Source organism: Lytechinus variegatus, chromosome 4 (genome assembly GCF_018143015.1).
Source record: "Lytechinus variegatus isolate NC3 chromosome 4, Lvar_3.0, whole genome shotgun sequence".
Classification (NCBI taxonomy): domain Eukaryota; kingdom Metazoa; phylum Echinodermata; class Echinoidea; order Temnopleuroida; family Toxopneustidae; genus Lytechinus; species Lytechinus variegatus.
In genome coordinates, this window is record NC_054743.1 from 58,134,722 (window position 1) to 58,278,900 (window position 144,179).

Sequence of the window (144,179 nt, forward strand, 5' to 3'; positions counted from 1 at the left end):
GCAAAAGAAAGATTCTCCAGTTAATCCGTCTAATGAACCTTCAAGTGCCATTTGAAGAGGGGTTGTTTACCGAAGGAGGTGTGAAAAGTACATTTGTCTGGACAATGGTGGACCCTGCGCTTTCACAAGTGGTCAGGAAACTGACCACTTGAATCAGACTTTATAGCTTTCTCATTTTCTAAAGCGTCGCATGTCTGCATGACTGCTTGTTGCTTCGAAGATTAATTTTAGATCGGCAACAAGGTGTCTCATAAAAAAATAAGTTTGGCAAAAAAATCTTCTTTCATATGTGCACCCCATGTTGTTGGTGTTCACAGTGTGTGCATTATAGTTACATTATAGTTACATGTATAGTACTACTTATGAGTGATTCACACTGTTGAAATGTTCAGATTTAACATTATGAAGATAAGTTAACCCTGTGGACATTGACAGTGTGTTCATATTAGGGATGTTATCGTTAAGAAAATTCTCTATCGATATATTACTGAAAATATCTTGTCGATATCGAAAACTTTCGACAAAAGAACATCATTTTTATGCATTATAGCGATGACACAATACTCGTGTTGGTCAAAATTTGTATCTGCCACTGTACCAATGAACGCTTATAGAATCCATGTCATTGGATGTTAACAAAACATAACGTAGCATAAATACATCCTCACCTTTCACAGTATTAGCATTATTTTAGGGTTGGATGAAGTTTTATCGATAATTTTTTGGCTTTTTGGACATCGTTCTTAGCTTTAGCAGTCAACGTCTTTCGCCAATCTGCCATTTTGATATCGTGCTGTACATATTTGAACATAGAGGGTAGCAACACATGTCCGTGTGCTGCCTTCTACGTTGGCACTTCACTAAAATGGCGCTTGCACTTACGAATGTTTTTGATATACATTCGAATGGAGTCAAGTGCAGTCACGATGTTTGAATTGTCATGATTATAGCAAAGTGAGATCATGTTTTGTGGACAGTAAAATTTGTATTTTGTTGAGATTTTGGAGTAATATCTTTTGCTGTTGTGTGCATTTTGAGGAAAAATGTGTTTTCTGTGATTTTCTTTTTTCAAAAAACCATTTTCAAAAGGCTGTTTTCATGAATTCCATGAAATCATGGAATTTATGGAAAAATCATTGTCATGTCCCTACACAATAGCAGGTATTATCGACAACGAGAGAAAGGTCATTGATATTGCTATTAAAGGTATTGTTTAACTTTGTGAGCAGCCGATTTAAAAAATTCTCAAACCAAGATGAAACATGTGTACAAGTGCATGTATTAGAACTAATAAACCCTGAAAACAACCATTATTGAGAATGAAAAGCTAAAACTACAAGGCAAACCCCGATTTTGTAAAAAGGCGTCTTATAGACACCTAAATAGTACACATAAGTGTATGGGATGAAATTAAGATGGTGTTTCCGGTCACTTTAAATTTCAATTTTTGAAGCACTAAATAATTATTTTCGAACGCAATTTTTTCTGGGCTTTATTTTTGTAACATATCACAGACACAGGTGACAAGTGTGACCTTCTAGCTCAGATTTTTTAAAAGTCAAACCAATGTTAACCAATCACTTTAAAGTGGCAAAAAGCAAGTGATTATCAACAAGACTAGCGATAAAGAGGTTGTCGATACCAGCCCTAGTTCATATAGTGTACTACTATGTGAATTTGTGTTTTACACCTTCAAAATGCTCAGTTGACTTTGTGAAGATGACTTTATACTGTGGACATTTCTATAGTGTGAATGTTCACCGTGTGTTCAAATGGTGAACTACATTCATAGTGGACTATATGTGAAGATGTGATACACACTGTGAAAATGCCCAAATTTAGCATTATGAAGATAAATTCACACTTTGGACATCTACACAGTCTGATTTTTTCACAGTGTGTTCACGTAGATTATTGAAGATATGATTCAAACTATAATATATTTAACATTGTGTGGATAATTTCACACCACACCATATGCACTGTGTGAGAGTGTGTGTTCATATAGTGGACTATGTGAATATAATTTGAAACTGTGGACATCTGTACAGTGTGAGTGTTTGCAGTGTGCTCATATGGTGGACCATGTGAAGATAATTTAAAACTGGATATCTGTACAGTGTGTATGTTCACGGTGTGTTCATATGACGGACTATATGAAGATAATTCAAAACTGTGGACATCTGTACAGCTTGGGTGTTGCAGTGTGTTCATATGGTGGACCATGTGAAGATAATTCAAAACTGTGGACATCTGTACAATGTGAGTGTTGCAGTTTGTTCATATGGTGGACTATGTGGAGATAATTTAAAACTGGATATCTGTACAGTGTGAATGTTCGCGATGTTTTCATATGGTGGACTTGGTAAAGATGTGATTCAATTCCCTTTTTAAAAACAAAGGGAAGATGATTTTATATCATGCTCCACACAATGAACACACTTTAGGATACACCGTGGAACCCAATGTGGAATAGACTGTATTCATACCAGCAGAGAATAATTGATAAACATGGGATAAATAATGAAAAACCTCTCTGATATGATGTGATTACTCTTAATTATTCATATTCTCCTTTTTTCTTCTCTATTTCTCAGATGAACGAGGAGATATCCAAAAGAAAACATTCAGCAAGTGGGTCAATGCACAATTAGTCCAGGTAAGTTCATGTTTCTTAATTTTGACTTGTTAAGTAGACCAGTAATCTAAGACTATTACAAATTTGCATTTGGTTTAAATAAAAAGGCTATCATTACAAAGGTCTTTAATATTTAAACAAAAAAATACTGAACTTTGATTCAAGTTGTATGTAATATTGTTCATATGGATGAAAAATACTCAGGAAGAGAAAAAAATAAATCAAATATGTGCAGATGCTTTTAGAATCTATATGTGACTGAAAAATTATTTATTAAAATCCCTGGGGAGATGTACATGTATGTATGGGATGAAATTAAGATCATGTTCTGGTCACTTTGTATTTCACTTGTTTGAAGTACTAAATAATAATTTTGGGGCATTTTTTTCGTCTCACCTGCATAGCAGAGTGAGACTATAGGCGCCGCTTTTCCGACGGCAGCGGTGTCAACACCAAATCTTAACCTGAGGTTAAGTTTTTGAAATGACAGCATAAGTATATGGCCCTAGTTCATGAAACTTGGCCATAAGGTTAATCAAGTATTACTGAACATCCTGCCTGAGTTTCATGTCACATTTAAGGTCAGTGAACGTAGTATTGTATCATTATATGAATGGTGTTTTTGTGAATAATTATTATTAAGTAGTTTTCAAAGTCAGTACTGCTACTACATTGAATCGCTTCATGCAGGTGAGACTGCCCGAGGCGCTCCACTTGTTTTTTTGGGGGGGTTTGTTTTTGGGGAGGGGATCATTTTTATAACATATCACAGACACAGGCGACAGGAGAATTTTTAAAGTCAAATCAGTGTTAACCTATGTCTTTAAGAATTGAATGTATGACTCATTTGAAGACTTGGGATTGACTTGTAATTAATTCTGAGCTGTACCATCCTTTTAGTGTTAGAATTATGTAATTGATCGTGTATCATGTATACTGAATATGTGAATAAATTCACTGAATATGTGAATACATTCACTGAATATAATGCACTATCAATTCCAAAAATATATTCATAAATATTCTTTTGAACTCAACTCAATTCTCAATTATTCTCAACTTCATCTTTGAGTGCTCATCTTGATATACAAATAAAACTACTGATACCAGAATCTAGCATTTGTCTTCCCAAATTGAATTATATTCATTTGCTCTATAAACTACTCAAACAGCAATCCCAATGCATGCTCTGTGCAGGCAGACGAGATAACGTCAATATATGATGGTATTATGCAGAGGAAAATGTTTTTCCGAGCAGAAGTCAATTCTGAATTCATCCCACTGATTTGAATTGGATGCATCCAGCTGTAATTGCAGTACCCCCCAAACCCTCCATGGAGTTTATTTATAGCAATCAGCAACATCTTCGACAAGAGGGGGTATTCATATTTGCCCCGATCGGAATATACCCGTAAATTTCAAGAACTTATGAGGAGCATTTCATTAATGGACTTGTTGGACGTTGTATCCAACAAGTCCCATTTCATCCATCAGTTACCATAGTAACATTTGCTTCTCAGGTAATCAAACTCGAGGAGGAAAGTTGTCAGATCAGACAACTTGTTGTACAAAAAATAATTTTGAAACGCTCGAAATAATGCATGAGGTAGCAATCCATAACGATTTAATGTGTGGCTCAAACATCACTTCATGTATTTTCTTTTGTGATTATTACGAGAAGTTTGTTTTCGCACTGACAAAATACCAGGCATCATTTTAGATCACGTTGAGAGGACCCACATTTTGAGATCCCCACTTTTCAAACTGAGCTGACGAAATTGCTGTAAAATTTGTCATTGTTACCAACTAAGGTAAATGACATATTTTTTCTTTGGGGCTAATTAAAAGTGTTTTGTTTTCACACTAACAAATTACCAGATATTTTCTGGTGATCAGGTCGGTGTAAAAACTACCTCATACAGTCAGAATGAGGAAGAGCAAAGATTGTCTTACATTGACAGTAGGGCTTTTAGCAGTGGTCTGATGCTGTCATGTGAGACAAATGTATAGCATGGACAAAAACACAGGTTTTTAAGATTAGCTTGCATTTTAATACCGTTCTCATTGTTTTCTAACAATTTGTTCCCACATCGTGCTAGTGTAAAGAAATTCAAGACCTTTTGGCCAGAAAGGTTATGAATGGAAATTAGCCTTTGAATATACTCATTTTTTTCATAAGAATATTTATAAATTTAAGGTACATGTAGAAATGTTGAATCAATTAATGCATGTAGATGTGAAGCAAATTAAAGACACTGACATGGAATGGAAAATTAAGTGTTTTAGGTGAATAAGATGAAAAAATCAAAATCAAATGTGGCAGGGAGATTAGGGGCCTTTTCTCACATGAATCTTGAATCATTGTAATTCTGGTTGCATATTGTCTTTACAATCATCGGACATTTCACACGGATATTTTGTACCGTAATTTGAATGAAACTTAACTGGAATTCACCTCCGGAGTTGAATTTGAATTCGTGATTGTGATTAGCAATTCGTGATTCTAATTTGGTTTCACACGTGCTAAAAATTCGTCATTAGCCTTATTTTTCACTGGGATCATCATTCAAGATACGTTTTTTTTTTACTGTGTGAAAGGGCGGTCAGACTAAACAATCAATATTTCCTTTAATTTTAATACCTTTGAAACCTGGGAGTGCATGTATTTCATGAAGCAAATGTGACGTTGACTGATTCATTTGCTCTCAGCCAATCAGGTGCAAGGATTTCAGTAGCTTATAACCAGTGTTGGTGAAAATCACAGATTATTTGTCTCATGAAATGCTCCAGTGGTTTTCAGAGATGTTCAGCTCACAGTAGCAAATTTGCATCTAGTGATTTTTTTTGTTGTTGAAAATTAACGGTCTTTCTAAATGGAGATCTGAAACAGCAAGCCCAGCTGCCAATAATATTATCAAGATGTATATGGTATATTTGATTTGATATCCAAGAATTTATTTTTCAACATAACAAGCAAACATTTCACAACATAATGATTAACAAACAATGTTATTCTAAGTAAAATCTATATTATAGGCCCTACTTGGATTTTTTGTAGATTGTTGAACCACATACATGTATATGAACTACAAAAATGTATATAAAACATACTACAAGTAGTATCAATTGAAATGTGGAGGCAGCCATGGAGCTTGAAATTGATGTACATGTACATGTAGGCCTCAAAAGGAAATAGGGGAGAAAACCAGACATATACTGTAGTTGTAAGACAAAGACACCATAGTTTGTGATATGTGCTTTGGAATAAGGTATTTGGTAGCAAGTCAGACATTTGAAATAATCAAGCAAGTATCGTTTTTAAGCAGGCATTGTTTATTTCTGTTTTTTTCTACAATAGTCATTGGTAGACCTGAAACAGTGTTGAAGATATCATTAGCTAAGTTAATAAGATTGACACGGCAGAATGCCGTTGCTGAGTAAACATGTACTATTGTACCGTGGAAAGAATGTGAGACATGCCTTCACTCTATGTGCAGGCATGCTCCATACGTGAGCACTCGCTTGTAATCATGATTTTCTTCTTATTATGAAACCGCTCATGTAGTCACTCAAACAGTTGTGTCGGACTGTCAGAACGTGAGCAGACAGAAGGGGGAGGGATGGAGAGCCTTTCATGAAGCAAGCAGTCGGTGATAGTCACTGGTAAATTTTCTCTGAGCCAATCAGATGCAAGGATTTCAGTAACTTATAACAATCAGTGAAAAAATAACTTGGATCGCACTTGTTGTTCAGTCAGATATTTATATTTCTTCAATTTGCATGCATGGCCAATGTTATCTTGCATCTCTTGGGATATGGTGGTTGACCCACATACTCCTCATGAGAATGAACATTGCTGGTGCATGTATTGTGATACAATGTTTTTTTTTCAATTTTAATTGATTTTATTCAGTCATTTAATAAGCAATATACAAACCAAAATATATACAAAATCATTCTAGAATGTGCAATATGATTTAAATGATTAGGGCACCCCTAAAAGCAAAAGCTTGATGAATGGGACACCCAATACATAATATATATATGTACATAAACGTGAAAAAAAGTAACAATAATAAATACAAACAATACACAAGAAATAAGACGGTAAACCTACAGGGGAGGGTAGGGGGGGGGGGTCAGAAAAAGGGAGTGGAAATTAATTATGTGATTAATTGTCATACATAATTACAAGTGAATAATAGCAAGCCTATATAAAAAGAGATTATCTCAGGCTTGTGCCATCACGTCAGGTTATCGCGTCTGCATGGTCTGGCAATCGCGAAACCCGACTATTCGAGAAAAAGGGGCCCCTACATGTACATGTAAATTCCTGAAACGTCGGGTCAAGTTGACCTAACCATTCAAGAAAAGGGCCCCCAACTTCCTGAAAGGTAGGGTCTAATCTACCTGATGTTTTGTGAAAATTATAGCCAAGTTCTTGAATGGTCGGGTAAACTGGATCCGACGTTTTTGGAATTTAAGGAGCCCTTTTCTCGAATGGTCGGGTTTCTCAATTGCCCAACCTGACATGATAACCCTACGTGATGGCACGAGCCTTATTTTATACATGACATTCGCATTCATTTTTGCAAGATAAGGATTGATCTTTAATTGTTAGGACAAGTAGGGAGAGAGAGAGTAAGAGAGCATAGATGTAAAAAGAGATGAGCATGCAGATACCTGAAGTGTCAGTATTGTCAGAGTCAATTTAATCATTGCAAGTACTCTGTAACTCAATTAGAAGCTTGAATGTGTCCAAAACACATCCCCAAGTACATGATGGTATAAAGAACACGGGGAAAGTTGGAGTTAAGATTGGGCCTATTTCTTCCCTCACAAGAATCTCTACTTCACTTGTACTGTACACAAAATAAAGGTCAGTAGCTGTGCAGCAAACAATTTATTTCAGGAAAAAGTGTTTAAACCAAGGTTATTTGCCTCCATATTATCATACACATGTACATCTACTTCTGGTACGTTGAAATTAAGCTTTTTTGTGAAATCATGAAATCTTCGCTGAAAAACCGATAATTCTGATGATCACTAACACAAAAAGTCATATGTGGGACGGTCAATGATGGTCTTTATCATGGTATTAACCATACAAGCGTTATAATTTTCAATATGATGGTTATATTCTCATCATAAAGTGAAAGCTACGAGCAGTTGTACCACTGCAGTCAACAATGTATACATAAAAATTATAATTGCCGGTACTAAATTTTGCTCACGTCATATCACTCCTCCTTCTTCCCCCATTTCGGTTCCAATCCTTTTCATCATGCACTCTGTGAATCAGAATTTTCAGATCAAATTCACGAATAATAGCTCTTGACTTTGCAATTACTTTACGAATCGAGAAGAGATTTTTTGGCAAGATCGAGATTCCTCGACCTATCCAGGGATTTATTGCATCACTGTAATAAAGCTTTGTTTAATCCATTTAAACCCAGGCACTGAAGATTCAGCTGTGTAAAGTCTAGTAAATGTAGCAATACTGGAAAGATTGGTATGTTGCCAATTTGCCGTGTCTGTGCAAGAACACCTTAGCAAAACATCTTTACGTACATTGTCAGTGCTGAAACGTCCTAATACACAATGCACTTATGCATGCTGCTTGGGGCGTTTTTGTGGTTTCCATTTCTCTAGGACGCACTGTATAAAGCTTACATCATGTTTATCTACAGTAGATCTGAAGACACTTTTTGGAAGAGAATTATAGTAGAATCAAATGACAAAGATTCTGTCATTTAATCACCCATGTGTTGTAATAGTGGGAGGTTAAGGAGATTTAGATGGTTACATTTGAAAAATTGGTTGGAAATTGGTCTGCCTTTGCGTCAAATTGGGAAGAAGCAGTAGTCATACAGTACAGCTAAAGCAGTATACACATACATGTAGATGGCTACTGTTGCAAAAGTTGGAGTCAACATGTCACATGCTCCCCGGGAGCTCTTCACTAAACAAATCTGTGATTTTAATGACGGCTGTTATAAGCTATTGAGATCCTTGCATCTGATTGACTCAGAAGAAATTAGTCAGTGAAAATCACAGAATTGGAGCTTCATGAACACTGCAGTTTTCTTAAAGAAAAAAGTACATCTTGATCTGCTTAAAGTAAAGGGAAAGTTCACCCTGTAGATAAGTCAGATGTAAAAAATACCAGAAAAAAATAATAAAAAATATAGGTGAAGGTTTGAGGAAAATCCATCAAAGATTGAAAAAAGGTTATTAGAATCTGAAGTTTTTGATTTGTGACGTCATATACGAGCAGCTGCCCCATATGTTGTGTAATATAAAATGCATAAATTTCAATATTTTTCATGGTTCATGATGAATAATTGTACATTTTCTTTCAGGTACTGGTGTGATGTAGTTTTAGTTAAAAAATTTTCTGCTAGATTTTTGGAGAAAATCATATTTCATTATGTAGACTCTTTGTCTTTACTACGCAATATTTGGGGAAGCTGCTTGCATATGTCGTCATAAATCAGCAAATTAAAATTCCAATAACTATCTAAATCTTTGATGGATCTTCCTCATACCATCACCAGTATTTTATTTTTTTTTTTCTACTATTTTTACATTAACTTTTTGTCAGGATGAACTCGGGGTGCTACAATACACTTTAGAAGCAGTTGCCCAACCAAGCAAATAAATTTGTAAAAAGTTGGAATATACTTGCCCAAAAATTTAATATACTTGCCCAAAAAAATCACTGAAAAGTTTTTCCTCTTCAAATGAAAGATTTGTGGTTTTATAAACCATTGACCTTTTTCTCTCTTTTGACATCAACTGATCTATTTTGTTATTGCATTTTTTTTTCCAAAGTGATTTAATCTTGCCTGCCATGTCCAAAATTAAGGTCAGCATATCATATAGACCATAATTTTGGTCATTCTACTATGAGAATTTTGCTTTCCCAATTCAGTCAAGAAGTTTTGGTCTTTACTTCAAAACACTTGCCCGACTCTAACTTTTACTTGCCTCGGGCAAGTGCTTACATAGCACCCTGGAACTTCTCCTTTTTTAAGTTGATGATTGATACATGATGATAATCTGGTAGTAAATTAAAAAATTTTGTTCTCTCTTCTAGGAATCCAAACCACCCATTCAGGACTTATATTCAGACCTACGAGATGGAACACACCTCCTTGCTCTACTCGAAGTACTAAGCGGACAAAAATTAGTAAGTTTGATTTGATTTGGTGTTTAAAAATTCTGGTTGTATTTATTGTGAATAGATACTGTTTAAACGCATGAGTTAGTCTAGTGCTTAATTACTCTCCCCTCAGAGAGATATTGTGGACCTATCCCTTTAGAGTAAACTCTAAAGGCCACCGCACACTTTACGACCCGACCGGTCCCGACTGGCTTGCAACTGGGTGAGGGGAGATGTGACGTCACAGCGCTTGTCAACTTCAGAGTCACAGACCGGTCAGAGACAAGTCGCAAGGAAAATCGGAAGGATTTGACATGTTGAATCCTTATGACTGGATCGCAAGCTCAATCCAACCTCCAGCCAATCAGACAGCAAAGTTGCATAACGCGTATTATGATAAACAACGCGCATACGCAGTAGTAAGCGCAGTTTCTCAGATGCTATGCCAAAAAGCAAAAAGCGCATGCGTGAGTAGCAGATCGGATCGCAAGGTGTGCGGTGTCGAGGCTTATGACTGCCTTGCGACTCATCACCCTCACCCAGTCGCAAGCCAGTCGGCGACCAGTCGGGTCGTAAGGTGTGCGGTGGCCTTAAGGCCCGTATTCTTAAGTTGGGTTTAACTGAAACTCAGGTTTAAAGTTGTGGTTTAAACGTATGGATAGCCAATTGTTACATTAATCACTAATGGTAGAGATATCACATTTCAGCTCATTTGGCTCTCAAATCATTCATAATTGTCGAGGAAGTATAAATAGATGATTGTCATCACCATCGATGAATCAGGAAAGAGCGCAGTAAACATAAGAAACATATACTTTATAAAAGCTTTGAAACATTTGGCTTCCCATAATATTAGACCATGGTCTAAGTTAAACCTGACTCTATAGGGTTATATTCTATGAAAATGAACATTTTTGGGAGTCTACATTCTATCTAGTTTGGAATAAAAATATTTGTCCTTCGATTATGAATTTTCCCTTGTAGGTGAAGCAATTCCTGTGATCCTTGTTTATCAGCAGTGCAATAAAATACAATGATTTATTCATGAGAAGCACAAAGCAGCCTTGACATTCAGCCTCGGAGATATAAATAAACTTAAGATTTCCTCTGCATCTCTCTTTCGCCAGGGGAGAGTTTCATGAAACGTAAAATCACTGACCAATTTGCTCTGAACCAATCAGATGCAAGGATTTCGGTAGCTTATAACAATAGTCAGTAATATAAATTCAAGATTTTCTAAGCATGCACCCCTATTTCACCAGGGTAGTTTTCACGAAGCATTACAATCACTGACAAATTTGGTCTGAGCCAATCAGATGCGAGGATTTGGCTAGCTTATAACAATGATCAGTCAAAAAAATCACTTAATGTTTGTTTGTGGAATGCTCTCCTGAACTTCTATTGACTGTTTTCAGATCGCCTAAATATTGTGAAATAGGGGCGGATTCATCTTCAATGTGATTATACATGTATCTATGTATTTTATTTATGAATCTTTTCAGGACCGTTATTTGAAACAGTGTTTTGTACTGATCTTTTGTATTTTCCTGAATGAATATATTTCAATCAGTTAAATCAATTTTCTTTTAGAAGGGTGACTCCATCAGTAACTGGTATACTAATCTCCTTGGAGACCCAGAGACATAAATTGTATACGAATATTACAAACATATGAAAAAATAAGCACTATATCAATTTAAATCAGACAATCTCAAACAAATAAAAAGAGAACATAAACCAACACAATGGAACAGCATGCACATTGCATGTAAGGCTGATATTCACACTCATGCTTTATAAGATTGTTGTAAACTTTAATAAATGGTACATGGCTACATTACAAAGCTATTATATATAAAACACTAAAATTAAATGCAATCCAAACAGACTCCATGTGCCCGTACTATTACAAAATATTAAAATTAATCTCAAATTGTGATATATCTGTTTATTTAGTTAAGAGATATGACTTTTAGATCAATGTTTATTTGAGTTTGCTTTTTAATCTATCGTAACTCTTTGAGACGGGTCCCTGACTGATCAAATTTGTTACTCCTATTTCTACCTTCCTTCCTTCATACCACTTTTCTTCTTTCATCATCTCTTCTCTTCTCTTCCTCGAACTCTCTTTCCTTTCCCTATGGAGCACGCGTGCACCTGTATGTGAGTTAATACATGGTTTAGGGCTACAAGCATCCTGAGAATGAATTTACCAAGGATGCCGCTAAATTCTGAATGTGAAAATCTCCTCCCTTCCCTTTTTATCTTCCCTCTCCCCGTCTCTTCTCTCCAATCTCCTCTTTTCCTCACTCGTTCTATTTCCTTTCCCTGTGGAGCACGCGTGCACCTGTATGTGAGTTGATACATGGCTTAGGGCTACGAACATCCTCAAAATACACAAACGATCCCGTTTTTACTCTCCGAGCTTCTTCTACATAGGTATAGCCGAACCAATGCTCTGTTTTCATCAGCCCATGTTTTGAAATGTGGCCTGTTATTTCTGGTTCAGCTAAGGCAGCTCGTCAAAAGTCTGCGACATATTAATATGCTTCTTTTATTGGCAGCTTTCTCCATCGTTTTGTCTATTATTATACTGGAGGATACATGTAGGTATTGAAAATCCCTTTGCAGAATTCGGGGGGGGGGGGGGGACACACTTCTGACTTTCGGACAAGATGTGGAATTGTCCTTGCCAGAAATTGCTTGAGATCAGCAACCTACTGCCTAAATCTTAAAAATTGGATATGATTTAACGATGGGGATTTTCTGAGGCTGGTTTCATTATTTTCCAGGGCTCTTTTGAGCATTCTGTTGGTAAAACTAGTTAAGTGGATACTATCAAACTAGTTTAATGTGTAATGAGAACTGTCGAAGTGGTCTTGGAAGCGAACTTCCAAACCAGTTTTATAGGAAAACCACCTCGCGATGTAGTTTTCAAGATCACTTCGCCTCATTTAACTGGTTTTGGCAGAAGTGAGGACACAACCGTTCTTCGGGAAGCAATCTTCTCACATTTTGAGTGCGCTACTCCACATTTTGTGTGTAGAATGTGTACGGTGTGGTTTTAAATTTCACATGAACCTATCACCCTCACTGATACCCTTTTCATAAACCCATCCTCCAATTAGCTGCCTAAGAGTAATGCGGATAAATCAAATAAAAATTGCGTTCACAAACTCTGAAAATAAGCCGCTTTATTTTTACGCCCCCTCCGATGCGGTTGTCTTTGAAAAGGTTGACCTTGTGACTGCAGCATGGCAATTATCCGCATTATTTGGAAATGCGTTCATAAACTCAAAATCTTGTCCCGATGCTGCTATTATCCGCATAATAGCAGCATCAATGCGGATAACTCTGGTCCTCCTCCAATTTTACGACCAAATTATGCTGCTATTAGCCGCATAATTGGGTTTATGAAAGGGGTATGAGAACGTTCCCATAGCAACAAGCCACTTTTCTTGACATGGTTTTGAAAACCACTTTGGGCTGATCAAATGGGAACGCTAGCAAAGCGATGATCTTCCAAACTGATTTTCTGAACCGATTTCATGTAAACTAGTGTTAGAAAGTATAATGAGAATTTTGTCTTAATCCTCACACTCACGTGAGAATCCCAAACTTTGCCTGATGGAAACAGGTTTTTAAACTGTAGGTTTTTTTTTTGTTTCTTGAGATGGGCTGATCATGTTAAGATATCAATATCAGGCTGATCAATGAAGAACACTATATCGATGCGTTATCTTGATGCATAGAATATGCAATGGAATCCAGTGCTTCCTCTTGCCATCTTAGAAGATGAAAATATACTGTATGAGTAAAATACCTTTATTACTTATTGTTGGTGTTGTTTATCTGAAGATATCATTGTTCTTGCGATGGAGCTTTGAAGATGAATCATGAAAAAAAATTACTGTGAAAGTGAATATAACGCCAAATAATATATTTCTTCATTATTTTTATCCAATGGGGCATGGTTAGAATCTTGCGATTGATTGCAATATGCCCGTATCATCCCGTTTCTTGGGATTGATTGGTGACACGATTCTTGCAACAAGGGGAACTTAACTGATTTGCTAATTGCTAAAATCAATCTATCAGTTGTATAAATTGTGACAAACATTTGCAATTGATCGCAAGTGTTTCCTTGAAACACCCCCATAATTACTATTGTGAATTGTTGATCCCCTCATACAAAGCTGCACTAAGCCTCTGATGCATATTAAAGTGGAGTTGTATTCCCATCTCATACTATATTCATGGATTCCTGCCAGTAGATATATTTTGAAGCTCCATGACTTTTGCTCTAGCGACAATTGCTCGGTTCCAAATACCACATACTATAAAGTCTAATGACCAACTTCAACCCGCGGATCAACACGATACCCTACCAACCTTAAGCCTAAACCTAACATAAATCTTATTGCAACCCTAAAACTTTAACCCCACATCTTAAACGAAATTAAGCCCGGAGCAATTTTGTTGCAAGAGCAATTATCGTGTCACCAATGAAGGTCTGTCTCATCATGTAGCATCACTCTTCATTTCATAGTCCATCAAGTACGCTTCATATCATGCTGGTTCAATAGATAGTCACCTACCAAGCATGAATGATGTCCTCAGACTTGGAAGGACTAAGGAAGGGCTCTCACCTGAAAATGCACCTGAATTCACCTCAGTAACGCATATTTTCTTCATTTTCTGAAGTGTATACATACAGACATAGTTTATATTATGTGATATGCCCTATATACTTAATTGACCAGTATCATAATCGAGGAGGAGGAGGAGAGGGGAAGAAGAGTGAGAAGAGAGGGGGAGTGGTGAGGAGAGAGGAGGAGGGAGATAGTAGAAGGAGGAGGAAGGATAGGAGGAGGGGAGAGGAGGAGGGGAGAGGAGGAGGGGAGAGGAGGGGGAAGGGGAGGAGAGAGGAGGGAGAGAGGAGAGAGGAGGGAGAGAGAAGGAGAAAGGATAGGAGAAGGTTGCGGAGGTATAGGAGGAGGAGGGGGAGAGGAGATGGAGGAGGGGGGAGGAGAGGAGAAGGTGGAGGAGGTATAGGAGGAGGAAAAGGAGGAGGGGGAAGGGGAGGGGGAGAGGAGAGGAGAAGTAGGAGGGGGAACGAGAAGGTGGAGGAGGTATAGGAGGAGGAGGGGGAAGGGGAGGAGTGAGAGGAAGAGGAGGGGAGAGGGAGATGGAGGAGGTATAGAAGGAGAAAGACGGAGGGGAGGAGGAGGATGACAAGGGTGGGGAAGAAAAGGACGATGACGAGAATTAAAGTTGTCCAAACTTAATTTCATGGAAATGAAATCATTCTTGATCATTTTTTTCATTACATTATTTACTTCAATAACTCCATACATCTACTTGATTTGCTAGTTCAGCCCTCTGGACTGCCATACCCGAATAGAACTCCCAAGGATTTAAAAAGCGCGAGCGCGCCCTCTCCCGTTCAGGCTTACTACCCATGATCACCGCGCAATTAGCGTCCATCTTCCTCTTTTGCTTTCGGCAAGCCACCTGTCAAGACGTGCTCAGATAAGTCTCCTAAGAGCTCAAATCTTTTTGAGCTTTGGTATATTATTTTCGCTTATCTGTGGTGCATTCTCCCTTTTATTTTCAATCTTTCCATTTGTGTGTAAGATTGTGTTCAGGATTTACACTTGGCGTGACTTTTAGACGTGTTTTTGGTGACACTTAAATTGTTTTTCTAACGTTTGAGTTCTCGTCGCGCCGCATCGCTAGCGCGTTCGCGAGGCACCGGGCTTGGCCTGCCTACGTGGCAGCAAGCCTTCACCACCTGTCATGGTTATTGTTCTTCACGTTCAAAGCGTGGTGGCTTTTGGTGCCGTTTTTGAATTAAATTCTAGACAGCCTCTACACTTTGTTGTCGAGGGTGTTATTGTTATTTCTTTTTGCAGGTTGGGATCTTCAACTCTGTTCCTTCCTTGCTTTCTGGAATTAATTTATTAAGATTTTCGATTGATTATTGATTGATTATTTCTTCAATTCTCTTTCCTTTCTGTTCTGAATAAATTTCTTAATTGATATTTTATTCACAGGCGGATCTTAATGCTCAATTCCTTTTTCCTTCTGTTCTGAATAAATTTCTTGATTGATATTTTATTCACAGGTGGATCTTAATGCTCAATTCCTTTTCCTTCTGTTCTGAATAAAATTCTTGATTGATATTTTATTCACAGGCGGATCTTAATGCTCAATTCCTTTTCCTTCTGTTCTGAATAAAATTCTTGATTAATATTTTATTCACAGACGCTTCGGGGATTGTTTAATTCGGCTTACGCAATTATACCTGATGATTGTTTGGTTATTCAATCCCCCCTAAAAAAAAAAAAAAAAAAAAATTTTTTGTTCTTTACAGGTGGGGTCTCCTTCCTGTTAGAAAATTTTTGACCTGTCCCGGAATTGTTTTCTTCGTTCAATTCCCTCTTCCCTCCTAGTCTTATATATTTTTTTATTTCGACAGGCGGGCTCTACGATTCCCTTTGAGGATTTACTGTGTCGTTCTTCCTCTTGGAATCGTTACTAGAGACGTTCCTCCCTCCTGTTCTGAATTTCTTTACCTTTCCACAGGAGGTTACTTTTTTCCTCTTGGAAATTATCGTAAAATTTCTCTTATCTGGAATTATTTGTCTCTCAATCCCTTTTCTCCCTGCTCTGAAATGCTTGTTTTTGTGTTTCTTCGCAGGTGGAAACTTCGTTCTCTTCTGAACTTGCATTCATTTTTGAATTTTTGTTTCGAATTTTTCCTTCGGGCACAAAAAAAAAAAAAAAAAGAGAATATAGTAGGGGAACCTTGTAGGAGTTTCTTTTTCAAAGTCTCCGGCCTCCTTTTTATTTTCTTACAGGCAGATACCTAAACTATTCTTAGGTTCTTCTTCCTCCCTACCCCTCCCCTCTTGTTTTGTTCTGTTTGCTCAAACAAACTCCTTTTAGGAGGAGGGAAAGACCACTCCGGTCTCCACTTTTAATCTAAGCGAGTTCTTTGTAAAAAAAAAAGAAAAAGAAAAATTCTTGTTTTTCCTTTTCCAGGGTAGAGAGAGGTATCTTTGAATGGGACTAACACAGCCCCAGAGGACCTGGTGCCCTCCACGGGGACTGTCCCGTTTGCAAGTTACAGAAGTCGGCCGCCTCCAGGCGAGCAGGAGGGACGCCGCGGTGAGCGCCCAGCGGCGGTGAGTATGAGGGTGCGTCGATCAGCATTCCGAATTTGCGGTCGGATGCTAAGAGAAGGAAGGCCGAGACTGTGGTGCCACGGTCTCGGACTAAGGAAAAAGTGGTAGCCAAGGCTTCCAAGCCTAAACTAGGTCCTGCCGCCGCAGCACCCATAGGGCTATGCGACCCACCGGCTACCGGGTCACCAGAAGTCCGGAGGGAGAGTGCGGTTCTCTCCCCCCGGCACAGGTCAGGATCTCTGCCGTATAAGTCGTCCTCCGTTGACAGCATCGGGAGAGATCGCCCAGCCCCTGACCGCGAGAGGCGTCACACAGACTGTAACCACAATCTGATCGTGACCACAATCTGACCCCGTCAGATTCGGGTGAAGTTTCGTTGTTGGCGGCCGCCCTGCCAGGGGCGGCAAATCGTAAGAGATCACCCGTGCCTCTTGTGCCTTCTTCTGCTCCGGCCACGCCGGCGGAGCCCGCAAAATAAGAAGAAGAAGAAGAGGTCAAAGGAGAGGTCGGCCAGCCCTGTTGCCATGGGCATTCCTCCTTCTGACCCTCTTATCGGTGGCCAGATGTTACAGTCATACATGTTATGCTGCTATATTCTGCTACCGCGAGAGGCGTCACACATCGGGCTGTGACCACAATCTGACCCCGTCAGATTCGGGTGAAGTTTCATTGTCGGCGGCCGCCCTGCCAGGGGCGGCAAATCGTAAGAAATCACCCGTGCCTCTCATGCCTTCTTCTGCCCCGGCCACGCCGGCGGAGCCCGCAGAGAGAGAAGAAGAAGAAGAGGTCGAAGGAGAGGTTGGCCAGCCCTGCTGCCATGGGCGTGCCTCCTTCAGACCCTTGTGTCGGTGGTCAGATGTTACAGCTATTCATGCTGCTACATTCTGCTACCGCGAGAGGCGTCACACATCAGACTGTGACCACAATCTGACCCCGTCAGATTCGGGTGAAGTTTCGTTGTTGACGGCCGCCCTGCCAGGGGCGGCAAATCGTAAGAAATCACCCATGCCTCTTGTGCCTTCTTCTGCCCCGGCCTCACCGGCGGAGGCCGCGAAGAAGAAGAGGTCGAAGGTGAGGTCGGCCAGCCCTGTTGCCATGGGCGTCCCTCCTTCAGACCCTTGTGTCGGTGGTCAGATGTCACAGCTATTCATGCTGCTACATTCTGATTTCGAGTAGTGCGGGTTCACCCCACCCTCGACGTCTACTCACCCCGCTGATGCCCCTGAGCATCAAGCGAGAGAAGTGGGCAATAACCACCAGACACCCGGGAAATCCTCGAGCGATTCTGTTAAATCGCCAGCCAGTGCACCGACTAACCGGGTGCCCCAAGATCGCGTGTGCTTTCCAGCATTTTCGTCGATCTCAGAGCACGTGTCCCAGCCGACACGCGGGGCCACCCCGGCGCTTACTGGACAACCCCCCGGTTCAGTCCATAGAGCGAGACTCCCTTTACGAGGACAACCCCTATCCCGCGGTTGACTTTTCAGTAAGCGCTCAGGCGCTGCTTGACAAGTATCTACCTCACATCTACCCTCCGAGCGGGGGTATTGATGAAGCAAGGGAGTCCATATTTTCTCGCCCCGCCTCTTCAGGCGCTCCGAGCTCAATCGGCCGAATTGGGGGTCTCGGAGAGTGACGGGGTCGCTCTAGACGAGGCGGCTCCTACGACGAGGAAGCCGCCAGCTCCGTGGGTGTAAACCCACCCCCGCTCTGCTGCTGCCCGGAAGCGCCAGGCTCCGGCGCCGCCGTCTCGAAATTTTCAAACCTCTCGAGGCTAGCGAGAAGGCAGAGGCAGGGGGGGGGGGGCGATTATTATGCAGGTACTCCCGAATCCGCCCTCTACGTCAAGCTCACATACGGCGACGACTCCTTCAGCGGTAACTCTCTCCATTCTTCTCCCTAAGCGGGCCCGTAGATTGGAGGTATGAATCTCTTACATACCGCATGCCGCACTTCTCTCGTGAGAATGTTTGGCTGCTTTGAGAGGACAACCTATCACGTCCGCGGACCGTCCGCCCAGGCGACGGGACCGTCGCTTTTCTGGCCTGAACCTCACTTTCTATTCGAAAGTAAGGGTGCCCTGTCTTACTTAGCTCCTACCCTTGCAACGCCAGAGTCAGGGCTAGTACAGACACCCGTTCTCCAGCGATCGCCGCTGAAGAGAGGGCGACTCTGATATGAGCACCATCACCGCTCAGCGGTATGTCTCACTATCTCTTAGCTCTCCGAGCTTATGAGTATGTATATCGGATCTGAATGTCACGGCGATTAAAAGTTCTCCTGTGCTTAATAATCGCTATGCCTTCACCACCCGGTGCATTATGGTTATGTTAACCTATTTGTCTCGTATTCGGGCGACTCGTACGAACCCTGCCCGAGCTGCCACCACCGGTCGTCCCCCCGGACACCGCCGGCAGCACCCGCACCGAATACGTGGAAGGAATCAGCTTTTCATATGCTAGATATCCCTCCTGTTGACATTCACAGCTGTTCCCCGAGTCTTTCCCGGTTGGGTAAACATCATCTCGGAGGAAAGTAACCGCCGTACATCTCATGAGATTGTTGGCTATGTACGTGCGTTCAAACTTGTTTAAAGCCCCAGGATTCTCTGTCGGCATTCTACGCCTACTTTCTGGGCACACCCACCGTACCGGGTCGGCGAGTTCACACCAAACTGTACACCGCCAGACCATCGGTCGAGCTCTAACTGTCTATCTTATAGACTGCCCTCTATGTGGGTCAATCTTGCGGGCGTCTCCGCCGCTCCCTCCTTGTGCGGAGTGGTCTACGGTGGATGTCTTTACCGTGCCCGTTAGTCGAATCGGCTTCTTTCTTAGAAATTTTTTCACGGCACACTCGAGTCGCCCCGCATGCTGCTTTCATCCTCCTTCCATGCAAGGCATGTGGCCAGGGTCACCGCACGACCGAGGATGATGTAACAGTGGATGGAGGTATGCTTATGCCTTCCTAACCACGATCACTACGACCCGCCGACTGTGGATGAGCCTCTCCATGTAAGTGATTTACTTCACTGGAGCTCTTCTTTTAGAAATTTAGATTCTCATCCCCCGCTGCTTAGGGCGTCATTTTTGCCGCCCCCCGCAGCTTTTTGGAGCTCCTTATCTTACCGATATCGGACTGTTCCACGCTGCCGCAACCGGCGCCGGCGGTGCTCGCTCTTACGATCACCTGAGAAACAGGCCTTGTGACTGTTTTCTTAAACAACTGGTTGTCACCGCAGACTGATGGAAATTTTGTGATTACTTCCTCAAGTCTCCTTCGCTTGTTTCTTCAAGCGAGGACTTCGACACTCTTAGCCAGTTTCCGTCCCTAACTTGATAGGACAGGGCCGTTGCTACCTCATTCGTTTCCGTTGGGAATGTAACGGTTGATGTATCATATCTGGCGATGTCTGTTCGTTTAGAGCATCTCTTGATGGTCGTTTACACGTAATATCGTGACAGATTTTTTTCGCCAGCTCCCTCTGGCGTACACTTGCTGCTGCTAGGGATTCCCCCGCACAGCGGACAGCCATCGCAGCCTAGCCTCACGGGCTCTCTCGGCGATGGTGGCTTGAGCCAAGCCACCTCTTCCACCGCGGGCACTGCACCCTCAGATGGGTGCTTCAATCAGTATGGGAGAAAGGGGATCCTGAGTTCTCTCTCGATCACTTGGTCTAACACACTTTTGTCGTGATGTGTACCGCGCTGTATCCCTGACACGCCCGGTTGAGCTGTTTTGACCAGACTGCTCTATTCTACATAGGCAACATGTCCGCGGCATTCCTTATTAACAGGATGGCACTCAGTCGCTTTCTCGACCCTTGTCTGCCTTACGAGTGGTTTTCTTCCTAAATCCCTACTCTCCGTCGTTCCTGGTCCCCTTCGGACCGCTAGTAACTTTTTACCACAGCTCTCTATCAGAATTCTGCAGATTTCTGCCCTCACGCATTTGAGACAGATATCGAATTCTGGGCGCTTTCTCCCACGCGGAGGCTTCCCCTACAGAAATTTCCAAGCTTGCGGGAAGCGTGCGACTAGCTTGCGCAAGCTTGCGGCATGCTAGTAACTAGCATGCGGTTAGCTTAATAAGCGTGTGATATGCGTGCAGAGTAATAGTTAAGCGATCTTTTAGCGAGCAGGGACTGTTCGCTAGCATGCACTCGCTTATTAAGCGAGTGCCCTGCTAGTCGCATGCTAGTTACTAGCAAGCGGCACGCTTAAATTTCGGTAGGGGTTCTGAGATATCTCGCCTTCTCAGATTGGTCGATTGATCACTTACTGAGCCTTGAAAGCTTCAGTTTTCCGATCACGATTCTTGTTGAAATTTTCAACAAATTTCGATTCTTACGCTCTAGTCAGCAGGTGATGTTGTTCTCCTGACACTAGGCCGAGGGCCCATGATACTTAGTATTCCTGAGTATACAGGGCATTCCTCTCGAGGACATTTTTGAGGGCCGCCTTTTGGCGCTCAACTAACTCCTTCACTTCTTTCTACTTGAAGGACATTCCGTCCAGCGAGGCGAGATTTGCTGCTTCGGCGCTTAAAGCAGCTGCGGCTTTTTCCCCCTCTCCCTAAATTTCGTTGTTTTTGTTTTTTCTTTTAAATTTCCTTAGGCTTACAATTGAAAACATGCCTCCCTACGGTTTGAGTCCGTGCTGGTCTAGCAAATCAAGTAGATGTATGGAGTTATTGAAGTAAATCATGAAAATACTTACCTGATTTTCTTATTTACGAGATAACTCATACATCTACTTGATACCCTCCCACCGACCCTCCGCCTTGCGTAGCAACATGTTTCAACGTATGGGCTTGCGAAAGGTGAGGAAGATGGACGCTAATTGCGCGGTGATCATGGGTAGTAAGCCTGAACGGGAGAGGGCGCGCTCGCGCTTTTTAAATCCTTGGGAGTTCTATTCGGGTATGGCAGTCCAGAGGGCTGAACTAGCAAATCAAGTAGATGTATGAGTTATCTCGTAAATAAGAAAATCAGGTAAGTATTTTCATGATTGCCAATAATTCCCTAGCTCCCATGTCTCTACATAACCTGAATGTCATGAGCTTGTTTCACCAAATCTGCAGAAAAACCTGTGGTATTGCTAGTTTAAGAGACACTTTGGTAAATCGTCGAACTGTGACTCTTTCTTGTTACAATCTTCAAATCTATATTCTCTTAACCCGATCTGTGGTGTACATCTGGCTTGAAGGAATGGCGTCTGACACCGGTAATCTACGGGTATTTCTCCCAGATCAGTTTCTGTCACTGCTGCTGTCTGATGGCTTCCACCATGTGCTGTTTCAAATTATCAATTTATTTGGGAGGTCAAGTTGAGTTTTCTTCAGCGGACCACTTACAGTTACTAGAGAGCCGAGTTCAGATTGGAGTTTTCTACAGCGGTCCACTTTACAGTTGAATATAGAGCTGTGTTCAGATAAAAAGTTTCTTCAGCGGTCAACTTTATTACTATAGAGCTGTGTTCAGATAAGAGTTTTCTTCAGCAGACCACTTAACAATTAATATTGCGCTGTGTTCAGATAAAAGTTTTCTTCAGCAGTCCACTTCACAGTTACTATAATGATGTGTGCAGATAACAGTTTTCTTCAGTGGTCCACTTTACAGTTACTACAGAGTCGTGAGTTCAGATAAGAGTTTATCATGAGAGTAACTATAGCCTAAAGTCCTAAGTTTTCTGCGCCATGGAAAAATGGAAAATTCAGAAGAATACGGAACATGCATTTTAGAAACCAGAAGACCGGAGACTACAAACTGAAGCCCTAGCAGCTGAAAGTAATCAGGAAATACGCTAGTATACAAATAACGAATAGGCATGAGTACGAGGGTGCGAGATTTCGCATTCGGTGAAAGAAAAATGCTTTTTTCAACGAGGTTTTAGCCGAGTTGAATAGAGCGTCTCTTTCTTTCACCGAATGTGAAATCTCCACCATTGCACAAATGAGAATATTTGCTATTTGTGTTGTACAATGCCTCGGAATTTAGGGAGCAAAAAAATTGAAAAGCGAAAAGCAAAATCCAACACGCGCACATGACCTTGGGTAGCATTGCGCATTTAGCCAGCAGGCTTATACGCGTATTGCGCCTTCATTTTTACTGAGCGCAATGGAATAAATCGTATTATGATGATTGGCCTTTCATAACTGATCGTGAAAATTGTTAAACCATTAAAAAATTTTGTACAATCAATGCACTTGCCACAACTGATCTGATATGATCTGATAAGATCACCAAGAATACTCCACGATTAAGTACGCCGTTTAAGTCGTGGCGCATATCGTGACAGTGGGAACTAGGGATTAAGAACTCTGTCCTTGGTGATTTGGTTTATATTTTCAATTTCAACTACCCTGGACTAGATATATTTCTAAGACACCGTTCTCATTACGCTTTCTAAAACTAGTTTACTGGAAACCGGTTCAGGAAACCAGTTTCGGAAATCGCTTTGCTAGCGTTCCCACTTGATCACACGAAAGTGGTTTTTCAAAATCACTTCACGTAAAGCGATCTTGTTGCAATGGAAACGCTCTCAGTGGGGTAACATGTCTTGCGTAAAATCTGAAACGGCAGCGTATGGAGTAGCGCGCTCAAAATGTGCGAAGATTACTTCCCGAAGAACGGTTGTGTCCTCACTTGGGCCCAAACCAGTTTACCGAGGCGAAGCGATCTTGAAAACTACATGTACATTGCAAGGTATTTTTCTAGACTGGTTTGGAAGACCGCCTCCAGGACCGCTTCGACCGTTCTCACTACATGTACGTGTTTAACTTGTTTCCAGTAAACTAATTTCAGGAACGTAGTGAGAACGGTGTCTAACTTTTGTCCATCAGCATTAGAATTCCTTCAACTGTGCTTCTCTGAACTTCCAAGCCAAAACCAATTTCTACTTTTCTCCCTCATCATCTCTTTCTTGAATTCCTTTCACCACCTGGCATTCTTACTTGATCTGCATATCTCAAAATCACCATTCCTTTTATTTTTATACGCCAGTCCTAGACGGGACGTATTTATGGTATCACGCTCGGTGTCCGTCTTTCCGTCCGTTAGGTATTCTTTGTAAACACAATAACTTCAGTATGACTCAACGTAGGCTTATATACTTTGGTGTGTATATTACTAGCATGGATCCCAGAAAGCCTCTAGATTTTGAGGGCAGAAGGTCAAAGGTGAAGTTGCCACCTTCCGCTTTTCTTGCTTGACCAATAACTCCATTTTCCCTGTTACAGGCGGTTGTATTATGTGCTCGCCTTAGCAACACTCTTGTTCATTCTTCCATCCATCCGCTCCTTTTCCACATCTTCCTCTTACATTTGCCATCAATGTCCCAACCTGAACTCTTTCATTAACCCTTCTATCACTCCATCACCTTGTCTGTTAATATCTGGTTTTCATTTTGGTCAGTGCATTGTGATTTATTTATTTCCTGTCAAACCAGTGAAGCCTTTGCCAGAGATAATTTTTTGCTAAGAACTTTGGAAAGTAATGAACCATTTTGTATGTGACAGGTTTGTGAGCTTTCAATTTTCAGATTATTTTATTCAGGGAGAATATCAAAGTAGTCCATTGTAAATTATCACTCATCAATATTCCCACTTTCATGTTATTGTTTTTTTCTGAAACTGATGAGCCAATATTTTGTGGTAGTCCCATACATTAATTTCTACATCAACTGAATGTGACTCCAAATGGTTCTAGTAAAACTTTTTTTTTTTTTCAAATGACCAAATTATTATCTCTGTAACTTGTGATCTTTTTAAGACCAAGGTCCTGTAACACAAAGGTTAGTGATTAATCGTACGCTTGATTTCCATGATTGATTGTATATTGTAGTCAATGTAATCAGTCATAGAAGAATGTCCTATGATCATTGCTATGCTTTGTGTTACGGGTCCCAGAAGACGTACAACATTACATGGTGTTCTTTTTAACAGACATCCATCGTTATATTGTTCATTGTAAAAGTGACTGAATTTGCTCTCTTCTCTGGCCACCAGCTGATGCAGTGGGAGGATTGCTATCAAATATTTCATATGTCTTTTGATGTAATTTTATGTAATGATGTTGATATATTATTATATTGTATTTCTAAGTGCTAAATGACTAAATAGGATAACTTGAACATGTAATATATCTAGTCTTGACCTACAGATGCAAGGTGCTATATGTACATGTATATATATGTATTATTTTCAACCATTCATACTATCTCTTTATGTTCCTTTATCCTATCATCTGCCATTCCAAATCCTGCTGGTCCTGATCCCCATTTTCATCTCAGATTCCATCTGTCATCCAGCATTCTCAGCTGGTTTGGGTTGAGCTGGTTAGAATCTTTCCCCAAAATCATGCATTCACACCTACCCTATCAGGAAAAATGCCTGTAAACTGTGAAAAACATTTTCAGACCTCAAAATGATAATTAATGTGTTTACACGTGCCTCGGCATCGGCTTTTGGTTTATCTTGCACCGTGTTTACAAGCTGTCACAGCACTTGGTGCTGAATCAGCTCGCGTGGCAAACACCTGAAATAATCCATGCACCAACTATAAATGTCATGATAAGGACAACGCTGGATCTGTGCTCTTACCAGTACATCATAATGGTAAATTAAATGAAATGCGCGCCAATTGATGATGCAGAATCCGCTTTCTGTTTAAACATAAAAAAGGCTGATTCTGCATCGGCTCGTGGTTCTGCACCTATTACTTTGGTGGTGCATAATTTGCTGATTCTGCTCTGAGAGCCGATGCAAGTTAATTGCGTTTACACGCAGCAAATAAATCAGATTCTGCACCGGCTCGCGGTTCTGAACTGCGAGCCGATGCAGCTTGTAAACATGCATTTTTACTTATAAGTTGTTTTTTATTGGGTGCCTGATCAAATGATGAGGATGGAATTTCCGATAAGAAAAAAACCTAGATATTTCTGTTGAATGGGAAGGTGTGCATGTTCCACCCAGGTATTTATTTTCAACGGGGAAGGTGCCAATGCTCCCCCTCCTGATGTTGGAACATTTCCTCATCAATTGGATTACCCCTGGTGCACCGGGATGGGTTACCACCAACATATGTCATTTCTTCTCCTGGGGAGCATTTCATGAGGCAAACAGTCAATGATTTTCACTGACAACTTAGGTCTCAGCCAATCAGATGCAGGGATTTCAGTAGCTTATAACAATTCTCAGTGTAAAATTACTGATTATTTGTTTTTTGTGAAACGCTTCCCTGGTGCTCCGAGATGGGTAAAAACCAACATATGTCGCATTTTTCCTGGATTCATCCCAAACTCTGTCCCCTCACTGAACTGTTCGTTTGATTTCTGTCAGTTATCCACAAAAGTTTTGTTTGCTCAGGAGAGCATTTTGAGAAATAATAATTAACCAACCTAACAGACTAAGTCATGATTTGTTTACCTCGACAACCTATCACAGCTTGTCATTCAGCGTCCCTTGCTTCTTTTGGGTTCTGTAATTTACAGTTTGACCTAGAGAATATGAACTGTCGGTATGCATTCCAAAAAATAGTAGGAGCTGTGGTTTTATATAATTAATCTGGACTATTGATTGCTTTCCAACAACATTTATATTATAGTAAAATCAAATTAGCTCTTCCTGTCGTGGGTGTGATATTGTCACCTGACAAAATTAATCCAAACTCTGAATATCGTGTTCTGGATGCGTGCCGGAGAAGTTCGCCGGGGAAAAAATGAAGAGGCATAGTTTGAAAGGGGTATAAGAGTTAGGGCGAATATTCCACGAAATGAACCTCGGTTCTGATTTGAAATCACAGTGATAAACTGATCCCTGAATAGACTTAATGGTGGAGGCTGAAGTGAAAATGAAATTATAATTGAGAGAAAAACAGAATTATAAGATGACTAAATAATTTGCAGCTTGCTGATTGGTCAAAGCGTACCACGTGATCATTCACGAAAAGTGTCTATCCCTGCACGCCCATGCGACTTTCGCGCACCCAAATTGTCTAACCCACGGCAAGTGCAATTTAAAAAATTTTTGATATTTGATTTAGATCTATTTCATGATTTCTTTCTCATATAAGGTGCTTAAAATTGCGTTCGAAATTACTTAGCAATCTTATAAAAGGAATAACGCATTTAACCGTCGTTTTTCAGCGATATGCAGTGCACTCGAGGTTTCTTCTTCGCGTGCACACTCCACACTCGCCTCTGGCTCGTGTGGAGTGCGCATGCTCAGAAGAAACCTCTCGTGCACTGCATACTTGCTAAACAACTCCGCGGAATGCATTATTCCTATAACCATCTGCTTCCCTTCCTATTTCATGCATGTGCTACATGTACATGTAAACAAGCTTCAACTCCTCCCCAAATTAGGAGGCCAATTTACACTGCAGACATGGAGAGTCAATGTCAAGCCACGGTGGAAATAAGTTTTAACTTTGCCTGATTAATGCTAAGCAGGTGAAAATCCCTTGTATATATATTGTATTTTGATAATCAATTTCATAAACGACATGCGGATCGAATAACACTTTCAAGTATCCAAGGTATCCATATTGCATACACTTATATCACATTTTCTCATTTTTAATGACATTATAGATTTTTTGTGAAGGGTTTTTGTGTACAGTCGAGAAATCAATCAATTGTGAAATGACTGGTGAGAGGGATAAGAAAAGTACCAACTTGAACCAATCAATCATTTTACATCCACACAGGTGTTATCATGAAGAATGCGATATGTGCCAGCACAAAAGTGCAATCATTTCATCCAGTGGGTGGTTATATTTTTCGCTCGGTCTAACTATAGTCTGATGTGCAAACCCTTCACTTGAGTAACGGGTCTGAATGTGCATCCTATAATGCCTTGTTTAGTGCAGGCCCTCTATGTATATGTGCTAGTCTTTGTATGGAGACCCAGGTGTAAGAACAAGGTGGTTGCTTTTATATGTTAACTGAAATTGTGAGCGCTTTGGGCCATTTGGGAAAAGCGTGTTACAAGTATTGAGTATTATTATTATTATTATTATTATTTGTTGATCAATGTGTCAATCAGGGTCTGTGCTTGCGTACTTGTCTAACTACAAGCAGGTGGAATATTTCTCAGGTAGTGTAATAGTATACCCCTACCGAAATTTAAGCGTGCCGCTTGCTAGTAACTAGCATGCGACTAGCAGGGCACTCGCTTAATAAGCGAGTGCATGCTAGCGAACAGTCCCTGCTCGCTAAAAGATCGCTTAACTATTACTCTGCACGCATATCACACGCTTAATAAGCTAACCGCATGCTAGTTACTAGCATGCCGCAAGCTTGCGCAAGCTAGTCGCACGCTTCCCGCAAGCTTGGAAATTTCTGTAGGGGTACCACTTGGGCTAAACGCATTTGGCGGTATTCTGATAGCTATGGTTTCGGGTGTGTTTATGCTTCCATTACGGGGACAGAATCAGCAATTTCAAACGTCGATTCAAAACGCCGATCGTAAACGTGGTTCTGGGAGTGCTGTTTATGCTTAACTTTTCAGAGCAAATCATGATCTCCAGCTGGCTTTGCATCGTAAAGCGAGGTCAAATTGGGCGCGCCTTTTTTCGAAAGTTTTTTTCCCGATTGTTGTTATTACGTGGAGATAACATGGAGCAATACGACTGTATTTGCCCGCGGATTTTCATCTCACCGGAAGCATGTACCAAATGACGTCATTTAAACACGTTTACTATCGTGGTTCTGTTTATACTTCCCCAGAAAGCCTGATTCTGGTCAAACAACGTTTACAAACGCACCTTTTTGTGAGTTTACGATCGGCGTTTTGAAACAGCGTTTAAATGAAAGTAAGCATGGACGCAACCGTGTTTTGGACTTATCACGTTTGGAAACGCTGATTCTGGCCTGAAAAGTAGAAGCATAAACACAGCCTTAGTTAACCCTGGGTTAAATTAGACCAAACTTTGTGGAGTGCCAGTTGTCAACTAATTCACCATGTAATTTAATACATGTAACTATTATTATCCTCTTACAAAAAGTTGTGGGAATTAATTGAGTAATGAAATGGGGAGAAAAGGAAGATACAAAATCATGAATTTTAATGAATTTATTGATACATTGCTACAAATATGGAATAAATATTATAGAGCCAAGCATTCCATAGAAGTGCGGCGCAAAATTCTGTTTAGGGTAGGTTTAAACCTAGGTTTAATCATCAGTGTACCTACCATTTGGTCTCCTATCTATTTGCAATCAATGCGTACATGTACACCACACTTGGTATAATACCCAATTAGCCTTATTCTCATTTAGTCTTATTTTCAGTTGGTCTAATTTCTCCCTTGTGGACAACACGCCAACTATAATTATTTCCACCTTGTGAACTGAAAATTTGGTTTATAGACAAACCTTATATATTAAGTGATGTTAGGCCAAGTGGATATTGGATGAAATGGGTAAACCCGCCCAAACCCTGCATAGGAGTGCACCCAACCCATGGATGTGAACATATATACCTCATAAATGTACAGTATGCACACCCTCCACCCCTTGGGGAGCAATTTGGCAATGACTAATCAAATTTTCATAGAGGAAATTGTGAAAAGAATGTATGTGATCTGTAGTTGATGTGAAGATGCTCCCTTAGATATTATATAGACGTTGTATGAACGATCTCCACTCCCTGGGGAATATTTCAGAAAAAGGAATCCAGTCATTTAAAAGATTGGAATTCCGATTCTTAAAAATGTATGTGATCTGTTGGAGATGTGAAAATGCTTCCCATGCACATTATCTGTAAGCACATCCTTCACTTCAGGGGTAACTTTTCTGCAAAAGGAATCAAGTATTTGATATTGGATTCTGAAAATAATGTATGTGATCTATAGTAGATGTGAAAATACTACCTCATTAATATTTTTCTATTATATTTTAGCGCAACCTCCACTCCAGGGGAATCAAGTTGTACAGATTGGATTAAAAAGAAATACGTGTGATCTATAGTAGATGTGAAATGTCACCTCGTATTATGTCTTTGCATATCATTTGTATGTACAACTTCCACTCCCTGTGGAACATTGCTTTAAAAAAATTCAAGTCGGAAAGATTGGATGCTGACAAAATTTATGTGTCTACAGTAGATGTGAAAATGCTAACTCATGTAGGCCTATGCACGTTTTTTGCAACCTCCACTCCCTGGGGAGCATTTTAACAACGATGAATCAAGTCAGACAATAAACTGGATTTTGAAATATGTACACCTGTAGGAGCTTCAGTACAAGGACATACATGCATTGCCTCTAAATTAAAGGCATATTGTATGCACAGTCTCCGCTTCTTGGGGAACATTTCTGGAATGAGCAATCAAATCATGTAATTTATTGTGACAGTATATGGGATCTACAGTACATGTGAAATGCAACCTCATTAACTTATTAACTTATACCTATGAATATTATTTGTATGCAGAACCTCCTTTCCCTGGGGAATGTTTCTGCAAAAGGAATCAAGTTGTTTTAAATATTGGAATTTGGATTCTGAAAAATATATGTGATCTTTAGTAGATGTAAAAATGCCAACTCATTGATATAGGCCTATGCACATTATTTTTATGGGCATCCTCCACTCCCTGGGGAGCATTTTAACAAAGAGGAATCAAGTCAGACAATGGACTTGATTTTGAAATAAATACTCCTGTAGGAGTTTCAGTAGATGGACCTATTGCCTCTCAATAAAATGCATGTTGTATACACATTCTCCACTTCATGGGAAGCATTTCAGGAATGAGCAATCAAGTCATGTAATTGATTGCATTGTAAAAGTATATATGTGATCTATGATAATTGCTAACATGCTACCTCATGAAATTTGCAATTGATATTTTTCATTTGATATTGCATTTGAGTACATGTTTAACATATATATGTTTCTTACATATGTTTTCTTGTGTTTGCCAATTTTGAAATTCACGCCCTTGCATTTTTAAAAGTATTCATTGCTAATATTGATGGCCACTTTGTAAATGTCAGCAATACCTTCGTTTCATTTTCTCCAGAAACGGGAGCGGGGTTTTATGCGAGTACATCAACTGAACAACGTCAATAGAGCTCTTCAGGTGTTGCATCAGAACAAAGTAAGCATCTTTTGACTTAGTTTATTCAGGGCTCGACATTAGCAGTGGCCCGATGGCCCGGGGCAACCAATATTGAGAGGAGGGCCACCACAATTCTACAAAAGCCCACACTTGGTTGTCCAGTTTAGCTCACCAAAGTTGTAATTTTTTCTATTAGATTAGGAACACCGAATTTGTCTTGCGGGCCACCAAGAATGTGACATCGATCATTCTGGTGGACCATTCGGGCCATCAAGAAAAATAGTGTAGAGCCTTGGTTTATTGAATGGATGCATGTTTTAAACTGTGCAACCATCACTAGAAAATACACTTCTTGGATGAAGCTATACGACTGTCACTTGAAAACAAGTTTAGCCGTTGGAAATGGCTGCTTGCCTTCATCTGTTGAAACCGATTGATAATTGATCATTACAACGCTAACAAATCATCAAAGTAGGTTGTGAATGGGGACCATTTCAGGAACAGTTTTGTGATCAATTTCCACCCCCTAACTTGCTCTGAGCCAATCAGATGCAAGGATTTTTAGTAGCTTATAACAATAGTCTATAAGAATTACTGACTGTTGGTTTCATGAAATGCCTCCCCCTGCTTTCGCATACTGAGCTTCCTAGAGCTCTACTTTTTAATTACGAAAACCTTTGAATAATCAGCCTCCTTAGTTAAGGAGAAATCCTCCATCTCCGTCTTTTTTATTTTACGCCAGGCTTTATACTTCATGGAGAAATATCATAAGCCTTCGGCATTTCTGCATTTGAGAGAGTATGGAAATTTGGTTTAGAGCGGGTAAATGCATGCTTGATTCTGGTATTGTCCGTTTCTGCGATTGAAACTGTAATTTATGCCGACCGATGGTTTGTTAAATGTTAAAAGTTGTGTGTTTAGCTTGAAAATGCAAAGGGTTTATACATGTAAGTATATTGCGGTGTGTCCTTGTCTACAGAGTGCACCAGCAAAATGAAGCCTGTTTTCAATTCAACACCAATAGTAATAGGGAAATAAATGTCTCCTTTGATTTAAGACCAAATAGTTGAGACGTGTTCACTCATGACAGATTACAAACAATAGATACTGAATGACTGTTACAAATGATTTACAAAGAATCTCGCATGTTTTAATTTGGAATCCACTCTCATTTAGAGAGAAGTTATAAAAAAGGCAGAGAATACAAAAGAGTATGACATGAACACAAAAATAGACTGATACAATGACATCGTAGTATCTTGATTCAAATCACTGCTACGTTTATGCGACTATTTTCAAAAGTGCAGAAACGTCTTTCCATGCGCCCTATTCCTGCGTTTCAAGTTTGAGATTCGAGGTCTCAGATCGGTTTACTTTTACTTCTGACTTAACGCAACCATGGGCGCATCGTGGTCTAGTGGTTCTGACTCTCTCCTTTTAAACAAAGGGTCATGGGTTCGAATCCTACACATGGTGTGTTTTCCTTCAGCAAGAAATTTATCCACACTGCTGCACTCAACCCAGGTGAGGTACCGGCAGGAAGTAATTCCACATAAAGCTGTGCGCACCAGAATTGGTAGACTAGCTTAGCCGGGGTAATATAGGAGCGACGTGATCACCTAGCGAGGTGGATATTAGCGCTCTCAAACCTATATTATTATTTATTTACCATGAATCTGCAGAAATATTTTTCTATTCATCATTCAAATCATGATTCCAGCTTAATGCACCCATAGTGCAGTAGAATGTAAATATCTTATCCGGGGTATCTGGGCTATTAAAACATGCAGCTTTTTTATGCTGCCATTGCTAAGCATCGCCAAGCCTCAACCCGATCCCTTCCCAGCCCATAAGGGTAGCTTTGAAAAGACTTGAACTCAATTCTCCAGTCTCAAGGGAGAAGGTATATTTTCGTCGTGTGTCCGCTGCCCTTCTCGCTATCCTTCTTCATGATATTGTTTGGAAGGATTTCTATGCAACGGGAAGCCATAAAAGGTGAATTTTGTAAAATGGGATTTAAACGTAGGTCTATTGATTCAAAAAAGAAATATCAGTATCGCGGGGTATTAAAGAATGAATGAGGATTACCAGAGATATGTGTTCTAGGTGCAAACAGACAAAATAGAATCTTTATTTCATTTTCCACTCTAAATTTCAAGAATTGAAAATAAATCCAAATTGGGTATGACTAGTGACCAGCTATTAGAGTTATTTTTAAATATAAGGATTAACTTTTGAATTTCAAAATATTTAAATTGAAATCTGTTGGCTTCGAATTGAAATATTTTGGCTTTAAATTCGAATCCAAAAGGTTTCTTTTATCTTGTCCATATTGTAAATTTGACAGCATATTACAAACCTTTTCTGTCTCTAAGCCTACTCTTGCATGTAATAAACCATGGTAGTCAAGATATATTGAGAGGAATTTTTTTGTTTGGTCATAAACTGATGTCTTCAGGCTGCTAGCTCGGTGTGATAAGCTAATAATATGCTGGTCAGCCATCGTTGTGGGAGGTATATTTATTCTAGCGCAGATTTGTACGTCTTATATCAACATGCAGACAGAGAGGCCCTGAGCGAGCTGCTTTGAAGAAAAAACGTTTTCCAGCCTTGAGGTGTTTAAAGCCTCATGTTGAAATCGCCATGTTTAAAAAGGAGAGTAACTTCAGAGTTTCCGCTTTCAAGATTAATTATGTCTGGCAAGAATGGAAATGGAATAAATTTTCCATCATTATTGTGTCTGTAATAGATTTGCGATAGTAAATGATAGTAATAATGATGATGATAATAATTTGTGATAATAATATCAATAGTAATAATAGTAATGATTATGATAATAATAACTATAGTAGTAATAGTTGTAATAATGATAATTATAATAATAATTTATTGATTATATAATACAAATTTTTATGAAGCGCTGCATAATATTTCCCCAGCTTTAGCATGGCTATCCAGACTGGACGATCAAACATTCAAGGAATTCCTTCCTACAGGGTACCTACTTTCTGCACCTGGGTGAAGAATGACAAATGTAGATAAACGCCTTGCCAATGGACACGAGTGCTGCGGTGGAATTTGAAACCCGGACCTTGTGGTTCAAAGTCCAGCGACTTATCCACTAAGCCACAACACCTCTACAACTCTGATAGATTTGGGAAACCTTAGAAAAATTACATTTCTTTGCTTTTTTCATAATTAAAAAAAAAGAAATCAGAACTCTCTGCAGCTGACATTCAAATGGACTGCTTATTTTTAGAGGATGAAAGAAGATTACGTCAAAAAGCGAATCTTTCCCCAAAGCATCATTCTGTTGAATCAAACCCTCTGCTACATTTATTCAATCAAATAGACTTTCATGATTTGGCTTCATCAAGCATGCACGGAAGCAGCAGGATGAGAATGGATCTGTCGCCACATGGGGCAAGCTATAATCCCTCGGTCTTGTTTCCGTTATCGGCCTTGCGCTTTCTCTGCAGAACACAGAAATTTGATCATAGAGAGGGATACTCTAGAGAGTAAAGAATTGGCAAAAGGTTGATTGATGAACGATTAACCACTTGGATTTATGTCATCATAATGAGATTTTTGTCTAAAAAATGTAATTTCAGATTTTAATTTAGCAAATGTGTTTCTGTGCAAAAAAGCTAACTCATCGGTACAAATACTACATATATACTGCTACTACGTGTACTGCAACAATTATGACTACTTCTATTACTTGAAGTCTATTTACTTCTAACAACAATAACAACAACTACTAATCCTACTACTACTACTGCTGCTGCTGCTACTGCTGCTGCTACTGCTGCTGCTGCTACTACTACTACTACTACTACTACTACTGCTACTACTACAGCTACTACTACTACTACTACTACTACTACTACTACTACTACTACTACTACTACTACTACTACTACTACTACTACTACTACTTTCTACTACTACTACTACTACTACTACTACTACTACTACTACTACTACTACTACTACTACTACTACTACTACTACTACCACTACCACTACCACTACCACTACCACTACTACCACTACCACTACCACTACCACTACCACTACCACTACCACTACCACTACCACTACCACTACCACTACCACTACCACTACTACTACTACTACTACTACTACTACTACTACTACTACCACTACCACTACCACTACCACTACTACTACTACTACTACCACCACTACCACTACTACTACCACTACCACTACTACTACTACTACCACTACCACCACTACTACTACTACTACTACTACTACCACTACTACTACTACCACTACCACCACCACTACTACTACCACTACCACTACTACTACTACTACTACCACCACCACTACTACTACTACTACTACTACTACTACCACTACCACTACTACCACTACTACTACTACCACCACCACTACTACTACTACTACTACTACTACTACTACTACTACTACTACTACTACCACTACCACTACTACTACTACTACTACTACTACTACTACTACTACTACTACTACCACTACTACCACTACTACTACTACTACTACTACTACTACTACTACTACTACCACTACCACTACCACTACCACTACCACTACTACTACTACTACTACTACTACCACTACTACTACTACTACTACCACTACCACTACCACTACCACTACTACTACTACTACTACTACTACTACTACTACTACTACCACTACTACTACTACTACTACCACTACTACCACTACTACTACTACTACTACTACTACTACTACTACTACTACTACTACTACTACTACTACTACCACCACTACCACTACTACTACTACTACCACCAATACCACTACCACTACCACTACCACTACTACTACTACTACCACTACCACTACCACTACCACTACCACTACTACTACCACCACTACCACTACCACTACCACTACTACTACTACTACTACTACTACTACTACTACTACTACTACTACTACCACTACCACTACCACTACCACTACCACTACTACTACTACTACTACTACCACTACCACTACCACTACCAGTACTACCACTACCACTACCACTAATATTATACTGCTGTAATTATGGCTTCCACAATGACTACTTCAAGTTCTACAGTGAGTCCTACTGCATGTACCAATACTAACTGTGATGACTTTGCAAAGAGTATTCAGTCACTTTGTATCAAATTGCTTTGTTTCAGTGGTGTATAGATGGGGGGGGGGCAGGGGTAGGTGCACTGGACCACCCCCACCTAAAAAAAAAACAAATTCTACGACCATGGTGAAAAAAAATGAAAAAGAGGGATGAAAGGATAATAAAGGAATTGAAAGGAAAAAGGATTGAATATATCATATTTTGAATATTTTAACAAGAATTTATCATGAAATAAGATTTTTGTTTTATATGAAAAAAATTTCACTCACTCGCTTTGCTCGATTGCCACTCGCTTTGTTTTGCAGTGTGGATGTGTCCAGTAGCTGTGACTGTAGCCATCACTCGACTGATTAACGTCATGCTTTGATGCAATGTTTAGTAAACACAGACCCATTCTATAACCTTCTATAATCCATCATGCTGAGATTGGACTTCTATAGGCTTCTCTCTTTTTCTCTCTCTGTTTCTCTTTCTTTGTCTCTCTCCCTCCCTCTCTACTTTTCGTTCTCTTTTTCTCAATGGCGCATATTCTGAAGTCGGGTTTAACTTACACTCGGGGTTTAAAGTTGTGGTTTAAGTATGGATAGCCAATTGTTACCTAAATCACTAACAGTAGAGATATAATATTCCAGCTCATTTGGCTCTCAAATCATTTCATAATTGCCTAGGAAGTGTAAATAGATGATTGTCGTCACCATCGAGGAATCGGGGAAAGAGCACAGTAAACATAAATTCAAATTCATTTATTTCACATCTCTTAAAAATCAGGGTAAAATACGTAGTGAATTAATTTCATAGAGTAAAAACAACAATGACAGTTGTACAATTAAGACAAAAAATAATAAGGAAAACAGGGTAATGAATGGTATGTGAAGAAACACACAAAATTGCACTTTTTGGCTTCCCATAATTTTAGCACAGAGTTAGACCATGGTCTAAGTTAAACCTGACGTCAGAATACAGGCCTGTCTCTCTGACGCTCTCATCCTCTCATACATTATTCTGTCTTCTTTCTCCATCTCTCCCTCTCTGCCTCTCTCTGTCTATCTCTCTGTATTTCTCCATCATTCGCTATCTTTTACTCTCTTATTTCTCACTTTCTCTATGACAGGCTCTGTACTTGTAAAGTAGGCATTAATTTATATTTGCCATGCCCCACCCAGGTGCTCAATGGGTCCACATTCTTTTTCAATTCAATTCAGCATTTATTTCCAATTCATTAAAAATACAAGGCATGATCATGTACAAACAAAGAGACAATAAAAATAAAAAACATATCATTGAAACATAAATAAATACAGACGAAAGTAATAATCAAAGTATTATTGCCAAATCATTGAAACAATATAAAAACAAGACGAAAGATAAATGAATGGGAAACAGGAGTGTACTAAAAAGCCAGGAGAAGGCTTGTTAAAACGCACACACCCATAATAAATAAATTCTTAAAATAATTGCAATATATGGATGGGGCAAATAGCAATAGAATAAAAACAAATAAAACAAAAACAGAAACATAAAAAACATCAACAAGACATGAAACAAAACTTATGGTAATTATTGTACTATGAAGATCTTAGTAACTTTAGATCAGTTTATTTTCATATTGGTTTTTTGGTGTGTTTCACTTGCTGAATACTCCGTTTCAGACTCAATTTGCTGTATATTGAGGATAAATTGTAATTGGTCTACATCCGCTTCCTCTACTTTTCATTTGGTCTCATCCCAAGTGGTCTAATCCTAGTTTATCTTCAACCAGTTCGTCTAAGAACTGTCTAGACAAGGTGTCCCATTGGTCAAGAATGTCTTTACAGTAAATAGCCACTTGGTCTACCCCCACTTGGTCTCCTTTTCATTTGGTCTCATCCCATATGGTCTAATCCTAGTTTTTCTTCAACCAGTCTGTCCAAGAAGTAACTCTAGAAATGGTGTCCCATTGGTCAAGAATGTCTTTACAGTAAATCGCTACTTAGTCTACCCCCACTTGGTCTACTTTTCATTTGGTCTCATCCATATGGTCTAATCCTAGTTTATCTTCAACCAGTTCGTCTAAGAACTGTCTAGACATGGTGTCCCATTGGTCAAGAATGTCTCTACAGTAAATTGCCACTTGGTCAACCCCCACTTTGTCTCCTTTTCATTTGGTCTCATCCCAAGTGGTCTAATCCTAGTTTATCTTCAACCAGTTCGTCTAAGAACTGTCTAGAAATGGTGTCCCATTGGTCAAGAATGTCTCTACAGTAAATTGCCACTTGGTCAACCCCCGCTTTGTCTACTTTTCATTTGGTCTCATCCATATGGTCTCATCCTAGTGTATCTTCAACCAGTTCATCGAAGAACTGTCTAGAAATGGTGTCCCATTGGTCAAGAATGTCTCTACAGTAAATCGCCACTTGGTCAACCCCCACTTGGTCTCCTTTTCATTTGGTCTCATCCCATATGGGCTAATGCTAGTGTATCTTCAACCAGTTCGTCTAAGAACTGTCTAGACATGGTGTCCCATTAGTTAAGAATGTCTCTACAGTAAATAGCCACTTGGTCAACCCCCACTTCGTCTTCTTTCCGTTTGGTCTCATCCCAAGTGGTCTAATCCTAGTTTATCTTCAACCAATTCGTCTAAGAACTGTCTAGACATGGTGTCCCATTAGTTAAGAATGTCTCTACAGTAAATAGCCACTTGGTCAACCCCCACTTCGTCTTCTTTCCGTTTGGTCTAATCCTAGTTTATCTTCAACCAATTCGTCTAAGAACTGTCTAGACATGGTGTCCCATTGGTCAAGAATGTCTTTACAGTAAATCGCCACTTAGTCTACCCCTCACTTGGTCAACTTTCCATTTGGTCTCATCCCACTTGGTCTAATCTTAGTTTGTCTAGAACCAGTTCCTCTTTTAACCATTAGGTCTAAATGCCATTTAGCCCGTTTTCCAGTCTCTCAAATTTCCAGTTACATGTAGGCTTCACCAAACTGTTCTAATATCCACCTGGTCTGACATTACTTAGTTTATATAGATGAACACTTTATGAACTAAATTTTCATTTGTCGAAGTAAAAAAATTAATAAATCAACAAATTGCATTCAACTGTACATTAGGCTACATGACAATTAGACTAAATGAGAACTAGACCAAGGATGATGTAGACCAAATGGCAATCAGACTTAATTAATGGTAGACCAAATTGGTTCAAGTATATAAGAAGTAGACTAAACTGCTTTTATTCCTAGTGAATAGTGCTTTATTAGCAGTTTGACTATATTCTATGAATATCTAATACCCCTTTCATAAACCTATCCTCCAATTAGCCACCTAAGAGTAATGCGGAAAATTCAATAAAAATTGCGTTCACAAACTCCGAAAATAAGCCGCATTATTTTTACGGGCGCCCGTCCTGAAAAAGGCGGATAATCATCATAACAACTGGACACGCCCCCTCTGATCCGGTTGTGTTGGAAAAGGGTGACCTTGTGACCGCTCCATGGCAATTATCCGCATTATTTGGAAATGCGTTCATAAACTCAAAATCTTGTCCCGATGCTGCTATTATGCGGATAATAGCAGCATCAAAATAATGCAGATAACTCTGGTCCTCCTCAAATTTTACGACCAAATTATGCTGCTATTAGCCGCATAATTGGGTTTATGAAAGGGGTATAAGATATACATTTTTTTTCTTTCAGGTTCGATTAGTAAATATTAGCAGTAATGATATCGTTGATGGCAACCCAAAGCTAACCCTCGGTCTCGTCTGGAGCATCATTGCTCACTGGGAGGTGAGTATCCAAACCTTTCTTGATTAACCTCTTGACCGCTGAATTCTGTTATTTCCATAGGCTTTGTACAGGGATCACCTGGGTTCTGTAACACAAAGGTTAGCGATTAGTCGTAAGCTTGATTTTCGCGATGGATTGTGCATTGTAGTCAATGCAATCAATGGTAGAAAAATGTTCTACGATCATTGCTAAGTTTTGTGTTATGGGCCACTGGTTCCAGTAGGCAATTGGTTAAATGTATTGTTTAGCTTTGTGAGCAGCTCATTTAAAAATTTCTCAAACCAAGATGAAACATGTGTACAAGTGCATGTATTAGAACTAATAAACCCTGAAAACAACCATTATTGAGAATGAAAAGCTAAAACTACAAGGCAAACCCTGATTTCGTAAATAAGCGTCTTATAGACACCTAAATAGTACACATAAGTGTATGGGTTGAAATTAAGATGGTGTTTCCGGACACTTTATATTTCAATTTTTGAAGCACTAAATAATTATTTTCGAACGCAATTTTTTCTGGGCTTCATTTTTGTAACATATCACACACACAGGTGACAAGTGTGACCTTCTAGCTCAGATTTTTTAAAAGTCAAACCAATGTTAACCAATCACTTTAACCTGTTTGTTACTGAATTCTGTGATTCCATAGGCTGTGTTCATAGATTACTGGGTTCCAGTAGGCAATAGGTTAATCTCTTGACTACTGAATTCTCCCATTGACTTTGTCCAGGATAGGATCACCCTGTTCAAATGAGCAGTGGGTTTTACCTGTTGACTAGTGAATTTTGTAATGTTCCCATAGGCTTCATGTAGTCGGCAATGGGTTGACCTGTAACTACTGCGTTCTATGATTCCTGTAGGCTTTGTTCATATTGTTTTCCTCTCTTAGTATGAATATAAGGTACAGGTAAACTAGGATAAGTCGACCCTCTATAATTCAAATAATGGAAAAAATTTAGTGTCATATACCTCTTCTAGGTTGAATTCCTCCTATTAAAGTCAAACAGTTTTCTGTGGTCCTAAATCATTTGACCCAGTAAAAGTTATGTTATGTGTATGTATTTCATAGTTTTTTTGTTTTTCCTTTGTTAAATCACATGTTGATTGAAATATTTCCATTTGTTTAAATTATATATACATAAATATATTTTTTCATTTTCATAGGCCAAAGCTGTCCTGAAAGATACTGATAGTAGTATGGAACAACAGTACGAACGGACTGTATTAACATGGTGTAAAGAAACAACGCAGGGGTGAGTATCGATATGCAAAGAGATAATTTGATACAAAAAGACAAAGATACATTCAGTAGCATGGAACAACAGTACAAACAGACTCTATGAACATGATGGAAAGAATTATAGACGTAGGAATGAGTAATTAAGAGACTGAAAAATTGACTATGAGACAAAGAGATTCGGTGAGACTTGGAGACAAAAAGACATCAGGTTTTTATAGGATTGTATTTTTATAATTTTGGTGTTAAGAAACAATGTGTGGGTGAGTAAATACTAAACAGCCCCCCAAAATTCTATGAGACAAGGATATTGTGATCTCTTTTGATAATAGTATATCTGATATACCATTATAAAAAGAGACAATCATTCGGTAGTATGAAAGTGGTAAAAAAAGCTTTACAAGTACATGTTGTGGGACAAAACAGGTGAACTGCCTCCAGCTTACGTTTGATTTTCCGTGGACTGGCTAATTTCAGAGGATCAAATAAAACAGCATTAGAAAGTGAATCTTTTATGAAACCTTAGTTTCTTGAATTGATGATTAGTCTGCTACAATTATTCAATCATATAGCCCGGAATTCACAAAGGTGGTTTTTAAAAATCCACGGTTGAGTCCATGGTTTATGCACATTTCCTGTATAAACTATGCTTATTTTACCGCGTGTTTTAAAAAATGTCCAATGCTGATGCACGTTTTTGTCACAGTGTGCCAAATTGACGCCTGTTGCCGTGGTTATCCATGCTATTTCATTCATGAGTCCACTCTTCAAACAGTAGACTCATGAATAAAATAGCGTATCTAACCATGGTAATAGGCGCCAATTTGGCGCACCGCGACAAAAGCGCGCATCAGCATTGGACATTTTTTATACACGCGCCCGATACGCGCTCAATTAAGCGTAATAAATTCAGGAAATCTGCATAAACCATGGATTTAACTGTGGGTTTTCAAAACCACATTTGTGAATTCGGGCCTATGACTTTCTTAATTCAGATTCATCTAACTCTCTATCGTGTTATATTTTCTTTTCAGATATGAGCGTGTAGATGTGAAAAACTTTACAAGTAGCTGGAGAGATGGTTTAGCTTTCAACGCCATCTTGCATAGATATAGGTCAGTATCGTCATCAAGGAGTAGAAATTTTTAAAATTATTTTTTACCCCAAATCTCTTTGATTTGCCAAATTTATGACTATTAGCTATGCCACTTATCAGACAGAAATAGAAATCCCAACTTTTGCAACTTGTCTTTTTTGATACAAAACACCTTTTTACATAGCAAATTGCCCACTCTAATCAATTTTGCCTATTTTTCGTACAATGCTAAGCTGTATCCTTGGCTATAGTCCCACATGTAGAGATTCTTTGAGGATTTGTTTTGTGGAGTTACAGTGACTGTCCAGAGATACCATTCATGGATAACCAGAAATTGAAGGAGTAAGAAGGAAAATGAATTGGAGGATGAGGAACTGCATTAGGATCCATCTCCTGAAAGGATTATTTATTGCTTTAGATAATTCTCTTTTGATGAATTACTCATATAGGGTGTTGCAAGAACTTGTGATCAATTGCAAGTCAATTTTTGGTCCCTAAAGCAATCATATGTCTTGCAGTTAATTGCAAATTAGTGATTGATTGCTAATTTGCTCCTTGAAACAAGAAGTTTAATCTGATTTGCTACAGCTAACGTTGACCTACCAGTTGTAAAATGGCAACAGAATATTTGCAATTGATTGCAAATATTTTCTTGCAACACCCCCATAGATTTGCAAGTAAAAAAACATGATTGCAGCCAGTCTGATGCAAGGATTTCTAGTAACGATTATAGTTGGTGAAAATCACTGACTTTTGTTTTGTGAAATGCTCCCCCCACAAGTTGCCAGATGTGAAAGTCTTATTTTGGTTGGGTTGGCCGAGATGCTCAGGTGTTTCTTGTTATGTTATCTACCGATATGTAACTTATATGTCAGTACTGACAACTTTCACAAAACGACCCCCCCCCCTTTATGTCCAATTCAAGCAACCGACAAGTCAAGAAATTGTGAAACAAATATCCGGTGATTTTCACGGACTGATTTGTTCTGAACCAATCAGATGCAAAATGTTTTCAGTAGCTTATAACAGTTATGAAAATCGCTGACTATTTGTTTTATGAAATGCTTCCCAGTGTATTATCTTGTTTGACTGTTCCCTTTAACTCGGTTGACAACCGATATGAATTGCTTCTGGCTTATATCATGATATAAACTCTTCCCCTCCAAGACGCTCTAACTCAAGTCTCCTGACGTCCCTATATAGTAGCCTGTTTGTGATAAGATAACCGGATACTTGTGTTTGATTCCTGATGCATCTTCTATCTGCTTCTGTATACAGACCTGACCTTTTTGTTTATCACGACCTATTCAAGGAAGAGCCTGAAGCGAGGCTAGAGCATGCCTTTACCGTCGCACATAGTCATTTCAACGTAGATAGACTTCTTGATCCGGAAGGTTTGCATAGTCTTTTAATCTTTCTGTTTAATTCAGAAAATGGACTTGAATGGTTTATACAACGATATCTCTTATAGGAAAGTATGATTGGAACCCATTCAAATTCCTCAGTTCACCAATGAAACAGATTCCACACTAATATATTATTATCAATAAATTATTCTAAAGGCATGTACATTTTTTGTCTTCATGTCAGGATCCGATGACCGATATTTATTTCTAAAGCGATTCACGTCGTTCAGATGTATTAAGTGCTTCTGTATTATATGAACGAGACTGAAATGTAGTTGGATATTACTACCGATTAGCATAGTTTGAGCAGGGCAATATTTTACTATTGCCTGGATAGAATTTATACTCTAGAAATATAAAAAATTCTTGTCCCTCAATGATCTTCAGCCTATAGGCCTAATATTTTCACTTCAGGGCGATATTTTTTGCCAATGCCCTCCTGAGCAGTAATTTCATGTACATGTATATTAGTATCATTATTATTTTGCGTCCGTTCTTGTTGATTTCAGATGTCAATGTCGATGTACCTAATAAGAAGTCTGTTATAATGTATTTGACATCCCAAAGCTTCTTGATACAAGAGACTGACCGAGTAGTAGGATATTAGTAGTATTCATTTTTTTGTATTCTCTCTTGATTTCAGACATCAATGTCGGTGTACCTGATAAGAAGTCTGTGTGTTAATGTATGTAACGTCCCTTTATAAAGTACTATCGACACAAAGCACCTTGATACAAGAGACTGACCGTGTAGTCGGTTCACAAACTTCGCTCAATCTCAGTCGCAGTTCAGCGCAGGAGAGTTTTACCACTGCATCGCCGGACCTAGTAAGTTGATTCAGTGAGATACAACGGAGCAAACTGATAACATTTGGAGGCTAATTAAAGTGCTTTGTAATGTATGCGGGATTGGAAAGATCAAGCTACATATATGTTGTGAAGGAACAATTGTATTCCAGTATTCCTTGAATGATTCAAGTTTTCCAATCATAATAAAATGATCATTGCAATACATGTATTAAGGCCACCGCACACCTTATGACTATTTGAGATCCAATTTTAGAATATAACGTAGAAGAATTTGATGCTAATATTGAGACATGGAATATCTTACTGTGTATGTTCTAAATCCTTGTACGAATACCTATGTTCGAATCCGTGACTATGCCATCATCCCTCTTAGAATGAAAGTGAATTTAATATCTTGTCTTAATGAAGTCATAGCAGTCATACGATTGGCTAAGATTTGAAACTAATTTGGCCTTTACTCCAAAATAAAGGTGTGCAATCTTTAAAAATGGCTATATTAGTATTCTTTCAATTAATTTTAACCTCAGATAAAATGATATGTTCCATTCACATTTTCAGAAAATGAGCAAAATGCGATTTGTTCCAAAATCGGATCGCGAACAGTCGCAAGGTGTGCCACGGCCTTTAGTCAGAAATTCACAAATCAATTCAAGTTTTATTAATGGTGTTCTCTGGCACAGGAGCGTACAGCACTTTATACTGTACTTAATAATTGACTTCATGGTAGTTCATTGCCTCTCTGAAAGAATCAATGCCCCACAAAGTTACAATTATACCAAGAAGGTATATTCTTACTATTTTTGTTCTGTGCGGTCCTAATCAGATATGAGTGAGATTGATATAGATAGTTACCGGGTAATGAAGTGACTGTCCTAGCCTCCATGTTAAAGGATATTGTTGATGACTTATAGAAAGAGTAGTTCCATATCAAGCCTCCATGATGTTTTTGAAACCCTTCTTCTTTACTCCATTTTCATTTTGTTCAGTCCTTATCCGATATGAGTGAGATAGATATAGAGAGTTACCAGGGGAACATGGAGACAGTCCTGGCCTGGCTCCTGAATGCAGAGAGCCACCTGGAGCATGAGGAGGAGGTCTCCAGCAATGTGGATGAGGTCAAGGAGCAGTTCCATGTACATGAGGTACAGAGAAGATGGGTGATTTTCAGGGATGATGATGGTGATGGTGGTGATGATGATAATGTAGAGGTGTTGTGGCTCAGTGGATAAGTCTCTGGACTTTGAACCATGGGTTCAAATCCCACTGCCGCACTCGCGTCTTTTGGCAAGGTGTTTATCTGTATTTGCCACTCTCCACTCAGGTGTAGTAAATGGAAGCCTGGTAGGAAGGAATTCCGTGAATGCTCAAGCATCTTATCAGGGTAGCCATGCTAAAGCCAGGGTTGTAGTATGCAGCTCTTTAATAGAAACATTGTATTAAGTTTATTACTATAGTGATGGTGATTGTGGTGATGTTGATGGTGGTTATTTTAGTGATGATGATACTTGTGAGTATTGTAATGATGATGATTATGGTGATGACGATGGTGATGACGATGATGATGATGATTGATGATGGTGATGATGATGTTGATAATGGTGATGATTATGATGGTGATGGTGATGTTGATGATGATGATGATAATGATGATGGTGATGTTGATGATAATGATGATGATAACGATGATGGTGATGGTGACGATGATGATGATGATAATAAGGAATGATGATGATGATGATGATAATGATGACGATGATGAAGATGACAAACTTGTTCACCCTTCAGAAATTCATGGTGGAGCTGATGACCCATCAGAACAGCGTTGGGAATGCCCTACAGGAGGGTAACCACCTCATCATAGAAGGAAAGGTCAACGAGGAAGAGGAGAGTGAGATACGAGAGCAGATGACCCTGCTCAACAGCCGCTGGGAAGCCCTCAGGTTATCAGCTATGGAAAGACAGTCACTGTGAGTAATATAATTATGACAGCAACATTTTATACAACCATATAAACCTAACAGTAGCTACTACAGTAGCATGTTCATTAATCTATCTCAGTGCAATTCAATGTTCTCGTTATTCGCATGAAACATGCACAAGTATATACTTAGATTAAAACAATATTTTGCATTTTACATTCAACTTCAACAACAGTTCCAAAGTTATCAACACTAAAACCTCACTAAGAAGAATAACAATAAAAGTGTCAGTGAAAACAATATCAACAAAGATTATCTAAACAATGATATCAGCAGCAATACACATAGACATTTCAAACAAAGTCAACAAAAGAACATCAACAACAACAAGATTAATAGCTAAAACAATATAAACGGAACAACAACAGTGATATAAGCGCAATAATATCAACAAAAGAACAACAACATCAACATCAGTAATATTAATCTGATGGGATGCTATTTAATTATCAGCTATGGACAGAGTGATTAATCCTAGCAACGCTAACGGCAGCAGTCATACAACAGCAATAATACCAACAACACTGATTGTTAAAATGATGAAATCGTATTAGAATTGGTGAAGTGAGTTCTGCCTCACATTTCCGAGCGTTGTGGCCCAGTGGATTAGTCTTCGGACTTTGAAACAGAGGGTCGTGGGTTCGAATCCCAGCCATGGCGTAATTTCCTTCAGCAAGAAATTCGTCCACGTTGTGCTGCACTCGACCCAGGTGAGGTAAGTGGGTACCTGGCAGGAATTTATTCCTTGAAATGCCACCGCGCTGTAAAAGGCTGCGGGGCTAAAGCCAGGGTAATAATATCCAATGAAGCGCATAGGGACGCATTTGGCAGTGATATGCGCTATATAAGCATGTTGGTATTATTATTATTATGAAGTAAGTTGCTTTATTTGTTAATAATAATAATAATGCGACTAATTCATTCTGTAGAGTGCTCAGGCGCATAAAGTGCTAAGAGTTAAACTTAAAAAAAATTGGAAGATTTTTGTAAGTCTTGACAGGGGTACATTTTTTTATGTCTTCAGGAAGTCTATTCCACAAAAGCAAATGATCTCCCCCCCAAGATTTTGAAACGTTTGGAATAACAAGGTAGCCAGAAGTGGATGAGTGCAAAGACCTACTTGGTGTGTAGTAATTGACAAATGAAAGACTGTATTATGGTGCTGATCCAAGAATACTATGAAAAGTAAGCAACAAAATCTTAAAGATAATGCGATTTTTGATAGGGAGCCAGTGCAGGCGTACTTGTGTGTACATCTATAACTTTCATGTATCATATCTGCTCTTTTCAATCGATTACATAGATTACATGAAGTACTAATGCAGCTGCAACAGAAGCAACTCAAAGACCTGAGGGATTGGCTCACAAAGACAGAACAGTTCATCGACGACAGAAGCTTCATCGGCGATTGCTTGGAAGCCGTAGATAAACAGATCAATGATCTGCGGGTGAGTTCGTCTGATAGTTGACGTCTCTTGTTGGCTTGAAAACTCTGGGAAATATCATTTCTTAAAGTGTATGGAATGTATGCCACTTCCATATGAAAATTACGAAAACCCCCCATGCATAGGAGCAGTTCAGAAGCATACACAGGATTTTGGAATGCGGGGGGGGGGGGTTGAGTTGAATGAAAATTTGAAAAAAAAAAGAAGAATTTCACCACAAAAATGAGAAAAATTAGGTGTTTTCGTAACCAAAAAATTGACAAGCAAAAAATCAAGCGAACCCCACATGCATGTATGTGCCTGCATATGAGTCAAGATATGGGTTGGTTAATGGTCTTGCAGAGTTGAATATAGTCACAGTATTGCACGCTTTTTCTGCATTGATATGAGTCATGTAAAATACATAGGACAGGTAATGTGCCAAAATGTTGCATGCCAACATGTAAAGCTGTTGGGGGAGGAGGATGTTTGGCAAAGAGTTGAGCTTGACTTAGAGGCATACTTAAATGCCAACGTGCATGATATGTAACATGCAATCTTATTGATTATTATGCAGTAGGGTGTGTCTTCTTGGCATGATTTGACCAATGGGGTGATGCCTTTTATACTGAAGGCAAATGGGAATTGAAGTGTGACTTTACACTCAAAACGTTGTGAAATACCTCTCAGGAAGGTAAGTGATACAAGATTTAATTGTTTCGAAAAGGGGCTTGTATATGTTTATGATAATTCTTTGAAACGATGATGCTTCTTATACCACACGCAACTTGGAATGTAAGTGTGACTTTACACTCAAATCTTTGTGAAACTCCTCTCAGGAAGGTAATTGATACTAAGTATTATTGTATCGAATAGCTGATTTTTTGTTAAATATTTCTTTTTTTATTGTTATCAACAGGATCTTCAAGAGGACCTTGAGAAACAGCAAAGACAGGTCAATTCACTATCTCACATGGTGGTCGTAGTCGATGAGAGCAGCCCAGAAAATGGTAGGTTTCCAATGAATTCATCCCCTCAAATAATAATAATAATAATAATAATATAGGATATTTATATTGCACACATATCCACCTTGTTAGGTGCTCAAGGCGCTCCTATATTACCCGGCTAAGCTAGGCGTTCATACCGCACACAGCTTCTTAAGGAATTACTTCCTACCGGTACCCATTTACCTCACCTGGGTTGAATGCAGCACATTGTGGATCAGTTTCTTGCTGAAGGAAATTACGCCATGGCTGGGATTCGAACCCACGACCCTCTGTTTCAAAGTCCAAAGACTATTCCACTGGGCCACAACGCTCCACAAATTAGTACGGACTCTGTGCGGACCTCGGCCCTGTCTTTAAAATCAATCTCAAAATTGGAATTGATGTAAAATTTATGGTTGAGAGATAGGATTGTTTGATCAGTCACTTTGGTTGTGATTTGGATCTATTGTAAATCCTTGTAAGAGCTCTTATTTGAGAATCATGAAGGTATTCTTGAATGATTGTGGTACCTGAAAATGCTGGATCTGAGGGTGCATCATGCACTAATGTGGCAATATGGATACTGATAGTTAATGTACACTCTTAGATGCATATTTTTTTGTCCCAATTTTAATCTTCGATCTTTTCATGGCAGCAACGGCAGTTCTAGAGGAACAGCTGACCAGTCTTGGAGAGCGTTGGGCCAGCGTCTGCCAGTGGACCGAGCAGCAGTGGTCAGTACTCCAGGATGTCCAGCTGCAGTGGCAGCGGTACGTGGATGCCCAGAGGCAGTTTGAGGCCTGGTTGAGCAAGGCCGAATCCTCCTTGGCCATCATGAGACTGACCCAGCCGCACTCGGACACCGACGCCATGGAGATGCTCAAGAAGATCAAGGTACAGTTCTTCCATTGATACCCTAGGGAGTGTTTCATGTAACACATAGTCAGTGATTTTCACTGACTATTGTTATAAGCTACCAAAATCCTTGCATCTGATTGGCTCAGAGTAAATTTGCCAGTAAAATCACTGATTATTTGTTTGTGAAACACTCCTTAGAAGTGAATGTAATGGATGTTTATGAAGCTTCAGAGGCAGTTTTGATACCGACACAGAATTGAATAGAATTGATAACATTCATGAATTTCCACCATATTGTTTAAAAGTTTGATTGTTTCTTCTACCTAAGAAATGATGTCAGAGCATCTCCATTCATGTAGGTAGCAAACTAAAGCTCTTAACCCTAAATAGACTGGGCTATTTCGACGCCTAAGAAGACTGGGGGGGCCGATTCAGCCCCCCCCCTTATGATCTTGGCCGATGATCGTGCGATCGCGACGAAAATTGGCACACGCGTTACCCATGGCATTATCTACAAATCTATAACATCAAATTCTGCAAAAAATCTCATAAGTTTGCTCTAATTAATAAAGTAATGCCCCTGAAATGCTAATTTTTGTTTCACATACTCTAGATAGGCATCTGATCAAATTGATATAAAAAAAATTCAAAATCACATTTATTTTTTTATGTATTCTATTGTTTTCTAAATTTCTTATGTATTTCTTTGTTTTTCTACTTTTTTTTAATTGTTTTTCAATGGAAATTGTTGGAGACTTTATTTTGACCATAAAAAAGATAAAATTAATTGATTTTAAGGAGTAAAAAAAATAATGATGCATTTGTGAATATTGGCTAAGAACACTATTTGCATTGGATTTGTACACAAGTTCACGTTTTTTAGTAATTTCGGGTCTACATGCACTTACGAAATGTTGCGTAATTTTGGAACCGCGTACCTGGGGGTCACAATTTTAGTCTCAAAAGTTGCGCGAGACTTGAAAGTAAAAATTAATTGAGCGACGCGGTCAAAAAAAATTCGTGCGGCGGATTTATCGCGAGAAATGTCGAGGGGGGGCTGAATCAGCCCCCCCAGTCTTTTTAGGGTTAACAATGAAATAAAAGTATCTTTGTTTTTTATATTGCTGAATGCATAAGGATGTCGATAAATGCCTTTTAAGATAATTTTTCTTTACAAGTTATTACTTATGGTTGAAAGTGCTTTGAAGGATTCGGAAAAGGGACTTGGACAAGAGACTTGGTAATGAACATTAATGTCTTCTCAAAGGGCACTAGTTCACACATGACCTTCTGTATGTAAATTGGGTTCTTGATCTATCAAAGTTCTTAGTGAGATTTTACAATGACAAGAGCTTGGACTTCAGCATGGTGAGGCAGTAATGCCTTATTTGATACAGTATTTTCTCATGGGGAAGTACATGTAGCTCATCCAGGAGTTCCCATTCTTTGAGATCTTGATCTGTTTTGTTTCCACACTTAGGCCCTGGAACACGAGCTTGAGCTGCAGCATGGCGAGTTTGGTCGTCTAAACACACTGGCTCAGAACATCGTTCAACACCTTGATGAAGACCATCCTGGAGTGTCCAACATCCAGACTGCCTTAGAGGAGTTCTCACAGCGATGGGACAGCATCGTCCAGCAGATGGAGAACCAGTCCAAAGTGGTGAGTGTTGTAATTGCTTCTTGTTCATGTCATTCCTGTTCTTGTTCTCTTGCTTCTTGTTTTTGTTCGTGCTCTTCTTTTACTCAGCTGCCCTCTGCCGCTTCCATTTCCTCTTCCCTTTTCTTGCCTTTTCTCTGCTTTTCATACTTTCTCTTTCTGTCCTCTTCCTCGTCTTTGTCATTTCTCTCTGTTTCCTTCTACTCATCCTCGTTCTTCTCCTTCTCCTGTTTCTTCTTCCTCTTCTTCTTCTCCACCTCTTTCTTCTCCACCTCCTCATCCCTTTCCTCCACCTCCCCATTCTTCTCATTCTTCTCCTCCACCTTCTTCTTCTCAACCCCCTCCTTCTTTTCCTCCTCTTCCTTCTTCTCCTCCACCTTCACCTTCTTTTCCTCCTCCTTCTGCTCCTCCACCTCCTCCTTATCCTCCACCTCCCCGTTCTTCTCATTCTTGATCTTCTCTTCCTTCTTCTTCTCCTCCTCCACCTTCTTCTTCTTCTCCACCTCCCCCTTCTTTTCCTCCCTTCTCCTCTGAGTAGTATGGCCATTATATGTCATTGTCATCTCTGCCTTCTTCCACTCTTAGTTTGTGCCCTTATTTGCTTGACTTGGTCCTCTTGCTTATGCCCTATGCCTTTCTAAATCGTTGTATGAACCTTCATAATTATTTTTAACATATCTCTGCAGGTTGCCGACAGTGGCTTCAGCCTCAACGTTGTGCCCATCACCGATGAGATCAACTCCACTGCCATGACCACCACCTATGCTCAGAACGATGCGGTCGTCACGGAAACCCTCGTCACCAAGACCATCCACCAGACCGTCCATGTATCCTCTCCTTCCCCCGACTCCTCGGTGACTCCTCCCCCGCTTGGCGTGGCCAAGAAGAGGACCAGTGAGGACAGCGAGTTGAGGCGGCGGTTCGACGGGGAGCTGGGCAGTCTGGTGGCGTGGGTGGAAGACACTGAGCAGAAGATCATGTCCGAGGACGAACCGACCCCGGACACTCCGGACCTCGATCTCTGCAAGACAATTTATGAGGTGAGTTTAGAGTTGAATTTGATTGAAAATGAACTGAGCTGGGGATATTCCTGACCTTGATCTGTGCGAGACAATTTATGAGGTAAGTCATGAGTTGAATTTGATTTAAAATTAAATGAGCTAGTGATATTCCCGACCTCAATCTGTGCAAGACAATTTACAAGTTAAGTTAAGAGTTGAATTAGATGGAAAATGAACTCTGGTGGGGAGCATTTCCTGAAGAGTTTTGTCAATGACTTTCAGTGGCTCACCTGCTCTCTGCCAGTCAGATGCAAGGATTTCTTGTTGCTTACCATGAAAATCACTGACAATAATAGTAGCAAGACACTCCCCAGGGGCGAACTAAATGAACTGAACACAACCTTACTTATTATATTGAACTGAAGTGTTCTCACCTGAACTTAGCTCAGCTGAGCTGATATGTGTAGTACTGAACTGGACATTACTAAATTGATTGATATGAACTGATGTGGATGGAGCTAGTATGATTGAGCAGATGTGAAATGACTTGAAATGAACTGACTGACTGTCATCACCCAATCTTTTTTCATTTCTCTTTTATTGTCTTCCATTTATTTAAAGAATCGTTTTGTTCTTTATGTTTCAGAACCTTGACCATGACTGGGAGGAAAGAAAGAGTAGGGTGAAGACAGTATCAGAGCTTGCTGATAAGCTGATAGATATCACCAACGAAGGTAATATATGGGATCGGTTGTCTGTCCGTCTGTCCTTTCTTCTATCTGTCTGTCCATCTGCCTTTCCACCCATCCGTTCATTTGTATGTCTATCTGTCTTCCCTGTTTTTGTTCTACGAGTACTAAAAATTGTTTGATGGATCAACTTCAAACATGATGCAAGTATGCGCATAGTACTAGTAGTGATGATGATTTTGTTAGTTTTTTGGGGGTATCGAGGTCAAAGGTCACAGAAATTGCTACATACTGTACTGAAATATCCTTGTTCTTGGGATAAATAATTAACTTTTTGAGGGTTTAATTTCAAAACTTTTCTTATGTTTATATGCATATGGATGCGGCAAAGATTTTGTTAGGTTTTGGGGTCATAAGGTTGAAGACAACTGAAGTCATAACATACCCAAGAATATCTTGTTCTTTTGATAACTTAACTGTTTGAGGGTTCAACTTCAAACTTGGCTCATTTACATGTATGCATATGGGAGTGGTGATGATCTGATTACATTTTGGAGTCAAGAGGTTAAAGGTCATCGAGATCAATAAATACCCAATAATACATCGTTCTCGCATTTACTAAAATGAAAGTTTTAGGGTTTAATTTCTAACTTAGCTCATGCTTGCATCATATCTTAGCATCTGTGCAAGCCTTTGCCTGGATGGAATGTATTTTACAAAAGTCATGAAGCTTGAATCTTATTCTGATACACAACATTCTTACCTTTCCTCAATCTGTAGATGGCGCCTCACCAGAGCAAATCCAGCATTCGGTGAAGAGTTTCCAGAATCGCTGGAACGACATCCATCTAATGCTGGAGGACCGGAAGCGAAAGCTGGACCAGGCGGTGCGCCACCAGGAGTTTGAAACAGAGCTGAAGCGATTGCAGAAGGCCGTGGAACCCATCCGGCAGTGGCTTGACGAGGACCTGGGACCAGTCGCCGAGGATTTGCAGAGGATCAAGATGCAACTAGACCAGTGCAGGGTTAGTGTTGTCAGGCGGAATTGATTTTCATTGCTATCAGTTGAGGATCTTTGAAAAAAACTTCCTAGCTGGAATTCAAGGCATTTGTGGTTCATTTATTTATTTATTCACGTCCATTAAAATACATTGAGCATACAAACAAAAACATCAAAAATACATTGAAAAAAAGAAAAAAAAATAGGAAACAAAGACACATAGCAAGATGCAAGTGAGATTAAAAGAGGGCTAAGATTGTATAAGGATAATTATAGTACATGTATAAAAAATGAACATGAAATGGGAAGCTGCAAAAGAACAAAGCAAATGTTCTGTCAAGGCAGTCCCTATAGACAGTAAAATATAAAATTCAAGACTTGTACTGATAAAATAAACTTATAATAATTAGAAAATATGATGGGATAAATTAAATTAAGATGTTTGATGGTTGAAAAGAAAGTTTTTCAACTTGGAGTTAAAGGAATTTAAATATGAGATCTGTTTGATGTTATGGGGAAGAGAATTCTAAATGCAAGGGCCTTTGAATTTAAAAGAAAAGGAAGATGCTGCATTTTTACATTCTTCAACATAATAATCTAACTATTTAGGTCGTATTAGCTTATATCCTTGCATTATGTTTGACTGCGTTTGTCTGCGTTCAGGCAATGTGAAAGCCAAAGCCGCAAAGGTGTGGGCCAGGCCTATGGCTTCATCACACTCAATATATTTTGTCATGGTCTGGCGAGGTGCCAAGGCTGAGCGGTCTAAGGCACCCGACTACACCATGAAAGTCGGGTTTGATTCTCGTTCCGGCCCTTGATCAAGACATTTTTATATTCATTGCTCTTGTATCTTGCATCAGATAAATTGACATTTCTTTATGCATTATTGATATAAATGTGTGGATGTGTTATTAATCGCTTGCAGAGGATTAGGTTGTAAGTGTTGTGATTGCCTGAAACGAGAAAAGGGTTGATTGGGGGCATTTCTATTGAATGTCCCCACAAGCAGCCATACTGGAGGACAAACAATGAAAATCTGTGCATCAAACTGGTAAATCAATGTTTTATGGTCTAATGCACTGGTTTCCCAATGTTATACCACGACTGTTTCATCATCTGAAACTACTGTTTATTAGCCAGAGATTAAAAAAAAAGTCTTGTACTGTAGAGATTGTTTCCTTCACCCTGTCAACATTCAATCATCCATCCAGGCCAAACAGACCGAACTATCAATCAATGCCAGCCACATGGAGCGACTATCCACTTCTGCTGCTGCCCTGGTCACCTTCGACTCGACCCTCTCTCGCTCCACCAACCGAGACCTCAAGGAATTCCGCCATCTCTGGGACAGCATCCGGGAGCGCCTCGATGAGCGGGAGAAACTCCTGACAGAGGCGATGAACAGCGCCCCGCCTGCCCGGTATCTTGAAGCGCTGAGGGCACTCACCCAGTGGTTGGCCAGCGTCCAGGAGGCATTGAAGGAGGAAGAGGTCTTTGTCTCCGATCTGGACGAACTTGAGGACCAGTTGCAAAGATACAAGGTATGGAGTATTGATGCGGGTTTGTTGACCCTAGTTTACATTGTGAATGCCAAAAGCTCAAATTTATGCTATATCAACATTCCTCTTCATAAATGGATCCATTTAAAACCTGTCTAAAAATTTTGGGAAAGGGTCAGTAAAAATTCTTTAAAAAAATGGTTTATTGGAGATTGGAGGAAAGTTGTGTTGCAGCCAGAGGCTGAATAAAACAGGTGTTCAAAGAATGTTAATTTGCATAAGCTTCGCAAGTACAAAACAATAACTACCGTTAGTACAGTGAATAAAATATGAATATTAATTAATGACTAACACAAATTATAAGAAGTTACATTACGTAATTTCTACTTTTTACCTTCACCTTATCCATATAGGAGGTTGAAACAACCATCGGTGAGCAGCGTTCCAGCTACGACTATGTTAATAGGACAGGTAAGGAGCTTGTAGTGGCCGCCAGGACTTCTAAACAGGCTGAAAACATCCAGAAGGATGTAACTCAACTGAATAGAAACTGGGAAGATGTGACCAGGCTGTGCGAGGACAGAAAGGCGTTACTTGATAGGTCTATCAATGAGCTTCGACTGTGGTTGGTAAGTGTATCCCCATTCATAGTATTCAATGTCATCATCAATATTGAAATAATTATGAACATGAAAATGGTCTGGAACCCTCCCCCCGAAACGTTTAACTGAACTAAAAGGAAAAGATTCACAAGCTTGAAGTGATTTATTTGCAGTTCTGAATAATAACAATATATTTAGCACTCATATCCACCTTACATGTATGTGTTCATGGTGCTCCTTTTTCACCCTGGCTAAGCTAGTCTATTTTTTTCCGGTGCTTCCAGATTTTTTGAGGAATTGCTTCCTGCTGGTACCCTTTTAATCACCTCGGTTGAGTGCAGCATATCATGGATCAATTTCTTGCTGAAGGAAATCACGCCATGCCTGGGATTCAAACTCACGACCCTCTGTTTCAAAGTCCGTAGACGAATCCACTGGCCACAACCCTCCACAATATTATGTTTTCTTTCTCCTTATTCTTCTAGGATGAAGTGAGTGGTCTAACCAGTTGGATGGATGACCTTGACGTGTTCTTCTCAGCGGAAGAGGTTGCCCTTGGTGATATGGATGTTCTCAAAGACCAACTAGATCAAAGCAAGGTATTTAGTGCTTATATATCATAGTGAGTGATTTGTCGTAAAATAGCGGACATACTGAAGCTTTTCAGCATGCACTCATCTGAATAAAATCACACAAATGACCAGAAAGCTAGAGCGAAACAATATATAATTGAACGGAAAGAGACAGTGGATGCTAAATGGTGATCTGTGATTGGCTCAAGTGATCTTTTTTTTCTAATGATTGAGTGATTTTTCCTGGATGATTTTCTTAATTGCCATATGAACAATATTAAGTACACTGCACATGAAATTTCATGATATATTTAATGAGAACTTTAAGTAATATACACCAATGTCTTTCATTTCCCAGTGCCTTGAAGATGATATCAAAACCTTGCAGTCCAACATGGATAACATCCTTGAGACGGGAGAGCGGCTGATTCGGGACGGTGACCCGGCCTTCTCGTCCCGCACTCGAGGAGAGCTGGATGACCTCCACCAGAGATGGAAGCAGGTCACGGGCCTCGCCGCGGATCATCGGACGAACCTCACTGAAGCATACCAAAGATGTCAAACTCTGAAAGGTGAGTGATGTCTATATGCCTCTGATTTGTCCGTCCAACACAATGAGACAGGAAGAGAATTAGGGAGGGAGGGAGGCTGGGGAAGGGAGCGTTGGGTTAGGAGAGGCAATTTTTATTCCCTTAATACTGTATATTATGAGAAAGGAAATAGAGAAAGAAGGAAGGGAGAGAGATAGAGACAAAGAGCTAAAGAAAATTACAAATACTACCCCAAATATTGTAAATGTGGATTAGATTATTCAAAATACCAACAACAACAAAATTGTATTCAAAAGGTAGGTCCACCTTAACAAATTTATTTTCAAAATAGAGAAACAAATATTCTATCAGTTGATCAAAATGCTAAATTTCTTTTGAAAATCTTTGTAAAACGCCATAAGTTTATATTTCTCATCCGATTTTTATAAAATTGCAGTGTATGTTTTCTCTCTCTCTTTTCATTGAAATCGACTTTTCTATTTGTTTGATGGACTTGCCCTTTGATGATGAATAATATTGTAGATTCTAAACTGCGTGTTCGAGGAGGAGGGGACGTCCAAAGAGGACATGGAAGAGACAAGTGGTGGAGGAGAGTAGAAGGGTTGGGATGAGGATGGAGGATGCACCGAATCTTGCAAAGTGGAGGGAGGTGACAAGAGGGATTGCTGCGAGTGTGTGGTGAATCAGACCACGCCCGTTCAATACGGATTTAAAACTGGGGGGGGGGTGTTTCACAAAGATTTAAGTATGACTTAAGTCACACTTAAATGCCGACGCGTACATGATATGCAATGCGCGATCTTATTGATCAATACGCTGTAGTGCGCGTCCTCTTGGCATGATCTGACCAATGCTGTCATGCCTTTTATACTGCGCGCAACTAGACATTTAAGTGCGACTCTAAGTCATACTTAAATCTTTGTGAAACACCCCCCTGGTTTGATGATGACAATTTTGTATTTTATGGTACTTTTTCTGTATTTATTCCCATTGTTAGCTTACATGCAAGAGTTGACAAGCTGTTTAGATCGTTGTGAAGCCGACCTCGGTCCCAGCAAGAAGCTCTCCATCCAGGATCCAGCCGAGATCCAAACACAGCTTAAGAAATATTCCGTAAGTTGATGGATTTAACAAGGCATTTCCTAATCTTTATTGTTTGTTGAATGAATTTTAGGTGGCTCTTCTACAATTAAAGTTGTGAAAGGGATGTTTTTGATGCTGTTAGTTGTAGCCATGTATTCAGTGACTTTGTTACAAAGAGACGTGAAATTTTAAAGCTTCCCCGTGAAGTGGTCTCACCAGTTTGACCAGTGCTCAGACCAGTGATCTGATCTGTAACCAGACTGATGTCTTTTTGGATCCCATACTTCAATATTTATGAAAGATGGCTCCAGTCCATGACCACAAATTCAGTTCCTGTGACCAACAAATACCAACAAGTTTACTGACATGTAATAAAGAAGAAGACACTTGCCTTGTAATTAGAGCTTCACATGTTCTACTTCCACCCCAGTCGAATGTCCTTTGTCACTAAAATACTTCTTCTCATTGATTGAAGTGTTGTAGATGGAGTCATTCAACCATGTTGTAACCAATGCAGTCCTAATTTAAAGTGTGATCTCTAGTTATCCTTGAATATTTTGACCCCCTCCCCCAGTTCTATCAAGGACGCAACATTTGCTCCTTCGATAATTGCTCCAGGCTTAATTTCGTCTAAGAGGTATGGTTAGGGTTAAAGTTGCAATAGGGTTTATTTTTGGTTTAGGGGAGGGTATAGTGTTAACTCAGGGTTGAAGTTGGTCACTTGATTAGTTAATGGAATTTAATGTGGAGCTATTGTCGCCGTAGCAAATCTAACCTTTTATCAAGGCTTGTGTACCATCATGAGTCTTCACCATGTTTCTTCCGCTAGAGTGCCTTGGAGGAGCTTCAACTCAAAGAGAAGGTCGCCACCGACCTCCAGGAGGTCGCTGAAAAAATCAACCAAAGTTCAGAGGTCATGTCTTCGGTCGACAGGTGGACGGTGATGAAATCCCAGGTGGCTACCAAGCACAGTATCCTGTCGGATGCCTCCGGGAGTTGGAAGAAACTGAAGCAGATGCTGACGGAGGAAGTGATCTGGATGGACGGCTTTGAAAAGAAACTTGGGAACCCGTCCAGCAGTCTGGATGCAGAGGAGATATCGGAGGAGATTGATGTGAGTAAAGGAACCGTAGTGATGATTATGATGAAGATGGAGATGATAATTGTTGATGATGATGGTGATGATGATGGTGGTGGTGGTGGTGGTGATGGTGGTGGTGATGATGATGGTGGTGGTAGTGATGGTGGTAGTGATGATGATGATGATTATAGTGGTGGTGGTAGTGATGATGATGATGATGGTGATGATAATGATGATGATGGTGGTGGTGCTGATGATGATGATGGTGGTGATGGTGATCGTGGTCGTGATGATAATGATGATGATGATGATGATGACAATGAAAATGTTGATGATGATGCGGATGATGATGACGATGATGTTTTTGGTGATAATGATAGTGATGATGATGGTGGAGATTGAAGTAATGATAATGATGTCAGTGATGCTGCTGCTGCTGATGATGATGATGTCGATGTTGATGATAGTTAGATTGACGATATCATTAGTAATTGTGATCATTATGATGATGGCTGACTTCTGTGATGAGAAGTTTAGGAATAATATTGGGGAGTTGTTAATCTCATTCATGAACATCTTTGAGGTGGGCCTAAATAGTAGTAGTCATCAAAACCTAATGTTCTTTAATTAAAAAGTTTGGGTATAAGGGAAAATACTATAAATAACAATAACCTATCTGACTGCTGATGATGATAATTTGATGATGATCACAAACAAATCTTTTCTTTTCTTTCAGGCTCTGGAATCCACCGTTATGAAGCATGTTGGAGACAACAAAGACCTCATCACAGAGCTTGCTGATAACCTCATTGCCCAGGGCATAATGACTGTCACCATCGAAAGAGAAGTCAAGCAGTTCAAAGAAAGGACTGAAGAAATCTCTCAGCAGGTAGGATAAATATTCTTGATGATGATGGTGATGATGATGAGGATGATGATGATGGTGATGATGATGATGATGATGATGATGATGGTGATAATGATTATGGTGATGATGATGATGATGGTGGTGATGATGATGATGATGGTGGTGATGATGATGATGGTGGTGATGATAATGATGGTGACGATTATGATGATGACGATAGTGATGATGATAATTATGATAATAGCAACAATGATGGTGGTTATTATGACATCAACGATGATGATGCTGTCAATCATATTGATGATGATTATGCTAATAACAAAAAATAATTCTATATTACATCATTCCGTTGCATATTGGTAAAACGTTGTGTGTTTGACTGACTGCTATCTTGTCTCTAGAAAACTCAAACCAATTATCATTACAATTCTAATTAATGAAACACATTTTCCACTTTAATTCTCTTATCATTTGCCCACCCCAGGCCAAGACAAGACAAGAGAAACTAGAAAACAATGTCCAGCTTCTTCAGCGGCTTGAGAAGGACATGCTGACCCTTCAGAATTGGATATCTTCAGCTGACCGTACCCTCAATGCTCGTCTGACCGCTCGGTTATCGGCCATCGATCTGCCTGATGAGTATGAGGTAAGGATGACCATCTTTTCTGTCTTGCATAGCGCACATTGCACTTGTTTTAATTTTGGTGTTGTCAAATAGGTAATGATTTTTATGAAATTGCTGAAGTATTACCAAAAAATAGTGGCATTTTGTGTCAGAATTCCTGATTGGCACATGTACAATTAGATGGAATTAGGAGTACAAAAACGCCAAGTAACTTCTATGATTACAAATAAATAAAATCTTTCTTTTATTGTAGGTTGTAACTCACTTGGTAAATCAAATGCTGTTCTATAAAAACAATGTCTGCAGAAATTGGCACTGTATTAATCGAGGAGGAAAATGTTCTTTAATTTGGGATTATGTGTGGAGCGTTGTGGCCCAGTGGATTAGTCTTCTGACTTTGAAACAGAGGGTGGTGGGTTCGAATCCCAGCCATGGCGTAATTTCCTTCAGCAAGAAATTCATCCACATTGTGCTGCACTCAACCCAGGTGAGGTGCATGGGTACCTGGCAGGAATTTATTCCTTGAAATGCCACCGCGCTGTAAAAGGCTGCGTGGCTATAGCCAGGGTAATCATATCCAATTCCTTTGGAAGTGCATAGGAACGTTATGACATAATGTGATATGCGCTTTACAAGAATTGCGTCATTATTATATAGGGATTATCAACATGTATCTAAGCGATGGTACTTGTAGAAGAGAACTGAAGATTTTGTTTCCTTTCTTGACAGCAATGGAAGGTTGAACTGGACATGAGGGAATCTGAATTCATTAATATCAACACAAGGGCGCGAGCCCTGATGGAACAAACCGCTTCATCTGCAAATCAGAGACTACAGCAACAAGTGGAGATTCTTAGGGTAAGAACTATTCACCAAGATTCATGGGGGTCGTGGTCTAGTGGTTATGACCCTTTCAATCTGAGGGACGTGGGTTTGATTCTTAGCCATTGTGTGTTTTCCTTCTGCAAGAGATTTACCCAAATTGGGCTGCACTCAACTCAGGTGAGGTGAATGGGTACCCAGTAGGAAGAAATTTTTTGAATGCCAAAGTGCCTATATAGGCAGCGCAGCTAAAGCCGGGTTAGTAATAGCAGCACTTTACATCATCACTCAAGAAGTGCTCTATAAATCCAGCTTTTCCTCTTCTTGTTCTTTTCCTCTTGCTCCTCCTTCAATTTGATTTCATTATATTATCCCGCCGTAGCACTCAATGTCCTTAAGCATGTCATTTATCTACATTTGCCTCTCTCCATCCAGGTACCAATTCACTATTCTGTTGGTACATGTAATTCTTTCTGCTCCTGATGCAGAAAGAGACAAAAGGTATAGGCACATAGTTGCAGTAAATGTGTACCCAGTAGGAAGGATGTCTGTGCATTTTGGAACATGATATAAAGCATTTAATATTAAGAGGTGGAAATTATTATGATAATAAGGGTAAATATTAATTGATTAAAAGGTGTCAAATTGATATGTCACACAACAATATTCTGTTAATAGCAAAGATTTCTTGATATCTTGTCTTTTTCTGCAGAAAAACCTAGATGACGTCCACAGCAAGTTCCGTAGGTTCCAGAAGCCGGCCGACTTTGAGCCCAAGATGGCCCACGTCAAGGAGATCTTGGACTCAGTCATGGAGGGTATTGGAGTCCTGGAACTGCGCAATGGGGAACCAGAGGTGATCCAGACCCAGCTTGATGCTTGTATGGTGAGTCCTGGGTTCAAGTCTTTTCTTCTTAGTAATACATGTACATAGGTGTAATCATAAAGAGGACCTGTATTTCATACAAGTACTTTTTTCTGAAAGTTTACCATACTAAAATTGTTTCCCAATTAATCAATTTAAGCATTTTAAAATCATGCTTTTGATGGTAGATACAATAATTACAAAGTTTAATACCACAAGTGTCGGTTTTTATGAAACGGGTCCTTGAACATGGTTCAACAGCCAATCGAAATTTAAGGTTTTTAATGGCAAAGTAATATTAAAGCCTTCCTGAAATGGGGCCAGGCTGAAAATTTATTGATTATGTCTCATACAGTTTTAGTTTTGAATTTTTCTCTATCTCCTTTCTTATCTTACCCCCCTTCTCTCATGTATTATTACATCTCTACCTTTCCTCTCATTCTATGCCCCACAATTTCTGGTATGGTGGTATAATATGGTATTTATTCAATCAAGAAAATTGGAAAAGCAGTCCGAAGGCTGAAATACCCAGTGTATATGTAAACAAAGGTAGAGTGTGATATTCATAATGCTACATTGTAAGCAGAATATTACATCTTTTTTCTTTTTTTTTTACATCAAATCGATTTTCATGTTACACATAAAAGATATACCAGGAAAAAAATGTATCTTTGGCTCTTCCAAGATAGTCAGATTTTATTTCGATTTTTTTTTCTGATTTCTTAGAATATTTTAAAGGAACCTGCAGACTTTACAAACTGCTTTCCATGTAGGTTCCTTGATATTTCACACTCTTTAATTGTCATTGTTAATAATCTGCTGTCATTATTTGTTTTTACTGAATTACTTTGCCTCACTCTATTATGTACTATTACAATCAAATGTTTTGTTGTGTACTGTGTTCATATTTTGTTATTTTTTTGGTGAAGTATGAGGAAAAATTCACACCATATGTTTTTTTTGGCTATTCACAGGGTTTCTACAAGACGATGAGCGAGGTGAAACCGGAGGTGGAGTATGTGATCAAGACAGGACGAGCCTTGGTAGAGAGGGAGCGGGGAGAAGCTCAACTACAGCTCACTGAACGACTGAACAAACTCAAGAAACAGTACAACGACCTGGGGGCAAAGGTCACGGATGGAAAGGTCAGTTAAATCAGATTTTATTCGCTAAACCATTATGTCTTTCAGTGCTTAGATGATAATGAGGACTTTTATTGTTGGAGTTTTTAAATCGACTATGACAGGGAACCATTTAAAAGTAAATTCTAGGGATAACGATGTCAAAATGAGTTATTTGTACAGAATCCAATAAAATGACCATCCTAGTGTCTGCATGTATACAGTTTAATAGAAAATGAGACTTGTGTGGTTAGAAATGAAGATGAATAAAGGTAAATCCCAGTTGTGTCAACGATTTCAAAATGAGTTTGTACAGAATCCAGCAAAATGACCACCCAATTGTCTGTATACATAGATAAGAAAATCTTTTGCAAGAACATAAAAAGTGAGACGTCAGTTGATCCGAGTATAGCTTAGGATGGGTTTAGTTAACCGTGACCGAGTCAACGTTCAACATAAAATACAAAGCATCGTAAGTGTTCAACACATATGACATGTATGGAACGCCAAAAGGTGTGATACTATAAATACAAGTAACTCATACTTGCATTTGTCAAAGGATTCTTGGAGATGTTGTGTTTATGCCGAGAAATTTCCAAAATAAGCATTGAATACCGTCAAATTGCCAGATCTTTTTTTTTTCAAGCAATGATAATACACTGTCCCACATGTGCTTAAATCTGTATTGGAGATCTTCAGTGTGATTGTTTTTCAGTTTTGTTTTCATGATTTCCCAAAGTTCAGATCATGTAACTGTACCATGGCTAGATTTAAGTTGATTTAGTGCAATTTATATATTTTCTATTAATTTCATTTATTCGGTTGAAAACATAGATACATGACACAGAAGTCCAAGGACCGAACTGAGCATGTTTACAAATATTACAACATAATTGTAGATGAAAATTAATAGTAACAACCAAAACAGTCCACTGAACATCGAGCAAGGAAAATATAAATGCATTCAACAAGAAAACTGTTTACAGAATTTCTCATGAAATCAGTGATTGGCTGCAACTATAGGTGCTAAGCTGTAATAAATCAGTTTATTTAAGATAAGACAAGATAAGATTTTACTAAACTCTATCTACCCCCGATAAAAAGTGCATGAAATGCATTTTTGAGCCAAGCCGTTCTTGTGTGCTGTTTGTGGCGATTCCACGCTAGAAATATCAGCCATTTTCACAACATTTTTTCAACCTGCTGTCCAAACTATCGAGGAAGTTCATTTTTTTCTGGTAATGTTAAAGTACGTACTACCTGGGCAGTCATGTAAAAAAATGACAACCAGCAAAAACATGCTTTACATTGATGAACTATGGGTGAAAATGTTGCGTGTCGTACAGCAAATTTCTGAGTCCCGTACGACACACAACATTGTCACCTTTAATTCACCCATACTCAAACATTTTGTGTTGGTAGTCAGTTGTTCATGTCACTATCTACTTTAACTTTATCAATGACAAAAAGGAAAGTTTTATTGTGCGAGCATTCTGCTAAGAGACTATAAATTGTCAAATTGTCCGGTACAACATGTATGAAATCGCCCTTTGGTGATAACTGAATTTTCTACAATAGCTTCCTACCAAATTGTTTCATATGACAATGTTACAGTATACATGTAATGGACATCATCAAGGGCATTAGTAAGAATTCGGTGGATTCGCTATACGCTGCACCATCTGTATGTTGCAGCGGACAGGCCAATTTCTCTCTTTGAGTTCGACATCCCGTGCTGGCAGCGCGCAGTGCTAGTGGATTGTCATGTGACGGTGATGATAACAATAATGGCATTTATATGGCGCCATCTTTTTAGAAATAATCTATTCCGAGGCGCATTGTTATTATTATAATGGCATTATTATTATAATGGCATTTATATTGCACCATCTTTTTACAAATAATGTATTCCGAGGCGCATTGTTATTATTATCACTAAGCTTTTTCGGTATTGATATTTTCAATACCGGTATTACTAATAGCTTCAATACCGGTATACCGACTAATACCGACTAAATTCCCAATTTATTGTGCAAACAGTGTCCAATGTTTGTTTAGCCCTGATATGGCCTCGGATAAAGAGGGGATGCTTGTGGTCAGCTGAGGAATGCTCAGCATGGTCCATTCTCATTGACAAAAACTTTCTCTTTCTTTACCAAAAGTTATACGATCATGCTCTCTCCCCAACAAGAGCTGTGAATTACCTGTGCATGTGTGCAAAATTATCTCAGCAAGCACATGGTACGAAATCAATAAGTCAAGTTGCCAAATGCTACACCGCACAAACTCACTGCTACTTTGCTAAACGTGTGTACATGCCCTAACTTCCAAGCACCAAAATTCCCTGCTAAAACTGTCAAGGATATATGCGTGATTTTCCCTTCACCGATCTGGCCCCACTCATTCACATTCAGATTCGCCCCTTTTGTTTACCACTCACATCAACACGTGTTCGTCGAAGGTTCAAAGTTTGTTGACCTCAAATTTTGATGTCTCGTAAATAACTTTTCTTATAAATGTCCATTGTGTTGAACCCCGCCCCCCCCCCCCTTGTGAATCTCCACGTTGTCTAAAAGTAAAACCCTCCCCCTAAACTTCTTATCCCCTGGCTGCCTCTTTCTCACTCATTTTTTCTTGCTTTTGTTTTTCTTTATCTCCCCAGCCCCTTAATTCTTCACTCTCTCTTTCCCATCGGCCCATTCTCTCCCCGTCACCACCCCTCTCTTACCACGAACAATCAACATCCTCCTCTTCTCCGAATCTCGATCTTCCCTCTTTTTTGTCAATTTCATCTTTCACACATGCCAAATTTTAGTTGATCAACATCTTATCACGCCACGAGACCATCATAAATTTAAATTACAATCAATCCAATAGTTTATTTTATTTTATTCATGACCGCACATGCACAAAACGGATACAACACCCATCACAAATCACACAAATATTCTCAGCCACTTTCTTCCATTTACGATCACTTCACAGATCAAAATAAACAAAGAGGGATGGCGTAACATTTTTTTCCTGTTAATGTTATCAACATTTTCTGTCTTTTTTTTATTTTCATATTTAATTTATTTATTCATTAATGTATTATTTTTTTCTTTATGTATTTATTTATTTTTTTTTGGGGGGGGGGGTCAGACGATTTTTGTAGCAGGCTTATAGTATAAAAGTAAACTTGTCATAATTGAAACAAGTCAAGAGCAGTCCAGAAAAAAAACATTGCATAAAGAAAAAAAAGTGTTAATCCCTGTGGTTTGTCTGTCAATGCACAGCACCCCCCCCCCCCCCCCTCCAAAAAAAAAAAAAAAACTCAGTGGACATTCCCATTGATACAAGTTAAGAGCAGTCCGAGAAAAAAAAACTTGCATAAAGAAAAAACAAGTGTTAATCCCTGTGGTTTGTCTGTCAACGCCCCAAGCCAAGGTTGATACTTTGTTGAAGCCCGCAATACACCACGTGGTCAAAAGGCAGGCTAGGGAGTGTTTCAAAAGAGTTTTGTCAGTGATTTTGTTTGTGTAGAGGGATGTTACAAGCTAGGAAACCCTCGCATGTGATTGGCGGAAAGCAAATCTGTTGTTGAAACCACTGAAAAAAAACTCTTCATGAAATGCTCTCCGTCTCGGTCGACTTCGTTGTTTACTGTAGCTGTGTACACGAGTGCATGGAGCTGAGCTGACATGCACATCAGTAGCAGTGGGGCCGAGGCCTCATGCAGCGGCTAACGGAGCTCAGACAGTAGTTAAGGGGCGATGTATTCATTTCGAGGTTAGATTATTGGATTCTGATTTCATTAAATACATTGAGAGAGCCAAAGAACTTATTGTTTTGGCTTAATTTTACTGTAAAAATACCCCCAAACAACAATACAGAAGAAAATACCGGTATGATATTTTCAACTTTTGGTATGACGGTATTTCGGTATTGAAATTTCAACGGCGGTATCCATACCGGTATGACTTTCATACCGAACGGTATTACTAATACCGGTAAACCGAAAAAGCTTAATTATCACCCTAGCTTTAGGTCAAGCAGCCTTCCAGTGCTCGTTGCATATCAAGGAATGAATCCTCATGAATAATAATAATAATATAGGATATTTATATTGCGCACATATCCACCTTGTTAGGTGCTCAAGGCGCTCCTATATTACCCGGCTAAGCTAGGCGTTCATAGCGCACACAGCTTCTAAAGGAATCACTTCCTACCGGTACCCATTTACCTCACCTGGGTTGAGTGGAGCACATTGTGGATCAGTTTCTTGCTGAAGGAAATTACGCCATGGCTGGGATTCGAACGCACGACCCTCTGTTTCAAAGTCCGAAGACTAATCCACTGGGCCACAATGCTCCACGTTGAATCATGGTTGATTGCCGCAATATCATCATACATGTTTATCTATATGTAGATATGATGCATAGCAATAAACTCTTTGTGAAGTCATGAAATTTTAGCTGAAAACCGATAATTCTGATGATCACTAACACAGGAAAGCATATGTGGGACCGTGTATTAATATTGCTCAGAAAAATACCCGACATTTGATGGAATTCCGTGCTTATCTTGCTCATTTCTCAGTAATTACGCATTTTCTTCCAGAGCCACATGGCACATATTTCTTATTCATAGGTACAAACACTTCGGTGGTAATTTTATTGGATTCTGTTCAAACCCTTTTTGAGATTATTACCAAAACTGGTATTTATCTTTGAAGTTAAATGATTTGTCATGTGATAGATGTCAGCCAATCATATGAAGAGAATCCATATCACCATTCAGTGATGGATTAGGATTCTGCTTTGGTGTCAAATGAATCAACAAGCTTTCATATGACAGACATACATTTAGGGCTTTATTGCACTTAACTAACACTCCATATATCTTTAGACTAGCCATCCGTTCACACTATTGCAGTTCATTAATAATTAGCGAAACAAATCTTGGTATATCAACTGCTGTGTATCTTTATGTTTACATATGAAAAAAAAGAATCAAGTGCATACTCAACTCCCAGTGAATAAGTTATAAATCTATGTCAAGAATAATTGAGCGAAGCTTTTCAGCATATTTGGCAAATGCTCATGCTTTCAACTTAATTACCATTTAAGAAAAAAAATTACAAGTACCAAAATATTGAATTTCAGGGGCCTGTTGTATAAAACTTTTTACCTGAGAAAACTCTGGTAAAAACAGAAAACTAAGGTTAGTCTGATTTCTGCCATTGACTTTAACACAGGGCAAAAACTCCGGTAAAAACAACCTGAGTTTTCTCAGGTAAAAAGTTTTATGCAATGGGGCCCAGATGTCAAATTTATGTTTTACAAGCATCAATTATATCAAATGTATTTGATGATTTATTGAATATTTCTGAAGTGCTGCTCTGTCTATTTATTCGTTTTTATATTGTGACAAGGGGAGGCCAGAATTTCTTGACATTTCTTTTTTCTTTTTGGTTGTGGGGGAGGGGTGGATGGGGTTCTAGTTTCCAATTTGAAAGAAATGTGTTTGATTTTAGATTTAAGTTTTCTCTGAAAGGGTATGAGGGGGTAGCAGACCTGCTAACCAGTACGTTTCAGGCGTATTTAGTACGTTTTTGCAACCAAAATACAGCAGTATGTTCTTTCTTTAAAAATATGTTTTTTTGTAAGAAAAAGATATATATATATATATATATATATATATATATTTTTTCATATTTTTTTACAATATCATAATGTATTGAGAAAAATAATCTCTATATGTATCTATTTCATAAAACGAACACAATTATGGTAATTAGATCAATGTGATTTCAGGTAACTTGGTTTTTTTTTTTTTGATAATTTTGTTAAAACCAGGGTGATGATAGACACATGTTTCAATGTTATTTTTCTCATCTGCAAGAGCAGTGCGCATCTACTGCGCATTAGCTTGCACGCAGCTTGAGTGCCCATATGAGTGAGTGAGCCAAGCATTTTATTATGAAATACAATTTTTTGGGGGGAAAATTCAGTTTTTTTATTCACAGAATACAGTTTCTCGTTCCCAGAAGTTGGCAGGTCTGGGGTAGTGCACCTAACATAATATTTCCCAAGGTATCTTCACTCTATGTGTGCGTGTTGTGCGTATTTCCTTCACCGATTGTAGAGCAAACTAGATAGAGCACTCAAAATCTCACGAAAGCTGAAGAAAGAACTGACGATACACCGCGAGTGGCTAAAGGAGTCCGGTGTGGCCATCGACAAGCGCTCGGCCGACGATAGACCGGGCCGTGCACCTCAAAGTCTTAACGAGGAGCAAGAGTGGTGTAAGGTGTGTTTTAACCAAAAACTCTCTTTTTCTATCTGTCTCTTTATTTTTATTGTCTCTTTCTTTTTGTCTCTGTTTCTCTTTTTTCGTCCTCTTTCACTTTCTTTTAATATGCCTTGGCCCGCAGTATGTGGTGCTGGAGGAATTGTTCTCTCTATCATTCATTTTTTCACTGTCTCTCTCCTTTATTCTTTCTATCTTTCTCAGTCTTTTTTTTCTCTTCTCTCCATCTTTCATTCTTTTTGCCTTCTCTTTCTTCCTCTCTTTTATTCTTTCTTTCATTCTTTCTTTCTTCTTGTCCTTTCCTGTCCTGTCCTGTCCCTTCCTTCTATAACTATAACTCGACCATATCAGTTTTCTTTTAAAACTTTTAATTGATGTGCAGTATCTTCATTTGTGAACATAACCTTTAAACTTTTGTTAAAAAGTTTGAAGTTCCGATAAATATACTGAAATGACCTTTTAACGATACTGTTAGCCTATGTTACCGTATGAAGTATATTAAAAAGCCTTGAATTTTTATTGTAACTTAATGTGAAACTAACATTTTTTGTTGTTTAATTTTCACCAAAAGTTCTTGCACTATTAATTAAATGAAGCACTAGTTGGTACTTAACAAACACTGTTTCTGTGTATCACACTATATTTCCCTTCTCACATCAGTATTTTCTCCTTTTTTGGTATAATCCTTGATGGATTTATAAACAATGTAGTCCCAATATAGAAATACTGTCACAAACATCTTGGGAAATGTCAATCTTATCTTGGCAATTATAATTCTCATCATTCCTCACATTTATTCTGTGCCCACTTAAAATACAGCTGATGGGTCAGGACATCGATAAACACAAGAGGGCGCTGAGTGACGCCCTGGTGCTGTCGGAGCAGCTTTCTAAGCTGTCTCCAGAGGGCGGGCTTGATTCGATGAAAGTAGATGCGGAGGCGTTGCAGCATCAAGCAGGGGAGTTGGAGGGAAAGCTAGCGCAGAGGAAAGCTCTTATACAGGTAGGAATCCTAATCACAGTTTGCTTTTTGATGATGGGGTGATGATGATGATGATGGTGATGATTATGATGATGGTGATGATGATGATGGTGATGATGATGATGATGGTGATGATGATGATGATGATGATGATGATGATGATGAAGATGATGGTGAGGATGATGATGATGAAGATAATGATGATGATGGTGAGGATGATGATGATGATGATGAAGATAATGAAGATGATGATAATGGTTGTGGTGGTGATAATTATGGTTATGGTTATGGTGGTGGTGGTGATTGTGGTAGTAGTAGTAGTGATGATGAAAATTATGGCGATGAAAAAGGTGCTGATAATGTTGAAGATGATGATGATTTTGATGATGGTGATGTTGATGTTAAAGCTGATGATGACGATTATGTTGATGAAGGTGAAGATGATGATGTTGGAGATGATGGTGATGGCGAAGATGATGATGGGGATGGTGGCAATGGTGGTGGTATTGGTGATGATGATGAATATTATGGTGACGAAGATGATGATGAGGGTGATGATATTGATGACGGTGGTGGTGGTGGTGGTAGTAGTTGTGGTGGTGATGAGGAGGAGGAGGAGGAGAAGAAGAAGGGTGAGGAGTAGAGGGAGGAGTTGTAAAGTCAAAGTGGCAATGCAGTTGAGTGTGGCAGTGCTGGTGATGATGGTAGTAATGGCGATGATTATGGTGATGCAACCATGATGATGATGATGATAGGGATGATGGTGATGATGGTTATGTTGCAATGATGATGATGGTGACGATGATGATGATGATGATGGTGAGAATGATGATGATGGTGATGATGGTGATGGTGGTGATGATGGTGATGATGATGGTGATGATGATGGTGGTGATGATAGTGATGATGATGATGATGATGATGGTGATGATGATGGTGATGACAGAGCTGCCAAGTAGTACTGATTTTCCGTATTTAGTACTGAAAATAGAGAAGAATACTGATGGTTTCATGCAAAATACTGATTTCTTAAAGTTTCAGTTTATGTGTTGTCCTATGGTATTCCTGTGAGAATACTAATTTCCTCTCCAAAATACTGATTTTCAGCCTTGAAAATACTGAAATGTTCTTGTTCAGGTTGGCAGCTCTGTGATGATGATGATGATGATGGTGGTGGTGATGATGATGATGATGGTGACGATGATGATGATGGTGACAATGATGATGGTGGTGATATTTATGATGCAATCATGATGATTATTATTACAATTACAGTGATAGTAACAGTAAGCAAATGTAATTTTGGCGTTCATGGTCTTGATGATGAATGACCTGATGATTGTGATAACAATGATAACGATGAAGATCATCATCTTGACACCGCAACGGTCATTTTAAAGAAATGATGATGGTTCTGTTCGATGTGGGTCATTTTTCACGAAGACTTGTGACAATTGCAAATCCACGATTTTACCACCAGCCAATGAATCAAATTGAATAATTTCAGTAGCTTTGGACTGTCATCGCAAATTTGTCGCAACATGATTTATGAAACATGCTCTTGATGACGGAGACAGATACTGAATAAAGGATGCATGCATTCATCAAACATGGAATGATTTGCAAGAACTATCAAGTCTTACTCATTATGACAGAGGTCAGATCCACAGGATCTTCGGGGGGGGGGGGGGGGGGCAAAAACAGCTTTGTGATAAGCAAAAGCAAAAGATGTCAACAGTTACCACCATCGAAGACACTTTCCCAGTCCAAAAGTTTTCCGACAAAAAAATGTTTCCTATAAGGGGAAGGTTGGGGTGGGGGGCACGTACCTCCATCTTCACCTCATTATAACCATCTGATGACAGTTTGAAACCAAGATGTGTACTCCTCGGCTTGATAATGCATCATCCAGACTAAACAGTCACCCTTATAATGCCATTTATATCCCCATCACCATGACGAGTTGCACCTAATATCCTCTGTTTGTCATCATCTCGGAGACCATTCAGTCATAAAGTAGATGCATTTGATGCAGACCCCGCAATGTATTTGATGAAAGCAATGTGTTTCGATGGCGAAGTCATGCATGCATGATGTCATCGAAGGCGTATCATTAAAGTAATGTCTGACAGAGCAGTACAGAGTTATGAAAAAGACAGTGGTGGACCTGGATAATCTTGTTAAGAATTGTGAAAAGATTCTGACGTAATGACATGCATAAAATATAAAGGTTAGGGTTACCATGATTTTGGAAGCACTGTCCCCTACCCCTCGGGGGGGGGGGGGGGGCACTCAGTATATAATGCATGGTGGGTATGTGCCATGGGGGGACCCCCATTTTTACACCAAAATTTCCATTCCAAGGCATAGCATTTTTGCCTTATTGAGAAAAAACAAAACAAAGAAAGCCACTCCAAGGCATAGCATTTTGTTCTTATCGAGAAAAAAGAAGAAAGCTCCAAAGCTTTGCATATTTTTCGTTACACCGTTCCGGTCGCATTGATCTGCTGCAATTTTGGTGAGAAGCCGCCGCAGAGCGCTGTCCGACCATCGTCTCTACCCCTACCCCCCACCAAAATCATCAAAATTGTGATAGGGAGAGCACCTACCCCCTCACCCTTCAGAACGCATGTGGGAATAGATATTTTGTACGTGTATCATCGCGTTACAATTAGCCTGTTCATCGCAGTGCAGCACAAATGCAGCAACAAACGAATATGCGATATCTTTCCCTATTTTATTTCTAAAATATTTGCACGATTTGAGGTGATAAACACAATATGGGTTGTGAAATATCGATATGTTACCCAGAACCCACTTCTTCCTTTATATAAAAAGTAATTTAAAAAAAAAAAGAAGTGAAATCTTACCTTATTTTTCAGCATTCCTAGAATTTTCCTTGAATTCAATTTTTCCTTTTAAGAAAAAGAGAAAAGGAGAGAAGCGGAGAGGGAGAGAGAGAATCTAGATTGATTGATAGAGGAACCAACATGTGATTGTAATTGAAACTTTACGTGTTTTATGAAATATGGTAGTCTGATAGAGATATCAAGATCTGTTTACAGGTCGCATACCATATTTGAACCATAGAAAGATTCATATTATTGTGTCTGGTAAGGGTGCTTTCTCACAAATTCAGTGTTTACCATGTCTGCCTATACGTCCCCACTCTTCTATCTCTCTCTCACAGTCTGTCTCTTTCTTTTCCTCTTCCCTTCTTATGCTGTCATTTCATCATATTTCTCATTCTCTCCTTTACTCCATCTCTCTCTCTCTCTCTCTTTCTCTGCCTGTATGTTTTTTTCAGTCTTCCTTATTACCCCATCAACCTGAATATTTCCAGCCCTCCCTTATTTTTTTTTAGCTCTTTCAGTTTTTTGTCAACCAGCCCTCTCTTTCTTTCTTCTTTCTTTCTTTCTTTCTTTCTTTCTTTCTTTCTTTCCTTTTTTATTTCTTTCTTTCTTTCTGTCTGTCTGTCTTTCTTCTTTCTTTCTTTCACTCCTCCATTCCTTCTATGTCTCCCCCTCCCTTTGAATGGCTTTCTCCCTCTCTCTCTGCCTGTATGTTTTTTTTTCAGTCTTATTACCCCATCAACCTGAATATTTCCAGCCCTCCCTTATTTTTTTTAGCTCTTTCAGTTTTTTGTCGACCAGCCCTTTCTTTCTTTCTTCTTTCTTTCTTTCTTTCTTTCTTTCTTTCTTTCTTTCTTTCTTGCTTTCTTGCTTTCTTGCTTTCTTGCTTTCTTGCTTTCTTGCTTTCTTTCTTTCTTTCTTCCTTTCTTCCTTTCTTCCTTTCTTCCTTTCTTTCTTTCTTCCTTTCTTTCTTTCTTTCTTTCTTTCTTTCTGTCTGTCTGTCTGTCTTTCTTCTTTCTTTCTTTCACTCCTCCATTCCTTCTATGTCTCCCCCTCCCTTTGAATGGCTTTCTCCCCCTCCCTCACTCACATCTCCTATTTTTCTCTTTCATGTTATCATTCCTTCATTGTACATTTTTTTCTTTCCCTCAATGTCACTTGATAATTCATATCTCCTTTCTTATATCTCCTTTCATTTTTACTTACACATTTTTAGTAGGCCTGTTTATTGATGCCAAGCAACACACACTCTCTTTTCCATGATTCTCTACTGCAAAAGAAAAAAAAGAGAGAGCATCAAAAAGTATTCCTTTTTAAAATATTTTTCCCCATTATGTGACGCTCTTTCTACTGGTAAAGAAATCGAGCTCTAAAAGTATTCCTTCCTAAAATCTAAACATTTTCTTCTCCATCTTCTTGGATGTAGACCTACCAGGATCAATTGATGGCATTCCGTGGTGACCTTTCAGGGGTCAAGGAATGGATGGGGGAGGCTCAGATGAAGCTGGAGCAATCGCAGAGACTTTCGAGAGAGGAACTAGTCAGTGAGCAGGAGCGTCAAGCTTACCAGGTAGGAATACAATATTCTCTCTTTTTTATGTTTGTTTCAAATCAAATCACAAAATTTACATAGAATTGGTGTGTACAAATATTTCATTTGTTTTTGTTGTGTGTTTGGAGGCATTGCAAGAAAGTATCACTTATTTCTCCGAGTCAGAGAGTTGCGGGTTCAAATCCATGTCCTGAGGCTGGTAACACAAAGCTTAGCAATCATCATAGAATATCTTTTAAAATTGATTGCATTGACTACAATGACTACATTTAATCTTAAAGTGATTATTTAACATTGGTTTGACTTTTTAAAAATCTGAGCCAGAAGGTCACACTTGTCACCTGTGTCTGTGATTTGTTACAAAAATGAAGCCCAGAAAAAGTTGCGTTCGAAAATAATTATTTAGTGCTTCAAAAATTGAAATATAAAGTGACCGGAAACACCATCTTAATTTCATCCCATACACTAACGTGTACTATTTAGGCGTCTATAAGATGCCTATTTACAAAATCAGGGTTTGCCTTGTAGTTTTAGCTTTTCATTCTCAATAATGGTTGTTTTCAGGGTTTATTAGTTCTAATACATGCACTTGTACACACGTTTCATCTTGGTTTGAGAATTTTTTAAATCGGCTGCTCACAAAGTTAAACAATACCTTTAAAATCAGGCATGTGATTAATTACTAATCTTTGTGTTATGGGACCCTGATGTTGATTTCATTTAGCAAGGAATTTATCCACATTGTGCTGCACTCGACCCAGGTGAGGTAAATGGATGGTTACCTGGTAGGAATGTATTCCTTGAAACGCAGTGTGCGCAGCGGCTGCTCTCCCAAAGTGAGGGTAATTACGATGCATCACTGTACGGCATTTCTTGTGAAAGGGTTTGGCCATATAAATCAGGTATTCGCTAGAGGGTATTCATTTGTCTCGCAATCTACTATGGTCAACAAGGAAATTCGTGATCACTCTTGCAAAAAGTGTTCACTGGCTTTCTAGGAAATTTGTGATCACTCTCGCAAAAAGTGTTCACTAGCTTACAGTTAACGAGCTTTCGGGTGCCGCTGCAACTCTTTATCAAGTGACGAAAATTGTCTGATATCGTACTCTATTTATACTAATCTCCGTACGCACGAACGCAAGAACAATAGGTGGGCACTGATCCGTTGTGTGATCGGTCAGGCGTTTCACCAACCCGTGCGTCGGTGTGCGGTGCGGCCGGTAATCCGTATATGCAAATAAGCCGGGGTATATGCAAATATGCCGTGGGTCGGCAATATGCAAATGAGACCAAAATTGAACTTGTAAGCTAGTGAACACTTTTTGCAAGAGTGATCACGAATTTCCTAGAAAGCCAGTGAACACTTTTTGCAAGAGTGATCACGAACTTCCTTCTTGACCATAGTAGATTGCGAGACAAATGAATACCCTCTAGCGATTATTTTAATCCGCAATAATGAACCTATTTAGTATTAAATCAGGTATTATTATGTGCATGGGCCTGAGTAAAGTAAGATCATTATTAGTGTAAGTTTATTCTCTTTGAGCAAGTACAGCTGGAGAATTAGCCAGAAATCTTTGAACGTACTGAAAATATAGTGCCCACCTTTTTTAAATGCATACATCCGTCTTCCTCAGGCGTTAGTACTAGTCTCACTACTGGTGTTGAACTTATTATAACAGTTATTTTTATTGTAACAGAACTTGAAGGAACTGTTATTGTAACAGTTATGGTAATACTGCCAGGGATTTTTCAGCACCAATATTCATTTTCATAAATTGCTGCAGGTGCTTTGATATTCATTTTATATTGGACGGTTTAAAATGGGATTATCCAAGAGTTGGGTCTAATTATTGCATGAATCGTACATCTAGATGAGTGCAATATTGCACTAACAAATGGAATATACCTTGTATCCTATGAAGAAATGCTTTGCAATATGGTTATTGTTATTGGTGGTTGTTATTCATTAGATAACACACTGCTGAAATGCCCTATGTAGTTGATAAACAATATCAGATATTATATTTATTTGTCTTCTGATATTGTCATTTTTTTGGCAGTACGCCTCTACAGACTGCTGCTTTTAAACTCTTTTTTTTTGTCTTTAAAGGAAACATATTATTGAGATCAGCATTGAAGGCTGAGCCATTGTTTCAAGAAATGATTAATCATCTTGATAGAAATTAATTTGACATGATAAATCATCTAACTAAAGTCAAATCAAATTGGTAAAGATTGTAAATCTCTCTCTCTCTCTTTCTGACAAATTTCCAACGAGTACAACCTTTTGAGGCCTCTCTATTTTCATTGGACCCTTGGGTATTGGGGGCACACTCGAGAGGCTTTGTGACCTTTGTGAGGTCAAGGGTCAAAGGTCATGGGATATGTATTTGTATTAGTATTTGGGGCTTGTAATCTCCATGACTTTGAATTTGTGGACTATTTCATGGCAGTGAACTGAAACTAGTTTTGTTTCTCAGGAAGGGAAGGGGATACAATGATATTTGGGGTGGGATTTCGATTTGGAGAAAAGAACCGCAAAAGGGTGAAATTCTTGTTCAGCTGAAAATGTGAGGATATTTTCCGGTATTTGTCTGATTTGAAGGAAAAAGGATCAGGATTGGCAAGAACTGAGGAAGAGGAAACAAGGGCCCAATGGTTAACATTTAAAACAATTCTGAGCTGCAAGATTCCATTTTGTCTGTGATGTGTTAAAGGGGAATGAAACCTTTGGAACAAATAGGCTTGTGTAGAAACAGAAAAATCAAAGAATAAGAATGAAAGTTTGAGAAAAATCGGACAAATAATGAAAAAGTTATGAGCATTTGAATATTGCAATCACTAATGCTATGGAGATCCTCCCACTGGCAATGCGACAAGGATGTGTGATGTCACTGATGAACAACTTTCCCTTTGGTGGACTATAAAATACCCTCAAAATGTCTCTTTTTGCTTTTTGTTATGATGATACAAACTCTTTATCCATGATGTATTCTTAAAAAATATGTATTACATGCCCTCATGTAGACAGAACACATGATTTTATGGATAGATGTGATAAAAGAGGCAATTCTAGTGAAATATATACTAAAGTAATGGGGAGAGTTGTTCACAAGTGACATCACACATCTTTGTCGCATTGCCAATTCGCTATCTCCATAGCATTAGTGATCGCAATATTCAAATGCTCATAACTTTCTCATTTGTCCGATTTTTCTCAAATTTTCGTTGATCTGTTTCTTTGATTTTTCTGTTTTCACACAAGTGATCTTGTTCCAAAGGTTTCATTCTCCTTTAAGTTCTTAAAAAGTGAAATGTAAAATGACCCCAAAACTCCATTCCAATTACATTCTATTTACTTACATTTAAAATCAATCTCCCCAGGAGATTTATGAAGTGATGATTTGTCATTCACAGATATTTTGAAAGTACATGTACATTTATCTCCATGAATTTAATTTTTTTTTCTTCCTAGGTGTCTTTTTATAAAAAAAATCCATATGAACAATATTGAATACAATAATGATAAAAATTCAGGGTTTTTAAAAACAACACCCTGGTTGCATCATAAAACAGTGTCTTACAACTGCCCCCCCCCCCCCCCGTCTCCTGGGCAAACCCTTCACTCGAGTAAGGGGTCTGCATTGCAGTCTACTCACGCCTTTTGTAATGAAGGCCAGAATTGAAACAGCAAGTTTTGTATGTGCTAGTCTTTGCGTGGAGACACACTTGTTGATTAAAATTTCAATCAGGGTCTGTGCCTGCAGACTACCCTCCCCCCCTGCCTGTCAGAAATGTTGGAAACCTTAATTTTTTTTTTACCTAAAATGTTCATGTTCACGAAATCCTTCAATGTTACTTCAATTCTTCAATTTTGTTTACAAAAATACAAAAGTGCCCCATGAAAGATTGGCCGCTGGACGTCTCACTCCCTCGCTTTCGAGTTTCTTTAACAAATTTGGGCTTTTTGCACCTCCCCCCAAAAAAAATAAAATGGTATGGCATGTGTATATCTACAGCTCAAATCAATATAAAAGCCAATCAGCATCACAAATCAATAGCAGTATCCCGCTTGCATTCATTCATTCTAATGACACATTGATATTATTATTAAAATGATCACATTTAGAGATCTGCTTCATTTCCAAGATTTTGTCCATGTACTATTTTCTGTCTTTGCAAAACCTAACATGATTTCATCCAGTTGCATTTGTAGCCCCTTAGAAATACATGTAGGCAGTGATATATAAAATGATATACAGGCCACATGATTGGAAGGGCAAGATAATAGTGTCTAACTACACTCAGTTCTCTTTTGTGACAAAAGGCAGTAACTCACAGATATAGGATATCTGTAATTCTGTAAACTTAGCCATGTCTCTGTGATGTTGAGATAATGGTATCCCAAACTGTTTTTTTTTGGGGGGGAGTTACAACGTTTTTCCTCCCACCTGCAAGATATCATTGGTACACAGTAAACTCACTGCAAGTGGTAGCAACATTGCGTTCACACTGACAGGCAAACACTCCTTGACTATATTTGATGATGCAAATATCAATTCATAGTCTTAACACCCCGGTGCTGTCCTATTCTAAAGCCTATTTTGTAAATTCTGTAAAGCCTACCCTGACTCAATTTCCTTAAGAATAAGACATACATTCATGGCCAGATGTCAGGAAATCTTTTGGAATTTCTTAGGTTATTGCAGTTTTATCTTATGTTATTCTAAAGCTTATTTTGGCGACTCAATGTTTGCTTTTTTCACATTTGTCATTGCCTCCATTTCTTTAATAAGAGTACGATTATACATTCAAGAGCAAATCATTTCTTCTTTCAATAGGCTGTACAAGTTATTGGAGTCTGAATGCAGTTTTAAACTTCAGCTCCTAAATATTGACCTTGAAACCTTACTGCGTTCCATATGACTGTTACCATGGTAATGGAATACCCTGAGGACATTCTGTTCCTTAATGCACTTTTCCTCCTCCCCTTCATCCTTCTCCACATAGATTGTTTAGGATAAGCCGTGAGAAAGAGTTTTTAAGTTTGAGAGGTTGGAGTCTCAATCCGAAGAAAAAAGGGAGTTCAAGTCTTGCAGAAGTTTCATTAGGTGGTTTCAAACCGCCTCGATCACAAGAATCCCCGTTCAATTACGAGAACTTTTTAAGGCTAAAAAATACCCATTAATTATTCCTGCATTCACACCGCCCCGAAACACATCCTTCGGGATAAGTTCCCGAAGTTACGAGCATGCGCAGTATGGTCTGATAAGCAGGCAAGGCGCGAGATTCAAAATCACTAGCCCAGCAGCCACCCACGCCGCCGTGCCCAACGACACGCTGGGCTAAAAGTTCCCGTAATTTGCTTTCACATCTCCAAAATACCTGCCACCTTGGAAAAATCCCCACGAAAGTTCATGTAATTTCGCCAAGTACCTACTATTTAGCGGGTATTTTCTTTCGGGGAAATTACGCGTAGTTTGCTTTCACATTACCAAAATACCTGGTATTTTCTGATCGGGGTAAATTTCCGGATCAGAGAATACCTGGAACTGGCGAACTTCGAGGCGGTCTGAAATCACCTATTTTTAGGTGTTATGATGTGTGACGTGAAGTCTACTTTGGAGTGCCTGTACAGTACATGTAGTAGTGCATGAATGTGTCTGGCAGATTATACAAACGATGCATCTCACTGCCTATTTAGAGCTACTAGATCCGAGATCTTTTTGAGCTGCGAGATACATGTAAGCTATATTACCTAAAAAGAGTGATAGTGATGATAGCGATGATTGTGATGACGATGGTGGTAGTGGTGATGGTAATGGTGATGATGATGATGATGATGATGGTGGTGATGGTAATGGTGATGATAATTATGATGATGATGGTGGTGATGGTGGTAATGATGGTGATGATGGTGATGGTGATGATGGTTATGGTGTTAATGATGGTGATGATGATGATGATGGCGGAGGTGGTGATGGTAATGGTGATGATGATGATGATGATGGTGGTGTTGGTGGTAATGCCCGGGGGGGGCCACTTCCATTCACGAGTGGATACACGACCATGGGGTCTGGAAAAGCACCCTAAACAAGTAATTTCCATATTCTGAAAATGCACCCCTTAACAAGTATTGGCGTGTGAAACCCTACCCTTAACAAGTATTGGAAACAAAACGATACTCTTGGCAAATATTCCCTGAAATGAACCCCTAAACAAGTACAGGAATGTTTTATTGTTACTGGTCCTTCGGTCGTCGGCTTTACCTTATTTGGTTTAGTACGACCCCACCTTCTACACCTCGCGCAAATCGGACTCTAAACACAAAGTGGTGGGGCAAAAAGGACATCCTTTATGAAACATTTTAACTTTGTTTTATCATCCCCGCAATTTCGACCCTAAACACGTAATTTTCCTAGCGAAATAGATACCCTTTTTTCATTATTTTTGTGTTTTTGACACCCTTATCACATACGTAACGTGCCCTATCGTGAAAAAGACATCCTTTTTACATGTTTTTTTGGTCGTGCATGGTATCCACTTGTCAACGTAAGTGGCCCCCCCCCCGGGTGGTAATGATGGTGATGATGATGGTGATGATGGTGATGATGATGGTGATGATGATGGTGATGATGATGATGATGATGGTGATGATGATGATGGTGATGATGATGATGGTGATGATGATGATGGTGATGATGATGGTGATGATGGTGATGGTGATGATGGTGATGGTGATGGTGGTGATGATGCTGATGATGATGACGATGATGATGGTGATGATGATGGTGATGATGATTGTAATGATGGTGGTGGTGAAAGTGATGATGTTCCAGGTTAAGGCTATTTCATATTAGGGCAATTTTTCCTGCTGCATGTTGGCTCTGTGGTAAAGCACACGCCCCATGAATGGAAGGTCCTAGGTTCAATCCACAGCCAAGTCATACCAAAGAAGTTTAAAGATGGAACCTTCTTCCCCATGTATCCTAGTGCTCATCATTTACATTAAAGAGAGGGAATAATGACATGTTATCCAGGGCCTACTGTACTGCTAGAGCAGATATACTACCGGTAGTTTGATAAAATGTTGTGATTATCAATGGAGCGTCGTGGCCCAGTGGATTAGTCTCCGGACTTTGAAACAGGTTTGTGGGTTCGAATCCCAACCATGGCGTAATCTTCTTCAGCAAGGAATTCATCCATAGTGTGCTGCACTCGGCCCAGGTGAGGTAAATGGGTAGCGGCAGGAAGTAATTCCTCAAAAGCTGTGTACACCTGAATAGGTGGCCGAGCTTAGCCGGGTAATAACAATGGCAAGGCCAGCTGGGAGAACAGTTTTCGAAACTGAAGTGGCTACCCTGGGTAAATATACCATTGTTGTTATTATTTTCATTTTTGTTTCCATCTTATCCGTCAGAGATTACAAGACGAGGTGGACGATCTGACCCACAAGGTCGAAGAAGTGAGAGACCAGGCACTGGAGCTGATGAAACTTGGAGGAGATTGCCGTCGATCAACTGAACCTGACCTAATCGCCCTCAACCAGACGTGGGAACTGGTGTGCAAGGGAATCAAGGTAAGTCCTTAGCTGTTTACATTTATACGTTTGTTTATTTACTTGATCAATAATTCATGATGAGCTTAAGGTTTGCAGCCCATGACATTTATTTGTTTGTTTATTTTGCATCAATAGTTGATTGAGGTGAGTTCTGAGAAGCTTACATTCATTTGTTTGTTTATTTTTCATCAACAAGTTTTCATTATGAGTTCTGATGGACTGACATATGATTTGTTTATTTAATTTCTCATCAATAATTCTGATGAGTGGTCAGGGGAGTTTATGTATGTTTACTTTTCATCAATGATTAATCAATATGACTTCTGATTGACTTTTTTATAAAGACCTTTATCACCAATAAATAATTGAGAAGAGTTATGATAGGCTCTTATTTGTTCATTTCGTTGTTTGACCAATAATTCATTATTATGAGGTCTAATAAACATTTGATTATTCTCTCATTGATAATTTATTAAGTTGAGTTCTGATATCACTGGCTTCCTGCAAGAAGGTACTTTTTTTTAATTGCTGAATTGGAAAAAGCATGTAATGAACTTTCTTCTGGTACCATTCTCAAACCTAAATGTGATGTTATTGTGACATAATGAGCTAAAATATTCCAATGCGCTTCACGCACATAGATGCGTCCTTTCTATGGGAACTGGATCATGCATTTCGTTCCCGGAAAAAAGACAATTCTTCATTCAACATGCTTACGTGCATAGAGCCATTCGCACTTTTCTTCGGAAACTGGATTGTGCATTCACATTAGCCTCTTCTCTGGGAACTTGATCAGTGAATTGCGTACGGTATTCATTCAAATCACAAAATATCAATGAATAAAATTCTTGCTTTGTCAGAAAGTTTGAGAATTAGGACAAAAAAGAGCACAAAAATGAGGTCAAAACGTAATTTGCGTTGAAAGTGTATTTTTGCCCATGTATGCACTAAGTCCATCCTTGCGGGAAGTATGCTCTTATTTATTGGAAAAATCTTCAGTATATAAATCCATTGTTGTATTTTAGAGGGTTAGCATTAATCAATCAATCAATCAAATTTATTTTCAGGAACAGCAAGTTAAGCAGAAGCAAATAGCTCAGGAGCTTGACAAAGAATCCCGTCTTCAGGCTCAGGCAGAGGCCAAGCAGAGGGAACAAAGGCAACAAGAGCTCCAGGAAAGACTCGCGCAGCAACCGATGGAAACCGACCTCGACTCCAAGCTCCAAGAAACCGTGATTGACTCAAAACCTCAAAGACTCAAGCAGCAACCTCTAGAAACAGCGATAGACTCAGAACATCAGAGTACCTCACACGCATCACCTACCGCCAACCTCAATAACAACAATGCGGATGTAATCATCAATGAGGCTCCACTTCGAGAAGAAAGAGTGGCTGTTGTAGAGACCATACCAGTACAACTGACAAAGCTTGATGAAGCAGCCCCCTCTATGAGCAACATGGAGGTAGGCTTAGAATATTAATTGTCCTTGAATAATTTTATTAAATAGGATGTTGCTGAAGCATTCTTCATGGGTATTGGAAACCTAGTAGAAACTACAGTGAATATATTATTTGATACATTGTTAAGTTTTCCATTTTCAGGCTATACTATTTGTTAAGCATAAATGGGATTTAATTGTGTTCTTGGGCCAATTCATAAAAGAAGATATAATAACTTGGCCATCCCAAATGGTAACTCCCATGGAATATTTGATTCTGATTGGCTGCTTTTTACCAAAGCAGTTGAGTAAATACCTAGTCAGAAAAAGCCTTGTTGACATAGGGATTAATGAGATACATAAAATAAGAACTAAAGTGAATACCAAGATACAACAAAACCTCTTTGATAACTCCCACTAGGTTGATGAGCAGATCGAGAAGCAGGATGCAGCAACCGTCGCATCCGCTCCAGTCGACCTTGAGGATATGCTGCAGGACATGAAGGACCAGGTCAGCCAGAAACAGGTCACACCCTCTCCCACCATGGATGTCAATGCCATGGGCTACCTGCAGGAGTTCAACGACATCCTGGAGCAGACCAATGTCGCCATTGACCTCTGCGATCATCGGTTGACGCGGGATGGCCAGCTACGGGACAAGGACTTTGATATGGAGGTTGATGCCAATGTGAAGGTAGGGTTTTGGAGAGGCAAGGAGGAAGAGATGAAGAAGGGGAGGCAGAGCAACCAAGTCTCACGCATTATGCGTGAGACTCAAGCATTTTGGACTCTTGTTCATCCCCTAAAATCTCTGTCTCACGCAACTATCACAGCCTATCCCCATATACATTGTACACAATGTCTGTGATCTCACTCAGATTCGCAGAAAATCTCACCCATAGCTGGTCTTTGAACTTGGCATCTCTGCGGAGGGGGGGGGGATGGTTACTTGAGAAAATCGTATGCATAATTGTGTGACTACTTGAAAGTGCCCATTTTAGATTAATTGCCAAACTTGTAATTGAATTAGATAATTTAAAAAAATGACTATTTTTCTTTAAAAGCTCCATTCTTCATCTGATGCACGTTCTTCTTCAGTATTTTTCTGTCTTTCTCATCAGGACACTGAGGAAGCCTTGGAGAACCTTGAACCGGACGTGGAGTCCTTGATCCAGCAAGGAGAGCAGCTCCTGCAGATGACCCTGGTCAAGGATCCAGCCCAGGCCGAGGAGCTGGAGCTCAAGATCACCGGTCTCAAGGAGCGGTGGTCCACGCTGAAGAGGGACGCAGAGAGGAGAAAGGATACCATCCGAGATGTGGTTCCAAGGTGGTGTCACTTCAAGGAACAGGTGGACAAGATGGAGAGATGGATAGAAGGAGTAGATGATCAGATGAAAGCTGGGATGGAGGATGAGGACAAACTGAATGTAAGTGCTACTCTTCTATTTAGTGTGTGTGGCTGTGGATGACAGGTTGATGGAAGATAAAAGGATGGACAAGATGGAGATATGGAAAGAACGTGTAGATCATGAAAGACCTTTTCCTCAATATCATATGTACTGTACATGTATATGAATTTTCATTGCCTAAGCATTCTTGCCAATAGGCCTAGGCCTACACATATTTCTTGTGTCAGTTTTTACAAAGGTTACTGCTTTTTAATGTTTGAAATATGTAATGAGTCTTTTAATTGTTTTTACTTTGTATACATGACCAATTCAGCCATTTGGTTGCGACTCATGTTTTTGATAAACCTTGAATTGAATTCAATTGAATTGAAGACGGCAGAAACGAAGATGAGGTAAAAATTAAGATAGGTAGGATAATACATATCTGCTTGCTGCTATGGTGTTCAATGTGTGTGGCAGGAGAAGTTCATGAGGTCTCTTGTTCAAAATGAATACTGCCCTCTACTGTCAAATAGCAGTATTACTTTTCACTTTATTAGATCGGATCACCAGACAAGGGCAAACTAAAGCATGAATTTTTCACCATGCCATAAGATTTATTTTATTGATGGGAGGTAAAATTTTCAAAGTGTTTTTCGGCCGTTGTCATGGCTACAGATTAATTCCTAAAAAATTAATTGCCGCACACTCTTGATTTGTTGCAATCTTATTGCTTTTGTGTCGCAAAGTGTGTGCTGGGCTTAAGTCTTGTCAATTCTCAGCCCACAGAGCTTTTTAATCATCCTTCGCAGTTTTGGTTCAATCAAATTTTAAGTAGTTAAAGCATGAAACACTATTCTTGAGTTCTCCATGTTATTGGTTTGGGATGAGACCCATTGGAAGTAGAGGAAGCAGGTGTAGCCCTAGTGGCAATTTACCTTGGCATAATGCTGTCAGAAGAAGTAATGCCATTTCCAAATGGGAGCACGCCCAGTTCTAAATGGTGACACGATCATGCTCGTGCGACATTCGCTCTGGTCTTAATATTTCAGCGGGCATAGGGGTTAGAGTTGGGATTGTAATTGAGTTTTTGGTTCAGAATAATGTAAGAATAAAGGATTAGGATTTATTCAGTTTTGGAGATTAGGTTGTAAGTTCGGCTTAACGTGCAGATTTTGCATCGGAGCAATTGTCGCTGGAGCTAATGTCATGGAACGTTTAAAATACCAATATTTATGTATTCATTTATTTATTGGAAAATACTTAAACAGGATAAAAAGATTTGCTGAAATTTTGCTGTTTTACATCGATGTCCTGATTAAACAAGGTTAAAAAACATATAATGTTACAATATCATGATGCAAAATACATATAAGTATGTAAAACAGCGCTATCTGCGCTCTGATGACAAATTGACAATACAGCACCCTAGGAACCTAAACAGTAATGGTACCTTGATTCAATTTAAATTTTACCAAAAAAACCCCCAACAAACAAGTAGCACTCCAAAAGGGCAGCCACTCCACAAGCACCCAAATCGCCAAATCAGCACCCTATCCTCCAGAGTGTATGAGACCAGATAACTATACACACAATTTGCAAGGTATATCAATTACTTATCTACTAAAATATGATAATATAATACTGCAAATAATTAAGTTAAGACTTATGAATAGGTAAATATGAAAACAGCATTGTAATGGAAGCAAGTTCTTCAAAAGAAAAGAACTGTCCTAGTTTAAAATAATAAAGACGTCTTGTATTCATGATGTGAAAAATATTTATATCAATGATTAAATTACAAAGCTGTGTCTAGACTTTTCTATTCTGTGGCTCACAATAGAAAGTATACACTAGGTGTGAATGGATAATTGATTACAAATTTGTCATGTCCATCTGCTCGCAAATCCCTTACACAAATACTTTGAGGGTACAGATGACATTTACACCATGCTTGATGAATAGCCCTTCTGACATATATATACCTGATCTAGTAGATGGTGGCCTAAAAGACAAAACTCTAAGCGATAGACAGTTCAGTCAACGGGTAATGACATGTTTCTATTCTTGTTGATGAAACCCAAATTCAACTTGTACTTTAATGTCATCATTTCTTTAAATTTCTGGTGCTTGCCCTTGGAATAAACTACCAATTTTACACAGCAGTACCTTATTTGACCTGTTTATATTAAAACAGTTGAGAAAATAATTAGAGAGCTGCCAAGAGATAGGATTTTATCATACATGTCTCTAGTAGGATTTTTAGGACAATGTTATACTGAATAGGACTTTTCCCATTGAAATGGAATTTTCAAAACTTGTAAGAATTATATTTTTCGTTTATTCCAAATTTGAAGATAAAAAAGATCTTAGGCTTAAAAAAGAATAAGATTTTTTTTTTCAATTGAACTCGGCAGCTCTATATTCATGGGGTTGGGGGTTTCATGTAGTAGACCTGGGTTGAGTGCAGCACAATTGTAATGTTTGAGTGAGGTTTGTTATCACTTTGTTTTGATGCAGAGTGCTTAGAGACATCTGAATAAGTAAATGTTATAAATACAATTCGTTGCTTTCAGCCCGGGTGATTCTGTATATCGCATTGATCGATATATCTGATAAGTATCTGATAAATCTAGGATCAAGCAGGATTGGAACCTCAAAGGGGCGTTTCATGAAAGGACTTGTCGGACATTTTTTCCGACAAGTACCAGTTTATCCGACAGTTACCATAGGAACCATGCTTCTCAGTCAATCAGAATCAAGGAAAGATGTCAGATCTGACAACTTGTCGGATGAAAATATTGATGAAACGCTTCCCTGATCTACTGATTGCCGGTCAGCGACTGTACCACCGGGCCATCACTGTCCCATGGCGCAGTCATGAGGAAATAAAAACAAAGCCCTCAGTTCCCCTGATAAGAGGTTCAAATCCTGCTGGTGCCAGGATTTTTTTTTTTTACTTATCGGATAGATCGATTAATGCGATACTGGGTTGAAAGCCATCGATTATATTTACAACAAGCTTCCCCAGGCAAGCCTTTAACATTCCAAGTAACTGTTCCAAGCAAGTATAATTAATATTATTATTTGAAAGATAAAACAGTGATCAATTATGCATTGCATCTAGTACACTCTCTTTGGTTAAATCCGAATGAAAGACTTAATGATAAAGGCGCAGCTTAACCTGCACGCATGTTTTATGATATGTGCGAGCTCTCAGCCCGTGTACTACCCAATACATATGCATACGTAGAAATATTTCAATCAATAACAACCCCAATTCCAAACTTCCTAAAATTACATTGTAACCTATGCGAGATCTGCGCTGTCACGTATTATTGTCACTGGGTTAAACACACCTTGTTCTACTAACCTGAATAATATGATAAACCGAGGATGTGTTCACACTGTATGTTAAACCTTCGAGTATATTACATTATTGTGTATGGCACTATGTGGCTACTGTATAGCAATGAGAGAATTTGTCATGGCTGTTTGTCATGCACATCACACCTGGTTAAGGGTTGTGAGGTGAGAGTTAGTCAGTTTGATCAGGATCAAGTATCTAGACATTCTCAGGTAGTGTTGACTCACCTGTCGAGTTAATTGGACCACAATAGTGAGATGTCAGTGTAGGTAGGGAGCTAATACAAGGGGGTGCATTCACACTAGTTGACCATAATGTATGTAATGAATGTTTGGGTGTGGACGGGCCCCTGTGGTCACCTAAAAGTGATTCCTTTTAAGGATTAAATGTGGAATGCATATTAGTGATGCCCTTCCAGACTACACCCTTGGATAGTTGGATTGAACCCTGATGCCCGTATTCTGAAATCTGTTTAACTGAGACCACAGTCTCACTCTGTGTTAAAATTATGGGAAGCCAAAAGTGTAAATTTGTTTGTTAAGTTGTATGTTTCTAAAGTTTACTATGCTCTTTCCTGATTCATCGATGGTGAAGACAATCATCTAGTTAATCAGTCACTGAAGTGCTGTGACAGTGATGACCATAGTCATTAGCATCCCCATGGGTACTTTAGTTAACACTAAATGTCTTTGATGGGGGAAAATATCACTTAAGAGGGGGCATCGCGGTCTAGTGGTTAAGACTCTCGTCTTTCAATCTGAAGGACGTGGGTTCCGATTCCAATCCGTGGCGTGTGTTCCTTCAGCAAGAAATTTTCCCACATTGTGCTGCACTCAACCCAGGTGAGATGAATGGGTACTGGGTAGGAAGAAATTCCTGGAATGCTTGAGCACCCGATCAAGGCAGCTGTGCCAAAGCTAGGGTGATAAAAACATTACCCTTCTAAGCAGGGCCTGCTGGGAGAATAGTTTTCGGAACTGAAGTGGCTATCCTGAGTAAAATATGACATATGACACCTAGATAAATCCTAGTGATTTGATTGGTTTGATATGGTTCATTCAGCCCATTTTTCAATGATGTCATCAACCGTGCAATTTTGGATCCATTCATTGTGCAATTTTTTCGATCCATACGATATTGTCCATTGCACTCGCGCACCGAGACTGCAGCCCATGCACCAGCAGTGCGCTTGTTTTAATGACGTAACAACAGATCAATCTCACACAGCATGAGCATGTTTTGCATCAAAATTCATGAATTTCATATGAAAAAAAATTGTATAGGTGTCATATACACCAAATAATAAATTTTTTTTCATTCGTGCAATGGACAGAATACTTCATTTGGTGAAAGATGAAATAATGATCCATTCAACGAGGCTACGCCTGACAGCTCATAGGGTCCCACGGCTCAGATTTTCAGCAAACTTTAACGTTAGTCGATCCCTTTAATAACAGAATGCATTTGTCATTGGTATGTTGTGTACACTTGCTTTGATTGTAGTGCTAGAGATTTGTAGAAAATGACCATTCATTCATCTCACACAAACGGAAATGTAAATGACGATTGGGAAGAACAAAAATGTGTTTTCAAAATGAGACAAGAAATGACAAATAAAAGCAGGAATTGAGTAACAGACCAAGTAAAGGCGATGAAATTGCAGTTGCACTTTAACAAAATTTGAATTGTACTTTAGTTTCCACTGATGCCATTGTACTTTAAGAGAGAGAGCACCTCGTAGCAAGGAATTTAGGAAAGAAGATTGTCGGGGAAACAGCAGAAATGAGAGAGAGAGGAGGGAGTGGGAACATTTAAATGTACATATTCAGCATTTGCGTTGTAATCTTCCTCCAAAGCCCTCCTCTAAAGAGAAAATCCTTTCACTAGACATTGATGAATATCTAAAACCTCTCAACTTTCAAGAAAAGAATCTTAGAATGGATTTGGTCCTCCTTTGCAAGACTTATCAGTTGTCTTTCCCCCCATCGGAAGCATCATCTTAATTTGAAAAAGGGTAAGACTGAGATTTTGCTCTGCTGACGAAAAGCATCGTCTCGCTGCTTTACAGGCCAAGCCCAGGTAGTTAACACACTTATTTCTGTAAATAGAAAAGAACCTGAAAGTTTGTCAAAATCAGATGTAAGATAAGAAAGATTTGGCAATTTTAGATTTGCCAAATTTCAGAAAACGGTGACCTGCACAGCACATGCAGTGTATGGTGTACAAATGATGTTAGTTTGGTATAATGAGTACCATTATCACATGTTCTGTTTGTTATTTTGGTTGGGAGTTTTTAATCCAAACTTTTCAGTTTTTAATTCAAACTCCTGGGGGGCGTTTCACAAAGATTTAAGCATGACTTAGGTCGCACTTAAATGTCGACGCGTACATGATATGCAACGCGCAATCTTATTGATAGATACGCGGTAGTGCGCGTCCTCATGACACTATCTGACCAATGCGGTCATGCCTTTCATACCGTACGCAATTCGGCATTTAAGTGCGACTCTAAGTCATACTTAAATCTTTGTGAAACACCCCCCTGGTGTATTTTTAATGCATGGTCCTTTCAGAACACAGAGGTTCCTTGACAGTTGCTCCAGCGGCACTTGCTCCTCTGCAAATTCCACACATTTAATAGAATGACCAACTTCAACCCTGGATTTAACACTATACCCTACTACACCCTAAACATAACATAAAACCCTATTTCAACCCTAATCCGATATCTTAAGACCAAATAATGCCCGAAGAAATTGTTGCCAGAGCAAATGTCGTGTCACCAGAGACTTGTGTTAATCTTGACACCATTTGAAGCGTAAGTCCACTGTTTTGAATAGTTGACTCATCAATACAAAACAGTGGACTCATGAATAAAATAGCGTACTCAACCATGACAACAGGCATCAATTTGGCACACTGTGACAAAGCGCACATCGGTATTGGACTTTTTAAAAACTATATGCTGTAAATCATTTGTAAGTTATACAGGAAATCTGCATAAACCATGGGTTCAACCGATGGTTTTCAAAACCACCTGTGGGCCAATAGGTTCTCATTTCACCATCTTCCTTAGATGTGAACATACCGCAGGTTGGGTTGAATCAGAGAGTTTCTGTTTCTGTTTGTGGTAACTCACGTAAGAACTCGGCAGGACAGCATTTTGCTGGTAAACGCCAAGCTGGTATAAAACCAATTACCTATGAAACATTTTACGTCTAGTGTTTCATGGAGCACCTTGTTACTGACTGTCACTGAGAAAATTTGCTCTGAGCCAAACAGATACAAGGATTTCAGTGGCTTATATCAATGAAAATCACTCTCTAATTATTGTTTCATGGAATGTTCCCCTGTACGCACATGCAATTTATCAATTTGTGAGTTGGTTTTATTTTGCAGAGGGGTCAGTTTGATCCATTTTGACTGATGGTATGAAATCATTTTGAGCAATGAATACCATATAAGTACATATAGGTGTTGTTTTGTAAACTTATATCCATAGGTTAATATGACCTGTTCACATGAGCAATAAATCAACTTGTGAGGTGATTATGGGTATAGTTTTGTTCATTTTGATTGATGGTATAAAAGATCATGTAGCTTTAGCCATGAACACCATATAGTTCACCATTAGTTATGAACACATCATATGTCACTTTGGCACGTTCACATGAGCAATTAATAAACTTTTGAGGTGATAAGCGGATAACTGATCCATTTTTTTATTGATAATATGAAAGAACTTTTAGCCATGAATACCATAGACCCTATTGTTCACCATTAGATATGAGCACATTGTATGGTACATGTAGTTTGGCATGATCACACTATAAATTCTTTGAACTTGGAAGTTAGGGGTTATATAATAGTTTTTTTTTCTTTTTGATTAAATTGTATGAAAGTAGCTTTAAATGTGAATAACATTGAGATAACCTCACATGTAGATATGAAGACATCATATATCGGTTTGACCTATTCATACCAGAAATTGTTCAACTTGCGAGTGGATTAGGGGTTAATTTTACCTTCTTGACAAAATAAATAAAAGAAACCAGCTTTAAACATGAATACCATAGTACAAAAAACTCTTAGATATAAACACACTGTATCAATTTGAACTGTTCACACATGCAATTAATATCAACTTGTGAGTTGATCTCATTTTGCAGAGGGGTTCAATTCGTTTTTCTTGCTGGTATGAAGCCTCTCTTGCTATGAATACCATGTAGATCATCGTAGCCGCAGGGGTGGAAGTAAAGCCAGTCTGTGTGATAGCAAGTCCAAATCCAGCTGCTTTTAAACGGTCAGTTCACTGACCATACAGCTGTCACAGTCTTACTATATAGTAGCTGGATGACCGATGATATGTTTTCCCAGGTGTGTGCATCTCAGCTGGATTAAAGATAAATTCCAGTTCTGGTAACGATCTCAAAATGTCTTTTTACAGAATCTAATAAAATGACCACCCAAGTGTCTGTTTGTATGAATAAAAATATGTGCCAAAGGATTCTGGAAGGAATTGTGTAATTGCTGAGAAATAAGCAAAATAAGCGCGGATTCGGTCACTTCCGTAAGTTCTTTATTCCAGCAATAATAATAATACACTGTCCCACATGTGCCTATCTTTGTTGGCGATCTTCAGTGTGATCGCATTTCAGCTTAGATTTTATGATTTCACAAAGTTCAGTGAATGTAACTGTACCAGATGTAGATCCACGATGATATAGTCATACTTAACCTTGGTTTTACAGACTTTCTCAAGAAATTAGTGTTTTCCTGCAACTACTATCATTTAGCTTTAAAGGGTGATCACGGCTGTCTTTCTTTCTTTTTTAAAAATAGAAGTGGGTTGGCTCAGTTGGTAGAGCATCCGTCTCACAACCGGGAGGTTGGAGGTTCAAACCCTGGCCGCGTCAGACCAAAAGACTTTAAAAGATGGGAGTTGCCGCTACCGTGTTTAGCGTTCAACGATTAAAGGGATAGACCCTCGTCAATCTGGCACTGCACAGTGGCTGCTGGGCCTTAGATCACTTGGGCAAAGCAAATTTCGGAGTATTTCATTTCATGTCTATTTCAAACAATAAAATAGGGATATGGATATGGATTTTTATATTTGTATAGATAGCATATTGGAGGAACATAACATTTATGAGGTTTTATCAAATTTGCTCTTGTCACAAGGGGAGCATTTCACGGATGGGTTTTGTCAGTGATTTTCACTTACTAATTTGCTCTCAGACAATCAGATGCAATGATTTCAGTAGCCTGTAACAGTTGTCAGTCAGTATTGTAGACTGTGTAAACCAGTGCTTATATCAGCTGTCCATCTTTAGAAATTAATCATTATTTTCATTTTTGTCTGGATGGGTTAATGAATGGACCCTTTTTTAACTCTCTTTTCTTCATCATCAGCCTCTTTGCTTTAATAGACACCTATATTTTTTATTAAAAAAACAAGTCCACACATTGGTTTTCATAATGCATATAACAATTTTCATTTATTTGATGTATGGTAAAACAGCAATGTGGATAAAAGGCCTTGCTGAAGGGCATAAGTGCCGTGCCAGGAATCGAATCCCCGATCCTCGGACCTCTAAACAAGCGCCCTAGACCACCCGGCCACGGCACCTCCACCTATATTGGTTCTTTTTTATTCAGAGATGGGACCAGATTGGCTTGTGACTCTATCAAATTCTCTCCTTTTTTCACTGATTTTCTTGATTTCTGGAGATTTCTTTCCAACTTATTCTTTTTCTTCCCCCCTCCAAATCAGTCAACTTACTAGGGTAACAAGTAATTAATTGAAAAATCAAAGGGCTGTTGTTTCACATTTGGGCAATTGATGAATTGTAGGTGCTATTTAGTCCAATTGAAGGGCTGCTTTTTGCCTAACAAGCTGTTGTGCTTGAAATGATAATATTCTGCAGTTTGTAGAAAAGTAATTTTCTATGATAATGTTCTTTGATATTCTTATTGGCAGATCTTGGGGCGATTCTAGAAAAGTTTGTCACAACAATAAAATAAATAAATAAGCAAAACTTTTTTATTTTAAATCCAATTTTGATGAATTTTTCAGCGCTATCCTTCTGTGATTTTTCTCTATTGATTCAAATCAACATTTTTTCTGGGGTGGACTTGACCTTTAATAATATCAACATCTTTTCATTTCATATGTAAGGATGCACTACAGAGGATCAAATCTTATAGTGTCATTGGAATCATGATAAATGATGCATGTCGATATTTCATGTGCTACTATAGTTCAGATGTTACTCTAACCTTTACCAATGTTTATGAGGATAATTTATTGCCAGCATCGCTATGTGGATAAAAATGTTTTTCATTGAAGTGCAAGAATGAATAGTATCTTTGTAGTGATGGAATTGTGACTCAAATGTGAAATAGGAGATATACGTGTTATCATCATTTTCAGTATTCAAAACTGAACTAAGTTTTCTCGGAAGAACTATTAAAGTACATCAAGTCTTCAATATTAAACTACTAGTCAAATATTCCAGTTAATAATGTATTGAATAGGACATCATGGCTGACACTTTGGTCACCCATAGTTAAATGCTAGTGAGCATTTCATGTACATGTACATGTAGCATATTGTCAGTGATCGACACTGTCATTCAATTAATTCATTTCATGCTTATTTCACAAGCTGATTAAAAAAGGCTTTTTAAAAACAACATAAATACAGTATAAACAGTTCAAGTAAAGCAGCTCATCAGAGAATATGTAGATATTCCATAATGCATTTAGGTTTAAATAAAATACATGTTAACTAGTCATTACAGTGAAAAGGAAAAATAAAATGTGTTCTAAAAATAATGAAAGGTTTTCATTGGTGACTTTGCTCTTATCCAATGAGATGCAAGGAGATGTTTTGGATCATCACTTTATTGTAGTACACTATGATCGTAAATATTTTTTTTTTCATTTTGGTACTATTTTTGTACTTAATGTAATTATAATGGTATGTTTAATGAAAGGTTGCCCTACTTGCATCAGTCATGTGACCATGCATGTCTTGGGATCTCTTTTGTGTAGCCTTGTTCAATGTATGAAATCTGTATTGTTATTTTTACGCTGTTCCTTTACTGATTTTCATAAAATAAAGTGATGATCCAAACAACATAACCTACCAAACTCATTGCATCTCATTGAATAAGGGCAAAATTGCCAGTAAAAATCACTATTTTATTCACAAAATGCTGTTCAGATTGAAATTGACATCTTGGTGAACCCTAAGTTTAATAATGATGCCACATATTTCATATTCCTGGAATCTCACTAGAGATGCGGCTCTTTTTGGACAAATATATGGACTTGTAGATTGCAGAGTCACTTGTGTAAAAGGACTTAACTATTCATGAGGCAATCCATGCCCTACTCTGCAAGCCCAGTTTACTGGACAACCAGACGTGTAGAAGAAGTGGCATTGCTTGTGTTGTGGCTATTTAAGGCTTGTTCATATGTGAGGTGGAATGGTCTACTATATCACTCACAGTAAGATACATTTTAATCACACATATTGTTTGAATTTTGATGAAGGTGGATACTATTAAACAACAAATAAGGTTCAGTTTCTAATGTTTATGACTTTAAAATTGAACATTTATGTTTGATTTTTAAAAGCATTTGTTTAAATTCTCTTCAAAGTTTAAATGTACAACTAAGTTCATATAGTAAATGGGGTGGGAGGTGGGGGTTTTTCATAAATAGTTCAGTTTGACTTTGAGTAATTTTAAAATGCAAACGTGCACAATCTAAGGGGAATGCACCCCTGTCTGTACCCCTTATTAGTAATACTTGAAAGAGTTTAAGGGGAACACACCCTTGTTTGTACCCTATAAAATAACTCTTGAAAGAGTTTAAAGGAAACAAGCCCCTCCACCCCATAGTGACTCTTGACAGAGTTTAAGGGGAACATGCCTTTTTTGTACTCCCCTTAATAACTCTTGACAGAGTTTAAGGAGGGACATGTTCCTTTCTGTGTCCCCCCCCCCTTTACAGTAACTCTTGAAAGAGTTTAAGGGGAACACCCCACCCCTTTCTGTGCCCCTACCTTATAACTCTTGAAAGAGTTTAAGGGGCACGTGCCCCTGTCTGTACCCCTTGGCTGTACCCATAGTATGGGAGTGATGGACATCCCCCTATGTTGATGACTCCAGAGTCACTGACCCATTTACCATTCCAGTCCCTCTCTCTCTCTCTCTCTCCTCCCAAAACAATCAGTCCAAATCGAGTTAGAGAAAATCAGACCTTCTCTGCAGAAAAGGGTCGTAGGGGAGGAATATTGGAAAGGATGGATATAAGCATGTGATCAGTTGGAGACTATAAACTTCAGCTTGGATGTGGGAGAGATTGAAAATTGTACAAACATATGGGGGGAATGAGCAGGAGGGGAAGGGGACCCGGTGCCCGTTGCAGAAAGAGTTGCGTTTAAACGCAAGTCAATCGCAAGTCCCAAATGCGCGCTGTTGATTGGTTGACAATCAAGTTGCGCATGATTTTAAGAGTTGCGATTGATTGCAACTCTTTCTGCAACAGGCCCCAGGATAAATATAAAACCTCTGTATAAAACAGTGATAAGAGAAGATGCCAGGGGAAAAATTGATGATGTGTGAGAGCTGATTGGAGACAGATTACTTTGAATTCTGTGAGTGGTTAATAGAATTGAAAATTGCAGGATGGAGGAGGAGGTGGAGGAGGAGGAGGAGAAGGAGGAGGAGGAGAAGAAAAAGAAGAAGAAGAAGAAGAAGTAGAAGGAGAAGAAGAAGGGGAGAATATGGAATGAAGGAAGAGCAGGAATAGGTGCTGGAAGAAGTGAATGGAGTAGGAATATGGTAATGGAATAGAGAGAGAGAAGAGAGGATTTGAAAAGATTTAAGAGTGAAATTATGAGACATAGAGTCAAGAAGAAAAGCAGTGATTTCAATAAAAAAAAGTGACTAGAGCTAGAAATAGAATCAAACTCATATGCCTCAAGGTATATCAAGGTACAAACATGATCAAATATGAATAAAGTTTATATGTGGCTGGTCAAAGAATTTGAAATAATGAACTACATATATACATCCTAATCGATAAAAACAAGTACCAATGCCTTTCTTGCACTTATACTGACTTTGACCTGTCATGGTGTTAACCAGTGGACTTTTCTCATGCACCCACACAAACTAGAGACAGTTTTAAGTGTACAGAATGAAGTTGGAAACTTGAAATATCATGCAGCTTATTTCAACTAAGACCCATACCATTGGAGTACGCGGACAGGGTCGTTCTACCAGTCCAGGGGCGTAGTTTTCCCCCGACAGGAATCTTATGTTGGATTAACAAATCGCTCTATCTGTGATTCGTGTGTGACATTATACTATCCAGTGTGCAGTATTGGATGGACCTTTCTCCAGTCTCTCTTTCTTCTTTCTTGTGTATCAATCTCTTTTTATTGTGGTTCTCAAATTTTTGCTTTTGAGGTGTCTCAAGGATTCTTTATATCACCAGGTTTACTCCAGCTTATGTTAATTAGTTCATTTGAAAGGCATCTTTAATAGTTTGATCAAATGATTAAACGGTATGCCACCATAATATTTACAAGACCTTGTCATGTCTAATACATCAGCTCATAGCCTGAGATCATCACACCAGCTTCTTCCAAAGACCCAAAACATAAGTATTTTTATTTTGTTTACAAACAATATGATAAGAAGCTGGGTCAGTGCAAGATTGTTTTGTGTCAGATGCCGTTACATTAAAAATATGACAAAAGTAAGCTGAAAGATGTAAGGCCAAGCATTTATAGTCCTATATTTCAATTACCATAGCTCTATCTTCATATCTTATGATGATTTCATTTTATGAAAAATAGGTATTTTCCACCGACTATTGTTAAAAGCTACTGAAATCCATGCATCTGATTGGCTGAGAGCTAGTTTGTCACTAAAAAGTCAAGAAGTTGTTTCATGAAACTTCCTACAATCTTCTGTTATGTTGCCAATTTGAGGTTGTGACCATAATTGCTACTACCTTTCTGGCCTGGGTGACATGCGATTCCCAAGCATGCTTTTGTCAACAGTAACCCTAGCAAGCCGCTCAGATGACCAGCAAACAAGCGTTAGGCAGCTGGTTCCAGAATTGACTTTGGATTTGTTTGAGCTTTCCTTCGGAGTCATGCAATGCAAGTTCCCTTTCTCTCGTCCTTACAAAAATGTTAATAAAGGAATACAAAGGAAGCGTATCCTCAGAGATATGTGCCCCGAAGCGGCGCACTTTTCGAAGGACTTTTTATTTTCCACTCTCCGTTTGGTGCTCATATCTTGATTGGGCTTTGGTATTTTTGAAATCAAATTATGTTTCAATTATTTTTTCTGGCACCTCTGGCGGGGTATTCCAGGAGGTGCAAACATGTGCTTCTTACCCTGCCTGCCTCAAGCATGTCTCTCCTTCCTTCGAAAACAAGTCCAGTAGTCCCGTTGTTTTTTTTTTCTTTCTGTAGGCCAACTGAAGAACATATCTCTCCCTATCGCCGCCGTCGATAACTTCTCTGCAAAGGATTCATAAAATAATTTATGTATCTCTGACTGAGTTTATTTGTCTGGCTTGTGCTATATACAAAAATAATGAAACTCTACTCGAGCATACTTTCTGAGGAGACTCGGGGATGTATTTAGGCAAGCAGGGATGGCAAATGAATGTTAAATTCTTCTCTCTAGATGCTTTTAACATCATATCTCCGGGGCATCGCCAACTTCAGGGGTTCCTTACTGTTTGAATGCCGCCGAGAGCATATACAACATCAAAACTGCCACTGGAGTTCTGTCATCAGAAATGGAATGCAATTTCTATTTGAGGTCATGCAATTTATTTCTATATACTATACTATTATCTTGTTGGAACAGATCTGTTGACTTGTTTTTTGTGTTGGATCAATTGTTTTAAGTTGTTAATGAGACTTAGTGATTGAAAAAAATTCATCATAAGGTACTTTTCAAGTGTCCATCTATTCCTTGTTAACAGAAAAGACTTTATTTCTTGGGATCATATTTGCTGCCCTTTGTTGGATCCAAGCCTAAAGTGATGGCAGTATATTTATATTTTGTTTGGAGTTCATGATGAATGACTTCTGTTAGGTTGTTGAATGACATCTTCATGTATAAATGCCTATGAGGATCAATCGAGTAAACATACCGATATTGTCTTGCACTTGCTCCATGGTGATCACGACGACTATTCTCTAGGATAGACTTGTTATTACGTCAGAGAGTTACGACGAAAAGCATGTTCAGACAAGAGATATTTTGGAACGGTTAGCGTTTTATCTAATGTTTCTGTAACCTGAACTGCCCAAGGAAGTATTACATGGTGCAGCTTAACATTGTTGTGATGTTTAGACTCGTATGAACACATCGTATACATGTATGTGCAATAATTCTGTGCGAATAGCTGTAAGAAGTGAACTCTGGGCTTCACAGTACCCAGAATTCCATCACTAAGAAAACTTTGCTTGTGAAAAAAACCCAAAAATGTAAAGTTCTCCCAACATATCTCTGAAAAAGAAATGAAAGATGCGTAACTTTGAATGAAGGATCATTTCACCCACGCTAGAATAGACCCGCAGTGCTCCTGCTTTAGACAATCTTCTGCACCATGAACGACTGCCTACTGTTTATATTCTCACCATAGAGACACTGATTCAGCGATGTTAGAAGCGTGATGGACAAGTCCTCTATTCTCTCCTACTGGCGAATTATGACTGGAGTACAGATTAACAGGGCGGAATCCGATGGCCCGTTCCAAAAGGCCATAACAACCCCAGACAACAACAGTACCGTCACATTGGACTGATGGGATAAACTTATGGAATTGGAATACTGTATTTGAATACTCAATTCAGAGTTTCTCTGCGTTGAGTTAGTTGGGGTAAGAGGCTGCATGACTGGTGCCTAGCATGAAGAACTTGTTCTGCGGAATGGATCTGTACACTCTGAAGTCTAACTGTTGAACAGGATGTTTTGGAATATATCATCCACGATTGTCCTGTAAGCTAAAAGAAGGACAATATTGCGAGTAAAGTGAGGATTATGAGTGCACCATGTATTGGAGGATTTGTTTTGTACACTGTGACTAGCTGATGAACTCTCCCAAGAAGTACAGAGAACGGGATGTAAAGAATGCAATGCATTGTGGGTACTAGTTTCCCATCAAGGACAGTGGTGACAACCCATTAGTGGTATTAACCCATTGCCTTTTGGAGCCAGATGTAACCTGTGCAAAGACTGTAAGAATTGTTAAGTTTGGCAGTCAGTGGTTTAACTAGCTGCCCCATAGATGGTCTTTGAAGATGTGCATTTATCGGTGGATCATTTTTTTTTTGTTATAAATCCTGACAATAGTACATCCAACATGCCTGTCAACACTGTTAACAGTCTGTCAGTTTCATTGATCATTGTCCGGTGATAAGTGTGGAGTCTTTGAAATGTTGAATTCTTGACAGTACTCATTACCGGTACCCCATGCAGTAGCTGGATGTGTGCTACTATCGAGCAATGTTTGCAATAGTTGCCAATTTGCGAATAATTAAACTTGATAAAGTGCGATGACTGTGATGGGACGTGAGAAGTGAAACAAACCCGATGAGGCTTTTTGCAGTTGTTTGCCTTCGAAGTTTGATTGTTTAGGATGATGGGAATGGCTGTTCCCCAGGGAAAAGCCTAATTGATTTTAATTGATCCCGGTCTATCTTTGCACATCTCTTGTTAGCTCTCTCCCACTCTTTATTTTTTACCCCCTTTCTCTCTGTCTCTCTCTCTTATAACATCTCTCTTTTTCATGTTTCCTAGCTCCCCGCTTTCTTTAGTTCTCTCTCTTCCTCTCATTGTATTTCTCTTTTTTTCTTGGTCTCTCTATCTACCTCTGTTTCCTTTTCCATCTCACTCCTTTTCTGTCTCTATATTTTCGTTCTCTTTCTACCTTTTTTCTGTCTTTCTTATTCCCTTTCTCACTCTATCTCTCTCTTTCTCTCAATCATTCTTTTACCCGCTCTCTTCTCTCATTTGCGCTGAACAGGTCAGATTGTACAAAAGGATCATGATCGATAATTGCTTTCTCCTCTTATAGGGATATGTGAATCTGTTTACATTCCAGATTGTCAGTTGAATCCCTTCTTCTTTGAGACGTAACATCGCCTGCAAAGTATACGCACTACGGAATCATGAATCTGGACATCTATACCACAAAGTTCGCATTACTTTGTCATGAATCTGGACATCTTTTTATTTAGTGGCTGTATACAGCAAGACCAGTGCCACTTTTTCTCTCTCTCTCTCTCACACACAATCTATATGAACTACATAAATAGTTCATATACCTTGAAGATAGCAATGGATACAATCTATATACCTTGAAATAATATTAAAAAACTCACAGAGCATTTGCTTATCCATCCTCCAAACTGCAGAAACTCTGAATATCCCTCTCGATTTAAACATCCTCGAAATCATGGATTACTGAAGGAATTCTTCAGTTGTAACTATAGAAACTCTGAATGTCCTCTCAATTTTGAACATCTTTAAAATCATGGATTACTGACGGAATTGCACAATTGGAACTTCAGAAACTCTTAATATCCTCAATTTGAACACCTTTGAAATCATGGATAACTGAAGGAATTGCACAGTTGGGACTTAAGAAACTCTGAATATCTCACTTTGAACATCTTTGAAATCATGGATCATGGAATCATGGATAACTGAAGGAATTGCACCGTTGGGACTTCAGAAACTCTGAATATCTCAATTTGAACATCTTTGAATTAATGGATTACTGAAGGAATTGCCCAGTTGGGACTTGAAACTCTGAATATCTCAATTTGAACATCTTTGAATTAATGGATTACTGACGGAATTGCACGGTTGGGACTTCAGAAACTCTGAATATCTCAATTTGAACATCTTTAAAATCATGGATTACTGACGGGATTGCCCCGTTGGAACTTTGGAAGTAAACTTTGCTTATTGATGCTATATTTGTAGATGTGTACTGTACTTCTACAACAGTACTTCCTGCAACAGCTCTCCCTTTCATCATGCAACTCTGGATCTAGTCAACTCGCAGGGGCAGGATACTTTGGAAAGACGCAAACATCCATATGGAAAACAACCAATTAAATCAATTTTCAACTTATGTACTAAGCTTTTTCCGAGCCCCACCAGCATAGTTCCATCTGTCAGCTATGTCATGATTAAAGTTGAGCGATTTGCGGCTTTCTCTGATTACAAATCTGATTTGTTTCTTTACAAATACCATAAATCTGCATATGAGATTTGTGTGTGAGTTCATCGCTAGAGGTAGATTTTTGGTGATTTTTGTGACATTGAATTTGGAAGCAGCAACTGGGATCTACCTTTTTCTTAACACATTGACTGGAAATAGTATACATCATTTACATGCCACAAACTTCTGAAGCCAGTGCAATTTTATGAGATGTGCTGTATGATCTACTATGTTTAGACATCTCATATTTCAGATTGTGAAATATATTCGGACTGCCTTCCTTCCTTGACCTTCTGTTGAAATTTTCGAAGCGAGAAATCTCATGCACAGATTGCTTCGTATATTCTGGTGATTTGACTTGGATGAAAGCTAGTCTACTTATCATAAGCATTCCTGCTGTTTGATTTTTGACGGTGCCGTAGGAATAAAAAACATTGGAAATTATATTTTGGAATATATCACTGAGTTAACTCTGCTGCAGAAAGAGACCTAACACAAATGATCGTTTTATGAACTTATCCTAAGACATTGAAATCAAAGTGTTGGGAGGGAATACAATGGATTAAGTCATCAATTATGCTCTTTTAGGGGAATTATTAAAGTGACCCTGGCTTTGTGAAGAACATACTTGAACACAGTAAGAACTTGTGCACCATCATTGTTGTGTCTGCTCTTAAACATAATTTTGTTTGAAGTCCTCAACTTTACTAAGTTCTTCATGGAACTAAAGTGACTCTGACTTTGTGTGTGACAAGCTTTCTCACTGTGAGAATTTGATATACATGCAGCACCTAAATTGTTATACCTGCTCTTTATTCATTTGTTTGAAGTCCTCAAATTAACTAGTTTTTCATGCAATTAAAAGGACTCAAACTTTGTGAAAAAATACATGATACTTTATACTTAGTTACTTCACTTTGATTCAACGATGCTTGTAGGACCAAGCCTCTTCATCGATCCAAGGGAATAAACTGTGTGCTCCACACTATCATTTTTAATAAGTTGCATGTGGCGAGACAGAAGATCCATTACTCAAAGTCGTACACAAAGCAATATCCTTCCAGTGACTATCACGCCGATTCTTAAAAGAATTCACAAAGGGTGCTGAAACCTCATTTTTCATTAGACTGTTCCAAGAACTTATTACTCGATTCGCGGTGAAAAAATAAAATAGCGCCACCGTTGTTATGTCAGCTCGCTATCTGGCCCTGATCATGTTGGAGATTGAAGTCGAGATCTTAGCCTATCTACTAGCCTGGTGCTCCTGCGTTGCCTTCTTCTGGATCCAAAACAGTGTCTCAGAAACGTCTCCTTCGCAGACAGTCGACAGGGTAAATAGTTATGAATATCACCCTCAATCAGGGTAAATAGTCAAAAATATTACCCTCAGATCAGAGTAGATACACTCTAAAAAACGAAGAGCTAATTTAGCTCTTAAAGTGTGTATAGTGACTGCACTTCAGAGTGCTGATTTGTCTAGTTCAAATTTGAACAAGAAAAATAAGCGCTCCGAAGTTCAGTCACTATACATGCTCTTTAAGAGCTAAATTACCTCTTAGTAGTTCTCCTTTTTTAGAATGTAGTCAAGAATATCAAAGCATGATGAATAATTATGATATTACCCTGAAAAGATAGGGTAAATAGTAAACATTATGTTACGATATCAGTATGGATATCTAAGCACTCCATACACCTCCCGCAACATGGATACCATGCCTGTTGATTGACCTGCCTAGCTGGCCTGTATAATAAACCTGTATATACGTTCATACCAAAGTCTCCACCAGAGTCCTTTGTATTGGATCATGGTGGCAGCTGAAACCAGTGATCGCCTTTGAAATGACAGGGATCAAGTAACCAGATACTGTATTGTTGGGAAGTAAACTGCATGTCTTTTTACCGAAATTCGCATGCTTCATAACCTACTTACTAACCCAACGGGTGCCCGCTCGCCCCGGCTATCGCATCGCTACTGTACCGTACCGTACTGTGCATACCCAATGCACTGTCACAGCAAATCACACAGTGTTGTGAGAAGGAGCGAGATGCTCACGGTAACTGTAAACAATCAAATTTAGCCTGAATAAGTTATAACTGTGTTCAATCACTGGCACAGAGGTCTGCATCATAAGATCAACATACACTAAAAGTTGATAAAACCTAAATTACTTAATTTTCTGGACTAGAGTGTGAACAATGAATTAATATTTTCCTAATATTAATTGTAAATCTGGAGTGTGAGAAGTGAGTGGGAGTGACCAGCATTTTCACTGCATGAAACACCTAATGACATTCACACAGGGCTGTGAGTGCGTTACAGGTATCATCACCAGTCGACCTGTGACTGTAAGGAGCGTTCACACGTGGATATAATCAGACATTAATATCTACACTCATTCATTTAAATACCTAATACGTACAGCGAACATACACAATGAGTAGTGGAAAATATCCAGAAATGAACTGGGAGGCAACAGACCTACCCGAAGAGTTCCAGCTTTTCAGACAAAGAATGGAGCTGATTCTAGCAGACCAAGACATAACTGATCAGAAGAAAATGGCTATAAAAATCAAGATTGCTGTAGGCAATGAAGGCTTGCGTCGAATCAATGCATCGGGGCCATCAGAGACCGATAAAGAAAAACCGCAAGAGCTATGGAGACTATTAGAGGCACAGTTAAAGGTCAATATCAATTTTCGCATACACCGCTTAGAGCTAATGCGGTACAGGCAGAAACCAGATGAAACGATCGATGAATTCGTTACCAGGTGTAGGGACAAAGCCAAAAATTGCGATTTCGAGGAAGCTGAGTTAAATGAGCGAATCATGGAGCTAGTGATTGCGTCAACTCCAAGTCTCGAATTCCAAAAGTCATTGCTAGATCAACCGAAAGGTTACAAGGTCGAACAAATTTTGGTAGAAGGTCGTAAATACGAGGCAGTTGCTGCGAGCCGACAATGTCTTGAGACACTAGACCCTAAACAGAATATCGATTCGTTCAAGCGTAACCAGGGACGAAAAGCATGTGGTAACTGCGGACGTTTCCACAAACCTCGTCAATGCCCTGCGTATGACGATGAGTGCCGTGCCTGTGGCACCAAGGGCCATTGGGCCAAATTCTGTCGTAAATCGAAAAATGATCGTAGTCGTAAACAGAATCGTAGATCAGATGACCAAAGATCAGACACGGTATCTGATGACCGGAAACCAAGACAAAACAAATCACGATCAAAGTCGAAAAGTCGAAAGAGTAAACCAATAAGCGAAATGGACATAACACATGATACTACCACAGATCATGATCATTATCAATCTACAGACAGTCCATTCAACGTAGCACAATTTGACACCATACACACTAATGGACCACACACAGTTGTAAATCCAGAAGGTACTGTAGCATTTGCTAACATTGACATAATATGCCCACAGAGAGTAGGTCAACATAAGCTTTACCTAAAAGTGGACTCGGGGGCAAGTGCTAACACTATCACAGTACGTACCGCCAAAGCAATATACGGTCCAAAGTGGGAATCAGTAGTGAAACAAACAACAATAAAACTTATAGCTTACGGAGAGACACAAATTCCATGTAAGGGTACACTGGACATAAAGTGTAGATACAAGAGTACAAAATGGTCAACACATACATTTTATGTAGCAGATGTCAAGGGTCCAGCGATCCTAGGGTTGTTAGGTTGCACTGACCTTGGAATTATCACAATTCACTCAATGCACAACAAAACACCTACAACCAATCCTCAACCTAAACAAACACCTATCACAAGTGTAAGGGATCTCAAACAAGCATATCCAAATCAGTTTGACGCTATTGGTAGTTTCCGAGGGAAGGCAATGCTTCATGTCAAGGATGATGCTAAACCTACCATAGACGCACCCCGCAAGTGCAGCGTACACTTGAAAGACAAAATCAAGGCAGAACTGGACAAAATGGAGCAGCAAGGAGTCATCAGAAAAATTGAGTACCACACCGATTGGTGCAGCTCCATGACCACTGTTGTGAAGAAAGATGGATCCATCAGGATTTGTCTTGACCCCAGGAGGTTAAATGATGCCTTGAAGAGATGCCCGCACAAGGTACCAACCTTGGAAGAGGTCCAACCTGTCTTCGCAGGAGCCCAGTACTTCTCTAAGTTAGACGCGAAGGCTGGTTACTGGTCGGTTCACCTAGCAGAGGAGTGCCAGGATCTCACCACATTCCGTACACCATTTGGAAGGTACTGCTTCCAAAGACTACCATTTGGGTTATGTACTAGTCAGGATATCTTCCAGCAGAATATGGATAGAATCGTCCAAAATGTGCCAGGCTGCATATGCATCGCAGATGACATAGCGATCGTAGGAAGAACGGAGGAGGAACACGATAGGAATCTCTACTTACTCATGGAGACAGCAAAGCAAGAAGGCTTAGTGTTCAACAGCTCCAAATGTACTATCAAGAAGGAAGCCATCAACTTCTTTGGTTCCAAGTACACTAGATCAGGTATCTACCCAGATCCGAGCAAGGTAGAAGCTATCACATCAATGCCATCACCCAAGGACAAAGAAGATGTTCAGAGATGCCTAGGATTATTCACATACCTAGCAGCATACATTCCTAATTTCTCAGAGAAGTCAGCGCCACTTCGAGAACTTCTACACAAGGAAGTACCATTCATCTGGGACGATGATCATGAACATTCCTTGAACAGCCTGAAAAGTGCAGTATCATCAGGTGCATGTCTACAATTCTATGACCCAAAGAAAGAGACAACTCTTGAGGTAGATGCATCGATGAAAGGGCTAGGAGCATGCCTGCTCCAGCAAGGCAAACCAGTTGCATTTGCATCCAAAAGTCTTTCCACTGCACAGTCCAACTATTCCAACATAGAGAGGGAAACCTTAGCCCTAGTGTTTGGTATCAACCGCTTCCATACATATCTGTTCGGGAAGGAATTCACCGTCATAACAGATCACAGACCATTGGAGATGATATGGAAGAAACCTCTTAGAAGTGCACCACCACGTCTACAGAGATTGCTTATCAAAGTCCAAGGATACCGATGTCAAGTCAAGTATCGACCAGGAAAAGACATGATTCTTTCCGATACCTTGAGCCGACTTCCTAATCCCAAGGAAGCACGCGATGTTCCGCTAGATGTCAGAGTGGAATCCATCTGCTCTGAAGCCGAAGATTCGCACCAGATTGACTTGATATACTTCGGACAACACAAGAGAACAGAGCTTCAGAGAGAAACAGCTAATGATCCTGTTCTCAGATCACTATGGCAAATAGTCACTCAGGGATGGCCTGAGACCATCCAAGAATTGCCGACATCCCTTCGTCAATTTTGGTCTTACAGAGATGAAATTGGAGTATCACACGGAGTACTCTTCAAGGGAAGTCAAGTCATCATACCGAAGACACTAAGGAATGACATCCTTAGACAGCTTCATCTAGGACACATGGGAATCGAAAGCACGAGACGACTTGCTCGTGAGACAGTGTTCTGGCCAAACATCAACAAGGACATTGATCAGCTGATAAAGCAGTGTGAAACATGCCAGAAACACCAAGCAAGACAGCAGAAAGAGCCACTGCATCCCCATGATGTACCACCAGCACCATGGACCAGACTGGGAAGTGACTTGTTCATGCTCAATAGACAAGAGTATCTACTCGTTACTGATTACTATTCCAAGTATCCGATCATTGCTAAGCTAACCGACACATCCAGTGCAGCTATAGCAAGACAGATGACGGGAATCTTCAGTCTGTTTGGTCCACCAGAAGAGATTGTGTCCGACAACGGTCCACAATTTGTCGGGAAACCATTCCAAGACATGTGCAAGAAGTGGAATATCAAGCACATCACTTCTTCACCGCACTATCCAAGATCCAACGGATTAGCTGAGAGAATGGTTCGTACAATCAAGAATCTGTTGACAAAGTGTTCTCAAACTAGCCAAGACAGTCAACTAGCCATGATGCACCTGAGAGCAACACCAGTTGACAATAACTTGAGATCACCAGCAGAGATGTTGTTTGGAAGACCCATCCGAACCACATTGCCAAGTCACTATCTTTCGAGAGATTCTACTGCCACCGAGTTTCTCTTGAATAGGCGAGACAAAATGAAGGAAGTGCATGATCGACATGCAAGTTCTGATCTGCCACCACTGCATGTAGGACAGCCTGTGAGAGTTCTGCATCCAAGAGACAACACTTGGATACCAGCCAAAGTATCCAAAGTCTGTGAAGAACCTCGATCCTACGAAGTTTCAACGCCGAACGGAGGAATCTTGAGGAGAAATAGATCTCACTTGAGGGAAATTCCATCCACCAACCCAACTCCAAAGCGTGTGAGGTTCGACGAAGACCATTCCACAGAAACTCAACCAGAGGAAGACAACGTCCAACGAACACCAATGTCCAACTCTAATCAATCTCAACAGACATACTCACAAACCACGAGGTCTGGACGCACTATTCGCAAACCAGAGAGATTCATGTTTGAAGATTGAACATTATGAACACTCTAAACTCTCAAACAAAGAAGAGAAAGAGAAGAAAGAAGACAACACTGAAGACATTAGTGTAGTTTTAAGTTTATTATATGCATGTATAAACATTGTACATTATTTTTGGTATGTCAAGACAGTGTTCACGAAATTATCAAAAGACACTATAACCAAAACTTATTGTTTGGAAATATTGATTTCAGGATCAATCCGGTTATCCAAATTATTTTCAGTTTTGCACAAGATTGAAGTTATGTAAAATTGAAGATGCATACAGTTTATCACAAATTGATATTATTCTCACAAACCAAACAATTTCTATATTATATCTGATAAATCATAACCAAGCCAAATTACCAAAATTTGCAGACTACCAAAAGTATTGTTTGAAAACAATATCCTTGAAATTTGAAATTCTCAATCTTATCAGAAGAAGGGGGATGTTACGATATCAGTATGGATATCTAAGCACTCCATACACCTCCCGCAACATGGATACCATGCCTGTTGATTGACCTGCCTAGCTGGCCTGTACAATAAACCTGTATATACGTTCATACCAAAGTCTCCACCAGAGTCCTTTGTATTGGATCACATTATTACCCCTTTTTACAGAGTAAATAGTCAAAAATATCCTGAAAGGAGGGTTAAAAGTCAAGAATATAATTTTAAAAACATGATAATTAGTCAAGAATATCAACCTCAAAATGGGTCAAATAGTTTCGAATATTACCCTTTAACAGAGAAATAATAAAGAATTTAATCCTTACAACAGACTAAGTAGTCAAGAATGTTGTCTTTAGAATAAAGTGAATAATGAAAAAAATGTTTCCCTTGAATCTTTGTGCATTGTGAATAAACAATTTGCCATTGGTAGGTGCACTAAATTACACATCAAAATACCTTTTAAAACAAAAAAAAAAGTTTCATGATCAATATGGGATAAGAAGAATCTGTGTCATAATAAAAAAAGTATCATTTTTCGGAGCATCTATTTATTATTCTGTCACTTCACCGAAAAGTTGAGGAGGGCATGAAAGAAAATCTTGCGAAAAAATCATGAGCGAAGATGTATGTATGCCGCGGCGACTTCCTGCTTCGTGTCACTCCCTACAGCCAAATTTCTTCATCTATGCGATATTATCCAAACACGAGGATTATCCTTCTATCACCTCTCATCTGCTGTTTGTTTTTGATGATGGCATGTGCTTTTTAAACAGCTCCCAGGCCTGTATTGAGTAGCAGGATTGCACAAACCATTCACATTACACATATTTTCGTTTGGTATAAGATATGGACTTATAATTTGTATTTGTGTGAAAGAGTCCATATTCCACAGTACAGTGAGATGTATTTGTTGTTGTTTCAGTCTGTTAATTTTACTACCATTGTGAAAATTGTTTTGATGAATCAAGCATTCGATGATACATGCACAAAGTTTCACCCTTATAGTGATGTTGTTGGAGAAACGAACTCGTGATTTTCTGAGTCCTTACGCATAGATTTTATGAAATCAACATTAGAAAATAGAGGTTTTTGTTTAAAGTTCCTGCTCCCTCCTTTGCCCTTCTCTTTCTTTATCCTTCTTTTCCCCCTTTTGACCACCTCCCATCCTCATCTCTTTTGCTCCCATCCTCTCTTTCCCTCCTTTCCTTCCTTCCTCTTTTCCTATTTTACTATCCTCCCCCTTTCCTTCTCTTCTCATTTCTTTCCCTTCTCATTTCTTTCCCTCCCTCTACATTCTTCCCTCTTCCCCTCTACCTCTTATTTCTTGTTCCCTCTCTTTTCTCCTCCCCTCCTCTTTCTTCATCCCCCTTCTCCCCAATCAAATCCCCTCCTCCCCCTCTTCATCGTTTGCTGTCCTCCCCCCCTCTCCTCTTATTTCCTCCTCATCCCTCATCATTCCCCTCATAACCTTCTTTCTCCTCCCTTCATTTTCTTCTTTCCTTCTACCCTGTTTAACTACCTCTCTTCCCATCTCCTTTTCTCCCCTCCTCCTTTCCTTTCCTCTCTTCTTTCTCCCTCTTTTCCTCTTTTACTATCCTCCCCTCCCTTCTCATTTTCTCCTTCTCCTCCATCTCCTCCCCTCATTACTCCTACTTCTCCTCTTCCCCTTCTAATCCTCCTCACCTCTACCTTCCCCCTACTTCTCTCTTTTTCTCATCCTCCTCACTCCTCCCTTCCTTGACCCCCCTCTTTCTCCTTCCCTCTCCGCCTCTCCCCTCTTCCCCCTCCTCCTCTCTCCTCTTCTTCCCCTCCCTTCAAATCCTCCTCATCCTTCCTTATTCCCATCTCATCTCCATGGATTTGTTTAATGACAATGATTGAACATGCATCTCCATCATCCTTGGGGCTTGATTCTATGGAGAGATGGCATTGAGTCATTACTTGAAGGGCATGAGGGGTTCTAGGAAATCATTTCTTATTTCATCTTCATCATAAACTCTTTATGTCTTCTCTTCCCCTCTTCATCACAAATAGAAATTGAAAGAAAACATAACTGCAATGGGCAATTAGCCCTAGTTTCCTGGGGAGCATTTCGTAAACTTGTTTTATCCCACAATTGGTCAGATCATTGATTTTGATTGGCTGAGGAGCTTTGTTACTATGGTAACTGTCGGATAAAATTTGACTCGTCAGATTAAACATCTGGGGCCCCGTTTCATAGAGAGTTGCAATCATGGGAACTACCTACCATGGTAACCTTGATTTTGATTGGCTGCTGAGCCATGTTGCCATGGTCGTTGCCATAATGGCATAGTTACAAAACAGTTGTAACTCTTTTTGAAACAGGGCCTCTGATCAGTCCTTTCATGAAATGCTCCCCTATATCAGAGTTTAAAAGTATTTGTTTCCTTTCTTTATTTTTTAACACCCTTTGTGTCTCGCTCTCCTTCACTTCATCAGTTTTTTAAGTTAAAAAAAATTGTTTATATTTGTTAGATAGGAAATTGTTTCTTATTTATTTCATCTTCATCTTTAATTCCTTTTGCACCCCCCCCCCCTCCAAAATGGTTTAATAGTAGACATACTGAATGTAAGTGAACTAGGATTAGTCATAATAATAATAACCATATTTCTAATGCGCACATATCCACTCTGAAGAATGCTCAAGGCGCCTGACAATTCATCATAAATTCAAATATAAACAGTGAATTGGAAAAATATAAAATCATATATTAACAAAAAATATGCTCAAATTCATAAGGAGAGGGGGGTGAGTAATTAGGGTACACACACATGTATATCCAGGGTTGTTACGTTTTCAAGCTTTGCTTTTGTGACGACCCTTGCAACTATTCTACTTATTGTAACAGGAAATGCCACTTAATGATTTTCATTTATGTAAGATATGTTTGAGGATTTATATACAAAACTATGGTTCATTATTTTGATGTCAAGTCTCAGATATGTATTTTCGTGTCCAGAATTTTGTTATGAAAAATGTTGCAAAAACCAATAAATGAAATGAAATGAAATTATTGGACGTTATGAGACATAAGATAGGTTTTCAAGTTTGTTTCATATGGTATGGAGTATACAAAGGGAGTGTAGACCGAGTGGCAATTTACTGAGTTGGATCTGAAATAATACAATTCTGAAGTTTTGCTTAATTTCACAGAGACATTTATATTTACCCCCTTGCAGGTACAGTATGCAAAATAGGGAACAAATGATGTCATCTACCCAATATTTTTGTATTTCATTATATGAAATATCTTAATTTTTTCCCCAAGAAGACTTATTTTTTTTCTTGAATATTTGTTTGTTTGTTTGTTTGTTTTATTTATTTACATACGGTAAAAAACCTGCTATCAGCCGTCAGGCTGTTTTTCAGCAAGTCCGTAGAACATAGTACAATAATATAAAAACAACAAAAACAAATTTATACATGAGTGAATAATAAAAGCAAAGTGACATTAGAATAACATATTTCGCAACTTAATTACACACACGCAACCCCCCCCCCCTAAACCACCAAAAAATATACACACGTGTAGTTTAATGATAAAGCTAAAATGTCATGGGAAATAAATTTGATATGCTTCGGGTAAAAGAAGAAAGAGTTACTTCATTCCGGACCAGTTGAGGAAGTTCATTGAAAATATGCGATGCATTATACAGTGTACTTAATTTCAAAATATTTGTGTTGGGTTTATCTAAAACTAGGGTTCTTTCAATATTTCTTAGTGAATATGAGCTCGTTTTGGTACATAGTCTGGAACAAATAAGAACTGGTGCTAGATTATTTAAAAGTTTGAAAATTAGAGTTACTAAGTCCTTTTTTATTTTAACATTTAGACAGTCAACCTTAATCCTCTTGAATAGTTCAACTCTATTATATTGGAAATCTACTTGTAACACAGTACGCAAGGCTCTGTTCTGGATTATTTGTAATCTTTTTAACAGTTGGGAGTTTGGATGCATCCATATGATGTTGCAGTAATCGAAATGCGGGTGTATCATTGTTTGATAAAGAATCATCGCAGTTTGTTCATCAATGTACGGTCTTGCTCTTCTGAGCATAAAAAAACTTCGAAGCAATTTAGACTTGACATTGTCTATTTGGCCTTTCCAGGACAAATGTTTATCTATCACAATGCCTAAATACTTGCATTCATCGACAACCTCCAATGGTTGACCATTTATGTGAAAGAAAACATCTCTAAACGATTTTAGTCTGTGTCTTGTACCTAATAACATGACCTTACACTTTTTAACATTTAGCAAGAGTTCGTTATGCAACAACCAATTATGAATAGACTGCAAGTCAGAATTTAGCATTGTTTGTAACTGAATAGGGTCTTTAGATGCTAAATACAAACACGTGTCATCAGCATAAAGCGACATTGTGCTGTACTTGGTGACACGAGGAATATCATTCATGTAGACAATAAACATCAATGGGCCAAGAATGCTCCCTTGAGCCACACCGCATGTTACAAAAGATTCTTTCGACCTATTTCCATTGATAATTGTAACCTGTTTTCTAAGGTAAAAATAATCCTTTATCCATTTGAGAACAGTGTCATCGAAACCATAACATTTCATTTTCTTTAAAAGGATTTCATAGGATACCATGTCAAATGCCTTTTCCAGGTCTAATGTTACTAAACCAATGACATGACCTGTATCAATTGCTTTATTTAGATCTTCTGTCATATTCAACAAAGCATGACAAGTTGAAAAATTTGGTCGAAACCCGTACTGATTATGGGCTAAAATATTCGATTCATTCAAGTCTTTATACATTTGTTTGAAGACAATTTTTTCCAAAACCTTCGATAACATGGGTAGAACCGAAATTGGTCTATAATTCATTGGGTTAGTTGCATCCCCACCCTTGAAAAGCGGAGTGATTCTAGCCCTTTTCCACTCTTCGGGTACATGACCATCCCTCAAAGATAAGTTTATAATGTGAGTCAAAGAGTCAACAATACTTGGAGTACAATCTTTTCAAATACTGGAGGGAATGTCATCAATACCAGTAGCCTTCTTACTAGGGATTTCGAGTAAAACTTTTTTAACATTTTCACAAGTGGTCAGTTCAAAACTGAAAGATGACTGTACTTGTTCAACATATTGTTCTGGATTACTTTTGAAAATGGCAGTTTCTTTACGGGTTTTGGCGACAGTAGAAAAGTACTCATTTAGGACACTTGCTATATTGATGTCACCAACATATTCCCTTTCATTGTAAATTATTTTCCTGATTGATGTAGATTTGTTTTTGCTAGGAATTAAAACTCGCAATAATTTCCACATTAAAGGGGAGTTTCCCCAATTTGCCTTTATGCTTTCGGTGAAATAAGTACGCTTTGCGGTTCTTATTTTAGATGTTACATGATTTCTTAACCTTTTATAATCATCCCAATCATTTTGAGATTTTGAATGATCTGCCGTTTTTTTAATCCTATTCCTTTCACGTATTAAGGCCAAGATCTGATCATTCATCCATGGCGATTTTCTACGTCGAACTCTTTTTCTTTTTATTGGAGCATGATTATCAAGTACTGCTCTAAGTTTATTTATCCAGTTTATGTATGCGAGTTCAGTATCAGTTTCGAATAGCACAGTGTCCCATGATACCTTTCTAATGTCTTCAACAAACTTCGTAATGTCAATTTTCTTTAAATTTCTAGAACAAACGTAACAGTGATTATGGGGAGACATGGGCTTACTTCTTCCCCAAGATAAGGCAACCATATAATGGTCACTTAAACTGAGTGGTATTACATCACAGTATTTAACATTGTCACAATTAGAATATGCAACATTGCCACTCATGCAATCTATTGTGAGTCATGAAGATGCTTTGTTACTGGCTGAACTGCCCCAAAATATTCATATTCTATATTTCATATGATGATGTACAAAAGAAATAGTGAGTAACGTCATGGACTTCTTGTTTGTACATCATTGTGTTGTGCATATAACTGTTTCGTGAAAAGCAAGCGGAACTTGCAAACGCCTCTTCTACTTTTGAGTTTAAAAAGCTTTCCAGTATCATGCTTGTTTGATCTCTTTCTATTCAAATTAACTTTTTGTCGGGGCTAAGCTTTTCTTTGACTTTTAAGCTCTCAATATATGTATCCACTTTGGGGCTTGACATGTAGAAAGCTTAATTAGACAGTTGGTGTGTTAATATCTAATAAAGATAGCATTTTAGTACATAGCACCTCTTTTATGAACTATCCTTCCCCTTTGAGAAACTTTTCTGGCAAAGCCTAGAACAACATTGTTAACTGTCAGTAATATTCTTCTACAAAAGCCTTCAATGACAATAAAAACATGTTCTAAACCTTTTTCTGTCATTTCTGACTCTCGCCTTTCAGAGGGCCATGGGTTCAATGCTGGCCATGGCGTGTTTTCCTTTTCAGGAAGAAATTTATCCATACTATGCTGCACTTGACCCAGGTGAGGTGAATGGGTAACCGGCAAGATTAATTCCTTGCATGCACTGAGTACCGGTGATGGTAGCTCGATCTAAAGCCAGGATTATGATAGCAAGCAATTTGTCTCCTCAGGCAAAGAGCGCTTTATAAATCCAGCTATTATTATTATTATTTCTATCTTAAATGAATGATTCCATGCAGGCAATACAAGGCCAGATCGAAGAGAAACGACAAGAGATTGGGACATTGAACCAGACTGCCCAGGAACTCAACACAGATGGGGCCAGACAGGTCGCAGAGCCCGTCATGCTGCGCATGAACACACAATGGCGAGAGATTGAGCAACGATTCACCCAGTTCAGAAAACCAGTCCGGGAGGAGGTCTTCGTTGAAAGAACGGTCACAGAACTAAAGACAACTTACAAGTAAGAATAAATCATTTCTCTAGAATGTCTTAAGTTTTGTAAAGGGTATCATTGTATGCCAAAAGGACAAAGAGAACATGCTATGTATATCCCTTGCAACTAAAAAAGATAAAGATTGACGAGATTATAATTAAAAGAAAGAATACAGACTATCAAAGATATATTTGTTTATCTTGGATTCTTTTTCGAAATACATGTGAAGAAAAAAAACATTATTAGGAAAATATAGATTTAAAAGTTGAACGAATCAGTGAGCACCAGTTACAATCTGACCATGAAATGCCACTCCTAAGATGTAACTTTAAAAAAAAAAACAGTCATTTCAGCAATCGTATTGCATGTTGTAAGCTTCTATGAAAAAAATATTGGCTTGATAACGCTTTCGTTGTGAATAGAATCCATTGAATTAACCAATCAAGCATGGTGTGTTAAAATCAGTAATGTGCCGATAAATTGTGGTTGAAAATAAGAAATGGTTCAGTAACTAGTCAAACAAAATCATGCCGTTCTGTCAGCAGATTGGTCTATTTCCTACCTAAAATTTATACAAACGCTGACATGTTATCTGTTCATTTTTTTCTTAACAGAACTGGGTTTCAGTTGATTTCCATTTTCTCACTACAGTACTCTTGCTACATCAGATTGAACAATAAATAAATCTAATGTTGATATGATAAAAGTTTTTACTCTGATTTGGAACACTTCCTCGTGAAATCATTTCTCATTGCAACTCCTTGGCCCGAATTCACAAAGGTGGTTTTGAAAACCCACGGTTGAGTCCATGGTTTATGCAGATTCCCTGTATAAATTACGCTTAATTTAGCGTTTGACTTTTGACAAAAGCGCGCATCAGCATTGGACATTTTTATACACGCGCCCGATACACGCTAAATTAAGCCTAATTTATACGGTGAATCCGCATAAACCCTGGATTCAAGCGTTGGTTTTCAAACCACCTTTGCGAATTTGGGCCCTTGGGTCCGGCTTTTCGTTAAAGTCATGGATAACTTGAGGGGCTGGACCATAAGTCTCCCATGTAACCACTCAAAATTAAATCTAAATACCACCAGGATCCCACAGAATTAGACGAAGAAAGATGGAAAAAATTTGATGGGTTTTAAGTGTTGTTCCCAGGGGATGAAAAAATATGAAAAATAAAATATGTGACTGCAGGCTAAAAGTGTACTTACCTCACCGTTGTTTATTTCATTTCAATCGCTTGGGAATCGTCGAGATGATTTGCCTTAGCTGATGAAATTAGGAAAGAAATTGGGAATTCTCTAATTACATTATAATTGGAGCAAAGAAAAGGAGGTGTCTTCCTTCAATTATTATTTTTCTGTTCAAACACAAACTTAACTGTTGATGCATTTTTCTGGACCATATGTTGTTTTGACTTGCGACTCCATGCCTTGAATTTTTCTTCCACCTTGTATTTAATCATTACTTGATTTTAGATTTTCCATTAGGATGGGCAGAAGAGGCTTGAAACTCACTTGTGGTGAATCTTAAAATATGATCGTTCCGATTCATGTACGTTGATCTATTGAATGGACAAAATCTCTACAAATTTAATTTTTCATTGGATATATTTTAATATGCAATGTACATTTCAGGCCAAATATATTTGACCACACTATAGAATGCAACCAGTATTCACCCACAAATGTTTGTGATCAAATTTCTTCATTTCGTAGGTATTATTTTGTTGGGGTTTTTACAACTGCAATTGCAATTAATAGCATCTGCAAAATGCTGATGTGTATTGGTGTGTTCTGTGTTGTGAATAACGTTGATTAGATCTATTAATCAATCTTACCCAGGCAGTTTTATTTGTGTGAACTGGTATGTTTCAGAAACATGTCATTTTCACATTGATTGCTATAATTTCAACCTTTCCATCCACATTCAATCTTGAGCCACCCGACCCAACTTCTGTATGAAATTCATGAATGGAGCTCTAATTTCTTCCTCAGGGGCACATTTTCCATTTTCCCTTCATTTCTTATTCATTAATAATTTTTATCCATTTCATTTTAACCCTCCCATTTTTTTTCTTTTTTGGTCAGATTCGAAGAGAACACCGTACAGCAAGAGAGTGGGCAGAAGCCGGTGGCTGACTTCGGCACGCTGATAGAAGAGGCCAATGCACTGTGTGTTAGGGTGGTTGAGATACAAAGTAAACTGAAGGTTCCGGAACTAACGGGAGCTGCCTTTGAAAATTTCTCTGTGCAGGAGGACCATGTGAAGGTGAGTGACAACGGAAGGAGAATTGAAGTTTGTGTTAACATCGCTGGAAGCCCGTGTGTTTTGTGGACACAGGTGGAGGGTGTGTGTTAACATTGCTGAGTTTTCGTTTGCATGTATGTGCGTGTAAATAGGTGGTGATGATATGATGATGGTGGTGATGAGGATGAGAATGATAAAAATGGTGGTGATGATGATGATGATAATGGTAATGGTGGTGTTGGTGGTTAAGATGATGATTATGGTCATGGTGGTGGTGGTGATTAAGATTATGATTATGGTGATGGTGGTGGTGGTGATTAGGATAATACTCTACTACCATCCAATGTCTGTGGGCAAAATGCCATTGATTTTGCCTGAAGCACTGTCGTAGAAGGCAAAGTAGCTCCCGTTCACTTTGCTATACCAGACTGAATACCTCTAAAGTTTGAGTCACATGTACCTTGCATCACGATGCCCCATTGGTATTTACCAAAAGATAAGGGTAAAGAATGCTTTTGAAGGAGGATTTGGTTACTTCCATAACGGACTTATTGACGATTGCACTCAGGATGCTTGATAGAAGTTTAAGCGCTCCTCGAACGTAATGATTGGGGAGAATCGGTGGGTCAACAGCGGCCGTTCAAAATTCGGCCGCTTTGAGAGGATCTCCCGTTACAAAGTAGGGGGCTTTTCTGTGGAATCCTTTAGCTTATCTTAAACTTGCAATGCTACATTTACAGATGGGGTAGAATGTCCATGTTTTGGAGGTACTTGATACTTCCTTTGGACGTGCAAGTATGAATTCATTCATAATGTGCTCTTCACAGTAATTGGCCTCATCCCAAAATGACTTCTCTTTCAAATTCCTTTGCATTTGAATCAATGGGATTCTATTTCAGACGTTTTGACATTGTTTCATTTTGAAATATGAGAAAGCTCAGGATCTGCTCTTTTCAAACTGTATTGACTGAGCTCTCATTTGTTTTACCTGACTAATCATGGGTTTTAAGTGGGTATTCACATTTCAATACTTGACTATTAGGGGAGGATTTCACAAAAAGTTTTATCTGTGATTTCCACTGACTAATTCGCTCTTAGCCAATTGGATGTAAGGATTGTAGTTCATGATTATGATGGTGGTGATGGTGGTAGTAGTTTTCAATACCATACTTTATCCGTATTATTTATTTTGTAATATCTGTGTTATAGTTTGAATATTTTTTGTGTCTTTATTACTCTGTGAATACATCGCAATTCGGCCTTAGCCGCGACGATGTCTTGATTTTTATTAATAAACCATTTATCTATCTATCTATCAATCTATCTATCTATCTATCTGATTATTCATTTCATGAAATGCCCCCTGGGTTTAAAGGGTACATTGGCAGAATAGCATTAGTCTGCTGTGCAACCCCTTCACTTTATAGGGAAAGTGGCCTTAATATGCAGCCTAGTCCCTGCCAATGACTTTTGCACTAAGGTCCCGTCATATCAATGGAACAGCAAGTTGTATTTTGGCTAGTCTTGTGTAAAGACCCTCTTGTTCATCAAAGTTTCTATCAGGGTCTGTGCCTGCAGTGTATAATAGCTTAGAGGTGGACTGCTCATACGTTTTCCTCTCAGAACGGACGGGCGCTCGTAAAAATGATGCGGCTTATTTTCGGAGTATGTGAACGCAATTTTTGTTGAATTATCCGCATTACTCTTAGGCGGCTAATTGGAGGATGGATTTATGAAAGGGGTATTAAACTAATTATACCATGTCTTGAGTGAAGGCTAGATTTCAAACTCTGTCACTGTCAAATGAGAGTCATAGTGAATGTATAGTCTCACTACTTCAAACTCTGCATTTATGCACAATACAAATTCTGACAACCAAAAGTCTGCAGGCACAGACCAAGCCATTGCCTCCTTGAATCCAATTTTTCTTATCAAGTATCCCATCCTTGGTATCAAAGAAAATGCATATGATTAAAAGTTGTAGCTCCAGCTGAAGCTGGGGTAATTATAGTTGCTCTTTGTATCCTCTGGCAAAGAGGGAGAACTGAAAAACTTGAGGAACACTTGGAGAACTACATGTATACAGAAATTGGCCCAGGACCTACAGAAGTGGAGACCATTCGTTGCTGCCCTACATGCCAATGGAAGCATAAAGGGCAGTAAGTAAGTTGTATTCTCTGGCAAAAATATCTATATAAATCTGGCTATAGTATTAGCATAAGTGTTAATTTGTTACATAACAACACAAGATATTGAGGATTCAAGTTTTTGGTATGGAGAATTATTTGTGCAAATTTTGATGTTAAGATTTGGGATTAACGACTGCGTATGTCGGCATAACCTGGCCAAAGCATCCAGATGGGAGCTTCTTAAAGCTGTCCGTACTTGATGTACATCTGGGGACCGTTTCATGAAAGTTGTCAGCCCTCACAAGATGCTTTTCTCTGACAGTTACACTAGTAACATTCAGAGGCCAGAGCTTCTCAGCCAAGCAAAAGCAAGGATTTCACTGAAATAGTCGGCACTGACAATTTAGTCAGTGCTGACAACTTTCATGAAACACCCCCTGGTGACCACTTTTTGTGCAAAATGATATATATCTATGTAGCTGACATAGCACCAAAAAACATGTTCCAGTGACAGTCATTCGTAAGGTCGTGTGTAACTTTACAAGCAGGTTTGTGAAACACCTCCAAGGTGTAACGGCACCTTAAAGAGGGAGCCCTCTTAGGCTTTGTTGAGTGGGATTATACAAGTTTTAACTGGCTGGGAATTTGATCAGGACGAAACAAGAGAAGGGAATAGGAGGATTGAAGTCATCCTCAAGCTCTATTGATTGAGCTGGCAAGTGGCGGATTATCGGTCTCAGATGGCACCGGCAAATGGTAGATTATTGGTCTCCGATGGCACCGGCAGTGAAATTGAACGTCCGCGTACAGCTTGGTGCGGAGTTGTGATCCCATCAGTGGGGGATAATCATGCAAAACAGACAGAGAAACAAGTTTGGGTGATAGTGTGGAGTTTTAAGAGGAGATATTAAAAGAAGATATAAAATAGGGGAATAAAAGTAGAGTTTTAAGAGAATATATGAAAGATAAAGTAAGATGGGGGTAATAGTGAGAGTTTTAAGAGGAGATAATGGAGGGGATAATGATTTGAGAAAAGACGAAACAGAGCATGCAAAATGAAACCGTACTCTGAATCTCAAAATTCTATTTCTGAGATGTACATGGTTAAGAGTTTTATAGCGTCCAAGATAGCTTCTTAATCTTAATGTAGGAATATGTTCAATTATTTTAGCTTGGGTTTGAACTAACTTGATCGTTTTCTTTATTGATTTAGGATATTTGTATAATGCATGTGGTCCACATTGATAGGTGCTCAAGACCCTCCTATATTAAGAAATAGATGCTTTGAAGCGCAGCAATCAGTGTTTATGTGAATATAAATCAAGTGACGTAGTGACTAGGGTGATTTTTGGCAATTACAATGAACTGTTCAAGATGATTGATATATCATGGGTCATGCTTTGTTCCAAAAAGAAAAGGGTGTAAAGGAAGATAGATAAATGGAATGAAGGATGAGACAAACATGAGAAAAGAGAAAGGAATTGGAGAGAAAGAAGGTTGACAGAATTTAGAGAGATAGAAAGGATGAGATTAGATGATAATGCTGATAATGTATTAGTATAGACAAGATTAATCACAGAAAGGACTCCGTCAAAATCAAAATTTGAAACCTATCCTAATGGCTTGGTAAATATCCATCTTAACCGACTGTACTTTCAGCGGTCGCACCCAACCGATATTATTGCATTTACCAACCCGCTTCCAATAAAGGGAGCTTATCATACTAACCTACTCTATATCTATCTATGGAATGCCTAATGATGCTTGGGTCCCCCCTGGACCTATTTTTGTTTGAATAAAAATAATTGTGGATGCATGAGAGCCGAGCAGGAAGCACTTTTAATTCCAGGTCACCACTGAGAGAAGTTTATTATTTTTGATGCGGCTGGACAGGTTCAGTAAGATTTTCTTTATGTTATTATTGAAATATTTTTTCATGAGCTTCAAGCTTCAATTCCATTGGTTTATATGATGGTGATTAGTAATCCTCATCTAGCCCTAAAAAAATTGGGGCAAAAGTTGGTTGTCAGGAAATTTGTACTGTGGAAGTTAAGATGGGCAAATGGTCCAATGTGAAGGATTTGATTTGAACCCCCTCTTCCTTCTTTTATTAGAATGTTTTTCTCTAATATGGGTAAAAAACATTTTGATGGATTATCATTCCATATATAGCAAACTTTCAGCATGACCTGTATGACCATGCTGTATTGTACAGTATTTACTCACTAAATTGCTATGCCTCATATCAATACCTTTTGAATGAAAAAAAAACAGAAAAAACAAACAATTCAAAACATATCAATAGCAGCTGCAAATCAAATAACAAGCGATTAACCAAAGAGATTAACATTTATCTTCTTCCTTGTATCTTTTAAAAAGTGGGTCATGAGTTCATATTCCAGCTTCATTCCATATCTAGTAAAATGTTATTCCATAACAGTAATAATATAATAATAATACAGGTTTATTTACCCAGGGAAGCCGTTTCAGTTCTGAAAACTGTTCTCCCAGTGGGCCCTGCTATTATTATTAGCTAGGCACTCAAGCATTCAAGGAATTTCTTCCTACCGGGTACCCATTCACCTCACCCGGGTTAAGTGCAGCACAATGTGGATAAATTTCTTGCTGAAGGAAATTACGCCATGGCTGGGATTCGAACCCACAACCCTCTGTTACAAAGTCAGAAGTCTAATCCACTGGGCCACAACGCTCCACAAAACAGTGCTGCATAACAGCTGCTCTACTAAAGCCAGTGTAATCATGCTGCTTTATTCATGAGCACTAACAGGTAATGCAAGTATTTATTTTCACTGGCAATGGAAGGGAAGGGGGGTATCAGATCCAACATTTTATTTTTATTACATGTAAAGATATGTAAAATTTGTCAAATTGTGATTATCTGCATGGTCAGCCCCCCCCCCCCAAGTTTCAAAACCATTCCACACGTCTGGGGCCCATTGCAGAAAGAGTTGCAATTAAACGCAAGCACAATAATCAATCGCAAGTCCCAAATGCATGCTTTTGATTTGTTGAAAATCAAGTTGCGCCTGATGTTTAGAGTTGCGATTGATTGCAACTCTTTCTGCAACAGGCCCCTGGACAGGTGTAATTCTTATACTAAAGTGTATTGCTATTTTCCCATGCCCAAGCATCAGTGTTAAGAAATTTTGGGGTCGATAAGACTGTCATTGGTGCAGGCAGCCGAGTCAAAGTCTGTGCGATATAAAGCGTATTCAAAGCTGCCATTTAGCATGACTTATCCTATTCAGTGGGAATGTGACGCTAAAATGGATTTACCCCCAAAATAGGATTTTTTAACGAATGATGATTTTGGTTATATTTTTCAAAATTTTAAAGAAAAATAGGATTTTAGTTAGAATTGAAAATAGGATAAAATAAAAAGAAATAAAGACTAGGATTTTTCACACTCAAAGTTGGCAGCTTTGGGTATCCCCTAATATAGATGCCAAGTGTCTTTTACAGTGGCTTTCATGTACATAGATTCTTACTTGTTTTGTCTGTGACGAAATGTGAAGATTATACCATGGTACAGCCGTCGTAGAGGAAAGTGATGCTGGGAGGATTCCGATGGGGGAAAAGACGCTGCTTTGACCTTCTGGAAATGTGCCGTTATTACTTTCTATGTTTTTATTTATACAAACTTTTCTCTCATTGTGATTGGTTAAGAGTTCTTGACAGGTTTTGGCACTATTTCTCAATATTATCAGTGTCTCAAAGACTTGTACAAGGGGAGAGAGAAAGAGAGGAGGAGAGAGAAAGAGAGAAAGTGAACATGAATGTGTCATGTTGATAAAAAAATTATGGAGCTCAGTCGAAGCACTTTTCTTCTATAATGAGAAAAATGAGCACCTGCCCTAAGTTGCCTGAAGCTAATATGGTCTGCCAAAATGATTATATACCTGAGCCCTTCTAGACGTTTAATATAACATAATATAACTCCTAGAAACCTTCTATTCTTCTAACGCTTTTCCACTTTGAACCGCTATGACAGCTCATAAGAAAATCTCAGTTTACGGTGTCTCCAAAGAAAAGCCACAAGAAGGGGAAAAGAATTATTAATGTCGCCACTGCCTATAACTGATTTGGGGTGGAAATCAAAGCGGATTATTGATGCAGGGAGGAAAATATGAGAAATAATTCATAGAGGAGATATTAAGTCCTTCCTGAGAAGGCTCCTAATTGCTAGGATAAAATCACCTGAATGCCAGAAGGGCATTGACTCGTAGACATCCCAATATAAAATTAGCGACCGTCTTGCTCTCGGCAACAGATGAGCTTAATAAGGAAGTTATTCAATATGCAGATCTCATGAAAGTGCGATTGTGGGAGTTTTTTCTAGGAAATGATTATGCAGGTTGTTTTTTAAATTTCCATTTTTTACTTTTCCGAGTGAAGGTTCTTTTGTGGCAGTGCAAAGTCAGTTTCATACCACCCTCCTGTGTCCTTGCCGGAACGTTTGTTATGAGGGAATTATGCCGATTGCTTTTAGAAGTGCTTTTTTCAACTGAAAAAGAGAGGGGTCTTCTCTAACAGTTTGTAGTCACTTTCTGTGCCCTTGTGTAATTTTTTTTCTTTGAGTGACTTGCGTGCATTGTTTTTAGAATTGTCATTTGTTTGCAGTTGTTTCATTGGACTTATTCCACATCTACCGTAGAGAGTGGACATGGAAGCACTGGACTCCGTCGCTGATTTACGCAGCTCAGAAAAATTGCTTTCCCACAGATGAGAAGTGGTTGTTGATTTAAAGATCTTTTCAGAGACGCAGTCATGAAAATTTCCTCTCTCTATAACATATTAATTGTAGGAAGCATGTATTGTTTTGTTGCTATATAACATATTTTGTAAGTATTGAGACCGGAATTTGTGAGGAATTTCTTTCATCTCAAGATGGAAAACTTGGAAATAGTGCTTGCATCGTTGAAGAAGTGCATTGTGGGTAATTCGCAATGGTAAAGGAATTTACAACACAAAAAATATTGTTCAATATTGGTACTATTTTTCTCTCGATTCCTGTTTTGCTATGGAATCATAAATTCAATGAACGGAAACCTCCAGCAAACTCAACAGGAATTGGAAACCACTTCAGAGCCGACGAGTGCCTGTCATTTGCCGTGGAGTGCATGCCTATCTACGATGGTGTTTTTTCTTTATTTCCAACGAAACAGAACATTGTCAGGGCATCTTCCAAAACTCCAGCTAATCAGCTTGAATGAGACAATTCCTTCGATGGAAAAAATGCCCTAGGGTAACCGAGGACAAAAAGCGCACTGGAAGTGATATTGGAGGGTGCGTGTGGTGTACCGACTCAATAAACCCACTTCCTCATGCAAAAAAAGAAAGAAGAAAGGAAAAAAATGCTGTAGGGTTAGCCCTTCCGATATTAAATATACGGTCATGACGCCCAATCAAGTGGATGGAGTTTTTGTTAGTGCACCATGTTTCTCTTAATCACAATCTTATATTGCTAGCTGATGTGGAAATCAAGTTATTTCATACTCCCACGAGGAAAAGATTTTTGTCCTTTTCTCCTAAAACAAAATTCCTTATCCTACGCTCAAGTATTGTTTCCTCTTTTTAATAATATTCGCTCTATTTTCTGTTAGATTTTCTTGTAGTGGTGGTTTTCATCTTGGAGTGGTAATGAATACACCGTGTCAAGAACCGCATGAGGACGGCGAGCTGCAATATAAATCAAGACTGCCGTAACTCTTCAGAACGGACCCTCCGGCTCCTCTCCCGGGCTGAAGTGTTACGACACAAATAAAAGGGAGAACCTCCTCTTAATTTATTCTTTCCCCTCCCTGTCCCTTTTTGATGTTAAGATTGTCTTTGCCTTTGTATGAGTTCACTTCCTCTTTCGAACGCTCAGTTGAAATTCATCGTGCCGAATGGAAGAGGATAGATAGGCCTGCACCGGCTCCAAACTTTGTACTTGCTCGGGAGGTACTTGGTCTGTGCGTTTCTGTGAACACTCGATGTATGTGTGTTGTTTCTTCCTGAGCATTAGGATTGATTTGCTTCATTGTTTTCCCGTTGTGAATGATAGGATTCGTCACCACTGTGCTAGGGCTCTAATTTTCAGTTTGGTATTTCCTTGCAGAGATAACTTTGGCCGTGTTTATGCTTCCACTTTTCAGGCCAGAATCAGCGTTTCCAAACGTGATTAGTCCAAAACACGGTTGCGTCCATGCTTACTTTCATTTAAACGCTGTTTCAAAACGCCGATCGTAAACTCACAAAAAGGTGCGTTTGTAAACGTCGTTTGACCAGAATCAGGCTTTATGGGGAAGCATAAACAGAACCACGGTCGTAGACGTGTATAAATGACGTCATTTGGTACATGCTTCCGGTGAGATGAAAATCCGCGGGCAAATACAGTCGTATTGCTCCATGTTATCTCTACGTAATAACAACAATCGGGAAAAAAACTTTTGAAAAAAGGCGCGCCCAATTTGACCTCGCTTTACGATGCGAAGCCAGCTGGAGATTATGATTTGCCCTGAAAAGTGAAGCATAAACAGCACTCCCAGAACCACGTTTACGAGCGGCGTTTTGAATCGACGTTGGAAATCGCTGATTCTGTCCTCGCAATGGAAGCATAAACACACCCTTTGTCTGTTTTGTTTTTCATTTTGATTATGCTGTCAGTATATATGACTGAAAGAAGGCATTGTTGCATCTTTATTGTAACCAATTGTAGATGTTAACACTTGAATGACCTTTTATACACAGCGAGAGCTGTGGTGTTAACTGTGTACATTGGGTACCACACCAGTTACTCTGGCGCTAGATTGGTGGTGTCAGTTCAGCACCCATGGGTGTCCTCACAACACCTGTGGTCATTACTTTAACTCTCTGTGGTGTTTTGTTTAAACTCTAGGGTGTAATTGCTACACTGTTTGATACTCCGTGGAAATCAACCGGGGGAGGGGGTTGTTTCATATAGATTTAAGTATGATTGTAATAAATCGCACTCAAATCCCGAAGCGTACTTGATATGCAACGTGTGATATTGATCAATACACAGTAGTTTGCGTCACATAACCTGACCAATGCACTCTTGCCTTTTATACTGCACGCAACTAGGCATTTAAAGGTATCGTTTAACTTTGTGAGCAGCCGATTTAAAAAATTCTCAAACCAAGATGAAACATGTGTACAAGTGCATGTATTAGAACTAATAAACCCTGAAAACAACCATTATTGAGAATGAAAAGCTAAAACTACAAGGCAATCTCTGATTTCGTAAATAGGTGTCTTATAGATGCCTAAATAGTACACATAAGTGTATGGGATGAAATTAAGATGGTGTTTCTGGTCACTTTATATTTCAATTTTTGAAGCGCACTAGAGTATTATTTTTGAACGCAATTTTTTCTGGGCTTCATTTTTGTAACATATCACAGACACAGGTGACAAGTGTGACCTTCTAGCTCAGATTTTTAAAAGTCAAACCAATGTTAACCAATCACTTTAAGTGCAGCTGTAATACATATTTAAATCTTTGTGAAACACCCAAAGGTGTCTGTTTTAACACCCAAATTTGTTACAGTGTATGGACTTGACGTTGGGTGTTACAAACCTTGGTGGGTACATGTACTATTTTGCTGGAGAGCATTTTTCATAAAAGGAACAAAAATGTACCTTATTTTTTTAAGTGGACACATGTTGTGGAGACTACACCCAGTGTTCCACTCATTTGATACATTTGCATTAACTTTGCTCCCCTACATTTGTATTTTTATGAGCTTGGCAAACTTGATTTCGATGAAAGGTTCCAATATTCACTCTCAATTAACAGTGCATTTAAACCACATAGCTTTAATGATCAATTCAAGAAAGTGGGTCATTATTTTTTAAATGGGGATTGGGTTAAGGATCTCTCTCTTTTAGTTCATACAGCAGTCTTTTTTTGTGAAACTTTCTTCAAATTCTGCATTCTAGGTCAGACAAGATGAAAAAAAAAACTAAATTACCAAGCACAATATAGTCAGCAATTTACACCTCTTGCTTGTGCTCCTTACATAAAGGCTAAATTCCACCTCAGAGGACAGTGTTCCGTTGCCATGGTGATATGTGAATATTAAATGACATCCAGAGTCAAGGCTACCTCTGATTTTTTTCCTATTTATCATCCAAGGTGAGAGAGGATAGATTTCATGAAAATATTGTCTCAATAGATTGAGGGGAAAGAGGACCTTATGCTGATGTCACTACTTCAAAACTCTTGTTTTATGTTTCTACTTACATGTATGTATCTGGCTTGGGTGGGTAACGCTCGCTCGGAAGACATCAAGTATTCTTCTGGCATTAGGTAGTGCTTTGGTAATGTCTCTGTAGGATTTCTATGGGATTTATAAGTAATCCAGTTTGTCAGCTTGTAGAGTTGGTTAAAGAGAAATTCCAGTAGTTGCAGTAAACACTGATTTCATGAGAAAATCTGTAAAACCAGGCTTAATATCATCGAGGATCTAGATCTGGTACAATTACATAAACTGAACTTTGTGAAATCTGGAAACCTACGCTGAAAAATGATCACACTGAAGATCACCATCACAGATAGGCACACGTGGGACAGTGTATTAATATTGCTGGAATAAAGACCCGACGGAAGTGACCGAATCCGCACTTATTTTGCTTATTTCTCAGCAATTACACAATTTCTTCCAGAATCCTTTGGCACATATTTTTTATTCATACAAACAGACACTTGGGTGGTCATTATATTAGATTCAGCAAAAAGTAATTTTGAGATCGTTACCAAAACTGGAATTTATCTTTAACCTTGTACCAGTCCTTTGTTAGATAGAAATTTATATTCCATAATTACTTGACACAGGGTTCTCACAGTCATGGAAAATCCTGGAAAAATTTGTGGTCATGGAAAGTCAGGGAATTTGTGAATTTTTTTAAAAGTCATGGAATTGCATATACCTCTTGGCTATGGCAGCTTTCCAGTTTGTCGTGTCTCACAACACTCGTACTCTGTGATCATACTCTGCTATTATAATGGGTGTTCAAGATTTCCATTTTTCCCAGTTTTGTGACACCCCAAACTCTACTTAAAGGTAAATGCTTGTTTTGGTAACGATATCAAAGTGAGTTCGTACAGAATCCAATGAAATGACCACCAAAGTGTCCGTTTGTATAAATAGAATGCATGTGCCAAAGGATTCTAGAAGAAATTGTGTAATTGCTGAGAAATAAGCAAATAAACACAGGGTAGAGCATTGGGGCCGACACTCTTGGCAATAATTATACATTGTCCCACGTGCGCTTATCTGTTTTGGGATCTTCAGTGTGAACATTTTTTCAGCGTAGATTTCAAGATAACACGAAGTTCAGTTAATGTAACTGTACCAGATCTAGATCCTCGATCATATACTGACAATTAAGCCTTGTTTTACAGACTTTCTCATGAAATCAATGTTTACTGCAACTACTGAAATTTCTCTATAACTCCCGGGACATCATAGGAAGTCATGGAAAGCAGCAATTTAGTCCTGGAAAAGTCATGCAATTCTGTTTTCAAATTTCTGTGGGAACCCTGTTGACAGACAATATTGTTGCCAGGCTTTGCCTAAAAATACTGACTATGGAGGGAATTTGTGAATATGCTGGAAATTTCAAGTTGCATTTATTCACTCAATGTTAGCTTTGTGATACCTTCATTATGTAGTGGATCTATGGAAAGTTGTAGCTCTTGAGACTCCACTCGCCCCTCCCCTATCTGTCGGTGGTGCTCTCGATATTTAGTTTTGTGAGAAGTTCAGGTTACTGCAGTCAATCTATCAAGGATTTGTTCTGTTATCACTTTCAAGTCCTGGATTTTTGGCTCTTCTGTCAAACTCCTGTGAATCATTTCTGAATTAATCAAATCATGGATTTTGGCAGTTCCTTCAAATTGTTTCTGAAATCTTCATATCCTGGATTTTTGACAGTTCCTTCAAACTCATGTAAATCGTTTTTGAAAGTGTTAAATCATGGATTTTGACAATTCCTCTGAAAATCCTGTGAGGACTTTGGCACTTGTTTCAAACTCCTGTACTTGTGTAAGTAGCCTTTTGAATGCTGTTTGCTAATGTTTTTATAGATAGTTGGATTCATCTCAAAAGTCATGTTTAACTTTCTTCGTCTTTCCATGTAATTCATTTGTATAAGATCTGCTGGATTTTATTAACTCTACTTTACAAAAAAAGCAAAATGGTGTGGGGGACAATTTCATGAAGAATTTTATTGGTGATTTTCACTGACTAATTTGCTCCTATAGCCAATCAAATGCCAGGATATCAATGGCTTATAACAGTTGTAAGTGAAAATCATGTTAAAACTTTTCATGAAATTCTCCCCTGGTATGAGTTAGAGCCAGAAATTGAGGTTGAGGATGGGAAGTTGGAAATATATAAAGAAGTTGAACTTTAAAAAAATGAAGAAATGTTGAAAAAAAGAGGAATTGTAATGGAAAGGAGGGGGAGAAAAGGGCAAATTGAGGGAGAGCAAGACAAGGTCCGGGGTTCTACCGCAGCATTTGCGTCCTTTGGCAAGGCGTTTATCTACATTTGCCACTCTCCACCCAGTTGAAGTAAATGGGTACCTGGTAGGGAGGAATTCCTTGAATGCTTGAGCGTCCGATCAGGATAGCCATGCTAAAGCCAGGGAGATAGTATGCAGCACTTAGAAACATTTGTATTGAGTGCTATTTAATGTGGCAAATTGTTATTATAACCTTTTTTTAATAAAATAATATTAAAGGAAGAAGAAAAGAAGAGAAGATAAATTGATAGTGACAGAATAAAGTTGAATGTTAGAATGAGGAGAATAGAAGAATGGATGGGAAGATAAATTGATGAAAGTGATAGTAGAATATTTTCTGTTACAATAAATAGGATGGTTGCAAGGGTCGTCATAAAAGCAAAGCTTGATATTAAAGGGATATGACTAGGTGATGATTGTGTTCAAGAATAATGATAATATTTTATTTACCCAGGGTAGCCATTTCAATCATAAGACTGCTCTTCCAGCAGGCCCTGCATTACAAAATATGTTATTAATTATTTCCCTTCTCCAGTCTATTTCCCTTCTCCAGTCTAATGCTGAGCGCCAAGCAAGAAGGCAGAAGGTCCCATTTTTAAACGTCATTGGTATGACTCGGCCGGGGATCGAAACCCACGACCTCCTGTTCATGAGGCAGGCACTCTACCACTGAGCCACCATGGAAGAAGATGGTGTAAGAGAAGGAAGGAGAGAGTGTAGATAGAACGACAAATAGGTGATATGTTTAAAGAGGAAAGCTCTAGGTGTCCCTTGGAGGAGAGATAAAGAGTGTTCTGAATAATTGCTCCGATTTCTACCCCCTCTCTCCTGATCTGTTTAGTCTAATGTCCTCTCAGCTCATGAGATAAGACAACTGTTTGTCAGGATCTGCCGTCTTCACCAAACAACAACATGAGAGAAAGTGGGATGGGAGACATTGCTGAGGTACCAAATGATAATCGCCGAGGACAGAACTGGCGTACATCAATGTGAAGAATGCGGAAAAGTGGCAGTCATAATTAGGGGTGTATCAGTTCAGCTTTCCAGCAAATTTCACTGTTTTGGAGTTTTGATTTTCAGTTTAATTAGCTTATTTTAGCTTTTTTCTGTACAAAAACTAAGGAAGCTATGTAAGTTTCAGCCTTTTTCGATGCTCTTCGGCGTTTTGTAGCTCTTTTTATTTGTAATCACTCACACCTCTACTCATAATGGATTGGCGAGGATTACAGGTGTATCATGTTCTCCGGGAGGACTCGGAGGAGAGAGCTCATGATGCTTCAAAATGTTTTGAGAATGTTTGGCGAGGAACGGAGGAACAGCATTGGTGGCGATGGAGTTGGCTTTGAAAAGTGCTAATTGATGTCATCATGAGCTGATGCTACACAATAAAGGATTGTTGAGCGACGAGGAACACTGTCTCCAAAGGAAATTGCGTAGAATTTTTTTGCTAGGTATTGATTCGGAAATGATTCTGTCAAATCAGAGTGTTACTGATAGAGTTGACCACTTGCATGTGTAGTGTTTCATGAAAGGAGCTGTCGGACATTTCATCTGACTAATCTGTTTTGTCGGACAGTAACCATAGCAACAGTCAGATGCTTGTGCCTCTCAACCAATCAGAATCGAGCAATGTCAGACACAAATGAAATGTTCTCTCAGGGAGCACTTCACGAAGGGTTCAAACACTGATTTTCGCCAACTGAGTTCCTCTCAGCCAATCATGTGCAAGGATTTGCAGTAGCTTGTAACATCCGTTGGAGAAAATCACTGAGATAAAGTCTTCATGAAAGACTTCCCTGTGGTTGATGGAGTTATATCGTTAAGCCATATGCAGTCATTTCATGTGGTGTAGCACGATCGTATTGCTCAGTCCAGATAGACTGCTATAGATTTGTCACATAGTTCATCATTCAGAAAGATTTATTTGGGTACACATCGCAAAACTTAAATGTGTTTGAATTCTTTGCCAATGTCAAATTTTGTACTGTTAACCTAGTGTGACCCCTATACAGTACTAACTGTAGAGAGATATGCACCTTTGCCCACTTCTGGCATATTCTGTCTCAGTTAGATATGAAACAATCAGGTAGATTCTGTAAGTTTGTTAGTGTTTAGAAATGATTGGATTCTAATTGAAATGCGCTGAGTTTTGTTTACAAAGACCACTCTAGAGAGACAAGAAATTGTTGTCGTGACTAACCTCACCATCATTATCATGATCACTCTCATCATCATCATCATCAGTATTATCATTGTCATCATCATCGTCATCATTATCATGATCATTCTAATCATCATCACCATCATTATCACAACCACCATCATTGCTATTATCATCATCATCATCAGCAGCACTGTCATCATCATCGTCATTGTCATTAGAACCACTGTGTCATCACCACCATCATCATCATCATCTCCATTATCATCATCGTCATCATCACCAATGTCATCATCACCGCCATTGTCATTACAACCGCTGTGTTATCATCACCATCATCAGCACTATGCACTGTCATTATCACTGCCATTGTCATTAGAACCACTGTGCCATTATCATCATCGTCGTCGACATTGTCGTCGTCACAACCACACCACCACCATCATCATCATCACCACCATCATCATCATCACCACCATGATCATCGCCGTCACCATCCCTCTCACCTCGTTACCCATTTCCTTAATCACCCACCCTCCTCTCTCCTCCCCCTCCAAAATCCATCACCATTTTGATCATCCCATAATGACACCTCTTCTGGGCTATTGTGAAAGTTCCCATTACTATAATGTGCTTTCCTCATCATCTCTGCTCAATATTTCACCGTTTCTAGTCTGTTTTGTCAATTGTTCATCGCACTCCCTCTTGTGCGAGGTAAATCTTTTTGTATTTTCTCAGTGTATTTTGTGCCTTTATCTTAAGACACTGCATGCCAAGCATCACCTCTGAAGTAGCCCTAAAAGAGGTTGTGTATTGCTTTTATGATGTTTTGGCAGTGGAGGTATGGGTGGAAACAGCGAAGTCATCTTCATCTTCTTTCTACTATGCTGGAATGTATTATTTTATTCATTGTATTAATGGTGTTTGGAGCTCTTTAGATAGTGTCAATTTGATTTTAACGTGATATACGAGAATTGCGAGTGTGCAAGTCATTCCTCAGCTTTCCAAAGTTTTTCCCTGAATGATGGGGTTGTGGTGTTTTCTGTAGGATCAGCCTTGCTCCATCTCACATCAGAGCATCTTCAAAATCTGAAAAGAACTTCCACTTTGACTCAGAGCAAAACATCACCTGATTGTTTCCGGATCGTCGTGAACAACATCCCGATGTCGCACAAACTAGGAGAGAACAAAATGCAAAAAGTGGGAAATGCCACGTTGGTTTATTTTCCCCGCGCTCTCTTGTTCCCATTGTTTACCAGCCGCAGACGTGTCAAATTTTCTTGACGATGTTTCTTCAGCCTGCGGCATGGGTCAAATATCAAATTGTACCTTTTTAAGCGTCGTCGACGGCAGCGGGCACATGGTTAGTTAGCAACAGATAGCTGTTTCATGCCAAGCAAAACATGATCTTAAATATCAAATTATCATATTTCTTGGTCACCCGAGGCACATTTATATATTCTGTTTGTCTGTTTATCTCTAATGGACTAGTTTGGAGTCCTTTGAGACCTATGGTTGATTGGCAATTAATAGGTAGACTCCGCAAGTGACAATTCATTTTATTTTCTACAGATACTCTGGATATAAGACATTTATGTTTATGAATAAATTTCTTCACTCACATTGGGATGAGGGCATTGATCGTTTTCTTCTGTTTCTTATGTCTGCGTCGAGATCTTAGATCCACACCTTCTTTTACTTTATATTTCATGGCTGATAGATGTTCATGCAAAAGCTTCTGATGAAATTCTTGGAATTGAATTTCACTCAAAAGTGGGATATTGACATCGGTTATTTGTCTTTTATGTCTCTTAGATCTACGTTGAGACTACAAGACTATTCTACTGTAATTATAATAGCTGGATTTATATTGCACTTTTGGCCAGAGGATGCATAGTGCACCTTTTATTACCCAACCTTCAGCTCGAGCTACCACTTCTTTCAGCAGCACTCGGTGCAAGAATTAATCCTACCGGTTACCCAATCATCTCTCCTGGGTGGAATGCAGCACAGTGTGGACAAATATCTTGCCGAAGGAAAACATGGCTACACAGATGAATACACTAATGTCAATTCCTCACCTTCTCTAACATCCGTAGAACAAATGGAACTACTTTTAAAATGATTTACTCAGGATTGGTGAGACGTCATGAAGAACTTGAAATTGTTGGATTGGTGTTGGAATCCTGATCTTTCTCAATGAGAGTAAACTTGGAGATAGCTGAATTAGAATTCTCAAACCATTTTGATCCATCTGTTACTACGTGAGCCATTAAAGATAAATTCCAGTTTTGGTAACGATCTCAAAATGACTTTTGACAAAATCTAATATAATGACCACCCACATGTCTGTTTGTATGATTAAAAAATATGTGCCAAAGGATTCTTGAAGAAATTGTGTAATTGCTGAGAAACAAGCAAAATAAGCGCAGATTCGGTCACTTCCATCGGGTCTTTATTCCATAGTATTAATACAGTGTCCCACGTGTGCCTATCTGTGTTGATGATCTTCAGTGTGAACATTTTTCAAGATTTCACAAAGTTCAGTTTATGTAACTGTACCAGATCTAGATCCTGACAATTAAGCCTGGTTTTACAGACTTTCTCATGAAATCATTGTTTATTGCAACTACTGGCATTTCTCTTTAATCGTAACTATTCCGTCCCTTGAAGACCGCCCTAAGCAGGAAGTCCTCTAGTTGCTAACTAAAAAGCATTATTAACATAGTCATGCAGGTACAATAACAACAAGCTAAATGTGTCTCCTTTCTACAGTATTTTACGACTTTCAAGCTAAAGTTATAAAAAGAAAGAGGGAAGTATGTTTGTGCCATATCCCAGCTCTGCATTTTTAGGAACAGTGATTTTCTGTTTTAAATCAAAGCAGAAAATCTCATAATTTTTTATGTAGCAATTCATTGAATTTACCTTTGCAAAACAGAATCTGGTTTTTGCTGTGTACATTTCTATGACAAAATGAAATTTTCATCTAGATCAAGTTCACAGCCGAATCGAAGTTTTTTAGTAACGGTAAATGTGACGTTTGTTAAATGGAAAATGACTGTCGTTTCATTTTGCCCAATAATTATCCCAGAGCTCATCTGTAACTTGAGTTTTTGATTAAAAAGAACTGATACTCGTAACTCTATCTGACCAATGGACTTTGCTTCCCAGACGATTATTTCCCATCAAACCTTGGATTCAAGAGCGAGTTCAACATTCTTTCAACCCATCCACCAGCCGGTCTTAATAGAGGGGGAGATATGCGGAGCACGTCAAGTGCATTACGAGTACTTGAGATGTCTTGCGTTAGTCAATACCTATGAATATGAAATGATCAGAAAATTCTGGTGAGGAATTTGAAGCCGTGTCTTTGTATGTCCCATATGGCAGGATTGAAGTAAATTGAAGTATTAATAACAGTTTTCATTATTCTTGTAGTTTGATAGATTATTTGAGGCTAAAATATCTGTCCCGTATATTCTGGAAAGGTTAGACTGATGGAGTGATGTGACACAAGAAAACACTAGCATGTTAATTGCTGTCCCTTTTTTATGAGAAGCTATTAGTTTATATTGATTATTTTCTTTTTTATTTGATGATTTCATTGAGCTCTTTTTGGACCAAAATTGGACCCAAATTTAGCTATATACGATACCATGTGTGGAAAATAAGAGGCACCCAACTTGCGAGCGACGTTTTGCTCACTTCTTATTTTGTAATCTGAATGATGTGTACGTAAGGACAACAAGAAAAGTCTATTTTTAATTCTATCCTGAATATGACCCCAAATGTTTCCCTTTTTGCACGAACACTACTTTATAGTTGCACAGGTCTTCATAAATGCATTCTTTCCACTGGAGAACAATCGTGGCTTCTGTCGGCACATTTGTAAGGTATATATGTACATGCTAGTGCAGTATGTTACAGGGAATTTCGCTAAGCACGATTGTTTGCATAATGTTACGAGGCTGATGCGTGGCAATAAAGAAACATGGGAGGAGAAAAAGAGAAGAAACTAGCCCTAGGGCCGTCTTATTTTGTGGATATCATTCCATCGAGTTGACTTTCCATTGTGAAGTGAATACTAATTATCATCCAGAAAGCCATCGTGATCCCACATGGTTGATGCTAGCCGGGGCAATGTTCTTGTGAGTGAAAAATAACAAATTCATTTTAGTTCTCGACTCAAGACTCTGCCGTCTTCACCTGCAGTAAGTCTTGTTGAAGTAGTTTGAAATTCCAGCCTTAATTGCATTGAAGTCGATTTGCCATTATTTGTCGGGTTATGTGTCAATGTGCATGGTTTCTGTGAATGCCAGAAAATATTTTTTGGATATTCGATTTTCTGTCATCTCTTATTCATCACCACTTCTGTTCTGGAGTAATTGTTTAGATAACTGATGCCTCCCACCAATAAATACATTTAAGCATTTTCTTCTGGACTTTTAACTAATATATTTCAATTATTATTTCTCCAATAACCAAGTTACAGTGGTGAATGGATGGCGGATGTTTTCTTCAGCTGGAACTTTGCTCTGCTTTATAACGGTTCCACCATGGGTCTGTCTTTGTGCTGTTTGAGCATTTCGACAGTTCCACTCACGGTGTGAACACACTCTTTGTCAGGTTCTTAGAATGTTCGTAGCATTGGAATTCCCTCTGGGGGTTTCATTTGTTATTGCCAAAGATTAAAGAAGATAAGAATGGAATGATCTCTAGAGGAACAAACTACCCCAACTTTCTTCTAAACATCTTCCATCCGAAAGGATCATTATCTACTGTCCTTCGAAGTATATTCCCGTATTTTGTCACCGACTTCGTCTCAGATTCGTGTAAATCCCGCACCAAGGCGAGCTCAAGACGTGTCACTCTTAGGAGATCTGGGCACTGTAACATAAAGCTTAGCGATTGATGTGCGGGCCGACTTGTAGGGTTGATTGCGTTGACTATTGTGCATGATCAGTCGCAAAAATCAATCCTATTATCAGTCTGTAAGCTTTATGTTACCGGGCCCCAAGAAACTGTATCACGCGTATGCAGAAACTTGATCTACCTTGTATGCGAGAAAGTAAGTTGAGCGGTATCCATGACAACGGATAATTCCATGCTTTGGTGTCTTCTTACCCTTGTCCTTGTAGATTATGTTGTTGCTCCTCTGTGAGGGGTTTGGTAATAGTGTCGTCTAGGATTCCTGCAAGTCTTCTGAGGCGGATTAGGCCTGTATTTGAGAAGTAAATAGAACTGGTGGATAAAAAAAAAAAACTGAAGAGTTCTTTAATGTTGGATGCACTTTCTAACGTCCACCCTGTAAATCATGAAGAGCTCTTGTTAATGTTAAGAGAATATGTCTTCATGGATTGTATAATCCAGAATCAAAATTAGGGGGAGCGTTTCATGTAAGGACTTGTCAAATTACACATCGAACAATTAACAAATATGGATCATGTCTCTTTGATGCTGCTGGAAGGGACAAGAACCTTTTTCAGATGTTTTATTTGACAAGAAATTCTTTTATCTGATGGTTATCATAGGAACTGTCTCAACGTAAAATTCAAAATCAATGAAAGGTGTCAGATCCCACAACTTGTGGACAACTTGTTGATAAAACACTCTCCAGGTTTATTTGTAGAACTGCTGTTACTAATATCCTTGTAAAATTCCCAATGTGTTTTTTTGTGGCAGTGAGGTACGATATGATAATCACTTACAGCAATTAGAAACGCCCTGAAATGTACTTCTACTCAAATCATATTGAGCATCTGATATTTTTTGCCAAATTTTATTTGCATTAGGACCAAAAGTTTCTTTAAAAAGTTGGATTATTTCACCAATGCAGTTTGACTTTCATTTGAAAGCATCAGTCTCGTGACTTCATCTTATCAAGCGCAAAGTGAAAGTTTACGCAGTGAGCAAGCTGTTGGATCTGTGGATGCCTACCTACCCCTTTAACCTGTGACATCTGAGATCTGTAACTGCTATAGACTTTGTACAAGTATCACCAAGTTCCAGTAGGTAATGGGTTAAGGTATTTTGCTTCTTGAACAAGGATATGCCTTGCATTCAGGAGAATTTTGATTCAAACATTCCATGTTGATGGTGTATGTGATCAAGTTGAAAACAAGCTGAAAACTCGTTGGTAACAACTGCAGATACGTTGCTGTTGGAACAAATTTTCTGCTGCGGTTGAAATCTGCGATTCTCGTTCAAATTTTGTGAAATATTGGACCCTGTGTACCTTCCCTTTGTGACATTCGCTGGCCAGCAATCCTGGAAGATCTTGTGGAAAATCTCTGTCAGAGCAAGAAGCAGAAGGAGAATGTACAAAAAAAGAGAGCGACGTTGGACAGTGGTTGCCCCCTTCGTTTGGAATCAACACAAGTGCCTTCATAGAGCTCAGAAAAAAATACAGGTAAGTCTGTACCACCTTGTTATGTTAATATCTAAATGCAAAATGGCTTATCTAATCACACTCTCAGAGTGAGAAAAATTCGCTCATTATCGAGTGAGATTTGCATCTTTCTAGAGTGGATTTTACCTCTTTTAAGAGTGAAAGTGTCAAAAAGATGCACTGTCTACTACAGAAGAAGCTATAATTTACTCTATGAGGAAGAACACTTCACTCCAAAGGGATTTGTACCTACTTTCACTCCTAGAGGAGTGATTATGGACTAGATTAGCTCTTTTGCATTTAAAGACTAGGTATGCCAGCGGAGTGTATCATGAAAGTACCTGTCAGGCGTTTGATCCGGCAAGTCCTCTTTTATTGAACAGTTACCATGGTAACAGTGCTCATCAACCAATTAGAATCATGGAAAGTTGTCCCAACAATTTTTGGGTGAAAATTGGTTGATGAAACGCTCCCCAGAGCTTAACTTTAATCAAATGTCTCTGCTTGTCTGACAGCAACAGGTCAGGCCAGGAGTTACCTCTTATTTTTTTAATATTCCATCTTAAAATTTTACTAGTTCGGTTATCCAAAATATTACGAAATGTATAGATCTTGTGGGAATGCTTCCGAAGGATTGGAGAAAGTGCATAAAGTGTATGCGGGCATGCTAGGATCTGATGACTGAGGTGATAGGTTTGTAAAGTGCTAATATATATTATATATATATGATATATCAAGCACTAAGCCTATATAAAAGTGGAATAATCAGGAGTAACTGAGAACTATAGAATGATTCAGTAAAAAAATTCATCAACTTTATGAGGCAGGTTTGTGTCAGTCATGCAGTGAATGCACCAATCCATGTGTAATAAGGCCAAAAAAAGAGTATTTGGATTTCTGGTATTTTGCTATCACAGAGGCGTTAAAGCAATTAGTGAAGACTTATATTTTTATCAAGAATCTCTGAGGCAACAGTGATCCATCTAGATACGATTATCAGAGCTGGTGGGTGTTTCATAAAGCTGTTCGTAAGATATAAATGACTTTATCCCTTCTTGTGCTCTGTGATATCCCTACGTAATTGAGTTATGACCCAAGAACATGTTCCAGTCGTGTGTAAAGTTGTTGTTAACTTTACGAACAGCTTTATGAAACACCCCCCTGATTAGTATGCTTTTACTCGTATTCGGCTGTATCCTTTTTTGGAAAAGTAAGGTCTCTATCACATCCCATCTGGATGGGATTAATACATGTATGATGATTGTGATGGGTGAACAACCGCTTTGATGGCTGCTTCATCATGTTGCCTAGCGACCAACGTCAACAAGTGTCCTAATTTCTAGGAAACTTCCAAGATTCTCAAAATCTCTGGATTTCCCCTTGTTTTTTTTTTTTGGGTGAGATTAATCTCAGTTTATTGGAAACACATAATAATTGTCAGCTATAGTATTACCACCTCTTACGAGATGAGAAAAATATTTTTGGTGTAGAAATTTCATCCAAAGAGTTGAATTTGAAAGCTTATTAAGGTTTTTTAATTTCATTCAAGTTCTGAATATATTTTGATGAATTAATTTTTTCAACCTTTTTTTTAAAGCCTCTATATTTTTCTCTTAGGGCCCATTTCATAAAGAGGTTCAACTGTTGTAACTTTGTCATTATGGCAACTACCATGGCAACAGGGCTCAGCAGCCAATCAGAATCAAGGTTACCATGGTAGTTGCCATAATGGCAAATCTACAACAGTTGCAGCTCTTGATGAAACGGGCCCCAGCGATGAATATGTTTCAGGATACCTTTTTCAACTATGACAAAATTGAACAAAAAGGGCTCCGATGAACTTGTTAATTTGATCATGCTTTATCGCTTGCCATGTTCGATTCACTCCTGCAACCTGGATCAATCATGATTCCCATTTGCAGACAATGGCTTTAATTGGATCGCTACAGATTACCACGGCACCATTTGCTCGTTAGCTATATTAATGAATTGTGTATTCATTTAATTCACACTTGTATGATTGACATTCATCACGTTAATTGTCCATGTTCGTTACTTATCACATGGAAGCTTCATAAGGTGGTTTCAAACCGCCTTATGAATCCCCGTTAAATTATGAGAACTTTTTAAGGCTAAAAAATACTTGTTAATTATTCCTGCATTCACACCGCCCCGAAACACATCCTTCGGGATAAGTTCCCGAAGTTACGAGCATGCGCAGTATGGTCTGATAAGCAGGCAAGGCGCGAGATTCAAAATCACTAGCCCAGCAGCCACTCACGCCGCTGCGCCCAACGACACGCTGGGCTAAAAGTTCCCGTAATTTGCTTTCACATCGCCAAAATACCTGCGACCTTGGAAAAATCCCCACGAAAGTTCTCGTAATTTCGCCAAGTACCTACTATTTAGCGGGTATTTTCTTTTGGGGAAATTACGCGTAGTTTGCTTTCACATTACCAAAATACCTGGTATTTTCTGATCGGGGTAAATTTCCCGATCAGAGAATACCTGGAAGTGGCGAACCTCGAGGCGGTCTGAAACCACCTATTATTAGAGTTACTTTGTACACTGTTAGAAAATTTATCCTTAAAATAAAAGAAGTTCCTGCAGCAGGTTCTCGAGAACACCTGTAATCTTACAGGAAATTGGTATTTGCTGTATGAAATCTTACAAATTTCCTGAAATAAAACACCCTTTTCCCCCTTTTAAACAGACCTGTTCTGTTAAATTGCAGAACAATACCTGTTTTATGAATTTACAGAATGATTCCGTTATTGCTTTCTGCAAAATCAGGCTTTTTAAACAGTGTATAGAGCAAAACTTAAATTGATATAATACACTAAACAATCAGATAACCTGCTTGACTCAAAACTCCAAGTAATTTTGTGTTAAGTTTATAATAATTCTTTGCAGATTCTTTGTTAGAAAATACAAGATGTAACATTTTATTAAAATTAGACATAGAGTTTGAATTAGCAAAGGAAAAATTGACCATACACAGATAATACTTTTAAGAAAATGTAAAAAGTGATGAAAAATAACCCATAATTTCTTGATTGTCTTGATTGAATATAGAAAATCATCATGATGAGGTTGAAATGACAAGAAGAAAATGAGGTTTGAAGTTTGATATTCACTGGACCATAATATCTGCATTCAATGCAATCACACTTGAAATTCTCAGCATTCCAAAAGTATACGTTCTCAAAGTACTCTTATATCTCTTTTAGATGAACTTATCTTCATATTTTAGTTGGTATACACATTAAAAATCTGTTCGAAATTCTATACCATGATGTTTACTAAATGGACCTTAGAGTAGT

At 38.9% G+C, this 144,179-nt stretch overlaps 2 protein-coding genes across 2 annotated transcripts; both read left to right on the top strand.

Moving 5' to 3' along the window:
- Positions 1 to 2,593: 2,593 nt before the first annotated feature.
- On the top strand, positions 2,594 to 86,077 carry LOC121413111 (dystrophin-like; the record flags this gene model as incomplete). Its single annotated transcript, XM_041605875.1, is given in 36 exon segments — positions 2,594 to 2,659; positions 9,738 to 9,830; positions 31,016 to 31,093; positions 39,899 to 39,991; positions 41,156 to 41,244; positions 42,263 to 42,343; positions 43,603 to 43,718; positions 44,374 to 44,405; positions 44,408 to 44,557; positions 45,526 to 45,681; positions 46,325 to 46,506; positions 47,822 to 47,966; positions 48,862 to 48,952; positions 49,587 to 49,825; positions 51,270 to 51,452; positions 52,136 to 52,489; positions 53,097 to 53,184; positions 53,920 to 54,164; positions 55,354 to 55,683; positions 56,055 to 56,270; positions 56,729 to 56,842; positions 57,174 to 57,387; positions 58,364 to 58,479; positions 59,279 to 59,563; positions 60,267 to 60,419; positions 60,883 to 61,044; positions 61,753 to 61,881; positions 62,558 to 62,731; positions 63,685 to 63,855; positions 69,961 to 70,125; positions 70,945 to 71,127; positions 75,385 to 75,528; positions 82,934 to 83,092; positions 84,142 to 84,537; positions 84,935 to 85,207; positions 85,635 to 86,077. Coding segments are annotated over 36 exon segments (6,213 nt in total), but the record flags the coding sequence as incomplete, so codon positions are not given.
- Positions 86,078 to 104,376: 18,299 nt separating this feature from the next.
- On the top strand, positions 104,377 to 119,779 carry LOC121414389 (dystrophin-like). The gene is made up of 3 exons (XM_041607545.1): positions 104,377 to 104,879; positions 117,169 to 117,392; positions 119,462 to 119,779. Exons 1-3 carry the CDS (start codon positions 104,736 to 104,738, stop codon positions 119,730 to 119,732), a joined length of 639 nt encoding a protein of 212 aa, XP_041463479.1. The 5' UTR covers positions 104,377 to 104,735; the 3' UTR covers positions 119,733 to 119,779.
- The last annotated feature ends 24,400 nt before the right edge of the window (positions 119,780 to 144,179 follow it).

What these genes read in the sequence shown, in the direction of transcription:
- LOC121414389 (XM_041607545.1), top strand. Translation starts at nt 104,736, where the DNA reads ATGTCAGCTCGCTATCTGGCCCTGATCATGTTGGAGATTGAAGTCGAG. An exon ending in CTTCGCAGACAGTCGACAGG is followed by an intron (nt 104,880 to 117,168) that starts GTAAATAGTTAT and finishes GATTCCATGCAG; the next exon opens with GCAATACAAGGCCAGATCGA. An exon ending in GAACTAAAGACAACTTACAA is followed by an intron (nt 117,393 to 119,461) that starts GTAAGAATAAAT and finishes TTTTTTGGTCAG; the next exon opens with ATTCGAAGAGAACACCGTAC.